This window comes from Oncorhynchus kisutch, linkage group LG7, assembly GCF_002021735.2.
Source record: "Oncorhynchus kisutch isolate 150728-3 linkage group LG7, Okis_V2, whole genome shotgun sequence".
NCBI lineage: Eukaryota > Metazoa > Chordata > Actinopteri > Salmoniformes > Salmonidae > Oncorhynchus > Oncorhynchus kisutch.
Window position 1 is genome coordinate 30,607,100 of NC_034180.2, and position 136,180 is coordinate 30,743,279.

Below are 136,180 nucleotides of genomic sequence, written 5' to 3' on the forward strand. Positions count from 1 at the left end.
CTGCAGAAGAAAATATATTTTCTTGGGCCAGTGGTTGCATGTTTTCACTGTTCCTGACAACCTTGGCAGCACAGATTGGAAACTTTGCTGAATGTCTTCAGTGCTTGGAAAAACACACCTCACCACGTCTACATAATATACAGAACCAACAGGGCTGAGGTAATGCAGAGAAAGGACACAAAAGAAAGTCCCTTCAACATGGTAAAAACTAGAGCCATTTCAAAGTGAAACCACACAGACACTAAGTGACCAAAAATTACATCTCTTTATTGAAATTGTTAAAAATGGACTGGAGTGGACAGTCAATTTGATTGTTTTAATTAGCTCACTAGATTATTTTGATTAATTCACTCATACAGATCCGAGCCTCATAGAATGAACATCCTCATCATGAACCCAACCATTAAAATGGACATACATTTTTTTAGGTTGTAAAAAAATTACCTACCATGTCAAAACTGCATAAAAATGGTCATTTCAAATAACATTTGATCAAACAAATAACTGAATCAAGAGATTTTCAGGTGGACACAGAGAAATCTCAGTTTCACAAACATTTCTAATATTAAATACAGTTCAATATAAATATTTATTTGGTCTATAAAAAGATGATTCTGTAAAACAAGCAATTCGACATGGACATTTGTTGTAGCCATGTCAAAAATCATCACAAATACTGCATCTGTAAGATTTGTTCATGCAAATATCTTATAAAATGCAGTTTGACAAATTAAGAACTAAGGACCAAATGCTTCAAATTAAAATGAGAAGCAAAAGGGAAACAAGTAACAGTGAAAAACATGGATAACTGTTTCAAACATCTGCTGTTTGAACAAAGTACTAAAGTATTAATGACAATCAACCTAATCTGCAGTTACAAGTGCAAAGGCAAAAGCACAGTTTTTAATATAATTAAAATGGAATTGAAATAGGTTGAACCCAACAACACTTTTACATGTCTCTCACCACTCTCCAATTCAATGGCTACAAAAAACATGAAAGGTTACAACTCCTTCCTGAAACACAGTAAAGGCACTAGGGTAGTAAGAACAGAGTTCTACTTAAGCCACAGTACAGCTACATTACTGAACCCTTTTCATTTGGTAGAAAAGTTTAAAAGAAACGGTGATCACATCACCATTTGAATGGAAAGTCATTAGGAATATCTTGGAAAACGTCACATCTTCATGTTGAAACTAAATGCTTTGAAATAAGACATAGATAACACAACCCAACAATTAACCATATCATTTCTTACATTTATTTAAAATAGTTTCTGATTATTAAGATTCACTTCAGAATTCTGAGGCCTTCAGTATAGAAATAACTACTGTAATCAGCATCAGGAAGATGCCCCCCCAATACACACGTAAATATTGGACTATAAATGATGCCTTCCTATAGGATACTTATGCTAAAAAAATATACATACTCTACTGCTGTTAACTTTATGTTCGTAATCTTATATTTTCTTATTGTTGTTGCATTGTCGAGAAGGAACACACATGCAAGTAAGCATTTTGTTAGACGACGAATACCATGCGTATCCCGCACATACAACTAATAACACTTGAGTTATCTGCATCGATCTAATGAACTTATCGTTCCTCAATCTGCAGGGAGGCTTCCTGGCCAAGATAAAACGGTAGTGCTAAATTAACTGACTGTCTAGGTCCAACCACACTGTTTATTAGAGGATCAGAATGATGTGCTCTATTTTAGTCCAAGTTTATTATCATATCAGAGCCCTGTACTGTCTGTTCACAATAACCACAAAAATGACCTTCCTTCTCACTGAAATGGAAGGAGACAAGCACAAATAAAACAAACTCTCACACGTAAGACAAGGCCACAACACAGCTGTCTCCTGAGCTCTTCCGGTCAACAGTGGCCAGTAAAAAACAGACAGACCAGCAAATGGACAGGGCAACAACAACAGTGCATTGTGGAAACAGTGCATTCCCAGCTAGCTCATAAAATTCGGAGAACCCCTACGTTTCTTAGAGTTTGGTGAGAGCGTGGTTGTCCTATGGTTATTTTGCATACAACCTTCCCACAACTTTCTGAGAATGGTGCTTCATAGTTGTTTGGCTTAGGAACATTCACATCACATTTAAATAAGTTGACCAAAAAAGTAATTCTCTTGGTATTTCATTACTTTAACAGAACGTTTCCTAAGAGTTCAAACATGGTTACATTTCATTTGAATGTTTATAAATGTTCTAGGAATGTTCTCCAACTGGTTTGACATGGGGAATGTTCTGAAATAGTTCAGAGAACATTAAGAAAACGTTCTTCAGTGGGAATTTCAGTACTTCAGCATAACCTTTTCTACAAGTTTCCTCATGGTTCTATTTAAAGTCACGTTCTCAAATTGTTCCGAGAACATTAAGAAAACTTTACATAAAAACCACAAGAAAACATTCAGAGAACGTTCTAAGAATGTTATTAAAAAAACATACATTCCGTTTTCAGCATCAACAAAACTGCCTCTATCCTCCACCTTGTTAAGTTTGTTCAGGTGTTGGCCACACCTGATCTTAATGCTTGTTTCCTTTGAAATGGGGTCTGTTTGAATAGACGAAAATTAATAGCTTTATATACAAAAGAAAAAGGCATACTAGCTCCATCCTGGTGGCGCAGTGGACTAAGTCCATGGATAGAGATCAGAATTTTATAGGTTTGAATCTCACTAATGTGGTCAAAATAAAATGTTTTTTACATGATTAATGTCTCAGGATATTCCTTTCCATGTGTCCTATCCATGCTTGGAGTAAAAAAAAAAGAAAGTTTACCCACTACAAGCTAGCATTGTTAAGGAAGTTATTAAAAAAAAATCAAAATAGCATATCATTTCTGTTCTCAGAGCGTTAATAAAACCTCCCAGGAAAACTTAAGGAACCAGAGTACAATGTTTTCAGAACCTCCATGCAACCTAAAAATAAAAGTTCCCAGAACAGGCAAAACTTTCACTTCTGTTCTCAGAATGTTTAAAAAAAAAAGCTTCAGTTTTAACAGTCAGGAAACACATAGCTTCGTTCCCAAAAACATACGTTCCCACCACTTACAAGGAACAATATGTGCTAGCTGGGTTTCTATTAGGACAGTACTATAGACATCTATATATCATATGTATTCCATAATCACGCTAGGATGTACAGTATAGCTTTCTTATCAAGCCTCTGCCCCTGTGGGCCAAGATACAGTTATGACAGTTGGTCCAGGAACAATATTGTTTTTCCAATAATAGATATACCTACAGTATACCTATGTCAGTGTGATCAGCACAGCAACGGGCTCCAGTCCTTTCAGTATTTTCTCTGCTAGTGGGAAACTGCTGGCATTCTTCCGGTCAGCACTATTCTTTTGTTAAAAACAATCAAAAACAAATCAATTAGCCAGACAAAATAACAATGCTATGATAGTATACCTATACTATATTATGTACCTCATTAAAGCAGTGAAAGCCTTGGTCACTTCTGGAAAGAGATATAGTAAGAACACTGAGGTAAGAGTAACTTTACACTCTTCAGTGCCTGTGGATCTAGTCCAGTCACTATGGACTTGGAACAAAGGATGCAAAGGAAGGTAGAGAGGGAGTACGGTTGGGGGGACATGAAGAGGGAATCTTCATTGTGCTAGTCAAAGAAACAAGGGGATGACACATACAGTGAGAGAAAAGAGTTACCAGTGTTCATTAAAGTACAACTAGAAGATAAACTGACTAGCTTAGTTACTGTTGAGGGGCTTTCCATGTGAAATCCCTCTGTGAATGCAAGTAATGTTTCTGAACGAAAGACGTCCAGAACCTGCATTTAAGCAGAACTTAGCTCCTATAGTTATTTACCCTTGGGATTGGTGTTATCTCCTCTAATCCTCCCTTGGCCCCTCCAAACACGAGACCCGCAGGAAGTGATTCCGTGCAGTCAGGTGCATCCCCTCCTATAAAACAGGAAGTTCCTCACTGTGTGTCTGAGCCAAGTCCTCCTGACGCTCAAAACAATCGCACTTTTAACCCTCTGACTTATAGGGCTAATGTCCTGTCCTCTATATATCCCACAGTGACACCACTGCATCATGTGCCTAGCCCCAGTCATGGCTTTTTTCTCATCAGTACAGAGTAAAAATCTATTTATTCAAACCTCAACAGATCATCTTCAATAATAATAGATAAAAAGAGCCCTTTAGAAAAATAGATAAGAGAACAACCAGGACGCAGACTGAAATTATCAGATTAGAATTGAATCCTCATTTTCTCCCAAGTACAAAAAAGCAGGGAAAGTATTTTAAATAAATACTCAGGATAGACTATGTATATACGGTTGGGGAAGGGGTGACTAATAATAGAGAGAGAATTTATTAGTCTAGTTGATCCATAACTTGCTCTGATGCCCAAAATCATTAGTGCGTTTCCTTTCAAATTGAGACCATAAAATGGGAAATTAAGATAAACAGAGGTCAAATTCTGATTGACAAAAAACAATTGAAGTAAGATATAGCAAATAGGATTTAGTAATCAGTGCTGACATCCTGTCAAATCTGTCTATAGGAGTTCCCTGATAAGAGGTTTCTGTCATTAGAACTGGCAGGGACAAAGGTTAGTGGTATAGGTGGTGGATGTACAGGATATGTAAGGTGTGAATTTCCCATGTTCCTATGGGCTTGGTTTTAGATGAGCAGGGGTGAGGACAGGGGACTGGGGGATCCACGGGGCTCTCTCATCAGGACAGCTGCAGGTAGGTGAAGAGCTGGGGCACCAGGAAGAGGGTGCTGAAGCCCACCATGCTGTACACAATGTACCTGTAGGGCAGCTCCACCTCCATGTGCTGCCGGGCCTTTCTTACGTCTCCACTGGGGATGCCAAAGATACGGCAGGCCAGAGGGATGGTGATGGCCTTCATGAGGGCCCTGATGGCCAGCAGCACCAGGACGCCCAGACACATCCTCAGCATGGCTACGGCCAGCAGGGTGGCACTGAGAGCCGGGGGGGTTAGGGGCAGCTGGTCCAGCGGGGGGTCGGGCATCAGGCCAAGGTAGTGGTTAAGGTGGGAGGCTAGGGCCACGCCAGCACCAGTGCCCAGGATTTGAGCGGTATCGCCCCGTGAGGTGCTCCAGGTGTCCAGGGTGAAGGAGAAGAGGCCCATGCCCAGGTGCAGGGAGATGATGATGAGGGGGGCGTAGCGGTATGTCAGGTTGAAGTTGTCAATCAGGTCCAGTGCTGGCCGGAATACCACCAGGATCAGGAGGCTGTACAGGAAGCCAGCAATGACATCCTAGAAAAAAAACAACATGAACAACTTAGCAAAGTATACACTATACAGACAGCACTCCTTAATAAATGCATATAATCTTAACAATGCTTTAAATCATGTGAGTAATGTATGACAGATTTTCAAGTCTTGCTTAACCTGAGTTTTTTTATTTGAAAATGACACAATAGAGGAAGACATGGGGTTGTCACAGCAACAAAGTCAGGTCTGCCTATCCGACCAGATCAGTTGAGGGAGTGTGATGATGTCGGTTTGTGGGAAATGCCTCATTTTCTAAATGGCATATCTCGAGTTCAAGTTTGAGGACAAAATAACAATATAAATACATACAGGAACAAGAATAGCAAACATAATTAAAATGTATAACATCAAGAAATTACAAAAGTTTTCGCAGAAGGGTAAGTTGTCCTTTCTAGTAGCTAATTTTCCCTATTCTTATCTAAAATGAGCTAGCTAGCTAGCTAGCTAGCATAAGGGGATCCATTCCAAGCACAGAGTAATTCTATTTGACAGGGCAACCTTCTTAGTTTCCCTACTAGTGTTTCATTCTAATAGTAATATCATATTCTTGACCTTCACTTTATATGATACACTTTTACAACATTAATTTCATTTTAATAATGTTGAAGTACTAATTAACAATACTCAATAAAATTGAGGAAGGTGGGACCTTAAACAGGTGTCCCAACTCTGTGGGCACTAAAGATCCCATGTTTTCACTGAATGTGTATATCAAACTGTATTCCTACCATGTGTGTATAAAAGTACCATATATGTGAAGTCTTTGAATAATGTATATGTAACAAAATATCTATAAAAACCTTTTATTTTAATTGAAGGGGGGTGGATGGGACCATAAAGTGGTGGTGTGACATGTTGTGCAGAAAAAGGACTGGCTAGGGAGAACAACCCACCAATCTGAAAAGAATCAGGCCAGGGGTCATGAAGCAGGCTATTCTGTTTAACAGAGAATAGGTTTGAATATCACTGATGCCGTGTCACAATAACAAAATATTGAAAGTTAAGGAAGTTGGCCTCCCGGGTGGCGCAGTGGTTAAGGGCGCTGTACTGCAGCGCCAGCTGTGCCACCAGAGACCCTGGGTTCGCGCCCAGTCTCTCTCGTAACCGGCTGCGACCGGGAGGTCCGTGGGGCGACGCACAATTGGCCTAGCATCGTCCGGGTTAGGGAGGGTTTGGCCGGTAGGGATATACTTGTCTCATCGCGCACCAGCGACTCCTGTGGCGGGACGGGAGCAGTGCGTGCTAATCAAGGTTGCCAGGTGCACAAGTGTTTCCTCCGACACATTGGTGCGGCTGGCTTCCGGGTTGGATGCGCCCTGTGTTAAGAAGCAGTGCGGCTTGGTTGGGTTGTGTATCGGAGGACGCATGACCTTCAACCTTCGTCTCTGCCGAGCCCGTACGGGAGTTGTAGCGATGAGACAAGATAGTAGTTATTAAAACAATTGGATACCACGAAATTGGGGAGAAAAAGGGGTAAAATTCTAAAAATACAAATAAATAAACAAAAAAGTTAAGGAAGTTATTAAAAAACCTCAAAATAACCATTTCTGATTTCAGAGCATTAATAAAACCTCCCAGGAAACCTTCAGGAACCAGAGTAAAACATTCTCAGAACCTCCCTACAACCTAAAAATAAAAGTTTTCAATTCCAAGATTTTTCGTCTTTTCACACCACTTCGAACCTAAATCCAATGACATGGCGACATTTTTGTTGTTGATTTCACATTTGCTGACAACTCAACCAAAATGAAATCAAAAATAGATGTCGAAATGTCGTCTGTGCCCAGTGGGCATAGATCATCCTACCTCTACCCCGCTCTTCATGCTGTCAGTCATTAACCCACCCTGGCCTACACGTGTCTACCACAGCCATGTCAAAGTCATTCCACATTCACGTGTTGGCACTTGGCAGCCTCTCTGTGTGACCTCAAGTGGTAAAATCACTGCAAGGCCACATGTTACAATCAAAGGGACTTTCAGAGCTCCAGAGGCGAGATAGAGCTATTTCACTGTGTGCCTCTGGCCTAAGAAGCACTTTCAGACAAGCTTCTATTTCCACTACTGACAGGGTTTCTGTTAGGGAAATGTGGCACCGGACAACATGACTGGGAAGATTTTAACTTACCGCCATTTGAGAAATTTACCAGACCCATATGCATTGGCTGCAAAACCCAGTAGGGTCCACCAGCGGTGTCCAAGAATTATAAATCACATTTAGATAATGGTAATGCATCTTAACATCTAATGCGTCATAATAAAAAATAAAAAAATGTATTTCCAACAATCTACTCTTCCATAATCACCAATCCTCGGTGTGAAAGAGCAATGGAAGTTATCGGCCTACTGCTGCATTGGCCTGTGGGCTATGAGTTCCATGCGCTCATTTCTTTAGCCGCCAATCATTAATTACCGTGTATCAATGTGTCCATATGGCAGATGCTGGTGATCTCTCATTAGTTTACTTTTAGGTTATCATTTTCATTCAGATTTTTTAGAGTAACCAGTTGACAATGATTTTGAGAAACAAAAGCGTTATTAATGAAGTTAAATTGTTCCATGAAAATGCGCATATGAAAATCATAACTGGCATGCAGAACATACTAATAGGTAGGATACATTGTTTGTTTCCCCAAACTTTAAACTCAAGTGCCTATGAAGTCTTTATAAAATAACTGACTCCATGTTTCCATTGTCAGATTTTGCCTATAGGTTACTTTGAAGTGAGGTAAGACATGCCTCATAACATGAAATAGAACATTCAGGTTCCAAACCATTAAGTAGTCTAAAAATGTATACTGCCTCCACCCTACATTGTAAAGGAGTGGGTGATGTGCTAATAGCCTGTTGCCTACACTTGAATGGGAGATTACTTCAATTACAAGTTGAGAAGGGGGAAAAAATAGCTCTTTTTAATTGTGCACCAACCGTTTTTAACACACTATTACATTTAGAAGTGTTGTGCAATTAATGGTCTTCTAAAAGCACATGTTTTACTCCAGCAGCAACCAGCTGAGGAGATGCAGGAGAATTCCAGCTCAAAATAGGCTCTGTATGTGTGATAGTTGTGTTGGATAAATAAGAAACATGATGACTAACGAAAATACACACAGACCAATTTAATTCCACAAATTGCAAATTAACCTATAGTCCGATAAACATGACAGTGAAATTGATTTCCATTAATGAATAAAAAGCATTCTTTTGGAATGGATTTTTTTTCCCCGGTCATTTTGGCCGGCAACAGTTTTATTTCTCGGCTTTTCTTTTGTTCGTTTTTTGTCCCGAAACTGAAAACCTGTTACAGCCTCTCACAGTAACCTATGTACCCATAATAAGTATCAATACTTGTCCATATAAGTTCAATATTTAATTTCAAATGCAGGGACTTAAAAAAATAAATCACAATATCCTTCAATGTCAATGTAGGCTTTACCAGGCATGCCTCAGTACCAGGAGAAAATAGTCTCTGGTCCAAAGTTTGACTGTTAACTGTGAAGTCAACAAAAAGAAAAGTAGCAGGAAATATTCCATAGATGGGGTCACTAAGAGTTTATATCCTTATCAATGCCCTTGTAATGATTTATCACCTTCTGTCTTTTAATCATTAAGAATTAGTCTCTCTTTGTGAATAGTATCACTAGTCTGTCCCAACCGTTGTCTCCATTGGTCCAACTAGGCTAAACTCAGAAACCCTGAAAATGTAGCTTGTGCTGACACTACACTAGCATTAATCTAGTGCTACTCAGTGCTCTCTCTAACCCCAGCCAAACCAGCACTCATAAAGCCTATAGAGAGAAATACCATGAACTGTGGCATACAACCCACAGAATCATTTATGACATAGGTCCTACATTGCCTACCATTACAGAAAGCCTGGAAGGAGGATAGAGAATAGACAACTCTTGGTCTCTTGTATTACCTCTTAGATCCTAAATGACTTAATAGGATCAGCTATCAAGCCTCATTAGTTCCAATGACCGTATATTCCCAGCTTAATGAGACAGGCCTGGAGGACCAAGCTTTGTTAGCCTCTCAGATGGTGGAGAAGATAGTGCTGGCATATCTACGGTAATTCCTTTAGCTACATTTCAAACCATTCCTGTGTAGGAAAAGAGGGGGAAGCGTATTCATTGAGCAAGATAATATTTTAAGTTGATACAGAATCCATTAAGCAGTGAAGCCTGGCAATGGTCAGAGACCACAAATCCAGCAGACCCCAGAAAACAGTTTCTGATATAATGTCCCCCAGACACAACATTTAGCCCCATTAATAGTGTTAGCTCTGCCATTAAAGGCTTATATGAGCTGGAAACAAGCCCCCCCATGTCCTGTACAGAGAGACACAGATCAACAGTGTACATGAGGGGGTCAGTGAAGCTATAGAGAAGGAGGAGAGGCTACACAGGGTTACTGCCTGGGGCTGGGTAACTACTAACTCCCTTGCCTGTGCCTAGTTGACTGCACTGCATCAGTCAACTCCCTGAGACATGATACAGGCATCACCAAAGCAACAGTTGCCCGTGCGACCGGCAGTCAAACGCAACATTGCAGCCAACCAGGTCAATGACATCATACCAGTAAGCGACAACAACATCACCCCTTGGGACTTAATTGGAGCTGTGGAAACAAACGCACACGTTCTGAAAAACACAGACACTGTCACTCACAAACAGCCAGCGAGTCAAACATGCACAGTTCTGTCTCTCTGGTGCTTAGATGTAGAAATGGAGGCCAACAGGCAGGTCCATATTAGGACAGACAGCATGCCTCATCGCTACTAGTCTCACTCTCCAGATGGGCCTACTGCCTGCCTGCCACATCTGAGCTGTGTGTTCTATTACATAAGAGAAAAAAACATTTTGGGATAAAAAAAAATACAAAAAATGGCCTTTACTTTCTTCTTCAAAGAAAGTTTCAGGATAAATACTCATACCCTGACGACAGCATTGCCGCTTATAGGACAGATGGGTCTGCACTGTAGACCTTAAGGCACTACACAAAGGCAAATATAAATCTGTAATGTTCTCATTTCCCTAAAGCCCAGTGGCAGACAGACTAAACATGCCCATGGAGTTGTGTGGTAGACGACACAGAGTGGAGTAGTGTTTATAAACTGTGCCTGAATGCATCCCATAGTAAGCCACTGTTTCAATCCAATGCATTTATTTTAGTATCTTTCTGGTGCTGGGACTAGTTATTTCTCCACTGGTTCCTGTTATGGGAGATTGGTGATAGTCCCTATGATCATAGAGGAGTAACCTAGAATTTGTTAAATTACCAACAACAACCTCTCTCATGTTGTCCCAACTTCTAGCTGAAAGTAGTTGAGGGCCACCAGCACCAGCCTTTGTGGGTATGTGGTATAGAGAGACCACCTCCATAGACCAACATGTTGCCTGCCATGTGGAGGTCAGAACCCCTCTTCCGGCTTACCAGACCACCAGCTTTGTATCTGATAAGCCCGCTCTTCCCTAAAATGCCTATAATCATTTGATCTACTGTAGAATCACTATGCTCTCCCCTCCCAAAGAAATCATCATTTTTTGCAGTGTTGTAACTGTCCAATACAGGCCTCTACTGAGGTGTCTATAACCTACAGGCAGTCCGGGAGAAGACACTAGAGTAGAGCCAGCGTCTGACACAAAGCTCAGGACAAGGTGACATTACGGTTTAGATACTGTTTCACATAGGTTAGGTATCAAATTCAAGTGCTTTCAAGACATGCCAGCAGTGAACAGTCCTGAATCAACTAGCTGAGTGGTTGACAGTAGAGGTCGACCGATTCTGATTTTTCAACGCCGATACTGATTATTGGAGGACCAAAAAAAGCCGATACCGATTAAATCGGACAATTTTTTATATAGATATTTGTAATAATGACAATTACAACAATACTGAATAAACACTTATTGTAACTTAATATAATTCATAAATAAAATGTATTTTGTCTGAATTAAATAATGCAAAAACACAGTGTAAAAAAGCTAACGTTTAAGTTCCTTGCTCAGAACATATGAAAGCTGGTGGTTCAATACTCCCAGTTCTTCAATATTCTCAGTTAAGAAGTTTTAGGTTTTAGTTATTATAGGAATTAAGACGCGTCGTCTATTTATCTCTATACCATTTCTATTTCATATACCTTTGACTATTGGATGTTCTTATAGGCACTTTAGTATTGCCAGTCTAATCTCGGGAGTTGATAGGCTTGAAGTCATAAACAGCGCTGTGCTTCAAGCATTGCTAAGAGCTGCTGGCAAACGCAGTAAAGTACTGTTTGAATGAATGTATACAAGCATGCTGCTGCCTACCATCGCTCAGTCAGACTGCTCTATCAAATATCAAACCATAGACTTAATCATAAAATAATAAACACAGAAATACGAGCCATTGGTCATTAATATGGTCAAATCCGGAAACTATAATTTTGAAAACAAAACGTTTATTCTTTCAGTGAAATTCAGAACCGTTACCTATTTTATCGAACGGGGCACAACCCTAAGTCTAAATATTGCTGTTACATTGCACAACCCTCAATGTTATGTCAAAATTATGTAAAATTCTGGCAAATGGGTTCACAGTTTGAGCCAGGCGGCCCAAACTGTTGCATATACCCTGACTGTTTGCACTGAACGCAAGAGAAGTGACAATTTCCCTAGTTAATATCGCCTGCTAACATGAAATTCTTTTAACTAAACGATTTTTAAAAAGGCATTGATGTTTGTGGTTAGGTACATTTGTGCAACGATTGTGCTTTTTTCACGAATGCCCTTTTGTTAAATCATCACCCGTTTGGCGAAGTTGAAGTAGGCTGTGATTCAATGATAAATTAACAGGCACCGCATTGATTGATGCTGCTGTTCCAGTTTCAACTGACCTGAGCCCTAGGACCATGCCCCAGGACTACCTGACATGATGACTCCTTGCTGTCCCCAGTCCACCTGGCCATGCTGCTGCTCCAGTTTCAACTTCCACCTGACTGTGCTGCTGCTCCAGTTTCAACTGTTCTGCCTTATTATTATTCGACCATGCTGGTCATTTATGAACATTTGAACATCTTGGCCATGTTCTGTTATAATCTCCACCCGGCACAGCCAGAAGAGGACTGGCCACCCCACATAGCCTGGTTCCTCTCTAGGTTTCTTCCTAGGTATTGGCCTTTCAAGGGAGTTTTTCCTAGCCACCGTGCTTCTACACCTGCATTGCTTGCTGTTTGGGGTTTTAGGCTGGGTTTCTGTACAGCACTTTGAGATATCAGCTGATGTACGAAGGGCTATATAAATAAATTTGATTTGATTTGATTTGATTGATTATATGCAACGCAGGTTAAGCTAGTTAACCTAGTAATATCATCAACCATGTGTAGTTAACTAGTGATTATGTGAAGATTGATTGTGTTTTAATAAGATAAGTTTAATGCTAGCTAGCAACTTACAGCCACAAGGTCCTTTCGACACTGCACTCGCATAACAGGTGGTCAGCCTGCTGCGCAGTTTCCTCGTGGATTGCAATGTAATCGGCCATAATCGGCATCCAAAAGGCCGATTACCGAATGGTTATGAAAACTTTAAATCGGACATGCCGATTAAAATCGGTCGACCTCTAGTTGACAGCCTGGTTGATATTAGTGTAAATGGCAGGTACCAGCACAAATATGTGAAGTAAGGTAGACTTACCAGGATGGAGTGCATACCCATGTAGATGCGGCTTATGCAGACCAGCACACACCAGCACATTGCCAGAGTGAACCCAAACATGAAGGGGTACTGTAGAGAGAGTAAGAGAGCGATGAGGATGGAGAAAGCGTAGATGAAATTATACTTCAATAGAATACGTCAACCCCTGATCTATAGCAGGGGTGTCAAACGCATGGTTTTTGTTTTTCCCTTTGAATTAAAACCTAGACAACCAAGTGAGGGGAGTTCATTACTAATTAGTGAGTAAGTACAATGGAGAAGCAAAAACCCATTCACTCAGCCCTGTGTGGAATGAGTTTAAAACGTGATATATAGGCATATATACACTTCTCAGCAATGCTTATTGAAATTGATTTGACAGACCTTTGGGATAGTACTCAAAAGAAGGGGGGCTAAACACACATCGTTCAGTCACACAAGGATTATGCATTTTTCTACACAGCCTGCCACTTGAGTTATTTTCTTATCAGATGGAGTGCACTTGGTCCATAAAAAGAGAGAGATAAAGGGTGAGGACTGCTGAGGTTTGCACAGAATCCCTGTAACCTCCCCCGGTTGTCCTTACTCCCACTCATCTGGGACTGAAACCTTGAGGGGAAATCAAGATGACTTAATTAACCAGAGTGGAGCCTAAACTTGCCGCAACACACACATCATCATACTGGATTCACAGCACACTACTGGTTCCTCTGCAGAACTGAACACGCATATGGTTGGAGATTTCAGTGTCAAATGAAAAGTAATTAGTCCATCCAGTGAACAATGCCTCTCTGAAGGCTTTACACACAAGAGACTGAGAAACACTAGGGGAACAGAGAGCGAAAGAGGGAGAGAAAAAGCTAATGTGTGTGTGTAGTAGACACAAAGCCAGGCCACACACATAGCCTGCTGCCCTACTGCCTGCCCTCCTAAACTGTCCTGAGGTCAGTGTGTCTGTGGGAGCAGAGAGCAGGGGGTTGATGAAATCACAAGCCTTGTGGTGGAAGACTGTCCAAACAGCCCTGTCAACACATGAACTATCTGTTGAGGGGCCCCATCCATGTTAACATGCTCGTTTGGTTTGGAAGCCCACTGACAGACCTCTTATGCTCTGGTGTGTGGTCATACTGTAGCTAAGTCAGGCAAACATTTATGGAGGTGGTGTGTGTACAGCACTATGCTGTGTGCAGCTTGTGGTTCACTGGCCGCTTGTTATTGAGAAGGATCTCTGCTGGGCTTGTAGCTCTGTGATCACTTGGTGGTGGTGGATCCCTACATTACTCAGTTGAGATGCTGACAGAGACGGGACTGGATTTTCAGTGCAAAGTCTACAGCAGCTTTCTGTGTTATATCAACAGAGCCAAAATAAAAGGTCACATCTGTAAACATGGTTTGAATGGTTGTCCTCCCGACCAGGCCTGTAGCAGCCTATTGCCAGGGAAATGTTTTTCTCCATGTATTAGATCTGTCCCACAGAGGACCTTGTTTGCCTCTCCCTCTGGCTGTCCTCTTACTGCCAGCGTCTTCATACAGAGAGACATCTGGCTCTAATTACTCGTGCAGAGCCGGAAAGACTGTGATGGGAGGGGGTCTGCAGCACATCCCAAATACTTGAACTGCTCAGGCAAGTCAGCGGCAGGCATTCCGCATGAAGACTACGGCATGCCAGAGCAAGTCAGAGAGAGAACTGTAAGGACGATACAAAAACAGCCTAATGAAAGAGCATGATAGGCCTATCATGTTGAGAGGACTGTCTTTTTGAGTCAAATCTGAAACAACACAATGGCTGGGCCCGTGGCGTAACTCTAGTGCTGAGGCAAAAGATGTGAATGGCTTATCTGATGACCTGCAGGAGGCTTGGTTCCTCTCTTATCTCCAGGCAAACATATAGTGAGCAGTGCACATACATCAATCCCTCCCCTGCACTCATGGTATGATTCAAACAGCATCATTGTCGCCTCTGAAATTATTCTCCAGCAGAGTGCTTTAGAACTCGGCTGCCAGAAGGAGTATGTCAAACTCGGCAACTCTTTCCCCAACGTTGCTGTAAGTAAGAGTTCTCTATCAGCTAACCTGGTAAATGAAAAGTTAATGAGTAATAATAAGAGTAGAGACCATATGGCCAGGTGTATATGTAGACCTTACAGACTATTATGTCAACATTTGCATACTGTACGAGGAAACAGGGAATGTATGGGAGGGATTTAGCCTACAGGCAGCGTAGGGGAAGAAGTCAGTGCACTGTCAAGGTAATGACAGTGGAGCCATGAAGCACTCCTTTCTTTTCTTTGGCTCTTTCATGCTTCGTGATGATTTGGTATGAGACAACGAGTAATAAGGCCAGGGGCTAACAAAAGACTATAAAAATGAGCACTGACTGTGGGAGTAATGCAATATCTTCTGCAACTGCACACTGAAAGGAATCATGTCTGAGACACTGTAGAACTCTGATATAATTGTATAATTAACCCTTAGTCTAGCTAGGCTGCTTGGGGGAGATTGAAGTTCAATGTTTTGTCCCCCCCAAAAAATTACACTTCACAAGTGACAGTAACATCAATAAATAAATCCATAGAACAAGGGCTTCATATTTGCATGTCTGTCAGCTGAAGCAGCCTTGAGGACATTGGACCCTTACAACTGTAACAAGTTGATGACGCCACTTACAGTGGGGTTACTAAGAGGAACTTGATGTTGAAACTTGATGTTTTCCTCAATAGCTGCCAGTTCCATGAAAACACTGCCAAGTGGGGAAGCAATTTGATCAAACTGTGCATTGATACTTCCTCCTAACTGAAAACAACATAGCAAAACTTTACCTCCCAACGGCCATAGGTCAGCAGTAACAGTGAGAAGGGAATGGCCGTGCCTGACATGGCGTGTGTAGAGGGCATACTGTACTCAGAGTTGTAGAACATCTCCACCTTGACCACGGGCGGTGAGGCTGGCCTGGACGATCGAATGACATCCTTAGTGCTCTGGCCAAGGTACATGACCCAAACCCAGATGGCGATCAGACGCCGGCTTACATAAGCGTCCACGTTCCATATGATGAACGGGAAGAAGGTGATGTAAAACAGCTCGTTGCCCAGCTCAGTTCCTAAGGTGAACAGGTAGTACAAAAACTTGTTCTCGATTAAAAACTCCTGGCCCACATCGCCTGTCAGGGAATTTTTGCGCAGCGGTTTGACAGTAGTCTTAGGACCGGGGTCCTCACTAAGCCGTTCATCAGGTGTCTCAGAGGTGCATTCCACCCTGGACCCGTTGACGCCACTTGAGCCGTTTTCTTTGAGGTCCCGTACCCCGACATCACTGGATCTTGCGAGGCGGCAACCGCTCCCGATGTGCCCGGCCGTTTTCCCCGCAGGAGTTACCACTGACCCGTTCTGAGAAGCATTGACTACTCCTTCCTGTTTCAAACTGTTCTCCGGCGAGGTGACTTTTCTCTGCCGGAGACTCTTGGTTTTCTCCCCTTCTCCTCCGTTGACAGTACATTTCTCATTTTCACCCTGGAGATCGCTAATGCTGTTGTTGTGCAAGCAAGCTCGTTCCACTTCTTTGGTCTCTGCTGGGTTCCTTGAAAACGTCCCGCTCACACCGCAAATCTGCTGAAACCGTGCTACATGAATCGGGTCTTGGAGATAATTACAGAGTTGTCCAATTTGCGTTATAATATTGTGTGCCATGTTGATTCAATATAGAGCACTGTGTATTTACTATAAATTAACCGTTCCTAGCTAGCTAACGTTAGCCATATAGCAAGCTTCCTATGCTTTCAAGCAGCAGCTCGTGCATCATGAGTTATTGCTCATTCCATATAGCTTATTCCCATAAAATAAACACGTGTATCACGTTTTCCTGTCGAAGGAAGCAACAAGGCCGGTTAAAAGATCAGGTGATACTTTACAATGTTCGGCAAACACGTTTTAGATGACAGAGCCTTTTTCTCGTAGCTAGTCGTCCTGGAACCTCCGCTATCTCAAGTAGTATCCGGTTAATGATAGATCTATGAAGTGCTCGCGAACGCGCACGCATGGGTGACGCACTCACGATTTCAACGGGACTGTGCTTGTATTCAGGTTATCGATTCCTTTGGACGTCCCTACTCTAAACCCTAACACGAATCCCTACCCATAACGCGTACGTAACCATAACCCATACAGTAACCATTTAAAACGTAAACTTCAATGCGGTAGGGACCGTCCCTAAGGGACGTCCCTAAGATTGTGAATTCCAAGGACTCTTGTGGTCGCGATTTCGCGGTGATGTGGACGCGCTTCACATTTTAAATAGGGCAAATCATGGGTATTGACCCAAGCTTTTAACTAATCGTTTTAGCTTGTCCCTTTAAATACATTTGCTTACATTTGCTTCCATAGAGTAGAAGATATACCTATGGATGAATGAAACATCATAATATCCCTGAATTGTCAGAGTCTCTCTTCTATCATAGTCTGACCAGTGGATGCTCATCAGAGTAACGTTACAAATAATCACTCCAACACGTAATGGCAGTGTCATCTTAAACACTTTATTTTATAGCATTAGCAATCACCTGAAAAAAGAAAGATTCATGGTGCTACTTAAGTCTTTTGGCAAAATAGCTTATCTTTAATAAGGAATAGGCCTATGTAAATTGTCTTCCAAATATACATTTCATACAGTAAAATATTGTGTTGAAAAGTAGCATTTAAAATTCTATTTTAGTCTGTAGTTTGTAAGATGTTTAACAATAATGGAAAAACAATCCTTACACTGAACACACTCAACTACCGATACTCAATTACAGAAAAAAATGGACAATAGCAAACGATATTCACATTGTTGCACAAATTTTAAAATAAAATAAAAACAAGATAATGAACAGTCAATCTATTCATAAATATGTTATTTACCTTAACATTGTTTGCCTGACACATAAAACTGAGAAATCTGCAGAAAAATATCAAAATTAGCTAGAAAATACAGGGAATTGTTTGACATCAAAGAAAGCAATGTGCCAATGTGCTCTTGCTGAATCAAGTTAGTGTATTCTTGGAGCATGAGTAACAAGCACTAAACAAGGTTATGTCTCTTTGAGAATGAAAATGATTTAATACGTTAAAACTGGCACATTCAAGACGAGGCTGTGAAACGGCCTACTGTTCTGCTTTATTTTTCTTGGCCTGAATAGATTCCACCTCAAAACGGGATGCTTGAGCTACAGAGAGCTAATTTAAACAGACAAGAAAATATAAATATTGATGTCAGAATGATGCACAGTACTGAATAGCCAGACCCAAATTCACACACTCAACTTGACCACTGGAGGGCAGCAAAATGTTGTAGGAAAGAACACAGAAACAGGAGGGGGGGGAATTACATGCATCACTATGACAGAAATGTGTAACAATTGATTCGCCCAGAGAGTTGACTTACACCAAAACCTCTATATCAAATGCATAATGCTTAATTTTTCAACAAATATGCCATCATGAGTTTCATTTGAATGAGTTTTTCCCATATTCATTTCAATCATCTTTTGCAAGCTTCTGATAAGTAGTCTATCATTTAACATTAGGGATATGTTTAGTGAAATGTAATATTTTTCAAATACACAACAGAGTAGTTTGATTGTGGTCACACAAGCATACTAGCAGACATCCAAACCTCCAAACACAAACCTTGTCTGTTTCTCTACACTCTTAGAAAAAAGGATTCCAAAAGGGTTCTTCGGCTGTCCCCATAGGATAACCCTTTCTGGTTCCAGGTAGAACCCTCGGGTTTTACCTGGAACCGAAAAGTGTTCTACTTGGAATCCCAAAAAATATTTCAAAGGGTTCTCCTATGGGGACAGCTGAAGAACCATTTAAGGTTTTAGATAGCAACTTTTTTTCTTAGAGAGTAGTGTAGTGGCAGGGTGCATGACTTGTACTATATGTATCCCTTAAGGTTCACATGTGCAAAGACCATTAAAACAAATTCCTGCAAGAAATCTCCGTCTCTCACATCAGCTTGTAAAGGCAGTGACGCTGTAACAAAGATGTCCTTAAAAGACAGACCCTGATTTGGACTCTTGCTCTGTTGACCTAGTCAAAAATCACACAGGAGAAGCCGTAGCCTCCCTTTTGGATGTAGATAACGTCAGACTGCAGGATACAGAATGCAGCTCTGAGTGAATAGGGTGTTCTGTCACCGAACCACTCCCTGCCAATTACTTCGATGTGCATGGTCCATATCAAATTTCTTCCCGTACTTTGGCAGCAAGTCACAGTCACCCGTTATCATCCAGTTTGTAGAGCAGGACTTGAGCCCCGTGGCCAGGGGAGATGCTGGGACATGTGCCCAGGCCATAGAGGCATGTGGGGGAGGGGTAGGGAACCAGGTGGTAGTGGGGTATCTCCTCCAACCCAAAGGACTGAGAGCAGCAGTCTGCCACCACCACCTTCACACGTTTCCTGTCTGGGTAGAGCAGCCGCTGCCCGCCTGAGCCCCTGTCACAGGTCCCCTGCCTCTCCTCTTCCTCCTCCACCTCCCCCTCCACCTCCTTCTCCTCATGGTGGATCTTCCTCAGCAGGTTGTTGATGAGCACAGAGCGTCGCAGGTAGGCTTCAGGGTCCTCCAGGAATCTCAGCTTCTCCAAGGAGAGCTTGAGGATGCAGCTGCGGTCCTCCTGACGTATCAGGTGCTGAAGAAAAAGAGGTTGTGATTATGAGACAGACACATCTAAAGTGTCATGTCATAGGACAACAGATTGATGTCTGAACATGTCAACACAAACAAAGCAGTTCGTACTTTTTGAAAATATCCATGTAGGTCGCCATGTAAATCCTCCTCTTCCGCATATTTCCTCTTGAAGTAGGCAACTTTCGACGTTGTTGAATGGTTTGATCTCTATTCAAGGGAATCGACTGCTTGAAGCACAATCAGGAAAAATGCAATTACAACCTTGATAAAGCTCTCCCTTTGAACACATTAGTGAGGAGAGATTATGTGGTTAGAGGAGTGACACAGATTTACATAACAGCCCCAGCAGTAGTGGAGTCATATCCACGCCACGGTACATTACCTGATGATGACAGCCCAGAGCCACAAATGAGTTGTCTGACTGGGGTCCTGATTGCTTGGGATGTTCTCTGAGCCTCACACATTGCCTTCAGGGGCCTATAGTGGAGGAGAATGAGATATAAAGAGAAAATAACAGATTGGAGAGACACCTGTTTTATTAAAGTTGTAAATCACACACAATATGTTTTCATCTGTATCTCAAAACAACCATTAAAAAATTATTCTGCACAATTTGAAAATGTGGGTTATGTTTTCTCAGATGTCATCTCACTGCATAGGCTATTTACCATGGCCAGATTAAACAGATTATTTTTTAAATATCAAAGCAGATTTTGGTCTTCTTTCTGCAGCATGTGCTTTGTAGGCGAAGCTGAAATCTTTACAGCCATTGCCATTTCCCCACACAAGGCTATTTACAAAGAAATTGGGTTGAGTACATGCGTGGGTAGTCTGTGTGTATCTGTGTGTGTGTGTGTGTGCGCGCGCGCGCGCGCGTGCGTGACACAGAGAGAGAGCGAACAGAGAGAACAGAGAGACAGAGACTTTCTGATATTGCACTTATTAGTGCATTTTCAACAGAATGACACCTGCTATAACACATCGTTTCACTCCCACTGCAGTTAGGCACAGTGGAACTGTAATATTCCTATTCAGGGGATCAAACAAAATACCTGTAACACAAATAAGGCATTCACCTGCTTGGACAAAAAATATCATGCAACTGATTGATCTTCATGATTATGTTGATGATGATGATACCATGCAATGATGATGTCTTAATATTACTTAGCTATCTCTATCAGTTTGGAATGTCACCTATTTGTAAGAGTCACCCACACATTTGATCAAATATAATCACATCAATAAAGAAAATTACCTTATGATGGCGATCTCCAACAGTTCATAAAGCACTTCAGCAAATCAGCAGTCCTTTTATATGTAGGCAGCCTTTGAAGGTAATGCGTTCTTCTGGATGTGTCTGTCCAATGTGTGACCGTCCGTTGCTGCGACATTTACCGTCTGTGCCAATTATCCCGCTCCAAGCTCTGCCTTAAGTTTGCGCTTCACACCCAGTCACCGTATCTTCGTTTTAATAATCCCTTCAGTGTACGAAACACTCCTAGAGTCTTAAAATATCCCTTTCTGTGCAACAAGCAACAACACCATTCTCTCTACAACCTCATTGGTCTTCGCCGAAGCAGATGTTTCCTGTTGCTAGGAGAGTCACTAGGCAATGATGACGCTTCATCATCAGGCTCCATTATTCTCACATCCTCTAAATGTGCTCCTTGGTTTCCAATTCCCCCCCCCCCCCCCCCCCCCCCCCCCCCCCCTCTATCTATACCTAGGTGTCTCTCGCTCTACTTGGGTGTATGGGCAACCTATTGACTGGATGAGTAATTATTTGATGTCTGATTTAAATGTAAACCTTTTTATTTTACAGCTGCTATGATAGCCCAGATATGACACATAAACAATAGTGCCCTATTCAACTTGGTTTAGGTACAAATTATAGAGTTCTTGTTTCCCCCTCTTAAAACTGGAATTATTAACTAAATCAAGCATCTGCTGGATTTCATTTATCTCATCCAAAAACACTTAGAAACCACAAGATTGTATTCCTAATCTTTCATAATCCTGCCTATGAGCCTGATGATTTCCTTAGTGTTTTGGGCAAGGAGGTATTACAACTGAAAACCTTTCACACTATGGGACCAACTATGTCCTGCTGATGACCATCATTAAGACACAGCCATTCTGAGAATTAAGGCATCTTAACACGCTCAAAAGACTTAAAAACCAGATGGCAGCCAGTTTTACTACAACATGGATCTTTATTTTATTAGCAAGAACAAAACTAATACAACCAGTATGTGCAAAAGTACTATCTATGTCATTGTCATTCTTTGCATGCATGGTGCAGGCACTGTGTATATAGGCATGAGAACAAATCAACAGTCCGTGCATACAGCTGCATCTCACAGGAACATTAAACATGGTTGACTATACACTCATGCTAATTTTTTTGCATGTATTTCTATTTTATGCATCTATCAATTTCACCCCATACAGGCATCAACTCTTACCCTTACGATACAGGCACTTCATTAGAATCTCACTGTGTGGAAGCTGAAAGCTAACATGCTGTAGTAGTAACATATACTTCAGAGGGCATCTTGAACATTTAAAATGTCCAAAAATATAGAGGGATCATGTACAGCAACTCTTGACATGCATACAATACATATAATTGGTTCAGCCGGTACAGTAAATAACATCTTATCAATGTAATGGTCATTCTGGAATCATTGGTCAAATCATTAACCATACAAACCCGTGTTATAAACATGACATGAACTGCACCTACCAGTCATATCAGGTTAGGTTAGTTCATCCACAGAGCAGAGGAAAGTCTCTCCAATTGTGGCATCCATAGTTTGTCATCTTGTAATGAAAATATCATCATCAAACGTAGTGCTATACTTTTCCCTGAATCAGCTACTTACTAAGTCAATGTTCTCGCTAAAAGTGAAAAAAAGTGGTTTTAACCTTTGATACAAATGTAAACGTTTGACCAACCTTGGCAATTCTAAGACAGCCACTCAGTTCCAAGGAAGCTCAAATATATTTCTCCATCCATTCTTCTCATTGGAATAATTCCATATGTGATTAGGGTGATTAGTTTGATTGGAGGAAATTGCCATTTTCATATGTAGCACAGCTCTCTAATTGAGTCAAACCCTGGTGTTTTGACTAAGAGTATGATTCCCCTATGCAACCCAAGGGACCTAATTACATCTGTTGTCTATCCAGGAAAACAGAGTGGTTGTGAAGGTTGCAGGTTCAATGCTCCATAACATCCCACAGGTCATGGACCATGGATAATTAACTCAAATAGCAGAGAATAATACTGATTTACATTCCACCTCAGTACTTCATTGAACAATCAATGACTGCTTAGATAGAGTTAATCAGACAGGTCCCATAGGAGTCCACAAGCCAGATACTGACTGAACTGTAGGTACACTAAGGTTGAAGACCAGTGGACTAGAAGGTCAGTAAACTGCTATCCAGAGGTGCTTTGCAAAATATGCTTAGTAGGAATACAGTTGCTCTAAAATATCCTCCTTGGTGTGAGAAGCCCTTGACCTAGGGTGTGTAATAAGTGTAATCACTCAAAAGCAGCTACTGCCATAGGATATAATGAAGCTGAGGCAGACTTGGCCATGAGCATCAGCATCATCTTCATCATCACACTGTACGGTCCAAGGACTGAAACTACCAATGAGCAGAGACAAATAATACACTGCTTGAGAGGGTCATTCATGGCATGATATTATTAACAGATGCACTGGGATATTTAAAGCCTCTTTTCAGCTCAGCATGGATGGCAGTTGAAATTAACTTTACCCTGGGAAGTCACTAAGAAAGGGCCACTAAATGAAGAGATTGAATCTGTCAGACAGAGTGGACAGATGTTCTCATCAAATAGAGTAATATAAAGAGGAATAAAGAGTCCTTCAGTTGCTTGTCTGAGAGCAGGTCATGTCTTACAGTAGGAGAGGAGGAGTAAAAGTTGTAGATGAAGATACAAACACGTGTGATAAAGGACAGAAAGCATGCTCATTCAATGTGAAATTACCCTGAACTATACAGTTTCAAAACCTAGAAAAGTAGAAAGCAGGAAGAAATCTATCAAAACAGTTTTGAAATTCAAATGATTAAATGTATGTTTGGAATGATACAAAAGAACAAAGATTTCAGTCTCCCTTTCCCTCATAAAGGAAGAAATCATTCTAAAATATTTGTTTTCTTCACCTTGAAGTGTGGCTGAATAAAGTACGATAGTAATTCATCAAAAACCATTGTCCTTGGACAATCATAACAGTATACTCATTTTTGTATGATACAATGTTTGACATCTTCATAGTAGATATACAGAGAAGACCAACCAAACTGCTAGCTGTCTGTGACAACACAATGTAACTATAGTTTAAACCAATACTCAATAACCTTTTCTGAATTTAAACTTATAAAAACCCATAGAATAAATGCAACAATTGATCTTTTCTGTATATCCATATCGGCATAATTGAAGCACTTTTTTTTTGTTTTTTTTGCTATGTGATATCCTTTTTTGCTCATCAATGGTGTAAACAGGTGTGTGGAGCTGTAGGTTGCAGATTGATGGGGCCGCAGTAGTTGTGTTGAGGCTCTCCTGCCTACACAGAGCAGGTGTCTGTCTGGGGACTGGATAACTCCCTCCACTTACCAGGAACAACCAGCTTAGTAACTAGGGGCCCGATTCCAACCCGAGTGAAGAGTGCATAAATGGAACGGAATTCCGTTTTTATGCACTTTTCTCTCTATGCGTATTCTGACCTTGAAATTAAGCATGAGAATAGCATGCTATTCACCTGCTATTCGTTCAGGGTGGAGATTGACTAAAGTAAGGTGTGGCTGAGGTGTGTCTACTGATACGCAATATTCCGTGTGTCTACTGATAAGCGATAATCTGACCGTGACTTAATTCCCTATAATAATTTAATCAATTTTGCGCGCAAGGAAACTATGTATAAGGTCTAGCGAACCTGCCGGTTCCAAGTGGAAAAAGCATCTACTTAATATTTTCCAAAATAAATAACACCATTTTCCATGCACTTTAATTTACAACTTGATAAGAGCTAGGTATATGAGCAAACTGTTTGGATAAGGAAATTGTAAATATAAACTACACTTGTTTTAGATATATTCTACTTTATAGTCACTGGGGAAAAAATGTGAAACCAGTCATATGGCAGCAAACTGAAGCATATCAACATATCAACTTTCCCACTGTAAAGGTTATGAAATGCTGGGCCATTATGCAGACTTTTAATTGTACTGCCTTTTAACTTGCAGGGATGGGCACTCTCGAATGTCTTAATTATAGGCTACCTCAACTTTCTCTGTCTCCTATTTCTATCATGTTAAATATTAGACACTATCAGCATTGACTGTCAGTAATCCTAATAACACACATTCTCCTGCCAATTTACTGTTAGTTCCCTCAATTGCTATAGCCTACATTATCATTCCATTTAAATACATTGTTTCGTTTACTTTCATTTGCTTCCTCTGTAAACGCTGCTACGGCCATGTGGTTGTTGCTGAGGATCATTAGTAACAGTTGATAATATAAAAATATATATGTAGGCTAATTAAATCATTACGGAGCAGGGCGCAGACCAAGCCGTAAATCGCATGGCGCAATACCTGGCCGTGTCATCACACAGTTCCATGGTTAGTGCAGGCAATAAACATGGGTATAGCCTACTATTGTACACTATTCTCCCTATTATAATTATATGTACACTAATCTTCCAACATTACCACTGGTTAACAATTTTAAGAATGAATCAAACCACCGTTTTCTTTCTTTCGTGCATAAAGGCTCTCCAAACCAGTTTTTTATGATTCATAAATACTTTCCTAGCACTAAATAATCTACAAGATCAGAGTATTTTTAAATCTACCATTTGATGCTGAAACAGAGACGAATATGCATATATTTAGATGGTGCATATTTAGATGGCTTTCTTTCATTGATCCCTAATATTCTGAAACCGTTCTCACTATATATTCTCTGTGTCTGTGGACAAAATTCAAACTTAAAGGTACACCGTATTTAAAAGGATGGTTCAAGATAAATGTACAGAAAACCCTATTGAATGAAAACTCCACAAGAAAATGTGTTGTCCAGGAAGTGCGTTGGTTTCCGTGGTTGAATTACATTCATTCAGCACGTGGAAGGGAACCACACCTGCAAATCCCTGTTCCCACCTTCATAAGGTAAGTCTGAACACCAACTACTGGGCGTAGGAAAGCGGTGAGTAAGAAAGGCATAAGAAGTCGGAATTGGGCCCTAAGTGACTGGGTAAGTGGTGGGGATTTGTTTCCCATCCTCTCCTCTCCATCTTGGCTTCTAGGCTTCCAGGAGGACGTGCCAGCGACAGACCTGCTGGCCTTTACACTCCTTCATGTCCAGCCAGTGCAGCTGCTCCTCCTCACCGCTGCTGTTCTGGCCCAGGGCGAGCCAGCCCACCATCTCCTTACGCTTCATGCTGCGGCGGTTGTAGATGGACACCATGAGGGTGACGTCACACAGCTGGAACAGGGCAACCTGGAACACAAAGGTCTCCTTGTAGACGGGGTTGGGCTGCCCCCGCCGCACTGATGTCTTACACCTGGAGATCTCCTGGCCCACTGAGTTGAGCAGAGTCAGCTTCCCATAGGTGTCTGAGGGAGAGAGACAGAAAGAAAGGAGAGGCTAAGATAGAGGTAATGAAGTCAAGAGGGATAAACAAAAAAAGTATGATTGACTAAGTCATGATTGCATGGGGGTGCATTCTGTTTAAGAGCCATTTTGATAGGGTGTATGTCACAGGAGGTTGGTGGCTCCTTCATTTGGGAGGACAGGCTTGTGGTAATGGCTGGAGCAGTATGAGTGGACTGGTATCAAATACAGCAAACAAATGGTTTGAGGCCATTCCATTGGCTATGTTCCAGCCATTATTATGATCCGTCCTCCCCTCAGCAGCCTCCTCTGGTGTATGTTTGTATAGTTTTGTCAGTTTTGGACTGTCATTTGTCACCACTAGAGAGCAGTCTCACTGAGGTTATGGGTCATGTGGTGGGTCAGGTGTATAAGGTCACCGGTAACCAGGTAGTGGTCATGCATGGGTGAACAGGAGATTCAGCTGTTTCTTTTACCGCTATTCACAAGATTGCCTTTAACACAGATTACTGAACCACAAACCATCACGGTGAATCATCAAGTATAATGTGTCATCATACTCTTTTATTCATTACATCACCCAACAATATATCTACGTCTGGACATTACATAATTTAGTCCAAATAAAATAAAATCATTAGCGCCAGAGGAGGCTGGTGAGGGGAGCTATAGGAGGACGGGCTCCTTGTCATGGCTGGAATGGAGTAAAGAGAATTGTATATGGAAACCATTTTTGACTCCATTCCATTAACTCCATTCCAGCCATTACAATGAGCCCGTCCTCCTATAGCTCCTCCCACCAGTCTCTTCTGTTTAGGGCATCAGAAACATCACTCATGCATCAAGTGGCGAATTGGAACTTTGCAATAGCCCTTACAATCTGATAGTCTGTACGTATGATGGTAAACATGGGTGTGTGTGAGGGTGTTTGCTCACCGGGCGGCCTGTTAATGGCAAGGTTGCGGAAGTGGCTTCCCTTGATGAGCTCCACAGAGAGGCGCCCGGTGGTGGCGTTGTAGGACAGGCCCACCAGCAGCTCAGGGACGCCCCCGTGGGTTAGAGACTGGGTGGAGGACGCACTGTCACTCTGGGACACCCCAGCTAGACTGACCTGAGAGTCAACACTCTGGAGAACAGGAGAAAGTTACACACATACAGTATAAGTTTGCATCGTATACAGTAACATGTTAGCAGTGTTTTGTTGTGTCTTTGGGTTTATTCTCTCACCTTCATGTTGCTGCGGGGCTCCAGCACCAGCGTGGTGTCCATATCTCCCCCCTCTGGGCTCAGCCCCTCAAGGCGGACCACCTTCTCCCCCATCATGCGCTCGCGGGACATCCGGCCCCCCAGGGCGTAGAGCCGGAAGCGCAGGGCAGAGGTACCCAGCTCAGAAGGCTCCAGGTGTGAAAAGCGGAAGGTCTCGTTGAATTCGGGCACGGACCCCTTTTGGACAGAGGTCTTATGGCGCTGCTTCTTTGCCGGGAGCAGGACCACATGCACCTGCCACGAGTCCATCCCACTGCGCCCTTTGTCTGGGATGTCCCGCGCGGTCACAACGGTAACAAACAGCTTCTGAGAGGCGGCCTTGTAGTCCAGGGTGACCTCGAGGTCACCACATTTGGTGATAGGGGGGCGTGAGGTGGAGCTGGGGGGGCAAGGGAGGACCTCCTCTACAGGAAGATGCTCCTGCTGAGAGGAGGGGAAACAGAAAACACAGACAGTTGCTGATATATGCTCCCTGCGAGAAGCCAACATATGAAATAGTCATCAATGTCATAATTCTAATCACATACTGTATTTTGCATCAGGCAAAGATAGAGGATGGTGTTAAAGAGAAAATTGACGCCAGCCAAGCAGCGCTTCATGCGGTCAGTAAACACAGCATCGATTGGGTCATCATGTTGACAGAGCAGGCGGAGTGTTGGTGTTGGCACGGCAACCACAGCTAAGATAATCATAGTGGCAGCTACAATATACTGCACAGATCAGGCGACATGCGCTTCTTCAAGCTATATCCCTCCCCAACCCTCCCTTCATTTACTGACACGACAACCTGACGCTCAAGGTTAGCCACGACTCAAATGATTCAAAACAAACAATATACAATGATGCTAACAATTTGCTTTCATTCACGTGTATCTGTATGTGTTGTTCCATTCACATCCATTTTTATATATATATATCCACTATATATCCACATATATATATATGTATATATATATCAATACATGTCGAAGGTATCTATTAGCTACCATCTACATACCATGTTCTATTCGACAAAGTGAGTTGGATAAAAGGTGAAAAAAAGTTAGTGGGATACTCATGCACAGATTGCTCCCCATTTCACACACACACACAGCGACAAGCTGTCGCAAAAGCACGTCTGGGCCTGGGTCTGGGCAGACAGTGAAATGGAGGCCTGCAGTGCTAGCCAGCATCACTTGCCCACTCGCTCTCACCTCACTCCAACTGGGCGCCTAAATCAAACATGACACATTAGTGCTTTAGCACAGTAGCACACAAACACAACGCTTATGCAAGCATTAGCAATACTCAGTAACGCTTTACAGCAACAGGTTGTGCCACATTTCATCAATATTTATGAGGCATAAGGAAGGAGTTATGTACTGTTTCCAATGTGCCCCTGGGCCTCATGTCAGCCTTTTCTTGGTATGCCCAAAATTCATCTGACAGGAAAAGACTGTGGGACTAATACAAAACATCTTCTCCTTGTCAGGTTCCTCATCAGTGTGGCATGATGGACATAGCTGCCTCTTATTGCCAACCAACATTTCCCTTGAGAAAAAACGATGTTTCTCTGTATAGCAAAGCTACTGTATGTTATTAGTAGGGCTAGGACTGTTTCCTGAACCCTGATCAGGAAACCTTGGTTACCAGGCCCAAGGTGACAGCGAGGGCTCGTTGGCTGCAGTACCTCTGGGCTCCATGTGGAGGAGCTGTCTGTAGGGTCGTTGTTGTCGTCACCCTGGTTGTCCACGGCTGTCTCCATCTCAAGGCTCCCCTCAGTGGCCTGGCGACTCATGTTGGGGGCCGGGCTACCCCCTGTGTCCAGCGAGCCCTTCCGTGGTGGGCCGTCCAGCACCTCAGCCTTTTCCTGGGACCCCAGGGAGCCCCGCTTCTCATCCCCGTATGACAGGGGGTTCTGGTAACTCAGCCTGCTCAGGTCTCCGTCCACGTCTGGGGACGATCACAGCAGGGCTTCATAAAGACACAATATCACATGGAAACATACAGAAAAACTCACACTGAGATATTTTGTATTGGATGCAGTCTGAAATGGAACAGGCTTCCCTTAATAAACATATCAGACAGAACAGACTTCTGTAATTAAACATTGTCATGAAACATCCTTGGGATATGAAATACAAGCCAGCCCTGTGTGTATAACATAGTAATTGAATCCATTTTATAAACATAAGCAATATAAAGCCTCCTATTTGAACAGAAATTGCATAACTTTTCAGAAACCTGTTCCTTCAATTAGTGTGGCTGGTATGGGGCTGTACCATGAGCTGATCAATGGCAATTACCTCCAATTCTGTATCATTAAGGGCAGACCGACAGTTATATCAACGACTACAGAGAGTGATCACCATGGCAACAGGGCACAGTGTGACTCATCAGTGTGTGTTGTGTGTTCCCAGGGTCGATCAGACCACTAGTTATATCATAACACCACCAGTCACATGCTCGCTGGAGGAAGGAAATGTGGTAGTTATTATGAATCATAGGTAGTTATTATGAGTCACAGGTAGTTATTGTGAGTCACAGGTAGTTATTGTGAGTCACAGGTAGTTATTATGATTCACAGATAGTTATTGTGAGTCACAGGTAGTTATAGAGTCACTGAGGCATGTTGAACCCCCATGACAGGATGTCAGTCATACAAACAAATGGATTCTTTGTTCAATAAAATAATTTAATTCAATGAAAAAATATTTTGGCATAGTCAGGGAATTCATAATGCCAGGGGCCTCCAATGCATCTAACAGGGGCTTTGATGAACACTTAGACTTGAACTGTACTCTTTATGTACCAGTAACTAGTGGTGGAAGAGGGGGTTGGGTGGGTAAATCCCCCCTTATCATCCAGGGCCATGACATCTGTATAATGCCTGGGTCTGCTGTCACCACTTAAACTGATCATTCTTATAGCCTGTCGTAGACAACAGCCACCATTTGAGTCCAAACAAGTCACTAATTAATCTAAAGACCCAGAGCGCTCTCTCACTATCTCTGTGTTGATCCCTCACAGAGTGGGCCAACCAAGCTCAGCCTGAGATCTTTACAGACAGCAGTCTGTGATGAAATGTTATTTTGGGGCTCTGGAGCGGTGGGTTGATTCATTTACATCCCATTGGATCAGATTAGAGGACATGTTTTGAGTGTGTGTACAGATGTAGGATCTAATTTTGAGCCAGTTTGTTACAGCAGGAAGATAATCCTGCAGCTACAGGAAATGTGAATTATTATGTGGATTATAATTAATGGACATTTTTCTAGGGCTTGATACATTTCCGTAAGAGAAAATCAAGTCTGAAATGTGGAAATTACAAACTTCAGAAGCCTTTCTAAACCTCAAATACACTACAAGTTTCAAATGTCCTACGTTGCAAGAAAGCTCTCCTGCAACAGGGTGATCCAATTAAGATCCTCCAATTAATCTGTACTCTGTACTGTGTCAGAATGTGTGTCTCTGTGTGCCTCTGTGTGCGTTATGTATGCGTGTCTCTGTGTGCGTTATGTGTGTGTGCACGTGTACCTTCGCAGTCTGAGGGCTCTGTGCTGCCCTCCTCCTGGTCAGAGAGTAGGCGGGTGAACTTGTGGCGTTTTCCCGGTGCAGCCTGGGCTACAACCTCGGTGGTCCCTGTAGAGCGGAAGCTCTGAGAGCGAGACACTGAGATCTCAAACTGCTTCACTACCTCGTCCTCACTATCCGATGAGCTGGACTGATCCTCACCATCCCCGTAACTGTTCACTGGGTGGACCAGAGATCACACAAACACACACACGGAATGCAGAGTTCACAAAGAGAAGGAGAGAAGGTGCAGGCAGGAGAGCTACTATAGAACCGAATGATTATAGTAGGATTATAGTAGGAGAGGAGAGGATAAGAGAGGAGAGGAGGATAGAGAAACACATCAATAAAAACAATGTGAATATGATCACATCAATACGTGTGCTTGTTAAAACTACTGCTGAAGGCAAGACAAACACAGGAATGAATTCAAAGACCATTTGATAAAACGATCACAAGCACAACCCGCATATCCAAATTGGATTGTGCCTGGCAGATGAGTGTTGGATCACTGGGACTTTAGTGTCAACTAGTGATCTAACATGCTATGAAACCAGAACAAGGAGAGCAGGAGAGAAGTGCCAGCTGTACATCCCCAAAGCATTACAAAACAAATTAGCTGTTACCTGTTATCCTTTCATACACTCTCTCTCTCTCACTCTCTCTCACTCTCTCTCTCACTCACTCTCTCACTCTCTCTCTCTCTCTCTCTCTCTCTCTCAACAAAGCATTTAATCTGAACACCATTAGTTCCACCAGTGATGGACAGAAAGACAGTGAGTAACTTGGTTATGTAAGTGTCTGTTGACATATTGATTGAGGCTGTAATGGAGATGTATCACATGTCTCTGGCCCTGTCTCCCTCGTCAGTGTAGGTCACCCAGTACAATACCACCCTCTTTACCTGAACCATACATCACCATGGTAACCCTTGGATGGCTCTAGTGAGTGGGTGAGAGGCTGCTGATTGATTTGCTGTGGCCCTGCCCACCTCGTGTTCAATGCGTCTCCAGGGCTGCAGTACCGAGAGCCATCTAACCCTTAATATCATCACACAGTAGGGTTGAATGGCGGAAACCCGGGTACCGTGATTTACCGTGATTTACTAGCCAAAACCACAGACAGGTCTACATGCATTGTGAACTGCGTTATCATCTATCTCATCATGGTAACTTTTTGTTACACTTGCTGCAGCGTAGCCTATGCTACAATAATATGAAGACCGAATGTGCATCTAATTTACCCATCTCCATCTCGCTTTCGGGAGTCACCTTGTTTTTTTAATTGTAAAGATTTTATTTTTTTCTTATTGCAGCTGCAGAGTTTTAAAATAGCCTATCACTCGAATATCGTTGCTTTAAATCAGTGTACACGCGAGCACTCTCTCGCAGCCTTTCTCTCTCTCCATCAACTCTATTCAAATTGCATCCAAAATAGATAATCCTGTTCTAGATTGATATATATAGCCCTCTATATATAGATTTCCTAGCCTACCTCTTCCAAGTAATAAATTCAATGCAGTTTTAGCCTAATTTCTTAGCTAACTAATGATGGATTATGCATAACAAGCTTATAATTTATAGCCTCTGTCTCTTGCGCAATACACAAACACCTGTGCTCCTCTGGCCTCTCCTTAAAAACTGCTCCTTAGCTCTTAGAGTCCCATGCAGGAAAAGCTAGACTAGAATAGCTTGCTGGACATTATTTCTTTGCATTTCTTATGCCAATAGACTATTCTAAGAGGGACGCAAGCTCTTGTTTGCTGAATGTTATATACAGCAGCCAATAGAACTCACCGGGAGTTTAAAAGAAGAGCGAACGCACGATGGCGGTAGGATATAGCAGTTATTTATTCAGACTCATAACCATTCAATCTTCATGAAGAGAAGTGAAAGCCATCTGCATCTAATTCTAGTACTATATATTATGTTAAGCATGTCATTAAAATGATGAAGATGAGGACAAACTTATTTCATTTAACTGTTGTAAGCGAGGAAGGAATGAAGAAACAATAGAGAGAAAGTGGGGGTAGGCTACATATAACAACATTAGGGGAAATATTATAAAAGGTACATGTGAGTCAGCCTACCACTAATTCTACAAATTGGCCCTATTATATTTAACATTTAAAATCTAATTAGCTAGCCTACACTTGTAACTTTGCTGGCCGCAAGTGCTGCACCCGAATCACGCTCTCTTCTGCTTCATCCTGGTTTGAACGATGTGAGTAGGCCTAATTCCAGTCCATATAATATTGTATAATACAATACAGTACAGTAATACAGTTCACACTAAAAAAGATTAGCCTACTGGAGCTAGTTTAATTTATTTACCCAAGAGAGCATATAGCGAGCTACATCTATCTGTCACATCCTGATCTGTTTCACCTGTCCTCGTTATTGTCTCCACCACCTCCAGGTGTCACTTGTTTTCCCAGTGTGTCCCAGAACTGTCTCTCTGTGCCAGTTCGTCTTGTATGTCCAAGCCTACAAGCGTTTTTTTCCCGTTTTCCTGCTTTGCCTTTTCTCCTTTTTCTAGTCCTCCCGGTTTTGACCCTTGCCTGTTTCTGGACTCTGTACCCGCCTGCCTGACCATTCTGCCTGCCCTGACCCCGAGCCTGCCTGACCATTCTGCCTGCCCTGACCCCGAGCCTGCCTGACCAGTCTGCCTGCCCTGACCCCGAGCCTGCCTGACCATTCTGCCTGCCCTGACCCCGAGCCTGCCTGACCATTCTGCCTGCCCTGATTATGACCTTTTGCCTGTCCACGCCCATTCTCTTTCCTATTCCCTGTGGATTTATGAAACATCTTAAACTCCAACCATCTGCCTCCTGTGTCTGCATTTGGATCTCGCCTAGTGTCATGATACTATTTATACTACCATTTATATTTTTCTGTCGTGTGTAACGTGCAGTAGCCTATATCGTATTATATATGGGATAATGGCACAATAATTTGGGCTTGGGCTCATAAAATGTATTTAATGCATGCCTCAACAGACTCGTGTAGCATCAGGTTTGAATTTTCATGCTGATCAAAGCTTTTATCAAATCAAATGCTTTATAATGCTTTTGAATGACACTTCCGGTTTTGCCGGGAAATACCGGGTTACCAGGGAGAAAAGTGATTTATTCTCTGGGTGGAACGTTTGTAAAATACCGGAAAAATATTCAACCCTATCACACAGTCATCACTACTGGAACATACTGACCACAGCTCCCTGCCACTCCAACCTCAGTACTCCACCATTACATCAATCACGCCAAGGCTTATCATTCCTGCGCCCAGGACCTTCACCACATCCTAATAGTTATTCTTGCAGAGCCCCCATCACTTCACTAAAGCCTAGTGAGTGCACAGAAGAATCCTCAAAGCAGGTTTCCATTAAAAAACAACAACATTTGATTCATGCTCATTTGACCGCACTAAAAGATGATTGAGAAAATAAAGTGAGAAGGTTCATCTGCACAATGCTGAGAAGACCTGTAGGTGCAGGCACAGAGAGCTGTAGGTGCAGGCACAGAGAGCTGTAGGTGCAGGCACAGAGAGCTGTAGGTGCAGGCACAGAGAGCTGCACAAACACATCCATCAAGGTATGCAAATGAATATGGCGGAGGGCCACTCCTGAAGTGAATGACCTTGAGAGTATTTGTCAGTCCTTTCAGTCTCCATGTGACAGCCGTAGCACATGTTGGAGAGCTCACTCTCAGAGCCCACATCTAAAAGTAGGCCACTCTCAAGTGCCTACAGTATAGCAGAGATCCATACAACTCTCACTCAACAGGGTGTGGGTGTGTGTGTGTGCATCCCTGAGAGGTCTGTGTATCTGTCACCCACGCACTTACACACGTATTCTAACCACCCTTCCTGTAAAACACACATCAGTACAGTACAGTGAGGATTCACATAAGACACTCTCTATTCACAATCTTCAAGGTGATGTCTGACATCTCAGTATGTCACAGTATAACAGACTGAATCTACTTCTGATATTGACCCACCCAGTGTGATGAAAGATAAACGCTTTACCTGCTGTGCCAGCCTTACTGGAGTACCGTGAGGCTGCCCAGCTCACCCTGCTCCCCACCACCTCACTCTCCTCGGGTATGATAGACAGACACTCTGCAGATGGGGCAGCCCCAGAACAGGAGCTGCTAGGCCTACTCATGCCCCGTAGAGCCAGCTGAGCCTGGAGGGCCTGTAGCCTCTGCTGGGGGTCCATTGAGGACACAAAAGCCCTGGAGGTCTGGGACCCTAAGTCCTCCTGGAGCTCTGAGGGATCAGACACCTCCTGGGTGTCTCCTGGTGAGGGTGTTGGGTCAGCAGACACTGTCTGAGACTCCCTAGCCTGGCCTGGTCCCTGGCCCGAGGGTAGGAGGGCCGCAGACAAAGACTCCGATACCTGGACGAACCATCCTTTCAAAGAAAGGATCTCCGATACAGGATCATCTCGCTTCATCTCGTAGCAGCGCACTGTAAACGACTGTTACTTCAGAGTGACATGACTGCAACTGTTGACTTGAGTACAGTATCAGCCGAAACTCTGCCTATCCAAGCAGGAGATGTTTGCTCAAGGGACTGAACGACCAGGAAATACCGGAGCCAAGAACACCGCCCTCTCCAACCACAGAGAGCCAAACGTTTACCTGGGGATTATGGGAAATGTTTGCAGTGTTTGACTAATGAAGAACAAAGCACAGCCTCCTCCCTGACTGAATGATTAGCATTAAAGGGTGCCATTGTTCTACTACCGTATGTTTCAAGATAAAGTGACAGCATTTCTACAATTTGTGAGAAGAAAGGAAGAGAGTGAATTACATGGATATAACATATTTTCCCCAGCCAGCCACTCTCTGGCCTCCTACCTGTCTCCCTACATTAGGCCCGCTCCCTCCCCACTGACAGTCTCTCACCTCCAGTCTCCATCCCAGGGCCCACCCCTCTAACTGGTCACCCAATACCAGAAACCCTACCTTAGGACCCAGAGAGCAGACAGACCCCACCCCTCTGCCTCCCATATTCCCCAGCCACAGGCTCATAACCCCTAGGCCCCAGTCAGGCACCATGCCAGTCCACTCACCCAGCCCCTGGCGGACTCCGGGCCTGCTGCGGGAGCGTTTCCCGCGGCCGTGCTGCTCCAGACATGGCAGACCCCCAACGCGGGAGAAACACAGCTTCTTATTGATGAAGAGGAAGAGGACGGCCAGAAACACCACAAAGACACCCACCGCAGACAGGAAGCCGATGGCCTCTGGGGTGACTGTGAAGGAGAGAGGACACACAAAGACACACTGATCAGACCACATAAACAGACAGCCTGAACACACACACACACACACACACACACATACAGTCATACACACAGGATACACACACAGACAGAATGGGCAACACTTTAGTAAGAGTTTCAGTTTAATTACGCTAACAGGGCAGAAGTTACATATTCTGGGTGTGGTATCTGCCTATTGAATTTTAAAGCAAATATACATACAATTGTACATGTTTCAAATAATAATACATGTGTTTGCAATACATAAGCTTATGAAACCTTCTTGGGATTTAGCATTGCATATTGAACATTCTGATTCTGATTCAGGGTTGTAAGTGTTACGTAACTTGCCATGTATTACACAACTCTTTTGAAACCATTCTAATGAATAGTAAAACAGAAGGAGTAGATAAACATCCCCCTCTGCTTGAGCTCAAGTTCAGAATCCTGTCCTTCTATGGACATGTTTAGTGAGCTGTCTTGTGAAGGCCATGAGGAGGACTTGTGTACTAACAGCCCCTTTACACTACACTACTTTGAAAACACAAAACCCGGTCCAGGAGAGATACCTGTGAAGTGTAAAAAAGACAGATCTAGATTCAAATCTCTCGTTAAGAGATTTTTCCCACACTACCTCCTTCTGAGTCACACATGAAGCAGGAATGTGGCTTTGGCCACACGACATCCAAGGCTAGTGTGAACAGAAAAGTTGCAAATCGGATGTTGAAGATAGGTAGATCTCAGTAGACATATTTTACTGATGTAAATGGCCCCTAAGAGAAAGACAGAAAAATAGAGTACTCCACTCCAGTCTCAATGACTCCTCCAACCAATGAATACAAGTACAGTACAAGAGAGAGCCATGTCTTTCTTTGTGGTTTCCACGACAACCTCCAAAGTGCAACGGAATCAATAAAAGGAGAAGTAGAGCTTTGCCATGACTCTATGCCCTGGAGAAACACCCTTTACAGATGGTATGAAGTCAACACTACTGGGAGGATTACTGTAGGTGTGCGTGGGTGAGTGTGTGTACAAGACGCTGAAGCATGTAATACAATTCCTTCATCCATTTCATTTCTCCATTATTCTATGATGCCTCTCGTTATTCTCTGTTCTGTTGTACTACTCTTCTCGCACTAAGCCTCTGGATCTGCTATTTCCCCAAGGTCTCTCACTGTGGTCTGTTACACATCCACATACAACAACCAGAGGAAATTTGTGGTGAGACCCAAAACAAGATAACTGGGGTTTCCTTCTCTGCTGCACACAAAGGGTCCACTATGTCTCTCTGAGAGCCCCCTGTGTCCCCATACAGATGGACAGGAAATGGACCAGGGTCAGGGGGTTGGGGCGACACCTGCTCCTCCCACAGAGCCCTCAGCAGGGCAATCTGCCTCTACCACACACACACACACACACACACACACACACACACACACACACACACACACACACACACACACACACACACACACACACACACACACACACACACACACACACACACACACACACACATCAGAGCCAACACTACTGACAATATCATCTGAGTCTTGACTAGGAAAACAAACCAATACCAATTCAAAAGCTGCATTTGAAACAGCAGGGAGATGAAGGATACCTAGAGTAGTGCCGAGCCAAGCAGAGAGGAAACCTAATTATCCCTGTTTGACTTTACACCAGACTGAAAGAAAGTGTGAAGTCCCTTTGTTCAGCTCCACTATAAGGTAATCTAAACACCACTGTGATAATTCTCACACTAATAAGAAGCTCTATGGACTGATCTCATCATCATGTAGTTGAGGTGCAATTTTACCATGCTTTCAGTCATCCGTTGAATCTAACCCTGACTTCAAAGTGTTCTCTCCTCTTCCTGGTTTCATCTCAACGCTGGGTGGGAAAGTCAGCAGCATAATAATCAAGCTAATGTTTTAATATTCACGCAGAACCACATTGACACTCCAGCAGGCATGCTCTTACTGAATAATCAAACAGGATCATGCACAGACAGGCATTAACATTCAAACGCATCTCTCCACTCACATCAAAATAAATCTCACATACCCAGCTAGTTCACAGCCCTCCAGCAGAATGAACAGAATGAGCCAAAGCAACATCACTCAACTAGACGACTATAGTAGAATCAGATCGTCTCGCTACAAAGGAAAAGTCTTGAAGATATGGATGTATTCTCTGCTAATGAACTTGTTTCAGGAGAGTGAGACTTGGAGTAGACAGGTGTGTAATAGAGAGAGGGGCAGGGCAGTGAACAAACACTGGTACTGTATGCTGTCTATTGGCTGTGTGATTGTGTGAGTGGTCCTATTGTTTGGGGTAGCAGCTGTAGTTGTGCCAAGGTACAGGACTGTGTGTGTGTGTCCAGTCTCCAAGCATGATCTTTATTATAAAATGTACTGCTGACTATGTAGATTGGCGCATTGATGTTGAGGTGAGGACACCAACATGTGTTTGTGGTACACACTGTGCCTGGGAGAGAGAGAATCCGTTTCTGGGCAGGGGGTTGAAGAACCCAACCCTTATATACCACATTATGTTTTCTTCATATCCACTATGTTGTTTTCTCCTTAGTTCAAACCCTATGACCACAACGCCTATCTCACAGCTCAGAAACACCTGAGCATCACAGCAGTAGTTGGTTTCCTTGGAAACAGCCCAATGGCTCTGTTGAGGATAATGTAATGAGTGTCTTTGCCCACACGTAGAGAAAGGACCCATGTTACCATGGCACTGCCAGTCAGTCTTGCCATGATTGGTCAGGAGGACAAGAGCTCTTCAGTGATGAGGTGAGTGTGTTAGTAGGGATCAGAGACAAAGGGCAGGGCCCAGAGAGAGTTGGGACCAGGAAGCACAACAATAGTCAGGGGGTCGTGATTGATAACAATCATGAACATGTGGGCTATAGCTACTGTATTGTATGTGCTGGGGCATGTGTTCCCCTGTCTAACCATGCATATGAGAAGAAGGTAATACTAACGTCAACATAGAATAAGCTTGACGCAGGGAAAATAAGTAAGACTGAACACTCACATGAATGATCAAGGCCTTCAGTCCTGTTTCAATAACCAATATCGGAGCACTGTCACAATGTTGATGTGCAGATGCCCTCTGCTGGTTCCATGAGGTTGTGCATGAATATTCTGCAGACTGAGCAATTTCATGTAGCATATGCAACATCATGAAAGACAATACAATACAAAATTACACAGACCCACACACTGGAATGAGGTCACAATCTACGTGAATTGAAATAGAGGAAATATCTGTCTTCCCCAAACCTCTCTGTCTTTGATGATTTAGAAAGAGAACGTCCTAAACCCATGAGACTAAAGAGCATAGCGCCATCTGCTGGACATTTTAGTCGTGGCATTCAATAGAACAACCAATTTATCAAATGACTCCCAGAGGTCTGCGGAAATTAACCTTCTACAACGGGAACCTTTCATTTTGTTACATTACTATCAACGTAAGAAAAATATCTGCTGTTTCCTCTGATACAAACTGTATAGAGGTCCAAAGAAAGTGTAAATGTCAAGTTCTCTCATCTTCAAACATTTTAAAATCAATCAAGATCTTTTTCCCTAATCAGCCGATATCATGTTCATACATCTACCTATCAGCCGGCACAAACTAGACTGAGGATATACTGATGAAATGAAAGCAGCTCAAATGTCCTGGCTGAGTGGAATAGAGCAGGTTCTGTCCCTGTAGAGGGGAACTGTGAGTCTGTAGGTCCTCTCTCACCCTTCATGTCTCACACTGAGCTTCCAGTTAGAGCACTCCTGCCCCCAGTCTCAGTTGAGTTATGTAGCACTATATTGCATCACTCCAATATGGTATCCTTCCGCGTGGCAAGATAGGATTTCAGATTAGAGTTGTGTACCGGTTAGTGTTGATGCTACTGCTGAGCCCCTTAAATAGCTGCCGCCACACTACTTCCAGCTCTTCCTTTTCTTGGTTCATTCCAGAGAGGATTTGCTTGGTAAGAGCTCTACGTTAGCATGCATTAGCGCAGAAGTATACCCGCAGCTATTCAATAGCTTGGAGCAGCTAGCTAGCTAGCCTCTCCATCTGGGTGCTCTGCTGTCCCCCCACTCGGTTTGGCTTGTGCCATCTTGTTTGGTTTTGTCTTTGTTTTTATTACTTGTGACAGCGTACCAACCTAGTCGATACTCGGTTTGGTCGACCAGTATAGAGGCGCTGAGAGTTTGTCTTAGTTGTCTGTGTGAATTGTCCGTACACTGGAACCCTCACAGTTTTAGTATGGGGGTTCGGGGACCGCGCCTACCCCACAAGATCAAGAGACTATGTATGTTTCTTGCAGTTCTCCCCTAAGAGTAAGCTAGGTTTCGCGAGGCGCACCATGTTTTCATCTCTCACAGGGTGCAGCCATCTTGCCTAGACTTTTCTGTGTTCCGCGGTGAACAAGTTTGCAAAGTAGCTAGCTTAACAAGAGGTGACCATTGCAGGACTAAGCACAGTAATAATCCCTTAAATCCCACAGAAGGCGATCTTCCTCGGGATGTCCATAGACTAGACTCTCATGAGGACACCTCCCAAATGTGAGAGTAAAAAATCCTATACAACCTCAACCGCTTCTGTCTCGGACGAGCCCTGTCGGTGTTAGAGTGCCAACAGTTACTCGACCTACTGATGGTGGCTACCCTGTTGGTTCCATCAGGCCACTCCAGCAATGGTTCAACTCCCACGGCCGTTACCCAAAACAACACAGACACCATCAACTGCTGGTGATGAGTGCATGTTTGAGGACCCTATCGAAGTGGCTATCCTGCTCCTTCCTGTAAAAGAGGGTGGGCCTGATCAGAGTCCACCGCAGAGTGCTGGTGTGCGCTGACGCCTCTGATGTTTTGGGGAGCCGTGTTCAGTGGCATGGCAGCCAGCGGCCGCTGGAGCCCCCATGGTGCCTCAATGTGCTGGAGCTCAGGTTGGTTCGCCTAGCTCTCCAACAGTTCCAGCCCTACCTGGTAGGACAGCATTTCCTGGTCCAATGGCTCGGGAGCGCTTGCCATGGGCCCAAACCCGCTTGGCATCGCTGCAAGCAGAACATACAGTATCCCCTGGGTCCTGAAAAATGCAGGGGACATGCTCTCTCAGCCTGTCGGAGGGGGACTAGAGTCTACACCCTCAGGTGGTGCTACTGCTTTGGTACAGGTTCGTGAGAGCACAGGTGGACCTGTTTGCAGCTCAGGAGAACACTGATTTCCCCAGCTCTTTCTCGATGTCAGACCCTATAAGCCCTCTGGGTCTGGATGCCCTAGCTCACGATTGGCCGGCAACGACACTTTACGTGTTCCCAGCATTTCCCATATACTAGACAGGGTCATCTTGATGGGCCACCAGCTGCTCTTGATAGCTTCATGCTGGCCCGAGACCACCATGATTCAGCCTCCTGTTGTCCCTCCTCTCATGGACTCCATGACAGCTGCCCCTGAGGCCCGACCCGCACCGTTTCCAGCTTTGGGCTTGGCCTCTGAGAGGCATTAGTGGACCAGTCTAGGCCTCCAGGACAATGTGGTGAACACTTTGCGGAGCGCCATGGCTTCTTCCACCAATGTATCATATAAAATGTGGCGGGGCATATTCTGTACCTGGTGAGAGAGTCATATGTGCAAGCGGTTTTACGGTTTTCACAGTCCCAGCTCGATGCGGCATCCACATTGAGAGTGTATCTAGCCGCAATATAGGCATGCCATTATGACGGCGAAGAGGTACTATCGAGTCAATGTTGCCCCCGCCAATGAGGTCAGGGCGGCTGTGCTGGAGGTTCCCTGAGTCTGACGGAGGAAGTCGGGACGGAGGAACACCGCGACTATGACTGCCCTGAGCTCAGTCCTACAGGACTTTGCTCTCTGCCTGGTCCTTACCTAGTTCGCCGATTCATCTGGTATTGTGATACCATAATGGAGTGATCCAATATAGTGCTACATAAAAGGTTATGTATGTGACCATGGCTGTGTGAGCTATTGGATCACTTCAATCCTCTTTGTCTGTGATCTACGGCACCTCGAAAAAGGACAAGGTGGAAGTAGAGCGGCGGAAGCTGTTTAAGGGGGTCAGCCACAGCCTCAGCACTACATGATGCACTGGACTAATCTGAATGTATCCTGCCGCGAGGAAGGATACCATATTGGAATGAACTAATTATGTAGCTCACATAACTGTGGTTACATACGTAACCTTCGTTCTGTTCTCAACCTACTTCCTTCTCCCTCCCTGTGTTCTGTCTGACTCTACAAGAACTAGCTCCCTCAATCTCTCTTAATGTTCTTCCTGTCCAACTGGGCTAGGCCAAACACCCTTCCTGAATAATGCTCTCAGATGCAATAACATGGAGCGAGGTGATGACATCGATCAAAAAGTATAGACTGCCTTTGTAAGGTTCAAACACATCTAAGATAAAGTGTTGGCCCAAATTGTTTTTTGATGATTACCAAAATAATTAAACAAGTCGTGTCTGTGTGTGAACATCTGACGTTTCATGAAACTATATAGATTAATATGCTATATTCTGAACAGAGTTTCAGACTACAGTAAACAGGAAATACTGTACATGAATAACACATGCGCACACACACACGGTCAGTTCCAGGACAGCCCTGTCTGCCAACATGGAGAGAAATGTATGAATTACGCATGGCCCTGTAACTAGGCCACCATTAGCAGCAGCAGCAGACACAACAGAGTGCTCTGTACTTATTCAACCATATTCTCCAGCTCAGAGGAGCTTCTGTACAACACAAAGCTCTGAAACATACAGAGATAAGAGATCAGAGAGCATCTCTTCAGTCTCTCCATTGTGGGAACTGAGAGAGGAGGTTGGTTACGGTTGAGTTAGTCTACAGTACAGTATGTCTAGGTTTTCCCCAGGCTTTGTTTTGCAGTTTGGTGAGATATGGTTCCAGACCAGTTGTTCAGGGATAGAATGTCCACTGGAGAGTGTGGCCACCTCTAGGGATATGACCCAGAAAAGGGATCTGAAAGTATGGCTGCATGTACAGACTTTCTAGTCTCACAGTAAATCCGCATATTTACCTTAAAGGAGGTCTCGACTCCACCCACACCTTTCCATAAGTTTATATAAACACGATTAGGCATTCTTAATTAATATACTATGAGTGAAAAATCAGGCACACCCCTCATGAATGTCCATGCTGGCAACTAGAAATGACTATGTGTTTCTCAATGTCTATGTTTGGCAAGTGAGGGCGAGTCCAACTGCTGGTGAGTTAGTCTCTGTTACTTTATCACTACAATGCAGGGCCATTCAGCTTTGGTACAACAGGCTATTGAAATAATGTGACAGAATAATAAAGATAGGTCAGTTGTTAGATAACTTTACACATTTAATAAGGCGCTTATAGTGTGTGTGTGTGTGTGTGTGTGTGTGTGTGTGTGTGTGTGTGTGTGTGTGTGTGTGTGTGTGTGTGTGTGTGTGTGTGTGTGTGTGTGTGTGGAGTCAGTTAGGGGATTCTACCATTCATTGAAGTCCATACAGGCTCCTGTCAGCTATTATTCAACCTCACAAGTGGTAGCCTATTTATGGCCTGATTTGTATATACTAATGTTGTACCTTGTCAAATGTTGACCTAGATTAACCATTCCATTTGGAGATGGCAGGCTATATCAAAAATATAACTTATGTGTGCCATAGCCTACATAAAATGCAAGTACTCATCTGGGCGCAGGCCTATCCTTAATTCCAACACTGAATCGAGTTCTAATCATTTGCGTCATAATTTAATACATAGCCCTCAGAAAAGTCAATAATAATGACTGCAATGGCAGGTCGTCACAGGAAATATGGCAAAGGGGAATTCTCACATATGCCAACATACAATTGCAGAGCACAACATGCGTGTTAAAGTCGTAGCTGAAATAACGGAATTATAGCCTATTATGTCAGCCGACGCAGCCAACACAATTATATATTGTATCACTGTATCAAGCAGTGTAAAATGGAAACATTGTAGCCAGACGCACCAAGAAAAAAGATAGCTTCAATCTCAACCGTATAGCATATGCAACAGCAGATCGTGGAATTAAATAATTGTACTAGCCTATCGCTTGCCTTTCCTCTACTATAAAAAAAATACATTTGTTCATTTTCTCTATTGGGATACTTACTATCTGTGGCCATGGTTGAGTCTGTTAAAGGTCCGATTTAGATGTGAATAGTATTAACGTTGCAGTGGCATCCCCGGTGGCTCACATTGTCCATAGATTGCCGCACGGATAGCGGCGGGTAGGGGTATACTGGCTGCCGTGGGCCGTTTCCTCGCCTCCTTCCGCAGTTGCCCAGCTCTCTAGCCGCATTCACGGTTTAGACTCTTCCTACCACCCTGACGTTTCTCCAACACACGGTCCCTCCTAGCCTCAAAACAATGACGTGCTCGCCCCCATACCTCTCCCTCCAGTCTCTCTCTCATCTTCTCACGAGTGACCTTATGTTCACCTACCTGGCTTTGACCAACAGAGCACAAAATATTTTCTTTCAAATTAAATAAACACTTTCGTGACAGATGTACTTGGACCAGGTCGGTCTTGTTAAAGACACGTTGGCCAAGTGAGTGACCTAGATAGATTATAGGATAAATAAATGACTCGAAACAATTCACCATAATTCAAAAACGATAGGCTACTACTTACCGCGACTGGGAGTGACTATAGTAATGATCGATTTCTTTATTTAAGTGTACAAAACCCACAGTTACTGGCTGATACTCATGGTGTGTACTGCCTGTCCTCTTCTCCCGCCTCTGCACCTCCAATGCCAGACTAGTTCTCCATCTTCAGTTAGCAATTTACTGCAAGACTAGTATGTTACAGCATCCTACAACCCAGTTAACTCCAATTGATGGAAATATTTGCATAATTGCAAATTTTAGTCAAACTTTATTTCCAATTCATCTGAAATAAATATTGGGATTGAAAAAAATAAGCATGTAGTGAGTGTGTTTGGTAGGCTGCCCTGAGGTTGGTAGCACATTGGTTATCCAGGTCAGGCATTGTGGTGGTGACACGCATCAGCATGTAATGCAGAGATTGATAAAACAACTGAGTGTAAATCTGATCTGGGGATTAGATTAGTAGTTCGTATTCTCATTGTGACATAATATAGTACTAAAAACCACGCACACACAGCCGCTTGACAGAGTCACCCATGAGTAGAAGTTAATCATGTGCAAACACACTAACAGAGAGGAGAGCAGTCCATACGGACCTCAGAGGTCATATACAGCCAGTGCCATCCAGCTAAATTGCCTGGATGCCTATTCAATCAAAGATACACAAACACACCCGCACACACAGAAACATACAAAAACGCAAAGTAAGATGGTGGGCAAGACAAAGACTGGAATGCAGGAACCAGGACAGCATAAAAAGGAGAAACCACAAACATTCTGTAAAAATGAATTTTTATTTTTTTAAAGTGACGTCATAAGAGACCTCAGAACTCATACTGCTTGTACCTAGCGTTGTTACTGTTTCTTATTGTGTTACCATTTCCTTATTTCAAATATTTGTCTTACTTTTTTACTACAATGTTGGGAATGGGCTTGTAAGTAAGCATTTCACTGTAAAGTCCACACCTGTTCTATTTGGCACGTGAACAATACATTTTGATAAAGAGACATACATATGTGACAACATTATGTTCTCTGAACTCATAACTCCATAACAGTAATAACATTTGATGTTCCAACAACAGCATCAAAAACATCATAGGCATTTGAAAGGGAACTTGGTTTTCGACGTAATTTAACTTTTTTCTCAATATTTTCAAGAATCAAGTAGTTAATAAAATTGTCAGTGATGGAAACAACTGATCCATATCATTGACTGATACCAGCACAATACAATTAAAATGTTTTACTGCGACATGAACAAAATCTTTGCATGTCTTCGAAGACTTCATAAATGAAGGGTAACACCTAGAGACTAACTTCCTTATGTGCCAGACTTTAAAAGCATTGCATTTTGAGTGATTAAACAACACCTATGGTGAAAGCAGATGTATGCTGAATAAAATCAGTTGTTCCAAATATGATGATGGTGGTTGTACACAGGGATTGATGTCTGACTGACTCTAAACCAACCCAACTCGTCGGCAACTTTTTCCTCTTCTGTGATGTCACCATTTGAATTTCCTTTTCTTTTTCTTTTCCGTTGTTTCTAAAAATGGGACAAGCAGAGAGCAAAATTCATAGCATTACACTTCTATTCCTGGGACAGCAGTAATGGGGCGTTGGGCCAGTAATGGGGCGTTGGGCCAGTAATGGGGCGTTGGGCCAGTAATGGGGCGTTGGGCCAGTAATGGGGCGTTGGGCCAGTAATCGGGAATTGCTGGATTGAGTACCTGAGCTGACAAGGTAAAAATCTGTCATCCTGCCCCTGAACAAGGCAGTTAACCCACTGTTCCCCGGTAGGCAGGCATTGTAAACAAGAATTTGTTCTTAACTGACTTGCCTAGTTAAATAAAGGTTACATTTAAATAATAAATAAAATATTCCGAACTTCATTATTTTTCACAATATATCGTTTTGACAATATCACAATATTATTTTTGCACTAGTTGGCTGTACCTGCACCAAAACTCCAGTATTTTTCCTTCATAGCCTGTTCTCCATGTTATATTTAAATAGGGAGCCAATTTGTTTTCAGCACTTATTTCCATGACTGATCAAACTCGTTTTCTCATGGGTCTCTTGTCCCTCTGCAGCAGACAAGTGACCAATATGTTTTGAACATCGAATTTCAATACATATCGTATCGGAACCTACACTACCGGTCAAAAGTTTTAGAACACCTAATCATTCAAGGGGTTTTCTTTACTTTTACTATTTTCTACATTGTAGAATAATAGTAAAGAAATCAAGACTATTAAATAACACATATGGAATCATGAAAAAAAAAGGGTTAAACAAATCAAAATAGATTTTATATTTGAGATTCTTCAAATAGCCACCCTTTGCCTTGATGAAAGCTTTGCACTCTTGGAATTCTCTCAACCAGCTTCATGAGGTAGTCACCTGGAATGCATTTCAATTAACAGGTGTGCCTTCTTAAAAGTTAATTTGTGGAATTTATTTCCTTCTTAATGTGTTTGAGCCAATCAGTTGTGCTGATTGGCTCAAACAATTGTGCTATTAAATAACAAGGTAGGGGTGGTATACAGAAGATAACCCTATTTGGTAAAATACCAAGTCCATATTATGGCAAGAACAGCTCAAATAAGCAAAGAGAAATTACAGTCCATCATTACTTTAAGACATGAATGTCAGTCAATACGGAACATTTCAAGAACTTTGAAAGTTTCTTCAAGTACAGTCGCAAAAGCCATCAAGCGCTATGAAACTGGCTCTCATGAGGACCACCACAGGAATGGATGACCTAGAGTTACCTCTGCTGCAGAGGATACGTTCATTAGAGTTTCAAGCCTCAGAAATTGCAGCCCAAATACAGTGGGGATAACAAGTATTTGATAACCTGCAAAATCTGCAGTGTTTCCTACTTACAAAGCATGTAGAGGTCTGTCATTTTTATCATAGGTACACTTCAACTGTGAGAGACGGAATCTAAAACAAAAATCCAGAAAATCACATTTGTATGATTTTTAAGTAATTAATTTGCATTTTATTGCATGACATAAGTATTTGATCACCTACCAACCAGTAAGAATTTCAGCTCTCACAGACTTGTTAGTTTCTTTAAGAAGCCCTCCTGTTCTCCACTCATTACCTGTATTAAATGCACCTGTTTGAACTCGTTACCTGTATAAAAGACACCTGTCCACACACTCAATCAAACAGACTCCAACCTTTCCAAAATGGCCAAGACCAGAGAGCTGTGTAAGGACATCAGGGATAGAATTGTAGACCTGCACAAGGCTGGGATGGGCTACAGGACAATAGGCAAGCAGCTTGGTGAGAAGGCAACAACTGTTGGCGCAATTATTAGAAAATGGAAGTACAAGATGACGGTGAATCACCCTCGGTCTGGGGCTCCATGCAAGATCTCACCTTGTGGGGCATCAATGATCATGAGGAAGGTGAGGGATCAGCCCAGAACTACACGGCAGGACCTGGTCAATGACCTGAAGAGAGCTGGGACCACAGTCTCAAAGAAAACCATTAGTAACACACTATGCCGTCATGGATTAAAATCCTGCAGCACACGCAAGGTCCCCCTGCTCAAGCCAGCGCATGTCCAGGCCCGTCTGAAGTTTGCCAATGACCATCTGGATGATCCAGAGGAGGAATGGGAGAAGGTCATGTGGTCTGATTAGACCACAAATATAGCTTTTTGGTCTAAACTCCACTCGCCGTGTTTGGAGGAAGAAGAAGGATGAGTACAACCCCAAGAACACCATCCCAACCGTGAAGCATGGAGGTGGAAACATCATTCTCTGGGGAAGCTTTTCTGCAAAGGTGACAGGACGACTGCACCATATTGAGGGGAGGATGGATGGGGCCATGTATCGCAAGATCTTGGCCAACAACCTCCTTCCCTCAGTAAGAGCATTGGAGATGGGTCATGGCTGGGTCTTCCAGCATGACAACGACCCGAAAAACACAGCCAGGGCAACTAAGGAGTGGCTCCGGAAGAAGCATCTCAAGTTCCTGGAGTGGCCTAGCCAGTCTCCAGACCTGAACCCAATAGAACATCTTTGGAGGGAGCTGAAAGTCCGTATTGCCCAGCGACAGCCCCGAAACCTGAAGGGTCTGGAGAAGGTCTGTATGGAGGAGTGGGCCAAAATCCCTGCTGCAGTGTGTGCAAACCTGGTCAAGAACTACAGGAAACGTATGATCTCTGTAATTGCAAACAAAGGTTTCTGTACCAAATATAAAGTTCTGCTTTTCTGATGTATCAAATACTTATGTCATGCAATAAAATGCAAATTAATTACTTAATCATACAATATGATTTTCTGGATTTTTGTTTTAGATTCCATCTCTCACAGTTGAAGTGTACCTGTGATAAAAATGACAGACCTCTACATGCTTTGTAAGTAGGAAACACTGCTGATTTTGCAGGTTATCAAATACTTGTTCTCCCCACTGTAAATGCTTCACAGGGTTCAAGTAGCAGACATCTCAACATCAACTGTTCACAGGAGACTGTGAATCAGGCCTTCGTGGTCGAATTGCTGCAAAGAAACTTCTAATGGACACCAATAGGAAGTGACTTGCTTGGGCCAAGAAACACGACCAATGGACATTAGACAGGTGGAAATTTGTCCTTTGGTCTGGAGTCCAAATTGGAGATTTTTGGTTCCAACTGCTGTGTCTTTGTGAGACGCGGTGTCGGTGAACATACAGCGTACAAAAATTATGAACAACTTCCTAATATGGAGTTGCACCCTCTTTTGCCCTCAGAACAGCCTCAGTTCGTTGGGGCGTGGATCTATACATATGTATTTCCCACCATAAAGCATGGAGGTGGTGTTATGGTGCTTTGCCAGTGACCCTGTCTATGATTTATTTAGAATTTAAGGCACACTTAACCAGCATGGCTACCATACAAAACAGAGATGCTTGTTCTAGGTCCCAAGAAACAAAGATATCTTCTGTTGAATCTGACAATTAATCTTAATGGTTGTACAGTCGTCTCAAATAAAACTGTGAAGGACCTCGGCGTTACTCTGGACCCTGATCTCTCTTTTGAAGAACATATCAAGACCATTTCAAGGACAGCTTTTTACCATCTACGTAACATTGCAAAAATCAGAAACTTTGTCCAAAAATGATGCAGAAAAATGTATCCATGCTTTTGTCACTTCTAGGTTAGACTACTGCAATGCTCTACTTTCCGGCTACCCGGATAAAGCACTAAATAAACTTCAGTTAGTGCTAAATACGGCTGCTAGAATCCTGACTAGAACCCAAAAATGTGATCATATTACTCCAGTGCTAGCCTCCCTACACTGGCTTCCTGTCAAAGCAAGGGCTGATTTCAAGGTTTTACTGCTAACCTACAAAGCATTACATGGGCTTGCTCCTACCTATCTCTCTGATTTGGTCCTGCCGTACATACCTACACGTACGCTAAGGTCACAAGACGCAGGCCTCCTAATTGTCCCTAGAATTTCTAAGCAAACAGCTGGAGGCAGGGCTTTCTCCTATAGAGCTCCATTTTTAAGGAACGGTCTGCCTACCCATGTCAGAGACGCAAACTCGGTCTCAACCTTTAAGTCCTTACTGAAGACTCATCTCTTCAGTGGGTCATATGATTGAGTGTAGTCTGGCCCAGGAGTGGGAAGGTGAACGGAAAGGCTCTGGAGCAACGAACCGCCCTTGCTGTCTCTGCCTGGTCGGTTCCCCTCTTTCCACTGGGATTCTCTGCCTCTAACCCTATTACAGGGGCTGAGTCACTGGCTTACTGGGGCTCTCTCATGCCGTCCCTGGAAGGGGTGCGTCACCTGAGTGGGTTGATTCACTGATGTGGTCATCCTGTCTGGGTTGGCGCCACCCTTTGGGTTGTGCCATGGCGGAGATCTTTGTGGGCTATACTCAGCTTTGTCTCAGGATGGTAAGTTGGTGGTTTGAGGATATCCCTCTAGTGGTGTGGGGGCTGTGCTTTGGCAAAGTGGGTGGGGTTATATCCTTCCTGTTTGGCCCTGTCCGGGGGTGTTCTCAGATGGGGACACAGTGTCTCCTGACCCCTCCTGTCTCAGCCTCCAGTATTTATGCTGCAGTAGTTTATGTGTCGGGGGGCTAGGGTCAGTTTGTTATATCTGGCATACTTTTCCTGTCCTATTCGGTGTCCTGTGTGAATCTAAGTGTGCGTTCTCTAATTCTCTCCTTCTCTCTTTCTTTCTCTCTCTCTCGGAGGACCTGAGCCCTAGGACCATGCCCCAGGACTACCTGACATGATGACTCCTTGCTGTCCCCAGTCCACCTGACCGTGCTGCAGTTCCAGTTTCAACTGTTCTGCCTTATTATTATTCGACCATGCTGGTCATTTATGAACATTTGAACATCTTGACCATGTTCTGTTATAATCTCCACCCGGCACAGCCAGAAGAGGACTGGCCACCCCACATAGCCTGGTTCCTCTCTAGGTTTCTTCCTAGGTTTTGGCCTTTCTAGGGAGTTTTTCCTAGCCACCGTGCTTCTACACCTGCATTGCTTGCTGTTTGGGGTTTTAGGCTGGGTTTCTGTACAGCACTTTGAGGTATCAGCTGATGTACGAAGGGCTATATAAATACATTTGATTTGATTTTGATTTGATAGCATTCTGCAGCGATACACCATCCCATCTGGTTTGGGCTTAGTGGGACTATCATTTATTTTTCAACAGGACAATGACCCAACACACACCTCCAGGCTGTGGAAGCGCTATTTGACCAAGAAGTAGTGCTGCATCAGATGACCTGGCCTCCACAATCACCGACTTCTACCCAATTGAGATGGTTTGGGATGAGTCTGACCACAGAGTGAAGGAAAAGCAGCCAACAAGTGCTCATCAAATGTGGGAACTTCTTGAAGACTGTTGGAAAAGCATTCTAAGTGAAGCTGATTGAGAGAATGCCAAGAGTGTGCAAAGCTGTCATTAATGCAAAGGATGGCTACTTTGAAGAATCTCAAATATATTTTGATTTGTTGAATACTTTTTTGGTTACTACATGATTCCATATGTGTTATTTCATAGTTTTGATGTCTTCACTATTATTCTACAATGTAGAAAATGGTAAAAATAAAGAAAAGTCCTTGAATGAGTAAGTGTTCTAAAACTTTTGATAATAATAATATTGTATAGTGAGGTCCGTGGCAATTCCCAGTCCTAATCATTCATATCAAATACATTACAGCATAATTGTATTATCCAATGACATTCATCTCTAGAACTACCACTATCTGATTCAAAACGGTCTGAGCAGATACTTGAGTGTGGTGACCTTGCCACATCCATTCACCCCGTGTGCCACAGCCCTTACATACCTTGAGTTTCAAGTTGACTCATGCACCACAGGCTGGTGGTTTTCAGAGCTTCTTCCCTTGCAGCGCCTATTGGACATACAGATTGTTAGTTGGACACACAGACTGACAGTTGATCAGGACCATTTTAAGGTGATGTGAGGAACAGGCCTTCTGGCAGGCGGGTACATAGGGACTTGCCTTGGGTCAGATGACTGGTCCTTTGTTTGAGTGACTTGAGTCTCTTATGGTGCGACGTCTCCTTAGCAAGCACCACCTCATCCCTCTCAACCTGCCGGTGTCGCCGGGCCTTGGAGGCCTTTGGGGAGAAACGTCACCACCATTCCAGTCATTACAGAGATTATAATTAACCGGAACCAATTAACTTGAGATGAGACAAAAACTGGGCCCCACTTTATTTGAAGTGCATCTTATGAAGGCTTCATAAAGCATTCATATAGGCTTCATAAGCACTACATAAATGGGTCACTAATCATCTATAACCGTATATGCTCTATAAAGGATTAATAAATGTGAACAAATAAATGGATGGTTATGCCACATTATGAATCTTTATAGAGCATGATATACGGTTATAGATGATTTGTGAAGCATTTATGTAGTGCTTATGAAGCCTATATGAAGCCTTTATGACGCTTTCATAAGATGCACTTCAAATAAAGCGGGACCAAAAGCTGTATGTGTAAGTTTGAACATAAGAAAAACTTTACAAACCTCCACTATCTGACCATATGATTTAGACTTGATGGATGCAAGAAGCTGAGCTCGCTGGGAACTCTGGGAAGAGAATAAAAGAGAAAACATGTTGACAGTGCCACCCTCTGGCCAAAGTCATTACTGCAAGACATGTGTATTGAGGGCAGTGGAGAAAATCTGTGGACACGACACAAATAATAAATCTTAATTCAACATAGGGGTGAATTTAGAACAAAGAAAGCTTCTGATAGTTGTTTATTTTGGTATATTAAAACTCACCTCTTGCTTATTTGAAGTTCCCTCGCCGCTATCTCCATCTCCTCTATCTTCGGAACCCTAAACATAATTTAACATAAAGCACACAATCTTAGCATAACGGTAGGTGTATCACACACTTTCTCTCTCTTTCTCCCACACACACGATGAACAGATCTCTAACCTGAGCCTTCTGCCAGTTGTAGAATCCCACGACAGTATTGTGTAGCCGTGGCACCAAGTTCTTGTGGATCAGATTGATGGATGGGTCTGGCTGGCCTGGCTTGGCTGAAATTGATGCCTTCACCTGCTCATAGTGCTCATGTACGTTCGCCAGCTCCTGTGTTCATCCATAGAATACACACAGTGACATGTAGGCCCGAGTACAGCATCGACACTAGTAATGCCTCTTAAACTACACGTACCCCGGTTTATAATCTCTGAGAAAGTAAAGACAAAAGTATCCTTCAGGCATTTGTCTACCATTCCAACCTGCTGCTTGTGTGCGTGTGTAGGAATACATGGTCATTCTACTAGCTCACCTCAAGCATGTCCATGCTGACCAGCTCCTGTGGCCGGGCCGCTCGCTCAAGGAAATCCTCACAAAAGGATCTTGAGTTCTTGTTGCTCTTCTTCACATTGAAAATCAGCTGAATCGTGTAGATGGATTGTAGATGGATTCAAATAAATCAACAATAAATGTTCCTCACGGCCTTCTTATAAAACAATGTTGTTGAGGCTATAGCACAAACATTTGTTAGTATTTTTAACACATCTAACCCTTTACTCATGTGCAATCATTCAACTAAGGATGATTCTGTATTAACTCTACAGGGTCTATCCATTTGTTGATGTGGACAGCAAGCTAAAGAAGACTGGAGATCTTACTGGCGTGGGCATGACAGTGAAGTAGAAGGCTTTTTGTGAGATGAGCTGTCTGATGATGTAGACCACATCAAAGTGCTGGGCACTAACTGCATCCTGCTGGAACTTATTCACTTCCTCCCAGTCCTTTAGGGCTAGCCTTGTCTGTAGACAAGAGAAAAATAACAGCTTATGTTAAAAAGCCTGCATTATATGTGAATAATGAATGAACACAAATGTAAGTGTATACAGATAATAATTGAATGCGTTTGTGTATGAATATGTTGTCCAAGACTGACTTTAATTGTATCTCAAACGTTCAATGGTAGTTCTGCTATATAGTGGGTGGTGGAACCTGTATTTCAGTGAAACCAGAGTATCTAACCTTTTCCTTTGGTGTGGACAGTTGGCAGTGGTATAGCCCATAGAGCAGGTACAAGGCCCCAACTCTAATCTGAAAGGTGTATGGTGGCAGAAAGTATGTGTACGCTGTAGCCAGGACTTCACGACTGAACAGCCTCCTTAGATTGTTTTCCATTTTTCCACTGTAAAAGACACAAGACAGACGCAAATATGAAACCGTTTACATGACAACGTTACACTCATCGCAACACTCTGGATTGGAACACGTGATGCTAATGAAATTCACTGAGACAGACGATATCCTATATTTTACAGGTGACAGAGCAGTAGATTTTAGTCTAACAAAAAAAGAGAATCTTACTAGAAAATACTTTGGAACTTCATCTCTTTCCATATGGTCAAGAATAGCTCGTATCGCACCGATTCTGTCTGCTGAAATCTACTCAGCAACATCTCACAGTCTGCTTTAAGACGGTCTTTGCAGTAATCCATTATCAACAACTTTTCCGCAATGTGTTGGCTGCTTGGTTAAATAAAGCAAGGAAAATTGTCCCAACACATTGCAATTAACCAGCTAGTTCGACTCATCAACGACCACAAGCGCATTGCTGATGACGTCATGTGTTTTTCTACAGTGCGGGTGTCAGGACAAAATAGTCTGAGCGCAACCACTAAGCCGTATGAGCACAACGCATTGGAAGATATACTACATGACCAAAAGTATGTGGACACCTGCTTGTTGAACATCTAATTCCAAAATCATGGGCATTAATATGGAATTGGTCCCCCCTTTGCTGCGGCAGGGTAGCCTAGTGGTTAGAGTGTTGGAAGGTTGCAAGTTCATATCCCCGAGCTGACAAGGTACAAATCTGTCGTTCTGCCCCTGAACAGACAGTTAACCCACTGTTCCTAGGCCGTCATTGAAAATAAGAATTTGTTCTTAACTGACTTGCCTAGTTAAATAAAGGTAAAAAATAAAAATAACAGCCCCCACTCTTCTCGGGAAGGCTTTCCATGAGATGTTGTTACATTGCTGCCGGGACTTGCTTCCATTCAGCCACAAGAGTATTAGTGAGGTCGAGCACTGATGTTGGGCGATTTGGCCTGGTGTTTGATGGGGTTGAGGTCAGGGCTCTGTGCTGGCCAGTCCAGTTCTTCCACACCAATCTCAACAAACCATTTCTGTATGGACCTCGCTTTGTGCACAGTGGCATTGTCATGCTGAAACAATAAAGGGCCTTCCCCAAACTGTTGCCACAAAGTTGCAAGCACAGAATCCTCTAGCCCGAACCATGAAAAACAGCCCCAGACCATTATTCCTCCAACTTTACAGTTGGCACTATGCATCCGGGCCAGTAGCGTTCTCCTGGCATCTGCCAAAACCAGATTCATCCATCGGACTGCCAGATGGTGAAGCGTAATTCATCACTACAGAGAATGCCTTTCCACTGCTCCAGAGTCCAATGGTGGCAAGCTTTACACCACTCCAGCTGGGTTGGCATTGCGCATGGGGATCATAAGCTTGTGTGTGGCTGCTCAGCCATGGAAACCCATTTCATGAAGCACCTGACAAACAGTTATTGTGCTGATGTTGCTTCCAGAGGCAGTTTGGAACTCTGTAGTGAATGCTGCAACCAAGGACAGATGATTTTTCCACTTCACAATAACAGCACTTACAGTTGACTGGGGGAGCTCAAGCTTGGCAGAAATTTGTCAAACTGACTTGTTGGAAAGGTGGCATCGTGACAGTGCTACGTTGAAAGTCACTGAGCTCTTCAGTAAAGCCATTCTACTGCCAATGTTTGTCTATGGAGATTGCATGGTTGTCTGCTCAACTTTATACACCCGTTGCAGGTGTAGCTGAATCCACTAATTTGAAGGGGTATCCACATACTTTGTATACGGTAGCAGTCAAAAGTTTGGACACACCTACATATTCAAGGGTTTTTCTTTATTTTTACTATTTTCTACATTGTAGAATAATAGTGAAGACATCAAAACTATGAAATAACACATATGGAATCATGTAGTAACCAAAAAAAGTGTTAAGACATTCAGAGACACTCCCTCAAAACTTGAGATATCTGTGGCATTGAGACATCTGCACATTTTAAAGCATGCTTTTTAATCAGCTTCTTGATATGCCACGTGTCAGACCTGGGATCTTTTATTTCAGCTCATGAAACATGGCACTAACACTTTACATGTTGCATTTTTTAATTTGATTTAACTAGGCAAATTCTTATTTAGGGGCGGCAGGGTAGCCTAGTGGTTAGAGCGTTGGAATCCCCGAGCTGACAAGGTACAAATCTGTCGTTCTGCCCCTGAACAGGCAGTTAACCCACTGTTCCTAGGCCGTCATTGAAAATAAGAATTTGTTCTTAACTGACTTGCCTAGTAAAATAAAGGTTAAAAAAATTAATAAATTAATAAAATAACGCCAGGCCAATTGTGCGCTGCCCAATGGGACTCTCAATCATGTCCAGAGATGATACAGCCTTGAATCGAACCAGGGACTGTAGTGACGCCTCTTGCACTGAGATGCAGTGCCTTAGACCGCTGTGCCACTTGGCACAGTTCAGTATATATTTCAAGTGTTTATCAGGGTGGCAGGTAGCCTAGCTGATAGGAGTGTTGGGTCAGGAAGGTTGCCGGTTCAAATCCCTGAGAAGATGATGTGAAAAATCTGTTGATGTGCCTTTGAGGAAGACACTTAACCCTAATTGCTCTAGAGCTGCTGTCAATAATGGCTGATCCCTGGTTCTGACCCCACTTTGAGGGTGTCATTTCCAATTCACTTACATGTGTGAAATAGGACAAATGTAAAGCACCTAATAAACTATTAAGAGGTTTGTTAGGCTCAGTATAACATATATTTTTCATTGCTTGTGTAATACAATAATGACATCACAATATTCCATGTTCACATTAAAGAGTTGAAATATTTAAGAAGAAAAACAACCAAGGCTATGATCATTTTTTGGGAGTAATTTTATGTTAGACAGCAACAGGAAGCATGAAAGAAACCCAAAACTGCAGTATGTGGACCAATACCATAAAACAGACAACTGAGAAAACAGGTATGCAAGAGTAACACTTGCTACTAATAAATGAGAATTCTACTGGTAAAATATGATCATATGATGGTGCTAAAGAAGTACATGTTACTTCAATCTAAATAAACCATTTGGGTCTGACAACTAAAAATGTATTGATTACATGATCAAACTGAGGGGCCAATCCTCCAATCTTAAAAACAAACGGATTTAGATCTAATTATACCGCGCACATGTATTTATTATTCATGACAAGGCATTTAAGCAATCTCTGAATGTTCCCCTGGTCTATGCACAGTAACAAACACACACATACAGTAGTAAAGTAATAAAGTGACAAGTACTGAATGACTACACATTTAATGCATTTGCCTAAAATACTGGTAACCAGTTATGGGGATATAACATTCAAAAATACCTTCTGGACCAAATAGTATTGTTATACACGACATAAGAATGCAGAGGAAACAGTAAAATAAAATGGTTGAAATTCCATTAAAACTACTTTTTAAAAGGCTTAATATAGATTGCTGGTAATCTTTTTTTCTTTTTAAGAAAATATAAATTGTGCGACTGAAGCTTACAATACACTGCTGGCAGTAGCACCGCCGGTTTTCATGGAGACCTGATACAACAGAGCCATCCATGGAGGTGCCATATGTTTGCTGTCAGAGACTCCCGAGAAAGAAACAATTAGGTGCCTCTACCTGCAAACACTACAACATCCCCAACACTAACTCTAACGCTGCAGATATCACTTGGTGGATGCAGACAGCAGCCAAACTATAAGATCACTGATACAGAGAGAGACAAATAAAAGGGGCAGGGGGTGGGGACAGAGTGAATGAGGAGAAGTTGTAGTGTCTGGTCTGGTCCAGCAGGGGGCAGGCTAAGCGTTGACTCAGTTGACTTGGTCCAGGGCACTCAGGAGCTCCTCGCCCTGCAGCAGGAGCTGGCGACCCCCCACGGGGGCGTTGACCTCACAATCATATCGGGTCAGCTGAGGAAGGGTGAAGGGTGAGCCGCTGCCCTCCGATGAGATGCCAAGCAGACGGCTTGCCAGGTCTAAGAGAAACAAGAGAATATGGGTCATTAGTGTCATTGTTTCATGTAAACGATGCAGAGGCATAATACCAGGCCTTGGCTGTTTGGTGTTCGAGGACAAACTACCTGTAGGCAGGAGCAGTATGGTCCTGTTGGAGGGAGCATCAGCGTGGCTCAGCTCAGACACTTTGAGCTTTTTACCTGGACCAGGATGGTCCTGGAGTAATCCCCCCTGGGAAAAACAGATTCAGATAAGCACTCAATATGAGCCAAAATGTTTTTGAACACAATATCTCAACTAAAATGAAAAACATTTTACACATAATGAATTGATAAGAACTTTCCTACACACTTACTATTCCAACAGCCTGAGACAGAGACATCTTCCTCTTGCGCTGTGCATTCTGGGAGGCCAGTGACCTAAGGGAGATCTCCCTGTCCATCTGAGGCACCCTGGAGCACAAAAAGTCAGTCACACACCATGTCAGCACAGTGTTTTGTTTTGATGAGAGGCTCAGTTTGAGGGAGTGTGTCTGTTTGTGTGTGTGTGTAGGGGGGCTTACGTCTTGGTGAGTAAGGAAGCAGGGCAAGGGCTATCTGCTGGCTCCGGGGCTGCTAGGGCTGGGGAAGCTGCCAGGCTGCCTGGGGCATTGAAGGGGGAGCCAGGGTAGCGGTGGACCTCCTGGGTGAGGTGCACAGAAGAGCACTCTAGGGGTTGGGCTGGGCCACAAGACAGAGGCTGCTCGGGGGATAGGGTGCGCAGCTGGAAGTCATCATCCATGGGGATGTACGGAGCCAACATCTCCAGGTCCAGGTCCTCCATGGCCTACAGGTGGAAACAAGCACATATCAGATCATCTCTTCCTCATACCAGCTGACATTGACATTTTAGTCACTTAGCGGACACTCTTATCCAGAGCGACTTACAGTTAGTGCATTCATCTTAAGATAACTAGGTGGGACCACATATCAGTCATACTAAGTAAGATAAATAATAATAATAATCAATAAAGTAGCTATCAGCAAAGTCAGCACTAGTAGTGGGGCGAGAGGCCCAAGAGACCAGAGGTGGCAGAACAGAATGCTAGAATCCCAAACAGATATACAATTAGTCTAAAACATGATAATTTCAATACATTTGTATACGATCACGTGTCTCTACTATGCGTGGGAATACTTGGGAATAGATACCCAAAATGAAAAATCAATTGAAGCTGATTTCCAGGTGTTTTTAAAGTATTTCATGTCCGACAATGAAAATGTGAAAAAATTACATGTATTTTTGCTCAGAAAACTTCGGCCCACGGACTGCCAGTCAGGGAACACTGGTGTAGGGTTTCAGCATAGCCTGAAGGTATGGAGAGACAGTTCCTCTTGCTGCTCCGCAGGCAAGTACCATGATCTTGTAGTGGATGCGAGCTTCGACTGGAGGAGTATGGGAGAACCTGGGAAGGTTGAACACCAGCCGGGCTGCAGCATTCTGGATAAGTTGCAGGGGTTTGACGGCACAAGCGGGGAGCTCAGCCAACAGTAAGATGCAGTTGTCCAGACTGGAGATAACAAGTAGCTGGATTTGGACACGCGCCGCTTCCGGTGAGAGGTAGGGTCGTACTCCACGGATGTTATAGAGCATGAACCTGCAGGAGTGAGCCACTGCTTTGATGTTTGCTGAAAACGACAGTGTGTTGTCCAGAGTCACACGAACGTTCTTGCACTCTCAAAGGGTTACACCGTGGAGTTTTCAAACGCGATGGCAAGGTCTTGGCCTTACCCGGGAGGAAAAGCAGCTCCGTCTTGTCGAGGTTGAGCTTGAGGTGGTAGGACCACATCCAAGCGGAGATATCGGCCTGACATGCAGAGATGCGTGTCGCCACCTGGGTGTCAGAAGGGGGGAAAGAAAAAAGTAATTGAAAGTCATTAGAATAGCAACAATAGGAGAGACCATGTGAGGATATGACAGAGCAGAGTGGCTTGGTGTATAGAGAGAAGAGGGCCAAGAACCAAGCCCTGGGGGACACCAGTAGTGAGAGTACGTGGAGCAGACACAGATCCTCTCCATGTCAGTGGTAGGAGCGGCCTGCCAGGTAGGATGCAATCCAAGAGTGTGCAGAGCCTGAGACGCCCAGCCCTGAGGGTGGAGAGGAGGATCTGATGGTTTACGGTGTCGAAGTCTGAGGATAGATTTAGGAGGATGAGAACAGAGGAGAGAGTCAGCTTTGGCAGTGAGGAGAGACTGACACAGAGAAGAGCAGTCTTGGTTAGGGTCAAGAAGATTGTTCTGAGATAGCGAGAGAGTTGGTCAGAGACACCACACTCTAGTGTTATGGAAATAAAAGAAAGGGACACCGGTCCGTAGTTTTTGACGTCAGAAGGGTTTAGTGTTGGTTTCTTGAGGAGGGGAGTGACTCTGGCCATTTTGAAGTCAGAAGGGACGCAGCCAGTGGTCATGGATGAGTTGATGAGGGAACAAAAGTTCCCAGAGATGCTCTGGGGAAGGCAGGAGGGGCTGGGTTGAGCGGGCAGGTTGTTGGGCGGCTGGACCTCATTAGTCACATGACTTCATCTGGAGAGAGAGGGGAGAAAGGGGTCAAGGCGTAGGGTGGTTCTGAGTGAGTGGGACCAGTGGACTCATTAGGCTGAGTGAAAGTGGCTGACAAAGTCCTCTGCAGAGAAGGAGGAAGGGGGTGGAGGATTAGGGAGGGAGGGAGAAGGGTTAGAGGCAGAAGCTTGAAATGTACAGTCTTAGAAAGTGGCTTTAGCAGCAGATACAGAGCAAGAGCAGGTAGAGTAGGGAGTGACAGGATGATAGGTCCTCCAGAAGTTTAGTTTTCCTGCCCGCAGCCCTGTTCTGTAAGCTCGCAAAGAGTCACTCAGCCAGGGAGCAGGTGGGGAGGGCTGAGCCGGACAGGAGGAAAGGAGACAGTATGAGTCACGGGCTGCGGAAAGGGAGAATAGTAGGGTCGAAGAGGCAGAATCAGGTGGGAGAATTATTTAGCAGAAGGGAGATGATAGGATAGAGGAGGAGAAAGTAGCGAAGATTTCGGCTGCGCATGACCATCTGGGTAGGGGCTGAGTGGTTAGGGTTGGAGGAGAGGGAGACAGAAAATGAAACAAAGTAGTGATCAGAGACCTGAGGGGGGTTGCAGTGTAATTAGTAGGTGAATAGCCTCTAGTTAAGATGCAGGTAATACGCTTGACCTCCTTGTGAGTGGGAGGGGACTGGGAAAGGGTGAGGTCAAGCGTATTACCTGCCTTGTGAGTGGGAGGGGGATTGGGAAAGTGGGAGGGGGACTGGGAAAGGGTGAGGTCAAAAGAGGCAAGGTTGGAAATAAATTAAGGCAGATGTCGAGAGGTTGAAGTCGGTGAGTATGAAGAGAGGTGAGCCATTGTCAGGAAATTTGTTTATTAAGGTGTCCATCTCATTGAGGAACTCTAAGAGCACCTGGTGGGCAATAGATGACAATGTTAAGCTTGAGCGGACAAGTGAGTGACAGCATGGAATTCAAATGAGGAGATGGACAGGTGAGTAGAGAAATTTTGAAAATCTCCACTTCAGGAGAAATGAGTAGCCCTGTTCCACCACCACGACAACCAGATGCTCTCGGACTAGGAGAGAAAACGTAGTCAGATGGAGAGCAGCTGGAGTAACAGTGTTCTCAGGGGTGATCCATGTCTCTGTCAGGGCCAAAAAGTCAAGGGACCGAAGGTCAGCAGAGGCTGAGATGAACTCTGCGTTCTTGACCGCAGATCGGCAGTTCCAAACGCTGCCAGAGACCAGGAATCCACATGGGTTGTGCCCAGAGTAAACTCAATTAAAAGGGTTGTGGCCAAGGGGTGGGGAGTGTCTGTAAAGCCTACAGGGAGTGGCGTAAACTGGTATAGAAAACACACACACATAGTTGACGAAGCTACAAAAGAGCAAAATTAGGTCTGAAAATAACTAGGTAAGATACTCAAGTGAGAGTGGTGTGATTGTGTTTCATTCGGGTCTACCATTGTACTGAGATGATGGTGAAGTCCATTATGGTCTGTAAGTGACCATATGCATACGATTGACCAAAGAATTCAAACTCACATTCAAGTCATACACTGAGTGTACAAGACATTAAGAACACCTTCCTTATACTGAGTTGAACCCCCCCCCCCTCCCTTTAAAGGCTCAATTCATCAGGGCATGGACTCCACAAGGTGTCGAAAGCATTCCACAGGGATGCTGGCCCATATTGACTCCAATGCTGAGTGTGTAACTCAAACTTGTGAAATGTTCCTGATCGTCACACATGGATATTGTACCAAACTTACAAATAGTGAGGATTTTTTACATTTATATTAATACAGCTAGTCTACCCACATGTCTCACCATAGATAGGTACCGTACCTGTAAGGTGAAAGGAGTCTTTGGCTCTGGGTCGATGGCAAACAGTCTTTCCACCATGTCCAGTTTAAACTCAGCACTGATGTCAGACTCCATTGGGAAACAGAAGTCCAATGGGCTGTCAGGCTGCAGATGACATTACATTGGTTAAAGACTAGTATTTGAGAACAGAAGTATTTTTGACATATAAACTTTCCATTGATTTCCTGATAGGCAGTTTCAAAGGGTCTCTGTCTGGATGTGATATCCCAGCTCACCTCAGTGAAGCTGTGGCTGCCTGGGGTGCTGGAGGAGTCTGGACCAGTGGACACCTCAGTGGTGTCCACTGAGGTGTTGGGGACCAGGTGCTGATCACTGGGGGGCAGCAGAGAGAGTGGCAGGGCCAGCTTGTCACTGGTGGAGGGCAGCATCACATCCTTGTAGAGAGGCACCTCCTTCTGCAGGATGCCAGAGTCTGCAGGGACAGGAAAGTCTGTGTTGGGACCAGTAAAGTGTGAGTCCTATCACTAATTATCTTGTTAATTTTTCCATTCAAAAGTACTGACCGGGGCTGCTGAAGTCCAGGGAGATGATGGTGTCTCCAGCGGCCGGGGCCAGTAGGGTGAGGGCCTCTGGTTCCTCCTTCAGTCGGTCATACAGGCTGGACAGGGGCTGGGTCTCCACCGCCCGGGTGAACAGCTTGATCACATCCAGCTCTGGGCTCTTCTCCTCCTTCAGGAGCACAGGGGACACCTCTGGCTCAGAGCTCTCCTCCTCCTCCAGCTCCTTCTTCACAGGCCTCATATCCTCCGTCTGCTCCAGAGACAGCATCATCTTCTCCTCCTCAATGCCACTGTAGCAGGAGCCAAAAACAGTTACATATCAATGTATTACTCCCCCTTACAAAGTGAACATCTGATAGGTTGAGTCAAAACCTAGTGGAGTCAGTCCCCCAGACAGTTTAAACCCCCCCCCTTCAAACTATCCTATTTAAAACACACCCTGGGGTCAATAACTATACCTGAGCACATAGTTGACACACACAACACACTGGGGCTGGGAGTTCTTGTTGTTGTAGATAACAGTGGCCTGAGTCTCCACCCACACAAAGCCTCCTCTCTTAGCCAGCATGCGGTACTGGCCTGTGCTCACCTGGCCCTTCGCAAACACTGGAGAGACGAAGAAAGAAGAGGGTGAGAAAAACTATGAGTAAAGAGACAGCAAGTAGCTTGAACATTGTATTATGTACCGAAGCCTATTGCCAACATTGGACATTTCCAGCCTGTCTGCGTTCCGGGGGAATATCTTTGCATGGTCATGTTTTGGTAGGGGTGCTTACAGTTGTGATGGGTCTTCATGAGGTGGTCTGAGTCCAGGGCGTGGTAGTACTCATACACAGAGCGATTTAACAGGTCCTCTGGATCATAGCCCATCAGCTCAGTGATCCTTGACAACACAGAGATAGGGGACAGGTTAATCCTACTGTTTATTGGACACCAGGTGGCTCTGTGGCACTATATTCAGGAGCTACTTATTATTTTCCTCACATATGTGTGCGAATACAAGTCATTTTACTTTTCAGGGAAACATTTTTTATGCAACATATATTCTTACAGCAATATCCCTGATATGGAAAAGATTTGTGCAAGATTCAGTATTATTCTACTACATTATGTTGGTGCTGCAGTCAGTGGAGTGGTAGGTCTCAGTCTCACCTCTCATCACAGTAGGTGAACTTCATGTCCAGTGTGTGGCGGCTGAGGAAAGTCTTGGTGTCCAGTGGCGCCTCGATGTTGGAGGGGTGGGGGATGGGGTCACAGACCAGCACCAGGTAGGGGACGGACGGCTCCTTGTGCCCACCGGGGCTCTGCTCAGCTGGGGATTCATGGACCCGCACATGGCCTGAGCAGTGGAGAACCTTCCAGGTGGCTGATTTGACATTGACAGTGCGCCCCCTGTTGGTGAGGGTACATTTCATCCGCAAGAAGAAGCTGCGTTCTGTGTTTGGTTCCTTGGACTTTTTAGAGGTCCCTGAACAGACAGAGGAGAGAGAGATGAGACTGAGGTGAAGAAATAAAAAATTACATTTAGTGTTGGTGTGATGTGCAAAAAGGAATGTAGCAGTTTACCAGTGAAGCAGAGTGAATGCCATGGGAAGACTGTAGCCCACTAATCACTGACCTCAGGGATGGTGGGGGGGGGGGGAATGATAACCGGTTCCGACTCGGTTTTGCTCTGAGCTGCTAAACTTCAGCGCTGCACTATTTGTTACTCTGATATCCCAGAGTGCTGTGTGTAACACAGTTGTTTCAGGAGAAACCTTAGTTTGTGTTTTCATAGGGGCATCTCACCTGTTCTGTGTACCAGCATCTCCCTCAGCTCCTCATGGTCACAGGGGTGTGTGTACTCAAACACACTAAGTCCTGTCAGGTCAATCTGCCCATGGACAGAGAGGAAAGACATTTAGAAACAAACATGTTCAAGCCAAGGGAAGAATAGCAAAAAGATCTGCATTCTTTATCGGTCTGTCCTAGTCAGTGGTCTCTGACTAATGGAGCAGAAAACCTACCTGTGCCAGACCCAAGCACTTGTTGACATTCTCAGAGAGATAGATCATGTCCCCATCCTCAGACAGCACCATGAGGAAGCCCTCTATAGCCTTCAGATAGGAGCCATTCAGCTGGGAGTCCATTTCACTCTCCTCCTGCTCCTCCTCATCGTCTAGAGAGAAAGAATAAGGAGGAGGTAGCAGAAGGGACTGCGTGGTGACTGGGATATATGATTACAAGCCAACGCACATGCTTGTGGGGCAAGGCACTAGGACATACACAGAAATAGTGCACAGAGGCAGGAGGACAAAAGGATCTATATCCTCCTGTCTGCAAGTTCATAGATCTCCCAGAGCTGCCCTGGCTAACAAAGGCTGCTCATCTCTTCACCATCTCTCTCTCCCTTACACCCACCACTTAACCTCCAAGGTACTTTGGACACTATAAACATATATATCCTCCCCCTGGGGTACTGACCTGTGCTCAGCAGATTCCTCATGTGCAAGTAACTGATGGCCAGTCTCATGATGGAGGCCTTGTCCAGGTTGGAGGTGACGCTGTGGGGCAGGGGCAGCTCCTGGGCCAGCTCGTAGAACACCTCAGATTCCTTCCCCCTCCTGCATCGCGCCGCATCCCGGGACTTCTCCTTCCTCCGGTCCGAGCTCACCCTGCTGTTGGAGACAGGACAATCAAGGCAAGTTAGAGTCTGGGTCCAGACCAAACACACACCACCAGGGCTTGCATTGTTGTTGTGTCTGCTCTACTCTGAGCTGCTCACTCAGCCACTGGCCAGACACAGTGGGGAAGGATGCAGGGTCAGCAACAATCTCACCACAGCAGGCTCATTTACATACGCTGGCTCAGTCTGACGTCTTATTGGAAGCGCAGCGATAACCCATGGAGTGATTGCCAAGGAGACAGGGCATGGTTGTGTGTGATGTGCAGTACTCTCTCCACTCTGCCTGCTTGGTGCATCGCCTATAATCCTAACATTTGCTGCCAGCAGTCCCATCTTCCACTACTGAGACAGCAAAGAGGGACAGACAGAGCTCTTTTGGAACACATACACTTAGAGGAAGCAGGTGGGAGGAGCTATAGGAGGACAGGCTCATTGTAAGGGCTGGAATGGAATCAATGGAACGGTAAACAAACACATGAAAACAAAAAAGTGTTTGACTCCATTCCTTTAATACCATTCCAGCCATTACAATGAGCCCTACTCCTATAGCGCCATTCACCAGTCTACTTGGATTTAAAAAAAATAAAATAAACAACATACTACTGGGCAGATTGCCTCCTAAAAGTGTACACTGCTTGCAACAATGACCATTGCAGGAACAAAGGAGCCTCTTCTGAAACGCGAAAAAACCTAAGAATGCAGGCTAGACCTCGGATTCTCTAAGATCGGTCCCTCAGAGGTCCGAATACAAAAATAGGCCAGAGTGATTCTCCATTAAGGGAGGGGATGTTAAAACATATAGGCTGGTGTAATAGAGCTCAATTACAGGCTTCATACAGTGCATTCAAAAATATTCAGACCCCTAACACATTTTATTACAAAATAAAAAAATATCTACACACAATACCCCATAATGGAACTTTAGCCGCACCGCCCACAACCGCAGGGCTCCCAAGAGGGTGGAGCGGTCTGCACAACGCATCACCGGGGGCAAACTACCTGCCCTCCAGGACACCTACACCACCCGATGTCTCAGGAAGGCCATAAAGATCATCAAGGACAACAACCACCCGAGCCACTGCCTGTTCACCCCGCTATCATCCAGAAGGCGAGGTCAGTACAGGTGCATCAAAGCAGGGACCGAGAGACTGAAAAACAGCTTCTATCTCAAGGCCATCAGACTGTTAAACAGCCACCACTAGCACATACAAGCTGCTGCCAACATACAGACTTAAAATCATTGGCCATTTTAATAAATGGAACACTAGTCACTTTAATAACGCCACTAATAAATGTTTACATATGTTGCATTACTCAACTCATATGTATATACTGTATTCTATATTATTGCATCTTAGCCTATGCCGCTCTGACATTGCTCATCCATATATTTGTCTATATTCTTATTCCATTCGTTACGTAGATGTGTGTAGTTGGTACTTGTTGTGGAATTGTTAGATATTACTGCACTGTCGTAACTAGAAGCACAAGCATTTCGCTACACTCACAAAAACATCTGCTAACCATGTGTATGTGACCAATACAATTTCATTTGAACGACAAAGCAAAAACACGTTAGGAAATTTGAGCAAATTTATTAAAACAGAAAAACCTTCACATAAGTATTCAGACCTTTTGATAAGTCCACCTGTGGTAAATTCAATTGATTGGACATGATTTTGTAAAAAGCACACTCCTATCTATACAAGGTCCCACAGTTGACAGTGCACGTCAGAGCAGAAACCAAGCCATTACGTCGAAGGAATTGTCCGCAGAGCTCCGAGACAGGATTGTGTTGAGGCAGAGATCTGGGGAAGGGTATCAAAAAATGTCTACAACATTGAAGGGCCCCAAGATCACAGTAGCCTCTAGCCTCCATCATTCGTAAATGGAAGAAGTTTGGAACCACCATGACTTTCTAAAGCTGGCCGCCCAGCTCAACTGAGCAACCGGGGGAGAAGGGCCATGGTCAAGGAGGTGACCAAGAACCTGATGGTTAGTCTGACAGAGCTCCAGAGTTCCTCTGTGGAGATGGAAGAACCATCCAGAAGGACAACCATCTCTGCAGCACTCCACCAATCAGGCAGTAATGGTAGAGTGGCCAGACAGAAGCCAATCCTCAGTAAAAGGCATGAAGGCACGCTTGGTGTGTGCCAAAAGGCACTTAAAGGACGCTCAGACCACGAGAAACAAGATTCTCTGGTCTGATGAAGCCAAGATTGAACTCTTAGCCAGAAACCCAAGCTTCACGCCTGGAGGAAACCTGGCACCATCCATACAGTGAAGCATGGTGGTGGCAGCATCATGCTGTGTGGGTGTTATTCAGCGGCAGGGACTGGGAAAATAGACAGGATCGACGGAGAGATGAACAGATCCTTGATGAAAACCTACTCCAGAGCGCTCAGCGAAACCTGAAAATAGCTGTGCAGCGACACTCCCCATCCAACTTGACATCTGCAGAGACGAATGGGAGAAACTCCCCAAATACAGGTGTGCCAAGCTCGTAGCGTCATTCCCAAGAAGACGAGGCTGTAATCACTGCCAAAAGGTGCTTCAACTGAGTAAAGGGTCTGAATACATATGCAAGTTAATTAATAATTAATTAATTAATTAGCAAAAAAGTATAAAAAACTGTTTTTGCTTTGTCATTATGGGGTAGTGTGTAGAGTGATGAGGTGAAAAAAACAAATTAATTTTAGAATAAGGCTGTAACGCAACAAAATGTGAAAAAAGTCAAGGGTCTGAATACTTTCTGAACGCACTGTACTTTAGAAAAGCTCAAAGGGAATTGAAAGGAGGTTTTATTGATGCTGAAAAAAGGCCTGCTGAAAACAAAGACAATAAAACATCTTTCAATCCCCTTCAGAATTTGCATTATTATCTCCCAAATGTGATCACATGCTTTGCTTTTTGTTGGTCTGGTCCGAATGTATAGAGGCATGTAGAGATTGTAGACACCAATGCATACCAGGGGATTCTGCTGAGTCGGACTCATAACCCTACATTAAGGAGCGTAAATCAAACAAAGTGTGCAGCATTCCCCACAAAAATAAAGACAATATAAAAGCCCTCCAAAACTTGAAATGTAATTGATCTGTTACAAAGTTACAGTAACATAATTATGTTTAGAGGCTGTCTGTAAATGAAGAAAAAGCATCAGATAATTGACATTGTTTTTATATAAAAATGCACTACTAGCCTGCACATTTCCCAACATTTTTAGAGTGCAGAAACACATCCCTACTAAACAGTTGATAGAAGCTGATCCACCTGTGTGTAGAGGTCTACATGTTGTCCTACATGAGTAGCCTAGATGAAGATCTGCTTTGTGACCAAAATATTTGGAATTCTTCAAGTTGAAAAATGTAGGAGCAATGAAAAAAATGTCAGCTATTAAAGCTAGATTCTTAAATTGAAAGTCTAGGTCACACAGCAAAATAGTTAGGCGCATATGTGAATATAATGGTTGCACTGTAGAGCCCTGTTCTCACTGAATGTCTGCAGGGTTTGCATAATGTGCATGATGAGACAAAGGACAATTTGACTAGCAGCATTTTAACAGACATGATGAAAATATCTGTTTGAAATTTAGAAAGAGGGGGGGGATCTAATATACAACAAACTAGCATGGGTTACTAATATGACTATGATTGTGCCATTTGGCTACTTACTGGAAAATGTTAGTTGATCAAATAATTGCCTCCATGGATATGGTCTAATTTTGTCTAGGCTACTTTGAAGCAAGGTAAGACATGCCTCATAATATGTAAGAAAACATTCAAGTATATGCCTTCAAAATGCATACTGCCTCCAGCTCATTGCAAAGTGGTGTGATGTGCTGACGAAGCCTGCCTGCCATTGCCTATGCATTGGCTGTTGAGATGCTATGGCAGCAGCTCTCACACTCCCTGACAGAGTCTCCACTCAAAGGCTCTGTATCGGGAATGCTGCACAATGTGATAAGATACACAACGAATATACTGTACACACAAACCAATTTAATTCCACTTAATTAACCTATAGACCGATAAGCATGACCAGTCAAATGTATTTCCCCTCGACTGATATTTCCATCAATGAATAAGCTAAAAAGCATTATTTCACAATGCCATTTTTTCCTTCTCCCAGACAATTGGTAGGCACCAATTTAATATTAATTCATTAATAAATAGGACAAAAGCTGGCTATTACTGGCTAATGGAAACCCTGGATGAGACTAACTCATGCATTCCCTCAGCCTGAAGTCAAACAGACAGGCTGGCAGTCAGTCAGTCTGTGCCTCAAGCTGACTGTGCAGGTCAGGAGCTCAGTCAGCGGAGGCCAAATATTTATACCAGGGATAAAATCAACAAGATTCAGCCGCTGGACGATTTGTTTGTTGAGCGGATGGTCGGGGGCCCGGAACATAATTAGCGGACTGCACATTGACCACAAGATGCTCAAACAGTTATAATGTTTGACTAAAACAATTTCAAACCTTTGCCTACATTTGTATACGATCAAGTGTCCCTCTTGTGTAAGAATACTTGGGAACATATTTCTTAAATTAAAATGATTTGGGGCTGATTTCCTGGTGTTTTTACATTTCCAACAATTACAAATGTATATATTATTTTTTTGCTCAGAAAGCTTGAGGGGGACAAATAAAACCACCCATGGGCCCAATTCTTCCCGCAGGCCGCCAGTTGGGGAACTCGCCTACGTCAGCTCTGCCAGACTACATCAGGACCTGACTGTCTGCCTCTCTGGGGTCCGAGTTTGAAAGATGATCCGGTGTGTTACGCAACCAGTTCTGCATAGCATAAACACACTTCTCACCATCCGGGCCCCTGTTACAGAGGCCTGGCCACAGCCCAGAGCAATATCTTTCAACTAACCAACCACTGCTGCTAAGAGGCAGATCAAAAAAAAAAAATCTGAGTATCTAGGTCTTCACCTGTGGAAATCAGCCACATGAAAATCTAACCTAGCATTTAGAAAAATATCTCTGTGCTTAGTATTTGTAAGGATTCTATTCAGATTTAACTGACAACTATGGCTTATGCAGAGAGACAGGAATTCCCTGGACAACTATTTGAAAAGGTGCTGGTTTAGGTTGGAGGTCAAATTCTACAAAGTGAACTCTGTGCAGTACAAACAAAGGCAAGTACAGCATACAGGAATCTTCTGCTGCAGTTTTAATTGTGCATTGCCCCATCCACAGTACAGATGGGAGGCTGTTTTTTCCTTTGTCTAAAAAGCAGGGAAAGCACTGCATTGATCCTCGTCCTTCATCAGAATCACAAGTATAGGTTGAAAACAAAGGCTAAGAGAGGCCACCATTACAAAAAATCTCTACGCACATGCATTGTCTCGCAGATATAGCATAGGCCTAACCATCACATCTGTTGTATAATGTTAGTCTTGATTGCCCTGTTTTATAATAACAACAAATATATTATGTAAGACTTGAGGATAAAGCTCAGTCATGCAAACAGGTGGACATGGGTCAAAAGACAAGTCTCACATTCAGTGCTGTAGAAAGGCATCATCAATTTTATTGTAACCCCATTCCCTGACTGAATTAATAAAATGGACTGACCTGCTTTTACTTGGAACTGTTTGGGGTGATCTGTTACTAGCGTCCAGTGTGAAGGAAAACATAGCCTCGTCTGTTGTGTTACATAACCTCTTTCAGGCTGTAAAGTGCCCCAGAGGACAGTAGAGCACTGTGCAAAACACTGTTCACAAGCTGTTCTAACCTCTTTTCAATTGACCAGTGATAAATTACTAATTTCTGATTTCTACAAATTGTATTACAGCCTGCATGTATCTCACAAAACCAAATTGATCAATCTCAGACACAATCACTCCAGGCTATGGGTTGATGCTCTTGTATAAAATGAAGCTCATGATAGGTCCATCCTGTAGCTACAGGTTTAGTACAGAACAGGAAGTAGGCTAGCCCTATGCCTATGATAAATATATTTAAGACCACAGATCATGAAATACCGATAGGCCTACTTGTGTGTGTGTGTGAGATATATATATATATATATATATATATCTATATATATACACATATATATACACATATATATATATATACACTTATATACTTACACACATATATATATAAAATATTAAAACAGATGGTATGTTCAGCGTAATGGCCTTTCCCTTCATTTGGCCAATGTACACAGAAAGTTTCAATTAAATTCACCAAGTGAATTGTCACACACACTTCGTGCCAGGAACTCCCATTGACGTCAGGCTCTCAGTGATTAAGAAATCAGATCACAACAACCTGTGTAGACTGCCACACACAAAATCAGTGTACCATAACATTTAAATAACCTTGCTACTTTTTACAATGGTTTTGCTTTCCATTTATATAAAACCTGTGGGCAAAGCAGTGTTGTGAAAGTAGAGCAGATGTTCCTGAATTCATTTTAGCAGTTCTAAGTAAAATAAGAACTACATGGTCAATAAAAAGGTAACACGTTTAGCCCCCTGTATGAGTCAAACCTCACAACATACATAAATATATTCTGCCCACCTACACCCAGAGAATGTTATACTCAACACAAACAAAACCATTTTCCAGCAGTCTTCGGTTCACTCGAAGTGGGCCAATGGCAACTAAACCACTGAAATTATAGATGGGCCAAAGAACAACTTCGAATTGAATTTGGAATATTTTAAAGAAAAATCACTAACAGCAGTATCTTCCAATAGATTAACCTCTTCACAATGACATTGTTCATATTATTTCAGACAAGATAACAGAGTTGAAATACCAAATATTAGTAGTCACGTGCTTACTTACGAGCCCCTAACCAACAATGCAGTTTAAAAAATATATGAGTAAGAATAAGAAAAAGTAACTAAAGAGCAACAGTAAAATAACAATAGCAAGACTATACGGGGGGGGGGGGGGGGGGGGCACCGGTTAGTTGAGGTAATATGTACATGCAGGTAGAGTTATTGAAGTGACTATGGATAGATGATAGAGTAGCAGCAGGGTAAAAGAGGGGGCAATGCAAATAGTCTGGGTAGCCATTTGATTGGATGTTCAGGAGTCTTATGACTTGGGGGTAGAAGCTGTTTAGATGCCTCTTTGACCTAGAGACTTGGTGCTCTGGTACCACATACCATGCAGTAGCAGAGAGAACAGTCTATGACTATGGTGGCTGGAGTCTGACAATTTTCAGGGTTTTCCTCTAACACTGCCTGGTATAGAGGTCCTGGATGGCAGGAAGCTTGGCCCAAGTGATGTACTGGTCCGTTCACACTACCCTCTGTAGTGTTTTGCGGTCGGAGGCCGAGCAGTTACCATACCAGGCAGTGATGCAACCAGGATGCTCTCGATTGTGCAGCTATAGAACCTTTTGAGGATCTGGGGACCCATGACAAATCTTTTCAGTCTCCTGAGGGGGAATAGGTTTTGTGGTGCTCTCTTCACGACTGTCTTGGTGTGCTTGGACCAAGTTAGTTTGTTGGTGAATTGGACAACAAGAAACTTGAAGCTCTCAACCTCCTCCACTACAGCCCCGTCAATGAGAATGGGGGCGTGCGTCGTCCTTTTCCTGTAGTCCACAATCATCTCCTTTGTCTTGATCAAATTGAGGGAGTTGTTGTTGTCCTGGCACCACACGGCCAGGTCTCTGACCTCCTCCCTATAGGCTGTCTCGTCGTTGATCTGGCCTACCACTGTTGTGTCATTGGCAAATTTAATGATGGTGTTGGAGTTGCAGAAGGAGGTGTTCAGTCCCAGGTTCCTTAGCTGAGTGATGAGCTTTGAGGGTACTATGGTGTTGAACGCTGAGCTGTAGTCAATGAATAGCATTCTCACATAGGTGATCATTTTGTCCATGTGGGAAAGGGCAGTGTGGAGACACTGTCCAGTTAATCAGCGCATGCTCGCAGTACACGTCCTGGTAATGTGTCTGGCCCACCTAGTGAATGTTGACCTGTTTAAAAAGGTCTTACATCGGCTGCAGAGAGCGTGACCACAGTCTTCCGGAACAGCTGGTGGCCTTATGCATGTTTCAGTGTTATTTGCCTCAAGTGAGCATAGAAGTTCTCGTCTGGTAGGCTTGTGTCACTGGGCAGCTCTCGGCTGTGCTACCCTTTGTAGTCTGGAATGGTTTGCAAGCCCTGCTAAATCCGACGAGCATCAGAGCTGGTGTAGTACGATTCGATCTTAGCCTTGTATTGATGCTTTGCCTGTTTAATGGTTCGTTGGAGGACATAGCGGGATTTCTTTTTAGCTTCCAGGTTAGAGTCCTGGGGTATGTACGTACAGTCACTGTGGGGACGACGTCCTCGATGCACTTATTGTGACTGATGTGGTGTACTCCTCAATGCCATCGGAGGAATCACAAAACATATTCCAGTCTGGGCTAGCAAAAAAGTCCTGTAGCGTAGCATCTGCTTCATCTGACCACTTAAATTTTTTTTTTAAAATCTTGTCACTGGTGCTTCCTGCTTTAATTTTTGATTGTTAGCAGGAATAGGAGGATAAAATTATGGTCAGATTTGCCAAATGGAGGGCGAGGGAGTGCTTTGTATGCATCTCTGTGTGTGGAGTATAGGTGGTCCAGAGTTATTTTTCCTCTGGTTGCACATTTAAGGGCTGAGAGAAATTTGGTAAAACAAATGTAAGTTTCCCTGCATTAAAGTTCCCGGCTACTAGGAGCTCCACCTCTGGCTGAGCATTTTCTTGTTTGCTTATGGAGAAATACAGCTCATTCAATGCTGTCTTAGTGCCAGCCTCTGACTGTGGTGGTATGTTAACAGCTACGAAGAATACAGATGAAAACTTTCTCTGTAGGTAGTGTGGTCTACAGCTTATCATGAGATACTCTACCTCAGGCTAGCAATAGCTTGAGACTTCCTTAGATATCGTGCATCAGCTGTTATTTACAAAAATACATAGGTCTGCCGCCCCATGTCTTACCAGACGCCACTGTTCTATCCTGCCGGTATATCGCATAACCAGCCAGTTGTATGTTGATCTTGTTGTCGTTCAGCCACGACTCCGTGAAGCATAAGATGTTACAGTTTTTAATGTCCAGTTGGTAGTTTAATCATCCACGTAACTTGTAGATTTTATTCTCCAAGGATTGCACATTTGCTAGCAGAAAGGAGGGAAGTGGGTGTTTACTCTAGAGGTTGACCGATTACGATTTTTTAAACGCCGATACCGATTGGAGGACCAAAAAAAGTTGATACCGATTAAAAATAAATCAGCCAATTTTTTATATTTTTTATTTGTAATAATGACTATTACAACAATACTGAATTAACACTTATTTTAACTTAATATAATTTAGCCTCAAATAAATAATGAAACATGTTCAATTTGGTTTAAATAATGCAAAAACAAAGTGTTGGAGAAGTAAAAGTGAAATATGTGTAAAAAAGCTAACGTTTAAAATTCCTTGCTCAGAACATGAGAACATATGAAGTTTCCAAAACTGTCAAAATATTGTCTGTGAGTATAACAGAACTGATATTGCAGGCGAAAGCCTGAGGGTAATCCAATCAGGAAGTGTCTCTTATTTTGAAACCCTTCTGTTCCTATGCATGCCTATCCTCCATTTAAAGGGATATCAACCACCTTCCCTAAGGTGTCAACAGTCTTTAGACATAGATTCAGGCCTTTATTTTGAAAAATGAGCGTGAAAGATCACATTGCGTAAGTGGATAGGTGGGGGGGGCCCTCAGAGTGAGTTTTTGCGCAACTGAGTAAAGCCGCCATTGTTCCTCCCGCTGTTATGGAAAAAGCTACACACTCGGTTGATATATTATCGAATATATATTTTAAAAACTACCTGAGAAATGATTATAAAAAAAACTTTTGACATGTTTGTGGACATTATGGAGACTATTTGGATTTTCCGTCTGCGTTGTCGTGACCACTCTTACCTGTGGATTTCTGAACATAATGCGACAAAAACAAACGGAGGTATTTTGGGGTATAAAAATAATCTTTATGGAACAAAAGGAACATTTGTTGTGTAACTGGGAGTCTCGTGAGTGAAAACATCCGAAGATCAAAGGTAAATGGTTAATTTGATTGCTTTTATGATTTTCGTGACCAAGCTTCCTGATGCTAAGTATACATAATGCTATGCTAGGCTATCGATAAACTCACACAAACGCTTGGATTGCTTTTGCTGTAAAGCATCATTTCAAAATCTGAGACGACAGGTGGATTAACAAAAGGCTAAGCTGTGTTTTGAAATATTGCACTTGTGATTTCATGAATATTTTTTTGTAATATTATTTGACTGTTGCGCTATGCTATTCAGTGGTTACTGACAAAAATTATCCCACGACAGGGATGGGTAGCGTCAAGAAGGTAACTGACTTGCCTAGTTAAATAAAAGGTTCAAATAAGGTTTTACATTTTTATTTGATTTGGCCAAATCGTTGTCCCAAAAACACTGATTTCCGATTGTTATGAAAACTTGAAATCGGCCCTAATTAATCGGCCATTACGATTAATCGGCCGACCTCTAGTCTATTCGATTGCCTACGACCTCTGGCCCCTTGCTCTGCCTTCTCTTCACGCAAATGACGGGGATCTGGGCCTGTTCCCGAGAGAGCAGTATACGATTCACGTCAGGCACGTCAGACTTGTTAAAGGAAAAAAAGGATTCTGACAGTCAGCGGTGAGTAATAGCAGTTCTGATGCCCAAAATATATTTTTGATCATAAGAGATGGTAGCAGCAACATTATGTACAAAGTAAGTATTAAAAAAATGTTACAAAGACAAAAAAAAATAACAATTGGTTATGAATACACAAAACATCAGCCTTGTTCTCCGGCGCCATCTCGTCATTGTAGGACTACACCAAATTACACTGAACAAACATAAAACGCAACATGTAATGCGTTGCTCCCATGTTTCATGAGCTGAAATAAACCCCAGAAATGTTCCATACTCACAAAAAGCTTATTCCTCTCAACTGTTGTGCACAAATTTGTTTACACCCTTATTGGTGAGCATTCCTCCTTTGCATATATAATTCATCCACCTGATAGGTGTGGCATATCAACATTCCTGTGTATACCTTGGTCGAACATGTCACATTTGTCTTCTCAGGACCTAGAAGGTCAAGGTAGCCAACAGGGTAAGGGCTCGATTCAATCCGTATCGCTGAAGTTCAGCGCTATAGTGCGACAGAAATTTAAAGGCAATGTTGCCGCATTCAGAGACTGCATTCACTGTAAACGCTGCATGCACTACATGGCAAAAAGTACTCGCATCCCATTCCAAAATCATGGAGTTGGTCCCTCCCTTTGCTGCTATAACAGCCTCCACGTTTCTCGGAAGGCTTTACACTAGATGTTGTTACACTGCTGCAGGGACTTGCTTCCATTCAGCGACAAGAGCATTAGTGAGGTCGGACACTGATGTTGGGCGATAAGGCCTGGCTCGCAGTCGGCGTTACAATTCATCCCAAACGTGTTCGATGGCGTTGAGGTCAGGGCTCTGTGCAGGCCAGTCTAGTTCTTCCACACCGATCTCAACAAAACATTTCTGTATGGACCTCGCTTTGTGCACGGGGGCATTGTCATGCTGAAACAGGAAAGGGCCTTCCCTAAACTGTTGACACGAAGTTGGAAGAACAGAATTGTCTAGAATGTTATTGTATGCTGTAGTGTTACATTTTCCCTTCACTGGAACTAAGGGGCATAGCCCGAACCACAAAAAATAACCCCAGACCATTGTTCCTCCATCAAACTTTACAGTTGGCACGAAGCATTGGGTCAGGTAGCATTCTCCTGGCATCCGCCAAACCCTGATTGGTCCGTCGGGCTGCCAGATGGTGAAGCGTGATTCATCACTCCATATTACGCGTTTCCACAGCTCCAGAGTACACCACTCCAGCAGACGCTTGGCATTGCGAATGGTGATGTTAGGTTTGTGTGCGGCTGCTCGGCCATGGAAACCCATTTCATGAAGCTCCCGACAAAGTTATTGTGCTGACGTTGCCTCCAGAGGCAGTTTGGAAATCGGTAGTGAGTGCTGCAATCGAGGACAGACAATTTTTATGCGCTCTGCGGTCCCATTTTGTGAGCTCGTGTAGCCTATGACCTGAACCGTTGTTGCTCTTAGACATTTCCACTTCACAATAACCGCACATACTGTTTAACAGGGCAGCTCTAGCAGGGTAGACATTTGACGAACTGACTTGTGGAAAGGTGGATTACAATGATAGTATGCCACGTTGAAAGACTTCTGTACGGGCCATTCTACTGACAATGTTTGTCTATGGAGATTGCATGGCTGTGTGCTCGATTTTATACAGCTTTCAGCAACGGATGTGGCTGAAATAGCCAAATCCATTAATTTGAAGGAGTGTCCACATATACTACATGGACGACAGTATATCAGCTCAAACAAAAATGACCAGGACGGTTTAATCGCGCTGTAACGCTGAACTTCAGCGATACAGATTGAATCACATACCCACATCTTGCGACCTCTTGGCTGTACACCGTCCCTTACGGGAGAGAAGAACCTAGCAAGTTAACGATCGCTTATTAAAACATCATGAAGCTTAGTTAGCTATCAGACAGCTAACAAGCTAGCTGGTAGTTACTAGCTAACTAAACGTTGTGTGTGTGTGTGTATATATTATTATTTTTTAAAGTATAGTTGTCTATCTAGCTAGTTGGCTAGGCTAGCTTTGGCTTGTTATCTATATAGTTAGCTACTGTAGTAACGTTAGCTACGCAAACGCATCAAAATATAACGTTAAAAAAATATAACAGAAGCTAGCTATCTATTTATTTAGATTTTTTTTTTTTTTTACATTGGCGAGCTAGTAAACTAGAGGTTAACGTACCTTTTCTTTTCGGGGACAACTCCTGTGTCCATTTCAGGATGAGGACAACCGACTTTCTGAGCACAAACTCGAACAATCAGTAGCTACTGTACTGTGACGTTAGCTAACGTTAGCTATCAAACTGTGTTTGTCGGGCCCGTACGGAAATGAGCGAAAAAAATCCACGTAGCTATTAAAACAATTAAATCCGTAAATTATGTTTTCCTTAAGTGTCGTTGATCAATGCAGTTCGGAGAGGTCAAGCCTCCATCGCGGAAAGTCAAAACATGAGTGCAGAAGAATGTGATTTAATTCCTTCGAAATGGCATGAGGTGCCACGCTGGAGAGGTTGCTTGGAACAATGTTGTAGCTAGTTAGCATAGCAGCTAGCTGATCAGCTGCTTATCCCCTCCCACTTCTTCTTGGCCTTTTCGGGAGCGCGCGCTATCGCCACCCGCCCCTGCTATCCGGGGTCCTTGGGACGTCCCGATCAAATTGAAGTTGACATATAAAAATGGGTAGGGGTAAGGTTTTAGAGTGAACCTCTCTCTACCTGTGCTTGAGGAGACGATGAATATGACATCTTTGAAGCCCATGATCATTCAATTCAAAGTCCCATTAGTCTAGCTCTGCAAACGTTATGTAAAAATACGTTCAGTACTAGCCTATACATATAGAATCGCATACACAGATTTCAGATGTTATCACAGCGAAATGCTTATGTTTCTATCTCCAACAGTGCATTGATTTATAGTAATATTTATAGTAATACAATAACAATAAACACAACAAGACATTAAGACAGAACGAGCAATATCAGAACGAGCAGTGCCAGAAGTCCGGGGTATAAATATATATAAATGGTGTGTATATTAATAGAACAGGTGTGTAGCCTGCAACAGTATGTATATTGGATATCTACCTGGACTATTGCATTGACGCTTTATTACACTGACTCTCTTATACCGACTCTGCACACTCACTGGACTCTACCCACACACTCACGCATACAGTGCATTCAGAAAGTTATCAGATACAGCCTTACTCTAAAATGGATTACATTTTTTTCCCTCATCAATCTACACACAATATCCCGCAATGACGACGTGAAAACAGTTTTTTTTAAATGTCTGCACATTTATAAAAATAAAAAACAGAAATAACTTATTTAAGTATTCATACCCTTTGCTATGTGACTCGAAATTGAGCTCAGGTGCATCCTGTTTCCATTGATCATCCTTGAGATGTTTCTACAACTTGATTGAAGTCCACCTGTGGTAAATTCAATTGATTGGACATGATTTGGAAAGGCAATCGGGGGAGAAGTGCCTTGGTCATGGAGGTGACCAAGAACCCTATGGTCATTCTGACAGAGCTCCAGAGTTCCTCTGTGGAGATGGGAGAACCTTCCAGAAGGACAACCATCTCTGCAGCACTCCATCAATCAGGCCTTTATTGTAGAGTGGCCAGACGGAAGCCACTCAGTAAAAGGCACATGACAGCCCACTTGGACTCTCAGACCATGAGAAACAAAATTCTGTGATCTGATGAAACCAAGATTGAACTCTGGCCATCATGCAGGATGTTTTTTAACGGCAGGGACTGGGCGACTAGTCAGGATCAAGGGAAAGATGAACGGAGCAAAGTACAGACAGGTCCTTGATGGAAACCTGCTCCAGTGCACTCAGGACCGCAGACTGGGGCGAAGGTTCACCTTCCAACAGAACAATGACCCTAAGCACACAGCCAAGACAATGCAGGAACTCTCTGAATGTCCTTGAGTGGCCCAGCTAGATACCAGACTTGAACCCAATTGAGCATCTCTGCAGAGACCTTTTTTTATGGAATGTGGAAAAAGTCGAGGGTTACTTTCCGAATGCACTGTACTTACACTGACACTCCAACACACACATACACACACCACTTTCACACTCTACATACTATCCTGATTCCCTAGTCACTTTTACACCTACCTACATGTACATATTACCTCAACTACAATACATTGTACCCATGCACATTGACTAGTTATCGGTACTCCTTGTATGTAGCCTCAATATTATTTATTGTGTTATCATTTACAAATTATTTGCAAATGTTCTTACTTTTTAACTCTGCATCATTGGGAAAGGTCTTTAAAAGAAACGATTTCACAGTGAAGTCTACTGTTGTATTCAGAGCACGTGACAAATAACATCAGAGAAAGTTTAAGCTTTTGACCCTCTCCACTGTGGCCCTGTGAATGTGGATGGGGGAGTGCTCTCTCTGCTGTCTCCTGTAGTCCACGATCAGCTCCTTTGTTTTGTTGATGGTGAGGGAGAGTTTTTTTTCCTGGCACCACTTCGCCAGGACTCTCACCTCCTTGTAGGCAAGTGCCAAACTCATTCCACGAGGGCAGAGTGTCTGCGGGTTTTCGCTCCTCCCTTGTAATTGATTGATGAATTCACCTGGTTGTCTAGGTCTTAATTGAAAGGAAAAAACTAAAACCTGTCGACGCTAGGCCCCCCATGGAATGAGTTTTGACACCCCTGCTGTAGGCTGTCAGTGCTCACCTGCTGGGGGGGGGGGGGGGGGGGGATGTGGGACCCGCCTGCAAAGCTGCAGATGTGTTTCCTGGAATAAGTTGGCTCAACTGGGTGACGCAAGACCAGAATGACAGACAAGTCTGCTAGCAAGAGACATTCAGCAATACTGATGCTCAAATACTGTCAGTGGCTCCAAACATAAACATTGTCCTGTTTCAACCAAGTCATTTTCTGTGTGGGGTAGATGTCAAATCGAGGCCTGTGACATAATGCTTTTAGACAGTTTGAATAGTCCCCTCCAGGTCATCAATCAGCCAGGACAGAGGAGGTAAACTGAGATCCAATCAGCCACTGCAGAGTCACTGCCAGCAGCAACCAGAGCTGGTGTATAATGGCAGTTTGGACAGTATGTCTATCCACCCATAACAGGCCTCAGGAAAAGCTGCCAGACAGAGGCATAGGGAGGTAAACAAATGGAGGCAAAGAGGCAAGTGGTTTAGCTCAATGCCCACACCAGTACTCACATTGCACAGGGGTTCAATCTTGGGCAAGGACTGAATAAAGCAGATGAGTAGGCTGCACTGGTGACTCCAGAGGTCAATGTATTTGAACTTAAACCTGGAGCTAAATTGATGCTCCAGTAAATCATTGAATAAAGAAGATAGAGGTGGGATTATGTGAGTTTAGTGCTGGCAGAGTGTTACTGAAATATTATGGGATAGAAAGTTTCATTCATACAAATCTTTCTGCAACTTTACATTTAGAGCCGTGCAAGGCATTATTTTCCAACTAATGCCTATGTGTCTTTGTAGCACATGCTAGTGGAACAACAATGTACAAAATGTTCATTGTACCATCTTGTCCATTACTTCTCACTGGGCACAGACGTGATTTCAACATCTAGTTTTGATTTACATTTGGTTAGTTGTCAACTAACAAATAAAACCTGAAATCAACAAAAATGGTCACGTCATTGGAATTAGGTAAAAAAAAAAAACGACATTCCCTTAATCCCTTAAATTCTTTACTTTTGCAAATCCAATCAGTTTTCCACATTGATTCAACAGCATCCCATATACTTTTATGTGGAAAGAACCTTGATTCTAACAGTTTTTGCCAAGTGGGCTATGCTCTGTTTAGGGGAGGGACATTTTCTGGCATTGTTTTCAGACAATGGTATTTTTATACTTACTGTAATAATTTCTTCCAGCACAACACCCACAGGAAAGATCAGTGACTCCAGTAAGGAGTCTGAAGACTTTCTCAGTGCTAAAATGGCAGGAAGTTCCCATACTATCTGAACATAGGGTCAAGAACATCCAGATCTGAGCAGGTTTAACACAGCACATTGTTTCTACTGACTAATGTCATTTCCTTCAAGGCCAGTGAAGTGCTGTTTTCAAACCCATCTTCCATCTCCTGGACCAGCTGCTTATTAGCACAATGCTTGGCCAACATCGAAGTCTCTTTCAACGAACAGAAACCTCACCTTCCTGTAGCTATCAGATGTGACATTCGTGACACTCTGTGGTTTCCCGTTTATGCATTTATCGTCTGTGATGACAGTAAGAATGTAAGATATTCAGTACATGATGACTCAAACAGATGGATGTCTGTTATGGTTAGGGTTGCATTTTTGTTCTCCCTCTCTCAGGAGAGCCATGAAGCAACATAGACAGTATAATCGGATAAAGTCGATATATTTGAATAGGTCATGTATAGTGTTAGCTCTAGGCAGGTGGTATTCACACCCTTTTACTTTTTCCACATTTTGTTGTGTTACAGCCTGAATTTAAAATGGATAAAATGTTGATTTTTGTGTGACTGGACTACACACAACACCCCATAATGTCAAAGTAGATTTATGTTTTTCAGTTAAAAAACAACAATTTAATTACACATGACTTTCTTGAGTCAATAAATATTCAACCCCTTTGTTATGGTAGCCTAAAAAAGTTCAGGAGTAAAAGTTTGCTTAACAAGTCACATAATAAGTTGCATGGACTCACTCTGTATGCAATAATAGTGTTTAACATGAATGTTGAATGCCAACCTCATCTCTGTACCCCACACACAGATAATTGTTTAAAAGGTCCCTCAAAAGGTCCCTCAGTTGAGCATGGTGTAGAAGGTTTAAAAGGTCCCTCAATGCCTCGCAAAGAAGGGCACTTTATTGGGAGATGGGTAAAAATAAAAAAGCAGACATTGAATATCCCTTTCAGCATGGTGTAGTTATTAATTACACTTTGGATGGTGTACCAATACACCCTGTCACTACAAAGATACAGGCGTCATTTCTAACTCAGTGGCCGAAGAGGAAGGAAACCACTCAGGAATTTCACCATGAGGCCAAAGGGGACTTTAAAACAGTTACAGAGTTTAATGGCTGTGATAAGAGAAAACTGAGGATGGGTCAGCAATATTGTAGTTACTCCACTATACTAACCTAATTGACAGAGTGAAAAGAAGGAAACCTGTACAGAATAAAAATATTCCAAAACATGCATCCTGTTTGCAACAACACACTAAAGTAATACTGCAAAAAAAATGCAGCAAAGCAATTCATACTTAAATCCAATAAAACACATTACTGAGTACCTCTCTCCATATTTTCAAGCATAGTGGTGGCTGCATCATGTTATGGGTATGCTTGAGGACTGGGGAGTTTTTTGGGATAAAAAATAAAATGGGAAGGAGCTAAGCAAAGCCAAAATTTTAGAGAAAAACCTTGTTCATTCTCCTTTCCCCCAGACACGGTGTCACGACTTCTGCCAAAGTCGGTTCCTCTCCTTGTTCGGGCGGTGTTCGACGTCACCAGTCTTCTAGCCATCACCAATCAATTTGTCATTTGTTTGGTCTTGTTTTCCCCACACACCTGGTTTTCATTCCCTCATTACGTGTTGTGTATTTAACCCTCTGTTCCCCCCATGTCTTTGTGTGGAATTGTTTGTTTTAAGTGCTTGTGCACATTGTTGTCTGGTGCGCAACAGGTTTTGTACCCATACGTTGTTATTCTGGATGCCGGTGGTTTTGTATATTAAACTGCTCCGGTTATTACCCAGTTCTGCTCTCCTGCGTCTGACTTCTCTGCCACCAGTTCCACACCCCTTACACACTGGATGATGAATTCACCTCTCAGCAGGATAATAACCTAAAACACAAGGTCAAATCTACACTGGAGTTGCTTACCAAGAAGAAAGTGAATCTTCCTCAGTGGTCGAGTTACAGTTTTGACTTTAATTTACTTGAAAATCTATGGCAAGACTATAAAATGGTTGTCTAGCAATAATCAACAACAAATTTGTCAGAGCTTGAAGAAATGAGAAAATAATTTAAAAAATGGGCAAATATTGCACAATCCAGGTGTGCAAAGCCCTTGGAGACTTACCCAGAAACACTCACAGCTGTAATCACTGCCAAAGGTGATTCTACATAGTATTGACTTATGGGTGTGTATACTTACGTAAATGAGATATTTCTGTATTTCATTATTTTTTTTAAATTGCTACAACTTTGTCATTATGGCGCATTGTGTGTAGATGGGTGAGGAAAAACATACATTTACACATTTTTCAATTCAGGCTAGAACACAAAAAAAAGGGGTATGAATAGGGGTATGAATACTTTCTGAAGGCACTGTAAGTCAACGGACATTGGAGAAAATTTTCCATCACCTTCATGGTTTTACAGCCTTGAAAACAGCTTTCACTGTGCTGGCAGCCTGCAGCCTGTCTACCAGCATGTCTGCCCACAAACAAGGAATGTCTCATTGCAGATAAATTCTGTGAGTGTGTGAGAAAGGGTGGGTCTGGGGGGAAATTAATAAATAGTATTCATTTAACTGTTGAAGGACTGTGATCACATAGAACTGGATTAACATGGAAAGAAAGAATTGTGGTATTGGCAGTTATTAAAGCATACCTTAATCCATATAAACCTAAAAATATGCTTTTGTTTGGACCATTGGCATGTTCGTAATTGATTTTCTTGATTGTCTGACATCTGCTATACCTTCTCAATTTGCCCAACTCTTCACCAGGTGCTGACATGTGCATGCAGATGCACAGAGAAAAACGTAATGAAATTTCACAACAGCTCTGAATCACCAGTTCATTCAATTCAGAAGAAATGTTGCATCATCTCGCACTGTTGACCAATGACAAAAGATTCCTTCAGAAAAGTAGGTATAAAAACATTCTCATTAGAACATTCTTTCATAAACCCATCTTAAATGCAGAGAACAAAGCTTTAGCAATGTACCATTTTGACAGGGCACAGGGTGAGATGTATTCTTAAAAAGCAGAGACAAAACAAGTGGTAAGACAATGTCTTCCTCTCTCCCTTCCTCTTCTCTCTCCACATACCACATCCCTGTGTTTGAGTTTAGGGGGAAAGTGTCTGACATGTATCTGCTCGAATGAGTGAGTGAGTGAGTGAGTGTGTGTGTTTGAGTGCGTGTTCTCCGTAAAGGACTTACGTCACTGAGAAACTATTTCACACAGCCCCCTCTGCAGTCCTTCCAGTATTAACGAGCAGCTCAGTTGTTCTGGGAAACCTTTGCAGTGCTGATTACGTTACCCTTTACCCTGCCATCGTTTGTGCTAGAGTCACAGGCAGTTTTGATGAATAATGATCCCAGCATTGAACAAAAGGTATGCCAAATTAGTAAAAGACACACACAGACACACACACTTCCCATTAGTTCAAAAAGTGCTTGTATTCATCTTGAAGTACCTGTAGGCAAATTCATCTTTCCATATCAGGGGACAAATTGCCATTAAAATTGCTTTGCATTGCAGTCAGATACTGTAAGAGCATTAATACACAAGGTTACAAGTCAAGACTGTCCCATGTTTTCCAAAGATGAAGGGAAGGATCGTGGAAAAACAACATCTGACTAAAATCTGGCCTCATTGAGTAACCTCTCTCTCTCTCCACAGAGAACCAGACAGTCATATACCACAGTGACGAGGGCGGAGTCTAAACTGCCTTTCAAAATTAGAGATACAGGCTAAGGCAGTGCCAAACAGTCAACTGTGCCAGTGAACTAGCCAGAGCTAGACACATTGTGATCCTGTATGGCTCCAGTCATCTGGAGGTGCAGGGGGGGGGGGGGGGGGGGGGGGGTCACACAGGGCCTCCTAGTCGTCCAGCAGCTCAGGAGAGGTGAAAGAGAAGTTGTGGAACTCGTCCTGGTTGACAGAGGGAAGGAGATCCTCAATGGGCGTCAGGGTGGGCTCCTCCTGGGTGAAGTCTGGGTCAAAGTTGTTCACGTCCTCTGCAGTTTTCTGGAGTGTTGGTTACACAGCATAGGGGGTAATGTTACAATAACACAAAAGATGGGTGAGAGGTTCTATAAAGAATTTGGGGTAACTGCCAACAGATACCACCTTCATAACCCAGGTCACTACTTACCATAATACAATGAATAAGAGAGGAAACTGGGTGTGCATTGTAAATGGTACAATAAGACAGAAGGAGGTATTACAATTCAACGGTAGTGTCTACTGTAAACAGTTTGTATTGACATCATTGTGTAATTTGTCAGGTGCATCAGGTGTGTGTGTGTGTCTTACGATGCAGGGTTGTCTTACGATGCAGGGTTTGTGTATCAGGTGTGTGTGTGTGTCTTACGATGCAGGGTTTGTGTATCAGGTGTGTGTGTGTGTCTTACGATGCAGGGTTTGTGTATCAGGTGTGTGTGTGTCTTACGATGCAGGGTTTGTGTATCAGGTGTGTGAGTGTCTTACGATGCGGGGTTTGAAGGGCGGCTCCTGCTCCCTGCAGTTCAGCTTGTCCCAGTTGATTCCAGTGAAGAAGACGTGGTTAGTCACAGCGTTCTCCCCACCCTCCGCCGCCACGCAGCCTAGACGCCGGGCAGGGTTCTTAGTCAGGAACTGAGGAGAGCACAGAAATATAACTGCATATGAGAAGTGAATAAAAGTACAATAAAATTATATAAATGTGTGTTAATGAAAGGGTGCAATATATCATTTGAGTGTGGCTTATAATTAGACTTTTGAGAATTGCATCAGTTCTGGTTCAAACTTGAATAACATCCCATCCACCTCCCTGACACACACATACACACAAAGGCCCAGTAGCACCTTCTTTTCCAGCTCATCTTGGCATCTGGCAAGACACAAATGTGTTTTGAAAATTCTATTAATCTTAAATGTGAGCCAACAAAACCAAGCAACCGTTTCCTGGACTTAAGACGTGGACCTATCACATTCTTCTGTCCAACATCTGAGGTTGGAGTGTAAGAGCATTTGAGGGGAATTAACAGTAAAAGAAAACACAACAAACCAACATTAAAAACACATTTCCCAAAGGAGCGATTCCAGACGAACAAATTAATGTATATTGGCCAGCCTTGTGTTGGCGGAGGAGTCTGAACACACACCTTAGGGCTAGCAGTGGCATTCCCACTCAGCCAAAACTAATGAGCAGCCCTCTCTCTCCCCCAGGATGAATGAGACCCGATTCACCCCCATTCCACCTTAACATTAATAGGTCTTGTCACACCAGACCCAAACACAGTTAACGAACAGAGACTAGACCAGAATTAAAGCAATATCTAATCTAAGTAACAATCTTAATCACCCCAGTGCCATCTTGTTATTTTCCACCTGAACAAAGCAGCTCACAGTGAAAGAGGAAAAGAGGGAAGATGTAGAGAAAGGAGGAGACAAGCAGAGGCTAGGAGAGCATAGTAGAGGATCAAAGGAAATGGGTCAGTCAGTTCATGATGAGCCAGACAGAATTGCACTATGTAATTCTCTCCTCCTCAACTGACCACAAAGTTGAAATTGGGCAATCCTATTTGAGTCTATCATATTTTCCACTAGCTCTACCGGGGCTGTGCGATCCATCCACTCTGCCAGGCCTAAGAACTAAACTCTGCAGAGAGACTCCATGCAGGGAAAAAGCCAACTTATCAAATAGAGAGACATGCAAAGTAGGGCTTCACGGATCTACCCGAACCCGATATCTGACCCGACATTGTGTCGTTAACCCTATGATCCTGGGCCGGATCCTGCTCAGTGGTCACGAACCTCAGATCTCTGTGAAAATATGTGAAATACTGACCCGAAACAACATTAACACAAATTTCACACATTGACATTTTATTCTCTCAAAGGACTACATCTTTCATCAAACCAAATGTGTCAATATTATTTTGCAACAAAACATCATATTCACTTTATGAAAATGAGCCACTGTATGTCAGTGACGTGGGGTAAAATAGGCTACTTGTTGTAGGAGAGGAAGAGGACGACGCAGAGGGAAAGAGTGATAGCCCGTCAATATAAAGTGAGTTAATGAAACATTGAGACATTCTTTATTGATGTGAAGAAGAAAATGAATGAAAGAGTACAAGGAGGCAAAACCGACAGGGAAATCCTCTGTATGGGCCTCATTTATGCACATTGTGGATACGGAGGGGAAAAGACGGCCGCCCATACTTTCAAGACCTGAGCTATTTAATTTATTTATTAAATTTACTAGTTATTTAGGTTAGCTAAGTAATTTGTTTAGGCCATCTTGCTATTTTATTTGAGTATTGTCTTTGTTTAAAATAACAGTTTGTTAACTAATGTTGAATGACTCAAGTCAAGTGTGATATTTGTCAGCAAAGACGAGTGACTCATTCATGTGCTAGTTGTGGCTTTCATCTAAAATAAATCAGTTATTCTATAATACAAAGTATTGATACATTCTTTCTGATCGTCTTTAACAAAGAACATTTTTGACCAAGTTAATGGCGCCAGACAGGATGTCTGCCGTTTTAAGGGCCCCTAACCAACTGTGCTATTTTGTTAGTTTTTTTGCGTTGTTTGTAACATGTTATGAACATAAAGTTGCTGCTACCGTCTCTTATGACCAAAAAGAGCTTCTGGACATCTGAAAAGCGATTACTCACCTCAAACTGGACAACGATTTTCTTTAATGAGTCCGACAAAGGATATACTGCTTTCCGGAGAACAGGTCCACATCCCTGTCATTTGCGTGAAGAAAAGGTGGAGATACCGAGGGAGAAGGTCGGGGTGCCTTGTTAGGATTCGAAGGCGAGTGAGTAAATCAACATTACCATCGGTTCTATTAGCCAATGTGCAATCACTGGAAAACAAACTTGATGATCTACGGTCAAGACTATCCTACCAACGGGACCTACCAAAGGGACAAAAACGGTAATATCTTATGTTTCACAGAGTCGTGGCTGAATGACGACACAGATAATAGAGCTGGCTGGTTTTTCTATGTATCGCCAGGGCAGAGTAGCTACGTCTGGTAAGAGGGGTGGGGGTGTGTGTCTATTTGTCAATAACTGCTGGTGGGCGATGTCTAACGCTAAATATTTTTTGAGGTATTACTCACCTGAGGTAGAATACCTAAGGATAAACTGTAGACCACACTCTCTACCAAGAGAGTTCTCATCTGTATTATTCGTAGCCATCCACATACCATCACAAACCGATGCTGGCACTAAGACCGCACTCTGTATAAGGCCATAAGCAAACATGAAAACGCACATCAAGAAGCGGTGCTCCTAGTGGCCGGGGACTTGAATGCAGGAAAACTTAAATCTGTTTGACCTCATTTCGACCAGCTTGTCACATGTGCAACCAGAGGGAAAAAAAAATCAATCTAGACCCCCTTTACTCCACACTCAGAGACGCATACAAAGCTCTCCCTCGCCCTCCATTTAGCAAATCTAACCATAACTCTATCCTCCTGATTCCTGCTTACAAGCAAAAACTAAAGCAGGAAGCACCAGTCACTCGCTCAATACGGAAGTGGTCCGATAATGTGGATGCTACAGGACTGTTTTCTAGCACAGACTGGAATATGTTCCGTGATTCATCCAATAACATTGAGGAGTATACCACCTCAGTCACCAGCAATAAGTGCATTGAGGACATCGTCCCCACAGTGACCGTACGTACATATCCCAACATCGACAGGGCTGAAGTGGAGTGGGTCGAGAATTTCAAGTAACTTGGTGTTCACATCAACAACAAACTATCATGGTCAAAACACACCAATACAGTCATGAAGAGAGCACGACAACACCTTTTCCCCCTCAGAAGACTGAAACAACTTGGCATTGGTCCCCAGATCCTCAAAAGGTTCTACAGCTGCACCATCGAGAGCATCCGGTTGCATCACCGCCTGGTATGTCAACTGCTCGGTATCTGACCGTTAGGCGCTAGAGGGTAGTGCGTACGATCCAATACATCACTAGGGCCAAGCTTCCTGCCATCCAGGACCTCTATACCAGACGGTGTCAGAGGAAGGCCCAAAAAATTGTCAAAGACTCCAGTCACCCGAGTCATAGACTGTTCTCTCTGCTACCGTACGGCAAGCGGTGCTGGAGCTCCAAGTCTAGGTCCAAAAGGCTCCTTAACAGCTTCTACCCCAAAGCTATAAGACTGCTGAACAATTCATCAAATGGACACCCGGACTATTTACATTGACACCCCCCAACCCACCTTTGTTTTTACACTGCTGCTACTCACTGTTGATCATCAATGAATAGTCACTTTACCCCTACCTACACGTACAAATTACCTTGACAAACCTGTACCCCCCCATATTTACTCGGTACCGGTACCCCCTGTATATACACCTGTTGTATTCGGCGCATGTGATAAATAAAATTTGATTTGCTTATGTTGTGTGTGTGTGTGTGTGGTAGACTGATCGCCATAGGTTTATCTGCAGAAAACATAGTAGCCTAATATTGAAGGGCTGCCAATTTAATGATTGTGTATGGCATGGATAGGTATAAGAAATCAGGACAACTTGTCTATTCAATTATTAATATTTTATTAACTCTCCAGACGGTAGGACTACACAGCCGTAGCGTGGATTACTTTTCTATCAAACCCGCATCCAAACCAATCTCAGGCTGTATAGGCTAATTCTGTAAGCCTAAAGGATATATCTACATTTCATTTAGAAAAAAAAATATTAGGCTAATATAATGAGTTAGACTCGAGTTAAAGAAATAGCCGACTAAAATATGTCTTACCACACAGAACTCACAAGGCATCTCAAATAGGATTGCCCAATTTCAACTTTGTGGTCGGTTGAGGACAGAATTACAGAGTGCAATTCTCTCTGGCTCATCATGAACTGACTGACCCGTTTCCTTTGATCCTCTACTCTTCTCTCCAATCCAAAAATAGCGTTGTCATAGCGGGAATAGTAACCTAGACCTACAGATCCTAATTCTTGGAAATTACACGGGAATGCAGATGGGAGACTTCGTCCTTTCGTTGCCTATTCAAAATGTATTTTGAATTTGAAGCTTACTGGTCAAACAGGCCTAACTTTCATCTAAATCAATGTTGATCAAAAAAGTTAAATAGGCTAGATTGTAATGTTGCTCAGTAAAAGAATAGGCCTACATAATATTAGGTTACAGGCAAAAGTGAACTATTCGCTGCTTTGTCTGGCACGCAATGATCATCACATAAAAAATCATCCTTCTCAAATATTTGATCAACACAAATAAGGAAAACATTTCTGAAAACCCCAATGTTCTCCATCTAACTATAGGGATATAATTGTGAAAATACCAAACTGCAATTATTTTAGATACAACTGAAAATGCACATTAAAGTACACTACCAGCCATGTCAATTTTTTTGCTGGATTGCGCGGCAATAAAGCTGCTTTTTTTTTTTTACAGACGGGTGGATGCAATTCTTCCTCAGCTCGGACATGTTTTGGGTCAGATCTGGCCCACCTCGGATCCCAATTTGATTTTTTTTCCCCCCGTCGGGACGGGAAGGAATTTAGCGGATCCAATTCGGTTCGGATCTCAATTTTGGGATCCAAGAAAACCTCTAATGCAAAGCAACAAGACACCAAAATACATTTACCCTGCTCTTATTTGAGAGTCAAATATGAGGTGGGACAATGTCCACCTCAGCATCTCAACTGTCAAACACCAAACAGTGTGCTCTCTGTTTGAGTCGGGGGGGTATTTATAGCCAGAGCAGCAGCGGCGCAGCAGACTGTGCCTTAATATAGTTAGGTAAGAGGACAGGGCCAACACAACAGCTGGCTGAGTGAGGGAGCACTGTGTGTGAGGCTGGTCATACACTAAGACCCATGTGATCTGTTATACACATAGCTACAGCGATCCACTGACCAAAAACTATCCCCAAACCTCTGCCCTGTGTGATCGCTCTAACCTGAGGGTTTATCAGTGGTGGAAAAGGTAGCCAATTGTCATACGTGGGTAAAAGTATAGATACCTTAATAGATAGTTACTCATGTAAAAGTGAAAGTCACCCAGTAAAATACTACATGAGTAAAAGTCTAAAAGTATTTGGTTCTAAATATACTTCAGGATCAAAAGTAAATGTAATTGCTAAAATATACTTAAGTATCAAAAGTCAAAGTATAAATAATTTCAAATTCCTTATATTAAGCAAAGCAGACGGCACCATTTTCTTGTTTTAAAAATGTACGGATAGTCAGGGGTACGCTCCAACATTCAGACATCATTTACAAACAATGCATGTGTGTTTAGTGAGTCGGCCAGATCAAAAGCAGCAGGGATGACCATGTGTTCTCTTGATAAGCAGCAGGGATGACCATGTGTTCTCTTGATAAGCAGCAGGGATGACCATGTGTTCTCTTGATAAGCAGCAGGGATGACCATGTGTTCTCTTGATAAGCAGCAGGGATGACCATGTGTTCTCTTGATAAGCAGCAGGGATGACCAAAAGTACGTTCATCTCTAGGAGACGGAACGCATCTACTTCCTGAGCGGTATGACGGCTGCGTGGTCCCATGGTGTTTATAATTGTGTACTATTGTTTGTACAGATGAACGTGGTACCTTCAGGCATTTGGAAATTGCTCCCAAGGATGAACCAGACTTGTTGAGGTCAACAATTTTTTCCTGAGGTCTTGGCTGATTTACTTTGATTTTGCCATAACGTCAAGCAAAGAGGCACTGAGTTTGAAGGTAGGCCTTGAAAAACATCCACAGGTACACCTCCAATTGACTCAAATTATGTCAATTAGCCTATCAGAAGCTTCTAAAGCCATGACATCATTTTCTGGAATTTTCCAAGCTGTTTAAATGCACAGTCAACTTAGTGTATATAAACTTCTGACCACTAGAATTGTGATACAGTGAATTATAAGTGAAATAGTCTGTCTGTAAACAACTGTTGGAAAAATTACTTATGTCATGCACAAAGTAGATGTCCTAACTGACTTGCCAAAACTATAGTTTGTTAACAAGAAATGTGTGGAGTGGTTGAAAAACTAGTTTTAATGACTCCAACCTAAGTGTATGTAAACTTCCGACTTCAACTGGAGCTAATTAAATTAACTCAGAAAACCACAACTGTGTGGATGAAAGTACATGCTTTTAATATACTTTGTGTCCTTCACTTACTCAAGAGTTTCCTTTATTTTGGCAGTCACCTGTACATTCTCTGACATAAACACTATAAAGGCCTCTGTAACATGAACAACATTGACTCTTATTGACATTCAGGAAAGATTGATGAGCTCCGCATAGACTTACAGCTTTCAGGATATTGACTGCCTCAGCACTCAGCCAGGATGCATAGCTGATCTCCTCATTCAGGATGGACTCAAACAGGTCGTCCTCGTTCTCTGCCTCAAAGGGGGCGTGGCCAGACAGCATCTCATAGAGCAGCACGCCGAGAGACCACCAGTCCACAGACGGCCCGTACTGCATCTCCTGAAGGATCTGGGTACCCACAAAAACATCACATAAAACCACATTACACACCACAGCAAAGAATCTGTACTGTACTTCATCGCCTGGAGTTTTTGTACTGGAGTATTACAGAAGGTAACATCAGAAACCACTAAGCCAAGAGCGGTTACTGGGTTTAGCTGCTCTTCATTGGGATACATTGAGGACTGAGTGTTGGGGATGGCAATGAAGCCCTTCATAAATCCAGACTTGTGCGCTTCAGTCATAAAAATTTAACTATATGCTTCCCCTACAAACCCATGCACACTCCAATACACACATTCATATTCATATTCACAAAGGACCCCTCTCTTGGTACATTTGGTGGTGGGGATTTTAAAAATGTTGGCAAACAGAGCCTGTGAGAGGCAGATGGGGCTTTCCTGACATAACTGAAACGGTGGTAGGTGGCCAATCCAACACAGGTGTGTTACCTAACTACTAACCACCAGAGAGGCTGGACTAGAGGACCAGTGGTCACAGTGTTGGTATTCAGAGTGGTGGGGTGATGTGGTAGGGCTGGGACTTGGGATGGCTCCTATAAAGAATGTGAACTCTAATGACCTTAGACAGATTTATGGGAAACTGATGCTTCATGATTACCATTGGGGTAAAGAATGGTATCTTAGTTCAGAGGAAGGGGTGTATGAGTGGAGGGGGTAAACTGACCTCTGGGGCGATGTAGTCAGGAGTCCCGCAGAAGGTGCCTGTGGCCACACCTTCAAACATGCCCTCCTTGCACATGCCGAAATCAGCCAGCTTACAGTGTCCGTCCTTATCAAGGAGCACATTGTCCAGCTTCAGATCCCTGGAAAACACAACAGCGCAAACATTCACACACAAATACCTCATTACAAACATCTCCTGACCTGTAGACGCCACAGCTAAACCCATAAATCTGTACTTTACATTTTTTGGGGGCAACCATTTCACTTCCAGTATGTTCCCCATTATCAGCGAGTCAGCAAATGCTGCTATATTACATTTTGTGAATGCTAAACTGTCCCACGCCAACCCCATTGAAAGTTGTTGCTAAAAATAAGTCTTTGCGTTGAAAGAGTGTGGTGAGTATAGGCCACATGAGGACAGTGACCACCTGTAGGACCAGGAGACATGGAGAATAGAGCTGAACAGAGAGCTACAGTACTGGCAGCAGAGAGAAGTCTGTCACATTCATGACAGAGCCTAATGGGGCTGGGGGGGTGTGCTGCAGTGTCAATATTGACCTGTCAAAATGGGAAATGAATGGAAATGAATGTGCTCGTCGCTCTAGTATCTTTGAAGGTTGTCTAGAGTCTTTGAATTAGCAATACTTATCATCAGGAGAAACTATAAGGTAGGAGCAGAGCAGAGCAATAAGTTGTTTCCTACATAATAAATCATCCCCAGTCACACTAAGTTGTCGTCTCTCCCCCCCCCCCCCCCCCCATTGAGGCCTTTGGAGCCTTGGCAGTCTGAAAAACAGATTAACCAAGCCAATAGCATTCATCTAAGATCAGGTGACACAGCAGTGATGTCATGTCACCAAGGTGATCGACTGGCATAGCTGAGTGAGCAGGTAAAGGTGAGGTAATGATCTTACAAAACATTTAAGTGTGTGAGAGGGAGAGAAAGAGATAAAGACAGTGTGCCAGGTTAAGCCACGCACGCACACTCACACTACTGGAAGGAGAGTGTGGTTGGTTTAAGCTGGTTTGTCCTGACTTACCGTAAACTCATTGTGTAATACTGATTCACTTCCTCATGGTGCCTCTGGCTTACGGCAAAACAAACAACACAGGCCAAGTGAGGGCAGCTCTCTTTTCAACCAAACACTAATGTCATGGGAATTCAACCCAGGAGTATACATTTCACTACATGTTATAGGGCAGGGGTAGGCAACTCTTACCCTACGAGGTCCGGAGCCTGCTGGTTTTCTGTTCTACCTGATAATGAATTGTACACACCTGGTGCCCCGAGGTCTAAATCAGTCCCTGATTAGAGGGGAACAATGAAAAGATGCAATGGAACTGGCTTTGAGGTCCAGAGTTGAGTTTGAGGGTCATAGGGCATCATGAAGCTTCAGTACAACATCAACACTGACAAGCAGCCCCGCAAGAGTTCGTTTTCCATAGAAACAACAGATAGCTGTGAGGGAGCCAGGTGTTTTTTTTATAGGCTTGAGTCTAATGAAGCACTGTTCTACTCAGAGTGACCCTCTACCTAATCACAAAACTTGCCTGCTTCCTGTCCTCTGGTTTATCTCAGTGTTTTATCTCCAAGCCAACTGCAGTCTCTATCTCATCCACTCACTTCCTCTTCATCACTTCCTGTGAGAGGCATGGCTGGGTGGGTAGGGAATTAACATAGACAATATACATTAGACCTTTGTCTGTGAGATGTAGGTCATAGTGAAGGTGTGGTCATGACCTTGAGGACAAACAGTCATGCTGATTTGCTGAGAATCACATCTACAACTGGTGATTGGGAAACAGCTGCAGCCGAAGAGGAACAAAGTGCTTCACTAGAATACTGTGAGGGGGAAGTTCTAGGAGAGGGAGAAGTTAGTGATGTACACGCAGGCCGTTTTACATATTAATGGTTACCCAGCTAGCACATAATGTTCTGAGAACCATATGTTTCTTAGAGCGTGGTTGTCCTATGGTTATTCTATCTTCCCACAACTTTCTGGGAATGGAGCAGGACAGTTGTTTGGCTTTGGAACATTCTCTGCACATTTAAGGAACTTGACAAAATAACTTAATTTTCTTGGTACTTCATTAAATTTCCTAAAAGTTCAAAACATGGTTACATTTAGTTACAGTTTTGTCAATGTTTTATGAATGTTCTCCAACTGATTTGATATGGTGAATGTTCTCAAATAGTTCAGAGAACGTTAAGAAACAACATTCTCCTGGGGGAATTTCAATACTTCAGCATAACAGAAGATCATAGATTAGAATCTCACTGATGCCTTGCCACAATAACAAAATGTGTCTACATGATAATTGCCTAAGTTAATTAATTTCCATGTGTCCTATGTGTGCTTGGAGTACAAAACAGTTAACCTGAGCTAGCAGTGTTATATAGTCCTATTGAAACATTCAGTGAAAGTTCATCTAGAATTTCCATTCTCAGGATGTTAATAAAACCTCCCAGGAAAACATTTAGGGAACCATAGTAAAACGTTCTCAGAATCTCCTGTATGTATGATCCCAGAACAAGCAACATTTTCACAGAAATTTTCAGAACGGTAAAACTGAACTTTTTAAAAAAAGTTCAGGAAACGTATGGCTTAGTTCCCAGAACCAAAAACTTACATTCCCTCAACTTCCAAGGAACCAAATGTGCTTGCTGGGTAGTTAGTTTGTGTGCGGTTCTGGTCTTCAAACGTGAGAATGACTAACAGCACAGTCAGCAAACATAAAGAGATTACGATCTAATCATAATACATTCGAGATAAACACTAAAACTAATGTGTTCTCCAAAAGGGTACGCTGGTGGTCTGTAACATGTTGACATTAGGTACTATTAGCTCTGGTCTTCGATTCAAGACTATATTAATGGACTAAAATTGAGGTTAAAGCACTTTTGCAAAAACAATTATTATTATTATTATTTTATTGCCCCTGATAGGCTGATAATATTAGCCCTTTACCTCAGGGTGAAAGAGCACAAGGAAGAGATAGTTGAGACACTATAAAGACATTACTTTACATAATAAACTTGGGCTACATCTGGGGCCATGAGCTGAGAAGTCAGCACGAGGTCTTTAGTACTGTTATAGAGCAAGACCTGGAGTACTAGGGTTAGGCTATTTCCAGGAAAGGACATTAGCTCGTCACGTGAAGCTAGCAGTCATGCTATGTGGCGCTGACACGGAGGGCTATCTAAATATAAACTCAACATTTAGCGTAGCCGCTCACATGATGCTGCCACCTTTATCAACATGAGACCTTTGTGTTGGCCATCACAGTAAGTTGACAACAGCCCCGTAAAAAGACTAGATGGATTAGAACCAGTCAAAGGCCACCTTGGCATCACTCCAACTAAATGTTAGCTGTCTCTATATAAGAGCATGTGATTGTGTGTCAGACCTGTAGACGATGCCCTTGCTGTGCAGGAAAATAAGTGCAGAGGTGATCTCGGCGGTGTAGAAGCGAGCGCGGCACTCCTCAAACTTTCTGGACTTCTGGATGTGGAACATGAGGTCGCCTCCATTGACAAACTCCATCACAAAGAACAGGCGGTCCTGGAACACAGGGACAACGGCTCCTTTCTCAAATACACAACAATGAAACCCCACTACCTCCACAACAGCTCGAGGACATACCAATTCCTCGTGTCATTCCTCGTGTCAAGGAGGTAATGGTGTCTAATACATTTCATGAGCCCATATAGCAGATTCATGCAGCCATCACTGCAGAGCCACAACTCCATGATACTAATGAGAAAATACACTGTGCAAATACATACATCCTTTTTCCTCATTACAGGTTAGACACCCGCATGTTCCAGAACATGAGCAGGAAAAAAAACTATTCCCCGTGGAACACGAAGTGCAGTACTGTCTGGGTCATAAATGTCCCAGACATGACTAGCCAGCACATGGTAGAACAGACCCCGTGAACACTAGCTAGGTAGAGGGTCTATAGAGTTTCGATTGCCCTTACTATGATCATCTCCTAAACATGTCTTACATTGACTTCATGTCATTGGTAAGATATTAACAAGTCGAATAAAAAACACAAGCTGGCACACACCCAGAAAAAATGATTATATCTAGAGGTGGTGACTAACAGCGAATAAACTATAAGCAACTCTCTTTATTTGTTATAGCTTATAAGATATTAACTAGTGTAACACAACTGCATTAGAGTCATGGTTATGAATGGTGTGGAAAGGCTCTGTGAGAGTGCAGGTGCAATTAGACCTGAAGCAAGTCAATTTACCCCCTCTAATAACAAAGGAAAAAGACAGCAAACTATTAAGTTAAGATAGATGGGGTCTAGGGGCAGTTAAGAATAAGAAAGCTGTGTATAGGAGCCAGGGCAAAATGAGATAATAGTGGGCTAATCAAACACAAGGGGTGTGATATGAAGTGGTAGCCTGAGGAACAGGGAGTAGGGGTATAGGAAGGAGTAAAGGTAGTTCACTTTTAGTAACAGAGGAAGGGAATGGGCTGTAATCATGGATCCATCACTCAACGCTGCTCTATTCTGATCCAAAGTGAAGTAGGCCAGCGAGGGTTCAAACAGCTAAAGCAGATTAGGCTCCTGGGTGGGAGAATAGCTCTGTCATGCAGAGGGTCATTCACACTGTGCTGCATTCCCACTCAGATAACGTCAGGGCACTGCTGCCCTCAACAGGACACTCTAGGCATTACAGCTACAGACTTGCCAGTGCGTGTGCGTGGGTGTGTGTGTGACTCTTACCGGTGTCTGAAAGCAGCAGTAGAGCTGAGTGAGGTACGGGTGGGAGCTGGCCAGTGACAGCACTCTCTTCTCTGTCATGGTGCACTCAACATCATCGTCCTGCAGAATTATGTCCTTCTTCAGCACCTTCACTGCAAACACCCGCTCACCGCTGTTCAACCGAGCCAGCATCACCTGAAATAGGAACACAGCACACACATGTTAATTACCAAACTCTAGACCATCACACAGTCCATGGTGGTATTGCTCTATGGTGGATGTCTCACCTTGCCGAAGCTACCCTTCCCCAGCACCTGTAGGAAGGTGAAGTCAGAGATGCCCAGATGTCTGGTCTGCTGCTGAGGGGTTTCACTCTCTCTCCTCACACTGAGGGCCCGCTCCTGGCCCTGCACTCCAGTGGACTGGTGAACAACAGGATGAGCATTTAACTACTGAGTATGTTCATATTGGTATGTATGTATGTACGTACAGTGGCTTCGAAAAGTATTCATACACCTTGACTTATTTTGTTGTGTTACAGCCTGAATTCAAAATTGATTAAATTGATCATTTTTTCTCACCAATCTACACACACTACCCCATAATGAAAAAGTGAAAACATGATTACCAAAATGTTTGCACATTTATTGAAAATGAAATACTGAAATATCTCATTGACATATGTATTCACACCCGAGTCAATACTGTGTAGAAGTACTTTTGGCAGCAATTACAGCTGTGAGTCTTTCTAGGTAAGTCTCTAAGAGCTTTCCACACCTGGATTGTGCAACATTTGCCCATTGTTCTTTAAAAGAAAACAATCTTCAAGCTCTGTCAAATTGTTTGTTGATCATTGCTAGACCACCATTTCCAGGTATTGCCATAGATTTTCAGTATGCTTGAAAACATGGAGAGTGGTACTCAGTAATGTGTTGTATTGGATTTGCCCCAAACATATCACTTTGTATTCAGGACAAATACTTTGCCACATTTTTTACAGTATTACTTTAGTGCCTTGTAGCAAACAGGATGCATGTTTTGGAATATTTGTATTCTATACAGGCAATCTTCTTTCCCATCTGTCAATTGGGTTAGTATTGTGGACTAACTACAATGTTGTTGATCAATCCTCAGTTTCCTTCTATCACTCCCACTAAACTCTGTAACGGTTTTAAAGTCACCATTGGTCTCGTGAAATCCTTAACTGGGTTTCCTTCCTCTCCAGTAACTGAGTTAGGAAGGACGCCTGTCCCTTTCTAATGACTGGGTGTATTGATATACCATCCAAAGCGTAATTAAAAACATGACCATTATTTTTGTTGTTGTTGTTGACCCATCGAACAATAAGTGCCGTTCTTTGTGAAGCATTGGAAAACGTCCCTGGTCTTTGTGGTTGAATCTGTGTTTGAAATTCCCTGCTCGACTGAGGGACCTTACAGATAACTTATTACATTTTAAATTCAGGGTGTAACACAACAAAATGTAGAAAAGGTCAAGGGGTGTGAATACTTTCTGAAGGCACTGTATGTACAGTGCCTTGCGAAAGTATTCGGCCCCCTTGAACTTTGCGACCTTATGCCACATTTCAGGCTTCAAACATAAAGATATAAAACTGTATTTTGTTGTGAAGAATCAACAACAAGTGGGACACAATCATGAAGTGGAACGACATTTATTGGATATTTCAAACTTTTTTAACAAATCAAAAACTGAAAAATTGGGCGTGCAAAATTATTCAGCCCCCTTAAGTTAATACTTTGTAGCGCCACCTTTTGCTGCGATTACAGCTGTAAGTCGCTTGGGGTATGTCTCTATCAGTTTTGCACATCGAGAGACTGACATTTTTTCCCATTCCTCCTTGCAAAACAGCTCGAGCTCAGTGAGGTTGGATGGAGAGCATTTGTGAACAGCAGTTTTCAGTTCTTTCCACAGATTCTCGATTGGATTCAGGTCTGGACTTTGACTTGGCCATTCTAACACCTGGATATGTTTATTTTTGAACCATTCCATTGTAGATTTTGCTTTATGTTTTGGATCATTGTCTTGTTGGAAGACAAATCTCCGTCCCAGTCTCAGGTCTTTTGCAGACTCCATCAGGTTTTCTTCCAGAATGGTCCTGTATTTGGCTCCATCCATCTTCCCATCAATTTGAACCATCTTCCCTGTCCCTGCTGAAGAAAAGCAGGCCCAAACCATGATGCTGCCACCACCATGTTTGACAGTGGGGATGGTGTGGTCAGGGTGATGAGCTGTGTTGCTTTTACGCCAAACATAACGTTTTGCATTGTTGCCAAAATGTTCAATTTTGGTTTCATCTGACCAGAGCACCTTCTTCCACATGTTTGGTGTGTCTCCCAGGTGGCTTGTGGCAAACTTTAAACAACACTTTTTATGGATATCTTTAAGAAATGGCTTTCTTCTTGCCACTCTTCCATAAAGGCCAGATTTGTGCAATATACGACTGATTGTTGTCCTATGGACAGAGTCTCCCACCTCAGCTGTAGATCTCTGCAGTTCATCCAGAGTGATCATGGGCCTCTTGGCTGCATCTCTGATCAGTCTTCTCCTTGTATGAGCTGAAAGTTTAGAGGGACGGCCAGGTCTTGGTAGATTTGCAGTGGTCTGATACTCCTTCCATTTCAATATTATCGCTTGCACAGTGCTCCTTGGGATGTTTAAAGCTTGGGAAATCTTTTTGTATCCAAATCCGGCTTGAAACTTCTTCACAACAGTATCTCGGACCTGCCTGGTGTGTTCCTTGTTCTTCATGATGCTCTCTGCGCTTTTAACGGACCTCTGAGTCTATCACAGTGCAGGTGCATTTATACGGAGACTTGATTACACACAGGTGGATTGTATTTATCATCATTAGTCATTTAGGTCAACATTGGATCATTCAGAGATCCTCACTGAACTTCTGGAGAGAGTTTGCTGCACTGAAAGTAAAGGGGCTGAATAATTTAGCACGCCCAATTTTTCAGTTTTTGATTTGTTAAAAAAGTTTGAAATATCCAATAAATGTCGTTCCACTTCATGATTGTGTCCCACTTGTTGTTGATTCTTCACAAAAAAATACAGTTTCACATCTTTATGTTTGAAGCCTGAAATGTGGCAAAAGGTCGCAAAGTTCAAGGGGGCCGAATACTTTCGCAAGGCACTGTATGTATGTATGTATGTATGTATGTATGTATGTATGTATGTATGTATGTATGTCTTAATCTCTCTCTCCTCTCTCTCCTACCAGCGAATTGCGTTTGGAGAACCCCCCGGCCTGCAGGCCCATCTCTGCCAACTTGTTGGCCAGCTCCACACTGTTGACCCCACAGCTGGGTGCTACGTTGCCCTTACAGCGGATGTGCACGTTCATCTTACAGCCTGCAGAGGACAGACACACAATACACAGGAAGTTCAGGTTAATAATCCGTGCAGATTTCTACCTGTCCATAAACATCAGAGAGAAAGAGAGAGTATGAGAAATGAAAGAATCTTACTCTTGCAGTGTAGACCCTGTCTGACAAGGCCCCACAGTAGAGAACCACAGTGGTCACAGAAGGTGGGAGCCTTAAAGTTGTGGATGTTGAACTTGTGAGGGACGTTGATACTGAAGCCTTGGTTGGTGGTCTGTGAATGAGATTTCATCAGTATGTCACCCCATTGACCTAGGCTTGCTCAAGCAAACCATCATATGGCATCATAATTCATTAGCAAGTAATTATGCTACTTCTCAAAACATAAATGTTTTTCTTCACATACCAGTATATTAATAAGTCAAGTGTCAATCTGTTTAGTTCCTATTTTTCTTCAGTGGTATGGTTTGTTCATATGTGTAGTAGACCGGGACATGAAACTTGAATGTTCAGTTTGAGACAAGTTCCCTAAAATGTCTTTAGTGTACTTGCAGAATATGTGTGATAATATTCAGTAGCTTGATGTTGTTGGCCCACACCTTTCTGCCTCACTGAACAGCTCAACACAAACAGCATCCTGGGCAGGGTCCCTGATCAACACACAGCTGCTGAATACATGTATGTTCATCATATGTCTAAGGTCTATCAGCTGTAACACAATGCACCTGTAGATCAGCCTATTTTGACTCTGGAATCCCCTGACATTTTTCATAGTGTATTTCAGGTAAAAAGACAACATTTTGTCTTTGCATTGTCAGAACATATTCCATTGATGAGGGGGTGGTTTTTGGAGAATGCATGCAGGTGTGGGTGTCATAGTGATGACATGACAGAGCTGTTACAGCATTACTGTAGGGGATTAGGGATATGGTGATGAAGGTAAAATGGCTGGTCTCTGTATGTTGTCTCACCGGCTCCTTGACAGGCTTCTTCATTCGTGGACACACCGTGACAACCAACTGATGACATCGCTTGTGAACCACACACGTGCATACTGGGAAACAGACAGACAGAATGAAAACATGGAAACTAAACAGCAAACAATCAAACCATGTCTGTCACTGATCCTTTCATTTAAAGAAAGAAACTCTGACAAAGGCATCTTCCTGCTGAAACGTTGGTGATTCTAATCAATTGTTTGAGAGAAAGAGCACGATGCCAAATTATCTTAATGAAAGTGAACTTTAAACAGAGTGTTTGTGAGATGGAGGCCAGGCACCGTAAGTTGAGATGGAGGTTGGGTTCAGCAACTCTATAATAAAAGAGGTGTGAGAGCTCAGTCTCTGTGGAATAGCACTTACTTCCTGTCTGAGTGGGCGGGTGGTCACAGAATGGTGTGAAAGAGAAAAGAGAGACAGAAAGCAGAACGAAAGACCCAGCAAAGAAAACAGTGTCAATTACCTTGGCATTGGTAGCCCTGCTTCCCAAACACACCCCTGTAACCAAAGACCTGACAATCAGAAATCATGCAAGGCATAATGTTTACATAATAAATAGATTGTAATGGGCTGTTTCTATTATACACAATTGACAATACAGTCACAGTTGGTGTACCACGTTAGATGAACTCTCTGAGGTAAGGGCAGTGGAGTGTGTGTGTGTGTGTGTGTGTGTGTGTGTGTGTGTGTGTGTGTGTGTGTGCGCCCTTACCAGATGAACTCTTTGCAGTGGAAGCAGAAGGTGGGCTGCCGTAGGAAGGTGGACATGAACTTGTGTCCATTGACCTGATGGATCTTGCGTTTCACGGCCCCTTGCCTCTTCCTGTTGAACTGCTTGAACACCTTGGCCTTCCCCGTGGCGTCATCTGAGAACACAATGGGATGGAGGTCAGACAGACATGTTGAAATGAGTACACAACAAGCATATCACGGATGGTACGCGTTTGTGTATGTCTGGAGTCGTTTTTAAACGGACATTTTATTTGTGAGGTGCTGAAACCACAAGTATACAACAAAAACGTGCATGATGTGGAGTCCCAACACCTTAGAGAGAGAGAGAGAGATGGTGGTGTATTACAGCGAGTACGGCATTCAACTGTCAGATATTGACTGCTTTTGGTTGATTTGCTCGCCACAGCAAAAAAAAAAGAGTTTATTCTCTTTATTGAACTAGGATATAAGACAACATGTCACTTGGTGCACCCCTAAGTGACACCATCCAGTCAGTCACTATCGTGGACCATCATTAAAGCTGAGCAGAGGTAATGCGAGGGGAGTTTCCAACGGGATAATACAGATCAGTGAGTTATGGGCAGGTCTTGGTAGTTCCTGTATGAAGTCCCAGTTTGCCAACACTACTCATGGTCAAAAGCAGCCCTCCTACAATGCTGAACCTTAACCCTGCATTTCCTTCCACATCACAATAACCCCCATAACAGTGTTGTGGCAACGCTAAACACACAGCAGAATAGAACAACACAGAAGAGTTAGGGTATGAGACGGAACATACAGTAATGCTGGGCAGTCACAAACAAACACAGCAGCTAAATACAATCACACACAGCAGCTAAACACAAACACACTATGTTTGTTCACTGGGAAAACATACACATTCTACATGCTTATTGGAGCAGAGTAGAATTTTGACAAGTTTGAAAACCAGTCAGAAGTGACAGCAGATAAAAAGGGAACTTGAGGGTGAGAGTTTGCTAAACACCACAGTAATTCAATGGAAGGGCCTTCTCTAAATCAGTCACGACCTATCCCAACTGTACACGTATCAGGGATCTTTAAAACAGATGTTTATGAGTTATATGATGATAAAGTGAGAGAAATGTGCAGCGCTCAGTGCAGTTATGATTTATACAGTGTATCGGTCAGATGCAGTTTAGATAAGGTCTTGATGATTTTCAGTGGTGAATTAACTATAACAGAGTACTGTACAAACTGCTAGAGGGGTTGTTCCTACTCAAAAAACACAAGAAAGAGGACTGACACCCACCACTTCAGATTGTTCTGAAATCAATTATGTTGTTAGAAACAGATACGATTAGCATTCCTGCAACATAATTTTGTTGAAATATAATTTTATCTTTGAGAAATTAAGCTCAGTAATTGCATCCAAATTGGCCATTTTAATTGATAGGATTCATATAATATTCTATAACTAAAGTACCTAACACCCGATTTGGACCAAACATTTTTTTCCTAACAAGGAGAAGGACCTGAGGAATCCAAAACAATGGTCAAAGGCCAGCGACGAACTCTCTCCCCCCCTCACCAATGCCATTCCAACAACCAGTATACAGCATAAATTTTCTATGTAGTATGGAGCTGCGGCTCAGAGTATTGTTTCTTCATCCTATGTAATATATTCTCAGTGAATTTGGTGAATTTTCTTTCCCCTTGTTCAGAGAAATTAGTAATTGAAGTCGTTAGGTTTATATCCCATCCTACATCCTGATATTACCAGGTTCTGACCACTAGATGGTGGTGTTCCATTTAAATGATTTAAATGATTTTCCAATCGTTTTGTTCTGAACAGAAACATAATTTTTTTCGTTCCGTTCCACTGTTCCGACCAGCAAAATAAAGTTCTGAACCAGTTCAAACCACAGAAAAAGGAACAATTTAGATAGTTCCTTTCTGTTCCTTTTTACATTTAGCTCAACATTAAATTGCTTCAATGGATAGAGAAGCTTGCTATGGAGCGGGCAAACTATGTACAGTTGAAGTCGGAAGTGTACATACACTTAGGGTAGAGTCATTAAAACTCGTTTTTTCTACCACTCCACAAATTTCTTGTTAACCAACTATAGTTTGGCAAGTCAGTTAGGACATCTACTTTGTGCATGACAAGTTATTTTTCCAACAATTGCTTACAGACAGATTATTTAACTTATAATTCACTGTATCACAATACCAGTGGGTCAGACGTTTACATACACTAAGTTGACTGTGCCATTAAACAGCTTGGAAAAATCCAGAGAATTATGCCATGGCTTTAGAAGCTTCTGATAGGCTCATTTGAGTCAATTGGAGTCAATTGGAGTTGTACCTGTGGATGTATTTCAAGGCCTACCTTCAAACCCAGTGCCTCTATGCTTGACATCATGGCAAAATCAAAAGAAATCAGCAAAGACCTCAGAAAAAAGTCTGGTTCATCCTTGGGAGCAACTTCCAAACCCCTGAAGGTACCACGTTCATCTGTACAAACAATAGTATGCATGTACAAACACCATGGGAGCACGCAGCCGTCATACCGCTCAGGAAGGAGACGCGTTCTGTTTCCTAGAAATGAACCTATTTTTGTGCGAAAAGTGCAAATCAATCCCAGAACAACAGCAAAGGACCTTCTGAAGATGCTGGAGGAAACAGGTTACAAAAGTATCAATATCCACAGTAAAACGAGTCCTATATCAATATAACCTGAAAGGCCGCTCAGCAAGGAAGAAGCCACGGCTCCAAAACCGCCATAAACAAAGCTAGACTACGGTTTGCAACTGCACATGGAGACAAAGATTGTAGTTTTTGGAGAAATCTCCTCTTGTCTGATGAAACAAAAATAGAACTTTGGCCATAATGACTATGGTTATGTTTGGAGGGAAAAGGGGGATGCTTGCAAGCCGAAGAACACCATCCCAACCGTGAAACACGGGGGTGGCAGCATCGTGTTGTAGGGGTGCTTTGCTGCAGGAGGGACTGGTGCACTTCACAAAGTAGATGGCATCATGAGGCAGGAAAATTATGTGGATATATTGAAGCAGCATCTCAAGACATCAGTCAGAAAGTTAAAGCTTGGTCGCAAATGGGTCTTCCAAATGGACAATGACCACAAGCATACTTCCAAAGTTGTGGCAAAATGGCTTAAGGACAACAAAGTCAATGTATTGGAGTGGCCATCACAAAGCCCTGACTTCAATCCTATAAAAAAAATGTGGGCAGAACTGAAAAAGCGTGTGTGAGCAAGGAGGCCTACAAACATGACTCAGTTATACCAGCTCTGTCAGGAGGAATGGGACAAAATTCACCCAACTTATTGTGGGAAGCTTGTGGAAGGCTACCCGAAACGTTTGACCCAAGTTAAACAATTTAAAGGCAATGCTACCAAATACTAATTGAGTGTCTGTAAACTTCTGACCCACTGGGAATGTGATGAAATAAAAGCTGCAATAAAAGCTGAAAAAAATAATTCTCTACTATTATTCTGACATTTCACAAGTGGTGATCCTAACTGACCTAAGGGCAGGGAATTTTTACTAGGATTAAATGTCAGGAATTGAGTTTAAATGTATTTGGCTAAGGTGTATGTACACTTCCGACTTCAACTGTATATGCATTGGACAGACAAGTGTAGTGTAGGGTGCAACATGCGATTGAAATGTTGTGGTGAGGAGGGCGCTGGGCATCTTGTTGTTATGACATGTATTATCTGAGTTAGGCCCACAGAATTATACCTACAGAGGAACGGCTTCTGTGAAGGAATGTCTTTGAACTTCAGAAAGTTGGCTTAACTAAAGCTGGACCAGAGCTAGCCCTTGATAATGACTCAGTTCTATTAAATTACACATAATGTTGCTTAGAGTTTGAGAGCTAGACCAGAGCTAGCTAGCTAACAAGCTTGTGTGTACAGAGCGGCACCAGAATTAAAATAAAAACAAGTTTTACTTTTTTGTACTTAATAAATCCAATGTGAAATGTTATATTATACTTAACTAGCAATGAAAAAGTAAATCCATTGTTCTCAAATTAAAAATCTCTCTCCCTAATTTCTGAATCTCGCCTGTAACGTCAGTAGCTACAGTAGACTATGCATGCTTTGGAGGGAGGGCAGGGAACAGGTTGCCTACACACTCACACTCTGGCAAGATTCTCAGCTGGCAGGCTTTGCATAGGCGCTTTGTTGCGTTTTCTTGTGGGACTAGGGAAAAAAAGGACGTTATTAACCGGTTCCCATGCTTTTAATATAACGGCCCTGTTCCGGAACAGTATAGATCACTTTCGTTCTTAGTTTTCGTTCTGTTCCTCCAAAAAAAATGAAAAATCTGATTTTCGGTTCCCTGAATCCAACCCCTGCCAATAAGCAGTCTATTGACAAGGTATGACAGCAACCCATGCTTTGGTTTTGTTGGCCACTGTTTCAAATGCTAACTTTGGGCTTTTTCCACCTTTTGTTGTGTTACAAAGTGGGATTAAATGCATAAAAATAAAAAATAAATGCCAAAAATCTACACAAAACTCTGAAAAAGTGGAAGATTTTTTTATATTTTAATAAATAAATAAGACAGTAATATATCTTGATTAGATAAGTATTCCACCCCCTAAATCAATTCGTTTGAATCACCTTTGGCAGTGATTACAGCTGTGAGTCTTTCTGGGTACTGTAAGTCTCTAAGAGCTTTCCACATCTGGATTGTGCAACATTTACCCATTATTATTTTCAAAATTCTTCAAGCTCTAACAAATTGGTTGTTGATCTTTGTTAGACAACCATTTTCAGGTCTTGTCATCGATTTTCAAGCAGATTTAAGTCAAAACTGTAACTCAGCCACTCACAACCATTCACTGTCTTCTTGGTAAGCAGTTTAAATTTGGCCTTGTGATTTAGCTTATTGTCCTGCTGAAAGGTGAATTCATCTCCCAGTGTCTGGTGGAAAGTACACTGAACCAGGTTTTCCTCTAGGATTTTGCCTGTACTTGACTCCATTCCATTTATTTTTTTATCCTGAAAAACTCCTCAGTCCTTAACAATTACAAGTATACCCATAGTTTTCTCCTATCACATTTATTAAACTCTGTAACTGTTTTAAAGGCACCATTGGCCTCATGGTGAAATCCCTGAGCGGTTTCCTTCCTCTCTGGGAACTGAGTTATCTTTGTGGTGACTGGGTGTATTGATACACCATCCAAAGTGTAATTAATAACTTCACCATGCTCAAAGGGATATTCAATGTCTGCTTTTTTTAATGTACCTATCTACCAATATGTGCCCTTCTTTGCGAGGCATTGGAAAACCTCCCTAGTATTTTAATCTGTGTTTGAAATTCACTGCTCGATTGAGGGACCTTACAGAAAATTGTTTCTGTAGGGTACAGAGATGATGAAGTCATTCAAAAAAATCCCCTTTAAAACGAATCACCTAATAGTAGGAACAGCACCACCTAGTGGTCAAAACCTGGTAATATCAGGATGTAGGATGGGACATAAAGCTAACAACTTCAATAACCAATTTCTCTGAGCAGAATAAAAAAAACATCAACAATTTCACAGAGAATGCATAAGATAAGATGAAGAAACAATACTCCGAGCAGCAGCCCAATACTACTTGTCAAGCACAGAGAACTGATACTGTATACTCATTGTTGGGTTGGGATGGCCGTGGGATGGGGGGGTGCGTGGGTGGTTTTTGACAATTTATTTAGATTACTCGTGTCTACTACTGTTAGAAAAAACGTTTGGTCCAAATCGGATATTAGGTACTATATTTATTGAATATTATATGAATCCTACAAATGGCAACAACAAAAAATGATCAGAGGTCAAATTATATTTCAACAAAATAATATTGTAGGAATGCTAATCTTTTCTGTTTCTAACTACAGAAACGTTTTCGGAAAAATCTGAGATGTCTTGCTGAAATTAAATGGAACGACCCGGAGGGGAGTATGTCTGTCAGACAGAGAACAGAGGATAAAATATGAATGATTAAAGAAACAATGTTCTATCGGAAAGGAAACAAAGAAGTCGATAAGATTCCCATCAGTCAAAGCACCTGCAGTATGACTTACAGTAAGTCAGTCACACGACACGCATGCATGAACGCACACACAAACAGGTTTCTGTGATGCTGAATATCTGTGTCTAACAGCCTGTAAGTAATCAGCTGCATCAGGGGCTGTGTTAAAGCAGACAGACAATTAACTTGAGGGGGGAGGGACTTACTGTACATTATGTCGAACAGAACAAAGTGTTACTGAATATTTAAGGACTTGAAAGAATGTGTGCCATCTTAGTGTAAGAAAAATAAAAAGAGGGAGGGAGATGGCAATACTATCTATGGATGAAATAGATAGATGGTTGGTGTGATATACACAATGAAAAATCCTTACCATCAATGAAGGAGCCATTGAGTGTTATGAGGATGAACACCTTGCCCTCTGGCTCCAGGTCCACCTGCACACAAACACAGGAGACTAGACATTAGACGAGACTACTCAATGAGTAAAAGCTAACCATGTGACTCCCAACCAACCAGGTAACTCCCAAACCAACATATGTAATGCAATATAACCTATATTTATTGTAGGGGAGATAGGGGTAAGTTGAGCCAAAGGGGTAAGTTGAGACACTTTTTTTCTAGGAAACCATACACAAATATTTAGGAAGAGACCATAATTTCACGGAGGAAAAAAAACACATGGGAAAAGTGAGTTAACAGGTTTCATGATGCTGGTATCTAAATCAAAGTAGATCATTTTAAGATTGTGTTATACATCAGTCTCAAAGCTTCAATATGAGGTCCTAAACCTAGCATGAAAGTGCATCCTTGAAGTTGTGTGGGTTAAATGTTTGCCTTGGGGTAAGTTGAGCCAATGGCAAGTTGAGCAAATAGATTTGTTTTTGTTTCCCAGGCAAGGCATTATCGCTGGGATATGAGGTAACAATAAAAGTGTACAAAAAAAGTACAAAGTGTTTGTTACAGTAGGTGTTAATAAGCCTAGTGACTGTGTTAAATTGTGTTTGGGAAATAAAGATAGACATGGTTTTAAAAAGGTAGTGGAACTATTTCTTCAGTAGAGGAATTTGTAGGTGACTTAACTTACCCTGTCCGGCGCTCAATTTACCCCATATGTCGTGCCAAGATACCTCTCTTTTTGGACAAGCTTGTTGTCAAAACTGTACTGTTTACAAGAAATGTGATTATTTCCAGGGATACAAAACATCCTGAAATACAGTATGTGTAAATATCTTTGTCAGAAAGAATATTATATTTCCCTTGACGGAGTGACTCAATGTAAAACATGGCTCAATTTACCCCACTCTCCCCTATGCAAGGTGTAGGGGGAGCGTGTTATAGGTATGTAAATGTGTGTATACATGATGTTAGATCCTTGTTTAACATACCGGTATGTAGCGTGTAGGTGCGTGTGTTGTGAATGGTTGAGTGTGTATGTAATGTGGGGAGAATGTGAGCAATGTGGAAGAGAGACTAGAGAGCCGGTCCAGCTTGTTTAGCTAGCTTCAGTAAATGACACCCTGCTTCACTCAAAATAACATCTATCTCACACAGACATAGGCATTAGCATAAGAAGACATACAGCCAGAGACAGACAATAGACATAAGACACAGTCAGAAACCTGAAAAGAGCTCCACTGCTGCAGAGGCCATGCACTAACCACTTCATTGAAACTGGGGTTACTTACAGCAAACTACAGACACTGTTCTAGTCAGACAGACCCCCCCAATGGAAAATCTTGACAACCCACGACAAAAGTGACATGACTGGGCTGATACTGCAAGATCATCTCCATCCTGATTAAGTCATCTCTACCAGCCTGTCTCTCCATTCAATATTCTTGGTCAGTTATATCATTCTGTATTGCTATGAGGAGGGCATATCTCTAACATAACACATTCTACTGCTGAGGCTCAAACATAAGGACATGTAAAACCCCAGACTAAGTACACCATCAGATGTAAGATCATGATAATTTCACGTCTCTCTTTAACATGGCATCACTCTCCACACATGTTTCCTTTGTGTACAGCTGAGCACACACACCCTCATAAACTATTAGCCTACTGTCACCCATTACTGTCCTGTTCTCTTTCTCTGAGAACGCTGGACCTGTGTCTTCAGGGAATCAACCTAGGCAAACAGAACTCCAGAGTCAGATGAAGACAGAAGAGTTCAGACTAAATCAGGCTTTGATGCTGACAGGACCATACTAAATTTAAAAAGCAGGAACTTTGTCTGACTGAGTACCACACGGCAGTAAGGGGAAGTAATGTTTTTTCCGGGGGAGGAGCGATAGTTCCTGACAAACATTTATAGTTAAACAGTCTATTCCATCCACTTCTGCTTAAAAGCAGAGACAAGACTGTCAAGATGAACCTGAAGGATGGTTCAACACAGAACACTAATGAAGTCATCACAGGTGTAAAATTGTGGGTCTTAGTGGAATCTTCCCTCCAGTGTTAAGGCTGTGAGTGGGGTGTGAGAGGCGTGGGTGGATGGCACATACTGTAAGGCTGAGCCGCAGGCCCATGAGACAACAGATATGACTGCATGCTTCTATTTTGAGCTGCTCTCTTGAGGTTAAAGCCTCACACTGCTACTTGTTTAGATAAAGAAACCTATCCACCCATGTGTATGTGTGTGTGTGAGCCCTTAGATCAAAGACACTGAAGTTTTGTGTTTAATATGCAACATTGTACTGATTAGAGAGGAACACCGATGAGAAAGTGCTGTCCTTGGCTCTGAACCAAGAGAAGCTATAAAACAAGGGAGATGAGATGGGAAAAGACTTGGGAGCCTTTGAGCATAAAGCAGACGGTGGGAAACCTTCAACAACAGTGGTGTGGGCGTGTGGAGGCCTGTGCACTATTCTACACGTCATAGGTATAGGGCCCCAAGCACTTCATCTGAGAGTTAACGAAGCAAAACAAGTCTCAGTTCAGATCTTGAGCTGGAAGAAACACACACCTGTTTAGGTTTTGGCTAGCGGAGTAGAATACTTGAAAAAGAAAAGGAGAGCTGCACGCTCTAGGAGCTCAGATGCAATCATTTACTAAACAACATTTCGACAGCCAAGCTGTCTTCATCAGGGTATAATGACAAACACCGCGGGTCACGTCGCTATATCGGCAGTGAACACGTCACCCTGGTCTCACAGTTCAGATCTATCAGATGAGTATTTTCAAGGCTGCATCTCGTAAGAGTGTGAAGCCAGGCTATGCACACATTTCTGCCAAACCTCACAGATACACCCACTGTACTTGACTCTGGCCTTCATTGGTTGGTTCCTGGTGGAAGCTTTACAAAAAAATCTAGCTCAGATTCTTCTTTTCAAGAGGAGTGAGCTGTCTGTTAACAGCTTTTGGGCACCATGACACAGATTCGTTTTTGAGTATGGCAGACCACTGTATTGCATGACCATGCCAGATAATAAGAAGGCCAGATAGCCACTGGAGGGCGTTGAGTCTCAAGGCGCACATACGTTACCAGATCGACCTGTCCCAGGCATGTACAAGTTCAGGTTACACACCAATCACATTTTTGTTTACTCCTCTAGGACCTGAAAGTAAACCAGATGAGCGAAACTGTTGCAGAGGGAAATTCTCTCTCCAGTGACAGACAAATTCCAAACCAGTAGTAGCCTACTATGGTATACAGAGGGTGTAACCTCGAAAGCAACACACATCAACCAAAGACAAACGTGGAGAGTAATACCAGCTCTTGATACCATCACATTAACATCTGTATATGACATGCCCTAAGATAGGGTATTATCACACTTCAGCTTGTTTGTACATGCAAGTCACAGGAATTAGATTAGTTGTGGTTTCCAGCATACTTTACAATGCAATACTTCACATACTGCTAACAGGGGAGGCATAGTTAGCACGACAGAGGCATGTGTGGTTATTATTGTTATCTATCAACAATGACAAGCCACCGGGGTCTGACAACTTGGATGCAAAATTACTGAGGATAATAGCGGACAATATTGCAACTCCTATTTGCCATATCTTCAATTTAAGGCCTACTAGAAAGTGTGTGCCTTCAGGCCTGGAGGGAAGCAAAGGTCATTCAGCTACCTTAGAATAGTAAAGCTCCCTTTACTGGCTCTAACAGCCGACCAATCAGCCTGTTTCCAACCCTTAGTAAAGTTTTAGAAAAAAATGGTGTTTGACCAGATACAATGCTATTTTACAGTAAACAAATTTACAACAGACTTTCAGCATGCTTATAGGGAAGGACATTCAACAAGTACAGAACTTACACAAATGACTGATGAATGGCTGAAAGAAATCGATGATAAAAATATTGTGGGGACTGTTTGTTAGACTTCAGTGCGGCTTTTGACATTATCGATCATAGTCTGCTGCTTGAAAAACGTATGTGTTATGTCTTTACACCCCCTGCTATATTGTGGATAAAGAGTTACCCGTCTAACAGAACACAGAGGGTGTTCTTTAATGGAAACCTCGCCAACATAATCCATTTAGAATCAGGATTTCCCCAGGGCAGCTGTCTACGCCCCTTACTTTTTTCAATCTTTACTAACCACATGCCACTGGCTTTGAGACAGTGTCTATGTATGCAGATGACTCAACACTATACACGTCAGCTACTACAGCGACTGAAATGACTGCAACACGTAAGAGCTGCAATTAGTTTCAGAATGGGTGGCAAGGAATAAGTTAGTCCTAAATATTTCAAAAACTAAAAGCATTGTATTTAGGACAAATCATCCACGAAACACTGTACTTCAACTAAAATCTTGTAATGAATAATGTGGAAATTTAGCAAGTTAAGGTGACTTAACTGCTTGGAGTAATCCTGAATTGTAAATTGTCATGGTCAAAACATATTGATACAACAGTAGCTAAGATGGGGAGAAGTCTGTCCATAATAAAGCGCTGCTCTACCTTCTTAACAACACTATCAACAAAGCAGGCACGACAGGCCCTAGTTGTGTCACACCTGGACTACTGTTCAGTCGTGTCGTCATGTGCAATTGGCTCGGAACAAGGGCAGCACGGATGACCCATAAATGTAGACGGGGAGCTAACAACGATATGCATGTCAATCTCTTGACTTCATCACTAGTTGTTTTTGTAAGAAGCGTTGACAAGCTGAATGCACTGAGGTGTCTGTTTAAACTACTAGCACACAGCTTGGACAGCCATGCATACCCCACAAGACATGCCACCAGAGGTCTCTTCACAATCCCCAAGTCAAGAACAGACTATGGGAGGTGCCCTTTACAACATACAGCTATGACTGCATGGATCTCTATTCCACATCAGGTAACTCATGCAAGCAGTAGAATCAGATGTAAAAACAGACAAAAACATCTTATGGAACAGCGGGGACTGAAGAGACACACACACAGGTACAGACACACACAAGCTAGAACACGCACTCTACACAAACGTACATTGTAATATTGTTCTATGGTGGTATTACACATGTTGTATTGTAGATACAGTGCCTTGCGAAAGTATTCGGCCCCCTTGAACTTTGCAACCTTTTGCCACATTTCAGGCTTCAAACATAAAGATATAAAACTGTATGTTTTTGTGAAGAATCAACAACAAGTGGGACACAATCATGAAGTGGAACGACATTTATTGGATATTTCAAACTTTTTTAACAAATCAAAAACTGAAAAATTGGGCGTGCAAAATGATTCAGACCCTTTACTTTCAGTGCAGCAAACTCTCTCCAGAAGTTCAGTGAGGATCTCTGAATGATCCAATGTTGACCTAAATGACTAATGATGATAAATACAATCCACCTGTGTGTAATCAAGTCTCCCTATAAATGCACCTGCACTGTGATAGTCTCAGAGGTCCGTTAAAAGCGCAGAGAGCATCATGAAGAACAAGGAACACACCAGGCAGGTCCGAGATACTGTTGTGAAGAAGTTTCAAGCCGGATTTGGATACAAAAAGATTTCCCAAGCTTTAAACATCCCAAGGAGCACTGTGCAAGTGATAATATTGAAATGGAAGGAGTATCAGACCACTGCAAATCTACCAAGATCTGGCCGTCCCTCTAAAAACTTTCAGCTCATACAAGGAGAAGACTGATCAGAGATGCAGCCAAGAGGCCCATGATCACTCTGGATGAACTGCAGAGATCTACAGCTGAGGTGGGAGACTCTGTCCATAGGACAACAATCAGTCGTATATTGCACAAATCTGGCCTTTATGGAAGAATGGCAAGAAGAAAGCCATTTCTTAAAGATATCCATAAAAAGTGTTGTTTAAAGTTTGCCACAAGCCACCTGGGAGACACACCAAACATGTGGAAGAAGGTGCTCTGGTCAGATGAAACCTAAATTTAACATTTTGGCAACAATGCAAAACGTTATGTTTGGCGTAAAAGCAACACAGCTCATCACCCTGACCACACCATCCCCACTGTCAAACATGGTGGTGGCAGCAGCATCATGGTTTGGGCCTGCTTTTCTTCAGCAGGGACAGGGAAGATGGTTCAAATTGATGGGAAGATGGATGGAGCCAAATACAGGACCATTCTGGAAGAAAACCTGATGGAGTGTGCAAAAGACCTGAGACTGGGACGGAGATTTGTCTTCCAACAAGACAATGATCCAAAACATAAAGCAAAATCTACAATGGAATGGTTCAAAAATAAACATATCCAGGTGTTAGAATGGCCAAGTCAAAGTCCAGACCTGAATCCAATCGAGAATCTGTGGAAAGAACTGAAAACTGCTGTTCACAAATGCTCTCCATCCAACCTCACTGAGCTCGAGCTGTTTTGCAAGGAGGAATGGGAAAAAAATTCAGTCTCTCGATGTGCAAAACTGATAGAGACATACCCCAAGCGACTTACAGCTGTAATCGCAGCAAAAGGTGGCGCTACAAAGTATTAACTTAAGGGGGCTGAATCATTTTGCACGCCCAATTTTTCAGTTTTTGATTTGTTAAAAAAGTTTGAAATATACAATAAATGTCGTTCCACTTCATGATTGTGTCCCACTTGTTGTTGATTCTTCACAAAAAAATACAGTTTTATATCTTTGTTTGAAGCCTGAAACGTGGCAAAAGGTCGCAATGTTCAAGGGGGCCGAATACTTTCGCAAGGCACTGTATGTAGTGGTGTAATAACATTATATGTTGCCCTGTTTTATCTTTTGTTTTATGTGTAATGTAAGTGACTTAATGTGTCTGGACCCCAGGAAGAGTAGCTGCTGCCTTGGCCTCAGATGATGGGGATCCCTAATAAATACAAATACCTCTTGATGATGTCACCTTTGACTTTCTGACAGGCTTAAGTCAAATACACAGAGGTATCCACCAAGATGCCACCTATAATGAGCTGCTTAAGATTATGGGAAATGGAGACTATGGGATCTGCATGCCTTGGATATCACTTGCCCTGTACAGAAAGGACTGGAAAAGGAATGGCAGAATGAGTGTAAACGATGCAGGTCGACAAGAAGAATCTTGTGTTCCATGGCTCCTGGCATCAGTTTATCAACATACAGTACATTATGGAATGTGTATGGGGCTTTTCTATAAACTAGGGTACCAGTGAGGATTTCCTACACTGAACAACTTGTTACAACTGTTGATAAATCACTGATAATAATCTGCCAACCTTTTCATGTAATTACATTAAGATATAAGGGGGATCATAGCCATGGTCAATAAAATTCACAAGTTTTTTAACCCTTTATCGTGGTTGGTGTCTTGAAAAATCGTGTTTTGTGACATAAAACAGGACCTTTTCTGTCCTTGCATTTACGGCATGTAAATTGTTATATCATATTAAGCATTAATCAGTTAAATAAGACATTCAACTTGAACTCCTAAGAATCCTGGATCTCGCTTTCAGGCAGATCTTAGAAATGCAGTGCAACTATGTTACATTTACATTTAAATCTATTATTGGGTGCAAAGAGTTTACAGGCACACAAATCGAAAATAATGTAGGCTATACATTTCAAAATCGAATGCTTCTAACCAAAAGAGTCACCTTACCTTAATACTTAAAACCTAAACTGATACTGTCATTGACGTGGTTCTTCAATAATTATGCAAAATACTTGTTGGATGAACATTTGGTGTGCAGCTGATTAGTTAAGCCATGAGATTTGCTCACATCATCATCTGATCCAGGAAGGAATTTTCCAATTAAGAGTCAAGTGATGAACAGCTGTTGTGATGGTGCATGCGATGAAACAACAGCCCAAGTGCTGGAAAAAAAAAGGTGTTTCTGAGGAATGTCCAGAATATGCTGTGGAAGACAGTTGTGCCTTATTCCACATTGGATCTAATATCCTTAGCAACTGACATTGATCCTCTGTTGTTGTCTGCTTGATTAACAGTAATGTCTTCTTAGATTTAAAAGAAAAAGCATCAGGTTATACTTATGAGTTCATGTTTTTCAGTCAGCTTCATATGTTTTTGTGCCTCGGATTGGACACCAAGTCTACTGCTTGCACCCAACGCTATTCCTATTCATTATTCTGGATATAATGACAACAAATGACATAGTCTAGTGGGCTTCTTCACAACATGATCTGGTAATGAAATAACATGACAAATACATTTTGGTTTCTATGTTACACCTGCAATATGCAAGGACCTTGAAGTAGCCTAAGCTACTGTACTTTAACTTGAATGTGGAGCTCAGAAATTCAAGTAGGCCACTGGAATAGGCCTACCTTGAAAATCAGACATTTCCTCAATATGAAGCTTGAAAAGTTATTGTAATTACTGGTCGCTTATATTAATCTGTGAATTCATTTTTTTTTTACTGTTTATATGTGAGAAATGAGGCCACTCATTTGTTTCCCACCGGTTCATTTGAAGGATGTTGCGCTACTCCGCTGTGGTAAAACCACGTGTGGTTATTATGACGACATCTAATGTTGGCTTCAAGTTGGCATTCCATATAAATAGGGGAACTGTTTTTTGGGGGAACTGGTATTGGGGCACTTTCTCATTATAAAAACAGCGATGGTGAGGTTAAGGCTATCACTATCCATGGCCTGCGTCAGCCACATAGGCTACAGTCAGGCAATGTCCACATTATTCTCACATATTTTAGAATGTAATAATAATTTGAGTATCAATACATTGACAAATATTAATTTTCAGTCTGCTGCCTCAGTTTGTATGATGGCAATTTGCATATACTCCAGAATGTTATGAAGAGTGATCAGATGAATTGCAATTAATTGCAAAGTCCCTCTTTGCCATGCAAATTAACTGAATCCCCCCAAAATGTCCACTGCATTTCAGCCCTTCCACAAAAGGACCAGCTGACATCATGTCAGTGATTCTCTCATTAACACAGGTGTGAGTGTTGACGAGGACAAGGCTGGAGATCACTCTGTCATGCTGATTGAGTTCGAATAACAGACTGGAAGCTTCAAAAGGAGGGTGGTGCTTGGAATCATTGTTCTTCCTCTGTCAACCATGGTTACCTGTACGGAAACACGTGCCGTCATCATTGCATTGCACAAAAAGGGCTTCAAAAGGCAAGGATATTGCTGCCAGTAGGATTGCACCTAAATCAACCATTTATCGGCTCATCAAGAACTTCAAGGAGAGCGGTTCAATTGTTGTGAAGAAGGCTTCAGGGCGTCCAAGAAAGTCCAGAAAGCGCCAGGACCGTCTCCTAAAGTTGATCCAGCTGCGGGATCGGGGGCACCACCAGTACAGAGCTTGCTCAGGAATGGCAGCAGGCAGGTGTGATTGCATCTGAACGCACAGTGAGGCGAAGACTTTGAGGATGGCCTGGTGTCAAGAAGGGCAGCAAAGAAGCCACTTCTCTCCAGGAAAAACATCAGGGACAGACTGATATTCTGCAAAAGGTACAGGGATTGGACTGCTGAGGACTGGGGTCAAGTCATTTTCTCTGATGAATCCCCTTTCCGATTGTTTGGGGCATTTGGAAAAAAGCATGTCCGGGGAAGACAAGGTGAACGCTACCATCAGTCCTGTGTCATGCCAACAGTAAAGCATCCTGAGACCATTTATGTGTGGGGTTGCTTCTCAGCCAAGGGAGTGGGCTCACTCACAATTTTGCCTAAGAACGCAGCCATGAATAAAGAATGGTAGCAACACATCCTCCGAGAGCAACTTCTCCCAACCATCCAGGAACAGTTTTGTGACGAACAATGCCTTTTACAGCATGATGGAGCACCTTGCCATAAGGCAAAAGTGATTAACTAAGTGGCTCAGGGAACAAAACATAGATATTTTGGATCCATGGCCAGGAAACTCCCCAGACCTTAATCCCATTGAGAACTTGTTGTCAATTCTCAAGAGGCGGGTGGACAAACAAAAAACCACAAATTCTGACAAACTCCAAGCATTGATTATGCAAGAATGGGCAGCCATTAGTCAGGATGTGGCCCAGAAGTTAATTGACAGCATGCCAGGGCGGATTGCAGAGGTCTTGAAAAAGAAGGGTCAACGCTGCAAATATTCACTCTTTGCATCAACTTCATGTAATTGTCAATAAAAGCCTTTGACACTTATGAAATGCTTGTAATTATACTTCAGTATTCCATAGTAACATCTGACAAAAATATCTAAAGACACCGAAAGCAGCAAATTTTGTGGAAATTTGCATTTGTGTCATTCTCAAAACTTTTGGCCACGACTGTAGTACTAGGCCTATCTTGTTGTATAAGTGGAGTTACGGGCCAATTTGTATATATATTCACTTTAAATCCTCTAAGTACACATGTGGAACTGCATGAAAATCATTTTTATTTCAAACCATTTAGAAATGTTGTGACATGGGACCAATTATTTACAGGAATACCTGTATATGCAAAATCCCCAAAAGTTCCAAGGGAACTACTAAAGAGTCAAAAAAAGCAAGATCCGTGTATTTCGACTCCCTTTAATGACTGTATGTGTCTTACAGTCTGACTATATTAATTAAGCTTTTATCCCGAATTGCCAAGAGGATAAAAGTGTGTCAGTCAGGCAAGCATGTCAACCACATCCCTATCCATCCTCAGTGCCAACTGCCCAGGACTTAGCTACTCACCCATCCTTCAAAAGTCTCTGTGTTCAAGGTTTTCATCAGGTCCTCAAATTGAAATGTGCAGTTAGCAACAAAATCGTCATACCCTATGGGTGCATCGTGAAATACAGCCAACTCTATATGCTTGCCGTCGTTGACATTGAGGCAGAACTCTTCGTTGTAAGTTGGCATGTTGGTTTTCTGCTTTGTATGCGTCTGTCCAATTTTGTACTCGTCCACCTTTATCACAATGTAAGGGTCCAAAGTGGGAGCTGTTTTGTTGAACATTGTAGAATGGCGAAGGGAAAAAGTAGTTGGTTTAAGGTCCAACGCCTCACCAATTCTAAGCTTTAGATACCCGTTGAACTTCATGATATTGTTCCTCTAAAAAAAAAAACGTCTACAACCTCAAAGTAAAAACAATATACTGAACTAAAATTTAAAATACGCTATGGATTTAACATGCATGCAAAGCATTCTTATTTGCTGATATAATTTCTAAAGAATATACATCAATATCGTTGACTGAAGTCCAATGTTGCGTCCTAAAGCGATTCGAACGCGTTGCTCTTGTCATTTGCCATCTTCAGGTGATGCGTTCTCACAGTGCTCTTGACCCTTGGTCCTGAGCACTTTCCTGGTCAAATGTGTGTCCTTGCCTTCCGAAACACCCCAGCTGAAGTGAACTCAAACAGAAAGCTCGGCACGTCCCGAAGAACGACCTTCTTCAAAGAAGCTCTTCAAAGAAGTTCCGTAAAAAGGAAGTAGCCTACCAGAAGTAGCAACAATGATTTCCCTGTAAAGTTTCTTCTTTCTCAGTGTGTTTACATTTTGTTCTGACAAATTTGATTGCTACCTGCATGCAACTGTAAAAGGTCTTGCCAATATGTGTTAGAGATTGTAGTCTCCTCGGTTACTGTCAATGATTAATATAATACTGTTAGAAAGTACATTACGACTATAACTACCATGGTGCACCGCTGTGCTTAGGGTTGCCTCAAAACATGCAGGTATCAAAATGACTCACCTGTCCTCAGCAGATACAGTGCCTTCAGAAAGTAGTCATACCCATTGACTTATTCCACATTTTGTTGTTACATCCTGAATTCAACATGGATTAAATATATTATTTTTTCTCTCCCATCCATCTAGACACAATACCCCATAATAGGAAGTGAAAACTTGTTTTTAGAAATGTTTGCAAATGTATTGAATTAGATATATAATTTACATAAGTATTCACACCCCTGCGTCATGTTAGAATCATCGTTGGCAGTGAGTCTTTCTGGGTAACGTTAAATCCAAACATAACGCTTTGTATTCATGACATGAAGTTAATTTATTAGATTTTTTTTCAGTTTTGCGTTAGTGCCGTATTGCAAACAGGATGTTTGTTTTGCAATATTTTTATTCTGTACAGGCTTCCTTCTTTTCACTCTGTCATTTAGGTTAGTATTGTGGAGTAACTACGTTGTTGATCCATCTTCAGTTTTCTCTTATTACAGCCATTAAACTCTGTAGCTATTTTAAAGTCGCAATTGGCCTCATGGTGAAACGGATATTCAATTATCTGTTTATTTTTATTTTTACACATCAACCAAAAACCTCCCTAGTCTTTGTGTTTGAATCTGGGTTTGAAATTCACTGCTTGACTGAGGGACCTTACAGAAATGGTATGTTTGGCGAACAGAGATGAGGTAGTCTTTCAAAAATCATGTTAAACACTCATTGCATACATTAGCTTTTAATTTAATTCATTTGTAATAATTTCGAAAAACATAATTCCACTTTGACATTATTGGGTATTGTCTGTAGGCCAGTGACACAAAATCTCAATTTAATTCATTTTAAATTCAGGCTGTAACAATAAAATGTGGAATACTTTCTGAAGGCACTGTAAATAAATAATCAAATAGCACCCTCTTGTGATGAACAGAATAACTCGAGCCACACATTCTTAATTAAACTTCACACTTAGCTAAATACTCAGAATGGAGCCTGTAAGCTATCTAGTCTCAGTAGTTCATCCCTGAGGTCTTTTGTACAGTTATTGTGTGAGAAAAATCCTAGCTCACCTGGCACAGCTGTGAAGATCTAAACGCACATGGCCATGAGCTGCAAGACATAGGAGAAACAACGGGGCTTTTAATGTGAATTAAAAGGATGGGAGATGTGGAGTTGATTTATGCTGAGTTCTAATAATGAAAAGGCATGAGTGTTTTCTTCTGAGAGCCTCAGAGGACCTATAAACTATAAAAGTCACCAGCAACCACAAATTATGACCTTGAAACTCATGTATTGGTCCTAACTCCCCTCCAGTCTTAACCCTACTTGCACCCTCTGTCTCTGAATATCTTCATCTGACACACTCACTCTCCCTCTGCCCTCATTTCCAAACTCCCTTGACCCCACTCTCTGTGGGTCTCCATTTTTTTCACATTTGGTGCAAACTGTCATTCTTTTCTCTCTCTTGTTCTCTCTATTTCTCTCCCCTCTGTCTATCTCTCTCTATGTGGTGTGCTTTAGGGGAGTTTAGTCCATCCATAAATGTCATGATCAAAGTCTGGTTGTTATTAGTGTTAGACATGACCTCTCACCCTTCTCTGCCAAATGTCAGCGCCCCACATCTCTCTCTTTCAGCTGCTTCAAATAAAGAGGCCACGTCCCAGGGAAGAGAGGTGGTCGTAAAAGGCAAAGCTTTTAACACGGCTCTTACACATCTCAGGGATAAAGGCTGTCATAAACAACAGCTTTTACCTGCCCTTATAAAAAGAGGAGAGTGATGAGATAAAAGTGACAGATAGGATAGTGTGGGTTCATCTGTTTCACAATGATCACCACAGAATGACTAACCTGAATACAGATGTATTTGTATATTGTAGGTGTCAGTGTCAGTGTGTTCAGTCAGACATAAAAACATTACAGAAAGAGATATGTCTTCATTTTTTTATTTAACCAAGCAAGTCAGTTAAGAACATATTCTTATTTACAATGACGGCCTACACTAGTCAAACCCGGACAACACTGAGCCAATTGTGCGCCACCCTATAGAACTCCCAATCACGGTCGGTTGTGATACAGCCTGGATTCGAACTAGGGTGTCTGTAGTGAAGCCTTAAGCACTGAGATGCAGTGCCTTAGACCGCTGCACCACTCAATAGTTCATTGAAATGGCATTCAGGGACAAAAATGTGCTAATACATCATGGTGGTCTTTAACAATCCCTTGTGAAAATGTTCATTTCAGGTATTCACATTCAATTCATCCATTGTCTGTGAGTAACCATTCCTCACTTTCATTATTTCCATGAAATATTGGTTTTCATTTCATGGTTTGTGGAGCATTACACCTTTCTGTCCAGCAGAGGGCAGGCTAAGACTGCTGTTGAACTCAAGTGTTGATTTGATAGCCATCTTCCTCTGTTTCACTGGTGCCATCCATGGCAAGCATTTTTACGATCATGGAGGATGATTTGTTTGGTCTCCCTGTTTTCCCAACTGTTCCTGTCTCTCTCTCCTCCCTACTTTTCATCCCTTTCTACACTCTCCTCTCTACAGCTGTTGCCTAGCCCAAATCAAGAGTTATCACACACTACAGACATGTGAACTCAAACGCATGTTCTGGTGTGTACTCCACAAACACACAAAAACGGCATGTTAACGTTCTTGTACACATTAACAGAGAAGCAGCTACCACAACTCAGCTGTATCACAGTGTAGGGTATTCATTGGAATGACTTAAGTAACTGCCACCTGTAGTGCTTCCACATTTCCCTTCACCGTCCACAGATTTCCACTTCTGTAACCCGGGACAGCTCTATTCTCTGGCTCCCTGCCCAGGTACACTCTATAGCTGCAGCTAATGAACCATAGCATTGGTGCTAAACAAGACAACAGGGAATATGGGTAATATGGGCCAGGTATGGTGAGCTCCATTCCCAGCCCTCTGTATGTGAGTGTTGACCCCGGTAAGGAAAGGCCCAAGGGGCTAGGATACAAACACCATGCCTCCCACATCAACCCCCTCAGCCCGAACCCAATTACCTCCATCACATATAGGGGAATTGCCTCAACACCATACCCCATCAGCCCCCTCATGTTTGATAAGACTAGAGAGAACTGAAGTCCTGAATACAGAATCAAATGTAATGTCACATGTTTTGTAAACAAGAGATGGAGACTAACAGTGAAATGCTTACGGATCATTTTCCAACAATGCAGAGTTTTTTTTACGTGCTTTTATTGAACCTTTATTTAACTAGGAAAGTCAGTTAAGAGTTAAGAGTTAAAGATAACGTTTTGAAACATATAATAGAAAGTGGTACGAGGAATAAGTACACAGTGAATAACAATAAGTAAAATTAACATGGCTATATACAGTACAGGGAGTACCGGTACCAAGTTGATGTGCAGGGGTACGAGGTAATTGAGGTAGCTATGTACATATAGGTAGGGGTAAAGTGACTAGGAAACAGGATAGATAATAGACTGAGCTGTAATAGCAGTGTATGTGGAGCAGTAGCTTATGCGGTGTGTGGCGTCAAATGTATGTGTGCGCATGTTATGTGTGTGTGGGCGTATGTAGTGTGTGTTTGTGTGTAAGTATGTGTGAGAACCAGGCCAAATGAACTGATATGTAATCCACCATCAGTGTCACTCTTTCCTATTCACTGTCCTCACAGGGCTATAAACAGAGATAAAGCTATATGATAAACCAGATTATAAACTGGGTGGTTTGAGCCCTGAATGCTGATTGTCTAAAAACCGTAGTCTATCAGACTGTATACCCTGGGTATGAATAAATATTTAATTTTACTGTTCAAATTGCGTTTGTAATCCGTTTATAATAGCAATAAGGCACCTCAGGGTTTGTGGTATATGGCCATGTACTCCACGTTGTGTCGTGCATAAGAACAGCCTTTAGCCGTGGTATTTTGGCCATATACCACACCCCCTCGTGCCTTATTGCTTAAGTAAACCCTATAAAAAGCTAATTTGGTTGAATGCAACTTGGGGTCAACTTTGGACGACAGTAACATTTATTTTGGGGATAATTTGTTCTTGTAAGAACATACTTTGCAGAACTAAGTCAATGTATGTTTGCCCTCCTCTAGCTTTTGCACCTCTTAGTTTGCTTCTTCACCTGCAAAATAAAACAAGCAGTCCTTTAGATGAAATGAGGGGAGAACCAGCATGCCATAAATCAGTCGTAAAAGCTGATTTGGTGCTAAGTGTTCCTTTATTTACATGCACATATTTCATACCAGCACTCTGTCACTGGGAAACGTGACACCTTCATATTTGCAGGTTTAGAATGGATGGAGAGAGACAGAGAAAGTTTGTCCCAATCAGGGTGCATTTGACTTCACTATCCTACTTTATCATTCCTTCCAACCTTTTTGGAGTAGGGTCAGAGAGCGAGTTCTGTGTTTCCTATTTCAGGTTTAATATGGGGAGACATGCAGACTGTGTGTGAATAGTACTATAGTAGATGTAATAACATAAGTTATGGGGGTGAGAGAAGACAGGATATGGAAATCTAGACTGGTAGACAGAGAGATGTAGAGGAAGGGAAGGAAGGAGAAAGCAAGAGAGAATGAGGTTGTGAAAAGCAGAGGAATGTGTGAATGTGAGACTGGGCCGTCCTGTGTGGGACAGCAGAGCGGAGCGGGGGAGTGGGGTTCTATGTCACAGCTCCTCCTGGGTAATTGGCTCCAGATGCGGGGTAGCGTGGCCTCTGCGCCAGCGAGGCGTCATTGCCGCATTAAGGGCTCAGCGTAAGGCTGAGGGGATCGGGGGGGGGGAGAGGCGTGCACCCCCCCTTCCCAAAAACAGAGTCTGCTCAAATCCCCATACTGTGTTGCTGACCATTGCGCCCCCCTTTTTAGCCGATCTCCCCCACCTCCCCGTCTAAATCAGCTATGAGCTGTTGGAGGCCAACACTCTGCTCTAAATGTTGTAAACAAATCATTGTTCTCTCCTGCTCTAGTGTTTCTGTGGAGTTATATGGAATTATCTTGACCTCTTTCTTCTTAAACTATAGTACGCACTACACATTCCCTAGCAGGAGTTTGTGTGTTTGTCACTATGGAGACCGCATTGTTTGAATCAGTTTATCCTACATTATTGTGCTGCTATTGTGTCAACCAAAACTGCAGTGAGAAAGAGAAAAGTGATCAACATGGAACTTAATTCTACTGCCAAGGCTTCAAAAACATGCTGTTGACATTTGGTTGGCGTTAAGCGGTGAACTCAGCATTGTCTATCTGTTTCAGTGATTGATAAAGCACTTGAAAGGACAAATAGGGGAAGTGCACTTTATCGAGCAGAGCCCTGACATCTAGTGGTGAAGGCCCTGTTACATTCTAGTCAGTATAATAAGGATGAAGACCACCACACAGAGCCCTTCAACCACAACAGCCACAAAGAAAATGACAATTGCAGAAGATTGCTGTGTGATTGGTGTGTTTTCAAGCTCTTTACACAAGACACTGCCTGTTGCACTGTGAGAAAATAATGTTGGCTTCTTTCAGCTTTACCTTCTTCCATGTAGGCTTTTGTGATCAGCGTATGTCACTCACTTAACAAAGAGGTTGTTTTGAAAAGCTCTGTGGCCATGAATCTTCCATAAATTACACAGCAGGAGCCTGCTGCCAAACTCACATACACAGTTAACTGAAAGTGCTAATTCTTCACCCTATAGTGTGTGTGCGCGTATAGATGTGTGTGTGTGTATACTGTATGTGTGTGAAGTGCACATGTGTGCGGGTGCATGTGTGAAGTGATTAATATGACTGGAGTGGTGTGAATGAGGGGACATCTGTGGTGTTAAGAGTCCTCAGAGTGAGGAATGTTCTTAGTGTGACGTGAAAAGCATGGCTAGTGATAGACCATGTAAATCGATTGGGGTTAAAGAAGTGGTCTGTGGGATGGAAAGGAGCAAGGAGTGGTTAGAGGGAGCAGGCTGACATAAAAAAAAATTCATATCTGTTGGCACTGTCACATAACATTACAGATCTATTATAGTATTTACAAGTGGATTCCGACTGCTCTCATGTCTGCACGACATTCCCCAACCATAATGTTCAAATAAAGAAAAACATCTCACATGGCCACTAGGAAAAAGTTCAATACTAAAACATATTACAAGACTCCCTCTCAGCGCTGACTTTGAATAGGTTGTTCAGGTTGTAATGGTAAACAGTAAGCAGATGTTTTACAGGCCTTGGATCTGCTACAGTGCCAGATGGCGCCTGTACTGAGCCTATACTGATGGCTCCTCATCTGTTGCACAGGACCAGGAAGTGGGGCACTCAAGAAGAGGTTCTGCTCTCTCTCATGGCCACGCTCTCCGAGCCAACCACTGATCATCCTGGCTGCTACCACACACCCAGTTACACCAGGACCACCTGAGGAAACTTGGACTGTCTGTCCATTCATCTGTCTGGCCAGGACCGGTCTCTTCCTACTGGGAGGACTAGAGGCCATTATACTGTGTCCCTGTGGGCTTACCCTGTATCGTGACTCAGTTCTGGGAATAGGAATTCACTGAACGGGAGTACACAGAACAGTTCTGAATTCTGAGACTTGAGAATATATTTTAATAAGGTGTGTGCTCACACACAAACAGAAGGGTCAATGTAGGGACATTGAATAAGAACTGGTGGTGGTACCCCGCGTCCTGATCAACAACAGAAAACAATTTAAGAATCCAACCGACACCTCTAAGAATAATATGAGAGCTGTGGCTGCCAGCGGGGGTTTAATTTAAGCCCAGAGTCCCCTCCCCACTCCATCTTTCCTCCCTGGGAGACGGTGTTGTCATTCTGCTGGACACAGGCCCAGGGTGGGAGCTAGTTTGGCAAAACAATAAAACACTCCCTCCCTCTGCTGAGGACACATGCCCCTGGTCTACATTAACATACAGCTCCAACTCAGGGAAAAGCAAGGAGAAAACTCCTGCATTTGGTTACATCTCTCTTCCGTAGTTTACGTAAACGAAGCACGCCATGTCAACAAGCAGTGGTAGAGATGTGGAGTTAAGTTGTCAAACACTAGATGGTGCAGTGATTGAGGAATATTGGTAGCTTACGGTATACTGGTTTCCTTGGGAACATAAGACACGGCCATCAGTGTAGTGATGTTCCTGATTATCACCATTTCAGTGGAAACCTGTGTTCTGACCAACCGACAACAGTGATGACAGATAGCTATAATCTATAACACTCCATATCTGTTACTGGTTAACAAACCTGTGTCTTTGCTGAAATGCTTTTCAGAAAAGCCTCTTTGCAACCTAAATCATCGGAGAGAAATCACACAAGCAGACAAATGATTACTTTTCTGTTTGGATGTCACACATCTGTGTAGTTATGGGCAAAATGAGAGCATGTGCCCCCTCAGATTTTCCTGTTTTTAAAATGTTCAGATGTAATATGAATTACATATTTCAACCCACGTTTTACCATAATTACAGTGCCTTGCGAAAGTATTCGGCCCCCTTGAACTTTGCGACCTTTTGCCACATTTCAGGCTTCAAACAAAGATATAAAACTGTATTTTTTTGTGAAGAATCAACAACAAGTGGGACACAATCATGAAGTGGAACGACATTTATTGGATATTTCAAACTTTTTTAACAAATCAAAAACTGAAAAATTGGGCGTGCTAAATTATTCAGCCCCTTTACTTTCAGTGCAGCAAACTCTCTCCAGAAGTTCAGTGAGGATCTCTGAATGATCCAATGTTGACCTAAATGACTAATGATGATAAATACAATCCACCTGTGTGTTATCAAGTCTCCGTATAAATGCACCTGCACTGTGATAGTCTCAGAGATCCGTTAAAAGCGCAGAGAGCATCATGAAGAACAAGGAACACACCAGGCAGGTCCGAGATACTGTTGTGAAGAAGTTTAAAGCCGGATTTGGATATAAAAAGATTTCCCAAGCTTTAAACATCCCAAGGAGCACTGTGCAAGCGATAACATTGAAATGGAAGGAGTATCAGACCACTGCAAATCTACCAAGACCTGGCCGTCCCTCTAAACTTTCAGCTCATACAAGGAGAAGACTGATCAGAGATGCAGCCAAGAGGCCCATGATCACTCTGGATGAACTGCAGAGATCTACAGCTGAGGTGGGAGACTCTGTCCATAGGACAACAATCAGTCGTATATTGCACAAATCTGGCCTTTATGGAAGAGTGGCAAGAAGAAAGCCATTTCTTAAAGATATCCATAAAAAGTGTCGTTTAAAGTTTGCCACAAGCCACCTGGGAGACACACCAAACATGTGGAAGAAGGTGCTCTGGTCAGATGAAACCAAAATTGAACTTTTTGGCAACAATGCAAAACGTTATGTTTGGCGTAAAAGCAACACAGCTCATCACCCTGACCACACCATCCCCACTGTCAAACATGGTGGTGGCAGCATCATGGTTTGGGCCTGCTTTTCTTCAGCAGGGACAGGGAAGATGGTTCAAATTGATGGGAAGATGGATGGAGCCAAATACAGGACCATTCTGGAAGAAAACATGATGGAGTGTGCAAAAGACCTGAGACTGGGACGGAGATTTGTCTTCCAACAAGACAATGATCCAAAACATAAAGCAAAATCTACAATGGAATGGTTCAAAAATAAACATATCCAGGTGTTAGAATGGCCAAGTCAAAGTCCAGACCTGAATCCAATCGAGAATCTGTGGAAAGAACTGAAAACTGCTGTTCACAAATGCTCTCCATCCAACCTCACTGAGCTCGAGCTGTTTTGCAAGGAGGAATGGGAAAAAATGTCAGTCTCTCGATGTGCAAAACTGATAGAGACATACCCCAAGCGACTTACAGCTGTAATCGCAGCAACTTAAGGGGGCTGAATAATTTTGCACGCCCAATTTTTCAGTTTTTGATTTGTTAAAAAAGTTTGAAATATCCAATAAATGTCGTTCCACTTCATGATTGTGTCCCACTTGTTGTTGATTCTTCACAAAAAAATACAGTTTTATATCTTTATGTTTGAAGCTGAAATGTGGCAAAAGGTCACAAAGTTCAAGGGGGCCGAATACTTTCACAAGGCACTGTATATATAAAAAGATCTGTCAGCAGTATTTTGAGGGGGGGGGGGGGGGGCGCACACAGACTGGAGCAGGCAAAGAGTACCCCCTGGAGCAAAGATATGCTTGGCAGGACACTAGATACTCTAGTGTGTGCAGACAGTATCATCAGTAGAGGAGGCAAAGGAGTGTAGAGTGGCAGACGTACTGTAGCGTTTTAGCTGCCGGTGATGGGCGGGACTCACAGGAGGTACAGTTGAAGTCAGAAGTTTATATACACCTCAGCCAAATACATTTAAACTCAGTTTTTCATAATTCCTGACATTTAATCCTAGTAAAAATTCCCTGTATTAGGCCAGTTAGGATCACCACTGTATATTAAGAATGTGAAATGTCAGAATAATCAGAGAGAATGATTTATTTCATCTTTCATCACATTCCCAGTGGGTCAGAAGTTTACATACACTCAATTAGTATTTGGTAGCATTGCCTTTAAAATGGTTTAAAACTTGGGTCAAACGTTTAGGGTAGTCTTCCACAAGCTTCCCACAATAAATTGGGTGAATTTTGGCCCATTCCTCCTGACAGAGATGGTGTAACTGAGTAAAGTTTGTAGGCCTACTTGCTCGCACACGCTTTTTCAGCTCTGCCCACACATTTTCTATAGGATTGAGGTCAGGGAAGTACACTTGGGGTCATTGTCCATTTGGAAGACCCATTTGCGACCAAGCTTTAACTGATGTCTTGAGATGTTGCTTCAATATATCCACATTTTCTCTCCTCATGATGCCATCTATATGGTGAAGTGCACCAGTCCCTCCTGGAGAAAAGCACCCCTACAACATGATGCTGCCACCCCGTGATTCAAGGTTGGGATGGTGTTCTTCGGCTTGCAAGCCTCCCCCTTTTTCCTCCAAACATAACGATGGTCATTATGGCCAAACAGTTCTATTTTTGTTTAATCAGACCAGAGGACATTTCTCCAAAAAGTACGATCTTTGTCCCCATGTGCAGTTGCAAACCGTAGTCTAGCTTTTTTATGGCGGTTTTGGAGCCGTGGCTTCTTCCTTGCTGAGCGGCCTTTCAGGTTATGTTAATATAGGACTCGTTTTACTGTGGATATAGATACTTTTGTACCTGCTTCCTCCAGCATCTTCACAAGGTCCTTTGCTGTTGTTCTGGGATTGAGTTGCACTTTTCGCACCAAAGCACATTCATCTCTAGGAGACCGAACGCGTCTCCTTCTTGAGCAGTACGACAGCTGCGTGGTCCCATGGTGTTTATACTTGCATGCTATTGTTTGTACAGATGAACATGGTACTTCAGGCGTTTGCTCCCAAGGAACCAGACTTGTGGAGGTCTACAATTCTTTTTCTGAGGTCTTGGCTGATTTCTTTTGATTTTCCCATGATGTCAAGCAAAGAGGCACTGAGTTTGAAGGTAGGCCTTGAAATACATCCACAGGTACACCTCCAATTGACTCAAATGATGTCAATTATCTTATCAGAAGCTTCTAAAGCCATGACATAATTTTCTGGAATTTTCCAAGCTGTTTAAAAGGCACAGTGAACTTATACTGTAAACCTCTGACCCATTGGAATTGTGATACAGTGAATTATAAGTGAAATAATCTGTCTGTAAACAATTGTTAGAAAATTACTTAAGTCATGCACAAAGTAGATGTCCTAACCGACTTGCCAAAACTATAGTTTGTTAACAAGAAATTTGTGGTGGTTGAAAAACGAGTTTTAATGACTCCAACCTAAGTGTATGTAAACTTCCGACTTCAACTGTGTGTGTGTGTGTATATATGTATATATGTGTGTGTGTATATGTGTATATATATATGTATATATATATATATATATATGTGTATATATATATGTATATATATATATATGTATATATATATATATGTATATATATATATATATATATATATATATATATATATATATATATATACACACACAACCATTCAAAACTTTAGGGTCACTTAGACATTTTTTGTCCATTAAAATAACATCAAATTGATCAGAAATACAGTGTAGACATTGTTAATGTTGTAAATGACTATTGTAGCTGGAAACGGCAGATTTTTTATTGAACATCTACATAGGCGTACAGAGGCCCATTATCAGCAACCATCATTCCTGTGTTCCAATGGCACATTGTGTTAGCTAATTCAAGTTTATAATTTTAAAAGGCAAACTGATCATTAGAAAACATAATTGCAAAAGAGTTGGCACAGATGAAAACTGTTGTTCTGATTAAAGAAGCAATAAAACTGTCATTCTTTAGACTAGTTGAGTATCTGGAGCATCAGCATTTGTAAGTTCGATTACAGGCTCAAAATGGCCAGAAACAAAGCCCTGTCTTCTTAAACTTGTCAGTCTATTCTTGTTCTGAGAAGGAACGCTATTCCATGCGAGAAATTGCCAAGAAACTGAAGATCTCGTACAACGCTGTGTACTACTCCCTTCACAGAACAGCGCAAACTGGCTCTAACCAAAATAGAAAGGGGAGTGGGAGGCACCGAGGCACAACTGAGCAAGAGGACAAGTACATTAGTGTGTCTAGTTTGAGAAACAGACACCTCACAAGTCCCCAACTGGCAGCTTCATTAAATAGTACCTCAAAACACCAGTCTTAACGTCAACAGTGAAGAGGCAACTCCAGGATGCTGTTCTTCTAGGCAGAGTTGCAAAGAAAAAGCCATATCTCAGACTGGCCAATAAAAAGAAAAAATTATGGGCAAAAGATCATAGACACTGGGCAGAGGACTCTGCCTAGAAGGCCAGCATCCCGGAGTAGCCTCTTCAATGTTGACATTGAGACTGGTGTTGTGCGGATACTATTTAATGAAGCTGCCAGTTGAGGACTTGTGGGGTGTCTGTTTCTCAAACTAGACACTCTAATGTACTCTTATTGGATTTGAATTAACAGGTGTCTTGTTAAAAGTTCGTTTGTGGAATTTCTTTCCCTATGCGTTTGAGTCAATCAGCTGTGTCCATATTATGTGAAGAACAGCTCAAATAAGCAAAGAGAAATGACAGTCCATCATTACTTTAAGACATGAAGGTCAGCCAATGCAGAAAATGAAAAACGTAGAAAGTTTCTTCAAGTGCAGTCGCAAAAGCCATCAAGCGCTATGAAACTGGCTCTCATGTGGACCACCACAGGAAAGGAAGACTCAGAGTTAGCTCTGTTGCAGAGGATAAGTTTATTAGAGTTACCAGCCTCAGAAATTGCAGCCAAAGTAAATGCTTCAGAGTTCAGATAACAGATATTTCAACATCAACTGTACAGAGGAGACTGCGTGAATCAGGCCTTCATAGTCAAATTGCTGCAAAAAAAAACACTACTACAGGACACCAATAAGAAGAAGAGACTTGCTTGGCCAAGAAACACATGAACTGGACATTAGACCTGTGGGAATCTGTCCTTTGGTCTGAGTCCAAATTGGAGAGTTTTGGTTCCAACTGCTGTGTCTTTGTGAGATGCAGAGTAGGCGAACGGATGATCTCCGCATGTGTGGTTCCATCGTGAAGCATGGAGGTGTCTGTGTGCTTTGCTGGTGACACTGTCTGTGATGTATTTATAATTCAAGGCACACTTAATCCGCATGGTTACCACAGCATTCTGCAGAGATACACCATCCCATCTGGTTTGCGCTTAGTGGGACTAGCATTTGTTTTTCAACAGGACAATGACCCAACACACCTCCAGGCTGTGTAAGGGCTATTTGACTGAGAAGGAGTGTGATGGAGTAATGCATCAATCAAATTGATTTATAAAGCCCTTCTTACACATCAGCTGATGTCACAAGGTGCTGTACAGAAACCCAGCCTAAAAACCCAAACAGCAAGCAATGCAGATGTAGAAGCACGGTGGCTAGGAAAAACAGTGGTTGTAGAGGGTGCAACAGGTCAGCACCTCAGGAGTAGATGTCAGTTGGCTTTTCAGAGCCGATCATTCAGAGTATCTGCTGTCTCTAGAGAGTTTAAAACAGCAGGGACAAGGTAGCACTTCCAGTGAATAGGCAGTGGTTCCATAGCCGCAGGCAGAACAGTTGAAACTGGAGCAGCAGCACGACCAGGTGGACTGGGGACAGCAAGGAGTCATCAGGCCAGGTTGTCCTGATGCATGGTCCTAGGGCTCAGGTCCTCTGAGTGAGAGTGAAAATACTTAAATTCACACAGGACACCGGATAAGACAGGAGAAATACTCCAGATATAACAGACTGACCCTAGCCCCCCCGACACAAACTATTGCAGCATAGATACTGGAGGCTGAGACAGGAGGGGTCGAGACACACTGTGG

At 42.7% G+C, this 136,180-nt stretch overlaps 5 protein-coding genes and 1 long non-coding RNA gene across 10 annotated transcripts; all 6 read right to left on the reverse strand.

Annotated features, from left to right (window-relative positions):
* Window positions 1-246: 246 nt before the first annotated feature.
* On the reverse strand, window positions 247-17,001 carry LOC109894442 (sphingosine-1-phosphate phosphatase 1). Its single transcript, XM_020487936.2, has 3 exons — window positions 15,784-17,001; window positions 12,965-13,054; window positions 247-5,273 (listed from the first exon to the last, which is right to left on the reverse strand). Exons 1-3 carry the CDS (start codon window positions 16,648-16,650, stop codon window positions 4,722-4,724), a joined length of 1,509 nt encoding a protein of 502 aa, XP_020343525.1. The 5' UTR covers window positions 16,651-17,001; the 3' UTR covers window positions 247-4,721.
* A 472-nt stretch (window positions 17,002-17,473) lies between these two features.
* LOC109894441 (uncharacterized) lies at window positions 17,474-21,322 on the reverse strand. The gene is made up of 4 exons (XR_002255871.2): window positions 20,889-21,322; window positions 20,013-20,107; window positions 19,739-19,854; window positions 17,474-19,631 (listed from the first exon to the last, which is right to left on the reverse strand). It is a non-coding gene; the product is annotated as an uncharacterized LOC109894441 (long non-coding RNA).
* A 501-nt stretch (window positions 21,323-21,823) lies between these two features.
* Window positions 21,824-44,879, reverse strand: syt16 (synaptotagmin XVI). 3 transcript variants are annotated; one of them, XM_020487123.2, is made up of 7 exons: window positions 44,538-44,879; window positions 36,186-36,365; window positions 31,071-31,286; window positions 29,224-29,486; window positions 27,516-27,977; window positions 27,225-27,414; window positions 23,932-26,290 (listed from the first exon to the last, which is right to left on the reverse strand). In XM_020487123.2, the coding sequence occupies exons 1-7, from the start codon at window positions 44,548-44,550 to the stop codon at window positions 25,977-25,979; spliced, it is 1,638 nt and encodes a 545-aa protein (XP_020342712.1). In that variant the 5' UTR covers window positions 44,551-44,879; the 3' UTR covers window positions 23,932-25,976. The 3 variants fall into 3 exon arrangements, with proteins under 3 accessions (XP_031684781.1, XP_020342712.1, XP_031684782.1); XM_031828921.1 differs by lacking the exons at window positions 36,186-36,365; window positions 44,538-44,879 and adding an exon at window positions 35,135-35,949 and having other exon boundaries at window positions 21,824-26,290; XM_031828922.1 differs by lacking the exon at window positions 44,538-44,879 and having other exon boundaries at window positions 36,186-36,416.
* A 933-nt stretch (window positions 44,880-45,812) lies between these two features.
* On the reverse strand, window positions 45,813-55,174 carry snapc1b (small nuclear RNA activating complex, polypeptide 1b). Its single transcript, XM_020487941.2, has 10 exons — window positions 54,891-55,174; window positions 54,552-54,711; window positions 54,191-54,331; window positions 53,845-53,952; window positions 53,487-53,642; window positions 53,327-53,383; window positions 53,066-53,128; window positions 52,532-52,649; window positions 52,355-52,420; window positions 45,813-46,586 (listed from the first exon to the last, which is right to left on the reverse strand). Exons 1-10 carry the CDS (start codon window positions 55,019-55,021, stop codon window positions 46,546-46,548), a joined length of 1,041 nt encoding a protein of 346 aa, XP_020343530.2. The 5' UTR covers window positions 55,022-55,174; the 3' UTR covers window positions 45,813-46,545.
* Window positions 55,175-57,502: 2,328 nt separating this feature from the next.
* LOC109894443 (hypoxia-inducible factor 1-alpha) lies at window positions 57,503-79,493 on the reverse strand. 2 transcript variants are annotated; one of them, XM_020487939.2, is made up of 14 exons: window positions 79,058-79,493; window positions 66,010-66,203; window positions 65,553-65,704; window positions 65,335-65,419; window positions 64,699-65,014; window positions 64,323-64,429; window positions 64,005-64,152; window positions 63,550-63,836; window positions 63,262-63,476; window positions 63,008-63,130; window positions 59,193-59,455; window positions 58,986-59,082; window positions 58,756-58,861; window positions 57,503-58,650 (listed from the first exon to the last, which is right to left on the reverse strand). In XM_020487939.2, the coding sequence occupies exons 1-14, from the start codon at window positions 79,087-79,089 to the stop codon at window positions 58,487-58,489; spliced, it is 2,289 nt and encodes a 762-aa protein (XP_020343528.1). In that variant the 5' UTR covers window positions 79,090-79,493; the 3' UTR covers window positions 57,503-58,486. The 2 variants fall into 2 exon arrangements, with proteins under 2 accessions (XP_020343528.1, XP_020343529.1); XM_020487940.2 differs by having other exon boundaries at window positions 63,262-63,458; window positions 79,058-79,451.
* Window positions 79,494-86,259: 6,766 nt separating this feature from the next.
* LOC109893741 (protein kinase C eta type) lies at window positions 86,260-122,965 on the reverse strand. 2 transcript variants are annotated; one of them, XM_031828925.1, is made up of 14 exons: window positions 122,836-122,965; window positions 111,168-111,231; window positions 104,771-104,924; window positions 104,522-104,556; window positions 104,032-104,114; window positions 103,205-103,334; window positions 102,955-103,088; window positions 100,001-100,135; window positions 99,735-99,908; window positions 98,397-98,551; window positions 94,990-95,128; window positions 94,123-94,311; window positions 87,312-87,458; window positions 86,260-86,849 (listed from the first exon to the last, which is right to left on the reverse strand). In XM_031828925.1, exons 3-14 carry the CDS (start codon window positions 104,824-104,826, stop codon window positions 86,703-86,705), a joined length of 1,524 nt encoding a protein of 507 aa, XP_031684785.1. In that variant the 5' UTR covers window positions 104,827-104,924; window positions 111,168-111,231; window positions 122,836-122,965; the 3' UTR covers window positions 86,260-86,702. The 2 variants fall into 2 exon arrangements, with proteins under 2 accessions (XP_031684785.1, XP_031684784.1); XM_031828924.1 differs by lacking the exon at window positions 122,836-122,965 and adding an exon at window positions 121,833-122,702.
* Between the last annotated feature and the right edge of the window lie 13,215 nt (window positions 122,966-136,180).

What these genes read in the sequence shown, in the direction of transcription:
- LOC109894442 (XM_020487936.2), bottom strand. Translation starts at nt 16,650, where the DNA reads ATGGCACACAATATTATAACGCAAATTGGACAACTCTGTAATTATCTC. An exon ending in TGACCTATGGCCGTTGGGAG is followed by an intron (nt 13,055 to 15,783) that starts GTAAAGTTTTGC and finishes CTCTCTCTACAG; the next exon opens with TACCCCTTCATGTTTGGGTT. An exon ending in TGGGTATGCACTCCATCCTG is followed by an intron (nt 5,274 to 12,964) that starts GTAAGTCTACCT and finishes TTTTTTTTCTAG; the next exon opens with GATGTCATTGCTGGCTTCCT.
- snapc1b (XM_020487941.2), bottom strand. Translation starts at nt 55,021, where the DNA reads ATGGATTACTGCAAAGACCGTCTTAAAGCAGACTGTGAGATGTTGCTG. An exon ending in TCACTGTCATGCCCACGCCA is followed by an intron (nt 53,953 to 54,190) that starts GTAAGATCTCCA and finishes TACACGATTCAG; the next exon opens with CTGATTTTCAATGTGAAGAA. An exon ending in ACAACTGGCAGAAGGCTCAG is followed by an intron (nt 53,384 to 53,486) that starts GTTAGAGATCTG and finishes AATTATGTTTAG; the next exon opens with GGTTCCGAAGATAGAGGAGA.
- syt16 (XM_031828921.1), bottom strand. Translation starts at nt 35,564, where the DNA reads ATGAAGCGAGATGATCCTGTATCGGAGATCCTTTCTTTGAAAGGATGG. An exon ending in CAGTAAGGCTGGCACAGCAG is followed by an intron (nt 31,287 to 35,134) that starts GTAAAGCGTTTA and finishes TGGTCCACCCAG; the next exon opens with TGAACAGTTACGGGGATGGT. An exon ending in CCTCCACATGGAGCCCAGAG is followed by an intron (nt 27,978 to 29,223) that starts GTACTGCAGCCA and finishes CCCTCCTCTCAG; the next exon opens with CAGGAGCATCTTCCTGTAGA.
- LOC109893741 (XM_031828924.1), bottom strand. Translation starts at nt 122,180, where the DNA reads ATGAAGTTCAACGGGTATCTAAAGCTTAGAATTGGTGAGGCGTTGGAC. An exon ending in GGAAGGGTAGCTTCGGCAAG is followed by an intron (nt 99,909 to 100,000) that starts GTGAGACATCCA and finishes TTCCTATTTCAG; the next exon opens with GTGATGCTGGCTCGGTTGAA. An exon ending in AGCAAGGGCATCGTCTACAG is followed by an intron (nt 95,129 to 98,396) that starts GTCTGACACACA and finishes TGTGTTTTCCAG; the next exon opens with GGATCTGAAGCTGGACAATG.
- LOC109894443 (XM_020487939.2), bottom strand. Translation starts at nt 79,089, where the DNA reads ATGGACACAGGAGTTGTCCCCGAAAAGAAAAG. An exon ending in TTCACCTACTGTGATGAGAG is followed by an intron (nt 64,430 to 64,698) that starts GTGAGACTGAGA and finishes TGTGTTGTCAAG; the next exon opens with GATCACTGAGCTGATGGGCT. An exon ending in CATACTGCTCCTGCCTACAG is followed by an intron (nt 58,651 to 58,755) that starts GTAGTTTGTCCT and finishes TGTTTCTCTTAG; the next exon opens with ACCTGGCAAGCCGTCTGCTT.